The sequence below is a fragment of the Ananas comosus genome, linkage group 9 (assembly GCF_001540865.1).
Source record: "Ananas comosus cultivar F153 linkage group 9, ASM154086v1, whole genome shotgun sequence".
Taxonomy (NCBI): domain Eukaryota; kingdom Viridiplantae; phylum Streptophyta; class Magnoliopsida; order Poales; family Bromeliaceae; genus Ananas; species Ananas comosus.
In genome coordinates, this window is record NC_033629.1 from 10,183,623 (window position 1) to 10,291,347 (window position 107,725).

The window sequence follows — 107,725 nt, forward strand, 5'->3', positions numbered from 1 at the left end:
AAGCCACTATTCAAATGCACTGCAGATGGAGCTTAATTATACCATGTAAATTTATATGAAACAATCGTTATTCTTCAAAAGCTTAGACCGTAAGAAAACGGCGCTTTTAATATTTATATTCAACTACCACCGTCACCTCCTTCCCCTCATCGAATTCTGTCGGGCACACCCTCTAGTTTGTCAACATAGTTGTAGGAACCGTCTCTACAAGCCTCTACGAGCGTTTTTTCCTGTAGTGTTCGCACTTATGTTTTGTAGGGGCGGTTTAAACCATCAGTATAGGTCAAGAAAACAGCCACCAAAAATCTCTTTTCCTTGTAGTGACAAGAATAAGAAAAGTAAAGAAGCATCTTCGCCGTCGACATTGTTGGGGTTGTCGACAGCCTTTTGTTGGTGAAAAACTCAAAATTTTGAGTTTGAACTTATTTTATTTGAACTTTAAATTATTTATTATTTATTATTTATGATTCTATTTATTTATTACTTTATTTATTTTATTTTATTTAATTATTTTAGTATCTTTCTTAATGAGAAAGAAACTAACGGAATTTTTTTCCGTTCCGTTTCTTCCGCGTTACGTTGGGCGGGTTCCGCTTCTTTCTCGTAAGAGAAAAACGTAAAATCCTCTTTCCTTTTTAGGTCTTTTTCCTTTTCTTCTTGCTTAAGATAGAGCAGACAGAAAAGATTTTTAATCATTGGTTAATCTCTATCCATTTATTCTTTTATCTTTCATTTTTGAACATTCCCCTTATCCACTGGGTGTTGAGAATCTTCGTCAACCTCCTTCACGATCGTGCTCGCAGAATGAGGAATTCCGGTCGTACCTTGGGGTGTTATTTCCGAATGACGTCATCCTTTTTTTTATGAAATTAATGATAAAAGATAAAACAGGAAATATTATAGTTACTGACCCAGTTTTCAACGTACTATTCAGCTCGGGGTAGATAAAAATAGTAATTATAATTTTTTAATATTTGAGACTAAAGATTTATAAATGTTATCGACACCCTAAGGTGGGTGTACTTAGAATTGTTGTCTCACTTTAGGTTCGTAGGGGACAAAAAAAAAATTGGGGTTTTTTACTCTTAAGGTGTTTTTTATCTATTATTTCTTACTTTGTCGTCCCTTGAACTCCCTTTGTTTAATCTTTAACGGTTTTCGTACTGTCCTATTACAGTTTTTAATCGTGGTTTTAATGTTGTATTTTAGTTGACTGGACGAGACGTAGAAAGGTAAACTGAATTAGAACATTCTAGTAGAGTTGACTCCGGACTCTGTTGATTGACATTGTCAAAGGTTTGATTATTATTTTGACCGTATTTTTCGTATCAACTTAAAGGCTTCGACACTAATGTTTAATGAAGTAAAGGACGCCTAGAATTATAAGTTTCAGGTAACTTCGGAAGGGAGACCAGCGCCTTATAGGAAGCCGTTTGCCTCGCCGTGGAGCATGAGAGGGTCGCTGCAGTCGCCGCTGCCATCCACCTCCAATAGACCCACCTATAACTATGTTTCAACGGATCGGTGGACACACACACACATACGCTCTCTCTCTCTCTCTCTCTCTCTCTCTCTCTCTAATCGTTTTCCTCTTTTCTCTCAAAGTTGAGATCTGTTTAAACACGTCTTTTATTTTAATCGTCTCACTTCAAAGTGTCTTTTCCGTAATCTAAACTTCTTCGTACTTTGTCTACGTTGTTTGTCTCCGGATTCTATTTATAAAATCAGGTCCAAGTCGTTGCTTTTTGTATGACTCTACAAACTAGCGAGTTTTCTCAATAGTCACCAAATGTTCTTGTATGGTAGCGTTTCTTTTAGGTACTTAATAAAAGAAAAGTCTACCCTAATTTTCTTTTAAATCTTTTTACCAACCTTTATCTTTTCATGGAGGAGCTGTTAAAGTAGGAAACAGTGGCCACTTGCGTTAAGCAATAGTTGGAACTACTTGGAGGAGTTTTGGATACCACTATAAAATGTCCTCAATGTCAGTATCGGTATACATATCTTCGGCCATCATGTAGTTCTGTTATAAAGTTTCAAACTAGTCGTTTACTTTGTCATCCTTAAGGTGCGTAATGCTAAAAAAGTAACAGGAAACATCCTCTCATTTATATTTTTAATAGTAGCAGGTATCCAACTAACCTTCGTAGTAATATGTATGTATATATATATATATATATATATATATACGTTGAACCTTTGACAATAAAATCAAAGGCAAGTTTCTAATTTTACTACCATTTTAGTTAATCGTGACAACTCTATCTTTTTTATAGTGTAAATGGTCTTTGTCTTACAAGGAGAATGTTTAATAGTATATAGTTTTCTCTTGTACTTTTCATCTGTCTTATATAATCTTTTCCACGGTCAAAAGTTTACGTATCATGTCTTTGAACTTGGGAGAGGGACCATTAGAACTGTAATATATCGTAATATATGATTAACTCTAAGAGATAAGGTAAAAGTAACGGTTTTTGGCTTTGGTATTATAAGGGCGAAAACAATTTGTTTGGTGATCTTCTTAGTTCTTTTCTTTTAGCGGTTTCAATCGACTTATTTCTATTTTTGAGTTAGATGACAAAAACTTTAGGAGGTTAGATGCTTTCTTATATATCTCAAAGCGTTAAGTCTCTTTACCTTTTTAGAAGTTGATTTATACTTGACAATTGCCGTGGCATATAGTTTCTTCTTAGTTAACGTACGGTTCGTTTTAGTTCATTAATTGTGGTAAAGAAATAACTTTACTACGATCGTTTGTAAGTGTTATTTATAAGACATCTGACTTTGTATTACGTAGTCTTTTCATGTGTTGATGGTTTAAAAATGAGTGGTTCTCCCGTAATAGTTCTGCGAAACGACGGTAGACTATAAGAAAGTAAAATTCAAGGACAACGACAAAGTCTGTTTATTTTTCGTGTAATCTTAAACTGATCGATGTTATCTCATACTTATGTAGGTTATTTACATTCTTTTTACGTTATCATTCGTGCGTACTACATTTAGCATGTTATGCGATTTAATCAAAACGTGTCCCTATGAAGTCAAGGAACCGTAAATGCATTAAATCCGTTTATGTTTATAATTTCTAGAGAAGTTTATACATGAGGCACGACGGTGGTTCCAGTAACCATTATCGAATTAAGAGGATTTGAACTGTAAAAGAGTTTAGGTGGGTGATTACTCATGTCCTTGTTGTGACATTGAATGTAAAACTTTGGTGTGGGATTCCGGGTTTCTGGTCGATTAGATGAAAAGACGTTAAACGGGTCCCAAGTTGGTATAAAACTTGGAGATTTCCTGAAGTTAAGTATGAGTCTACTTACACGTCTCATAAATTCTCTCGTTACGGTGGTTGTCTATTTTGTTATCTTGTTTTGTAAAATCTATTTTATCTAGAAAGAATGAATTCATGAATTGATCGAGTAGTGGATAAAAAACAAGTTAGTTTGTGAAGGCAAAAATGCATGATGTAACAGAGGAAGTTGAGGAGGAATGAAAGGGACGAATAAAATGTAGATTTGAATTAGGTGAGAATTGTTTTAATTAACAATATGGTTAAAACCACATATACTGGAATCATAAAACCTAACCATTTTAAGGATACATGAAATTAGGATCTGGTCTATCGTCACTAAGACCGTAATGTAATTCGTAAAGTTTCTAGTCAGCCTCCTGAACAAATGTCATTCAGAAGATGTAACAGTTCAACTATATAGTGAAAGGTTTCTTTCCCGTCATCAGGCTGTGTACTAGTAAGACTATGGATACAAACAAACGTACTATTATAATATGGAGATAAGTATGGAGATGAGTATGGAGGTATGAAGATAAATGAAGCTAACTCTTATACGTTTAAAAACTTCATACCAATTTACCGTAAAGGTAAAATACAATAAGGTACAGGACACTCGATCCTTTCACTCGTTGTTTTCTTTCCTTTGTACTAGTTTAATATCACGTTGAGAGTACCTCCATCTCTTCTCATAAGGAAGGTAGAGTTTGACCTTGTAGTGATTGAGAGTACCTTTTAATCTACATCTTTTCTCTTAAGGAAGATCTTTGTTCAATACATGATGGCGTTGTTTTGTATATTAGGGTCTAATGTCTTTATAACCATTAATTTTGTTGTTTAACATTATTTATAGGAGTATTTTTTTATATATAGACAGTGACTACGTGATGTATTCGAGAGGAGGCTAGTATAGATGTACGTAATAAGGTATTCTCAGTTTTATCTTCTCTTTTCTTTCTACACATTGTACAACCTTGTTTATGGCGTCGCTTTTAGACTAACACTAATTTTAGATTGATTGAAACACTATTTTTATTTTTGTTTGTTTGTATGTCTATTTGCGTTTATTTAGTTGAGTGTCTATTAGCGATTTAGGGTTTTAACACCTTTTCCTTATAGTTGTATAATTAGGCCTTCGCACGCTCCGTGACGGGATTCCGCATAAGGGCAGGAATGCACGCCTTAATTGNATTGTGATTAAATCTGACGGTGCTAATCTATTAAAATATATACATATATATTTTTGCATATAATTCTGTTTGACAACTTGCTTGTATGCTTGTCATTCAAATTTAAATAAATTGGGATTAGCATTTTTAATTTCTAATTGGATATTGTTTATCTGCAAATTATTTTTTTTATTGTTATTATTTTTACCGTACGGATTCAAAAGGGTGGATTTTTTTTTGCGACAGTAAATAACATTTTATTTATGTACGGTTTGAGTTTTGCTATTGAAAATTCCTTAAAATTTTTTTGTTAAAAAAAAAGGGATTTGCTACAGTGATTTTTTTAAAGTGTACGGTTTTTTTAAAAATTGTTACAGTAATTATTTTTAGCTTTCCTGTGTGTACGGGTTTTAGTTTTGCTACAGTAAAACCCATTGCTAATTAAAAAAAAATTGCTACAGTACTTTCTTTTCCACTGTTGAGATTTATTAAAACTTATTTTCAAATAGATTTTAAAACTTAATTTTAGAGATATAAATATACTATTTTTCGAAAAAAAAAAAGGGAAGGAAAAATATTTTGTTCCAAGGGAGATTTGATTTCACAGTATCTAACCTGCAACACTATTTCTAAATTTTATTTTTTCTATTATTTCAGCAATTTTTAAAATCTATTTGCTGCATAGATATTATTTGATTGCATATGTTATTTGCTCGAAATTACCTAATTGAAATCAATTTTGTTTTAAAAAAAATTGTTTGGTCCGTCTTTTGCTGTTGAATCAAACTCTATTCAACATGATTAAATTTCATGATTTTTAAATTTTAGTATATCTCTGAAATTGTGGGGGAGCGTCTTTATCAGTTTGATAAATTTTGATATTATAATTGCTCTCATGTTTTCATTTTGTCTATCATTGTGTTTAACTTGTAAATAAAATTTATAAATTCTAAAGTTAACATTTATATTATATTGAGATAGAAATCTGTTAGATGGTTAATTATCTATCATATTATTTATTTGAGTTTTGTCAGATTTGACTAGAATCTTGCAGATTACCAGATTGAAGGCCTAAAGAGGACTATGGTCCTGTAGTCATCGAGGGGGATGGGACTTTGCCCGTAAAGGGCCTTCCTGCAGTGGGAACCCAACCTTTGTGATAGGAGATCCCTTGAAGAAGGTTCAATGTGGTAAAAACAAGCTGTCAGGTTGGCCAAGAGCACTTTCTACAAATTTTATAAAGGAGCTTTAGCTCCAATCCCATCCCTATGGTGAGTAGTGCTCTGTGTAGTGGATCAGGTTGAGCTGAGAGCTCTTAATGGGATCCAAGGCGATAATTTTCGCGAGATGTGACTCTACACACATCCCTGGAGGAAACCACCTATATAAGAGTATCCGTATGTGGCCGCGGCTATGTGATATGGGCTATCCATAGAAACTCTTATGAAAAATCAAGGTACTGTGCATGGCCATTAACGCACAGACCCGCGACGGAGAATTCTGTACTGTGTGTGTGGTGGTTGAAGTCAGGGTCAAAGGAACGTAGTTCAAGACCTGGTTCACTCCGATTCCTTCTGATGGAAATCACTTACACTAAGTGGGGTTAAGTCTCTTAAAGACACCTCACCCATTGCATAGTATAAAACACCCAGTAAATTTGATTTTAATTCGTAATTTTAAAATTTTGAGTTTTGTGGGGGATTGTTGGTGAAAAACTCAAAATTTTGAGTTTGAATTTATTTTATTTGAACTTTAAATTATTTATTATTTATTATTTATGATTCTATTTATTTACTACTTTATTTATTTTATTTTATTTAATTATTTTAGTATCTTTCTTAATGAGAAAGAAACTAACGGAATTTTTTTCCGTTCCGTTTCTTCCGTGTTACGTTGGGCGGGTTCCGCTTCTTTCTCGTAAGAGAAAAACGTAAAATCCTCTTTCCTTTTTAGGTCTTTTTCCTTTTCTTCTTGCTTAAGATAGAGCAGACAGAAAAGATTTTTAATCATTGGTTAATCTCTATCCATTTATTCTTTTATCTTTCATTTTTGAACATTCCCCTTATCCACTGGGTGTTGAGAATCTTCGTCAACCTCCTTCACGATCGTGCTCGCAGAATGAGGAATTCCGGTCGTACCTTGGGGTGTTATTTCCGGTTAATCCCGCACGTAAGGACGGGAATACGCCTTAGGGCAGTGCCTCGCACGCTTTCGGATTAATATATTGATATTCTTTTTCCACAATTTTGAAATTTAGCGATTATCTGTGAGTTGATTTATTTGCATTTATCTGTATGTTTGTTTATTTTTATTTTTATCACAAAGTTAGTTAGGTTTTAATTGCAACCGGATTCCTATGCGATATTTGTTCCAACACCTTTTCCGTGTCCAGCGGCCCGCGGAATCAACGTCCGAGGCCTGAGACTCAACTGGAAAGATGAGAAACGAAGATGCTCCACAGCTCCAGTGGTTTTTTCAACTTCGGGAGAAGTAATAAAATCCATTTACAATAATGAGATAGTATTGAGAGTCAATCAAAACAAATGATGGTGCCATTTCAAAATGGCTTAAATAGTCGGAATAATTTTGAAATGAGCCCCTCAATTTTATTTTATTTTTTCTAATGGGCCCTACTGTATCTTATGACTGCCATAATGGAACAGTTACCTGTTTTCATGCATTTTTAGGAATATACTTCTTCGTGACACAAGTTGAGTACTTACGATTGGGACCTGTAGTTATCTTAAACTTTTTGAATGAGCAATACCTAGTGGTACGCTGAAAAACGGATGTAAATCATACATTCCATTCATCCAAGAATAAAATTCTCTCCACTAATCACCGCACCCTTGAATAAGTGGGGCGCAAAATATACACCTCTTTTAAGATGTATAAATAGCATTTACCCTTTTGCATACAAGCAATGACTATAAATGATAAATAATACCAAATTATTGATGTACTTCACCTACAATTTTTTCAAATGTGCACACTCCAAAAAAAAAGAGTGTAAATACCTCCTTTCATCCAAGAATCAACTTTTGACTCTTTATCCTGTCAACTTTTTTTTCTTAAAAAAATATATATACGAAAAACATTAAGAGCTTTTGGTTATAACTCAGCCACCCCTTTTGGGGTGTAAAACTAGCATTTTTTTTCCAAATAATTTGAATTATATAAGGCAAGTCAGAATGATTTCTCAGCATACGAGCATTCTATAAATATATTAAAAAAAAAAAAAAATGCTACTTGTACACCCGAAAAAGATATAAATCTTAGACCCCCTCAACCTACAGTATAGAAAATCCTAGATGAGAGTTTTTAGTAGTAAAAAACAGAGTTTTGACAAGACATATGGGCCATTAGATGGGGGACCTAAGATTTAGACCCATGTCTGAGTGTGCAGGTTGCAGTGCTCTTAAAAAAAATACAGAGAGAGAGAGAGAGAGAGAGAGAGAGAGAGAGAGAGAGCTGCATAGGAGCCAAAAAACAGCTGCTAATTTTACAGCAACCAGAAAGCTGCATAGGAGCCAAAAAAAACTCTTTCTAATTTTACAGCAACCAAGTTTAAGCTCACCTAAGATGATTTCACCTCCTCTAAGGTATACATTGATGTATCTCTACATACCGAAAATAAAGCAGTTTGAGTAGCATGGAAGGTACAAAGCGCTGTCTTCAACCGCCATAGGCTGTCGGAAAGGATTTATCTGAATCTGCAAGAAAGTGTTCACCATTTTATCTTGATCTTAAAGAAAAATGAGATCTACATACATACCCCAGCAAAATTTTCCAAACTTACTTTCTTGTGTACATGCTCTCATAATTACAAGCCCAGCTAAAGAAAAGCTAGGACATGAATCCCCATTTAATGAGGGCAATATTTTTGTAAAAAACTGCACTTTTGAGGGAAGTTTATGAAAATTCAGATTTTACAGGATGTATACATGTAAACAGATGATTTGCAGGGAAATATATGTAAAAGCCCCAAGCAACAAGAGGCAAAGCTACAGAACAGCTTACTGGCAGGCTGAGAGGGCGGCCAGTTACAGAGCTTATGCAACGGGAAGCTAGAAATGCAGCTTCTTCACAAAAGTCGGTAAATATTGCCGGGACGCCCATCTCCTTGATTAATTCCTTAAAAAGATGATAATCAATTAGTTGGATTTGATTATAGCATTCGACACAAATAAAATGTCAGCTGCACATAAAACTACACTGCTAAAAGTTGCAAGAGAATAATGAAACTGAATTCTAATTTATTTACTAACAAAAGCTAAAAATGGAACTTGGAAATAGAAAATGTTTATGTTTTGGTCCACATTGTACCGGGATTCACGAGTTCCAGTTTTCAGAACAAGTAGAAAGCTCTAAAAAGGTTCACTTCCATTTGGATGATAAAAGTACCAATATATGCATTACTCATCACATTATGATCAAAATTATTACAGATAAAAAAGAAAAGAAAATTCAATAGAAACAAAAAGGTCTCATTGTCTAAATTCTTTATCAGTATGTCGATCCTTGTGTATAGTGATATTTGGTGGAAAACTAAGCCTCGTCAAGGAAGATTTTGATGTGCAAACAGAATACAAATACCACCAGAAGAGTAAGTAGCTTGAAAGTAGTTTGAACAGGGAAGACATACTATAGTTGGTAGCCAGCTAGAGTATGCGGCAACACCAGCATTAGGAGCAACAATAAGATGTGGATTTGAATCCTGCTGAACTCTTTGTTAGTCGAGATGTTGAAAGAAATTAACCAACATGAGCTAGCACTGAAACATCTCTAGAATTTTTCTTTTGTTATCAGCACGACAAAGGTATAAATTAATGGCAAAACAATTTATAGTCTATGCCAGAAAAGTCGAATGATAAATATCAAATATGCAATTCGTGCGGAAAAAATAAAAGAACTGCTATATTGAGGATTCCTACTGATTCATGTTCTTTCCCAAGTGTTCACATTCGTACGACATGTCAAATCTGATGTAGAATTGGCAGTAAGTTAATGACTTAGTTAAGACTAATAAAACATAAAATTAGCTCTGTCCTGTTATATGTAAAGTAACAAGGACTCGAAGCATTTAAGGCTTTGATACCATCTTAAAATTATATCTTTTCCATTTGCTAACAGCAAGAAATTAATTTAAGGTGAAAGATAAAACACATGCATTTACTCAGAGTACTCTTCAAAATTACTTCAGAACAAAAGTGAACTGCGTAGAGGCAGCTATTCATTATGCAGTTGTTTAGTTCGATACGACAGCTTTCTTATGTTCGGTGTACTCAAACTTTGATGGGTTGAAATTCTGGTAGACCATTCGAAATTATGTGCAGTCTATGTTGTCTGATCTCAACAGGTCAAGATCTGCATTGACAAATCAAAACTTTCGACTGGTCGATATTTATGCCGACCAATCAAGATCCTCTACAGAATCCCATTGGAAGCAGGATTTGACTCAGACAGTCTTTCATTTCGTAGTTTAACTAGTCTTATTCTATTTTTGGATTATTAGTAGTTCGTTCTGCTTTTATGCTTACTGAATGCCAAAGAAATTTAGAGAGCTTCGTAACCTTTGCCATACAAAGCAAAGAAGAATTCAAGACAACCTTCACAATATCTGTATATCTGTCATGATAATACCCTTTGCGAAGCCTCAGCATCACTGCATTAGTTCTTTCACTTGATCTACAATGGCAGCTTTCCTCAGAACAATGGGCATAGTTCGAAATGCATATTGTCTCACCATCCCTATTAACCAACATGTAGTGTGAATCAAAAGACAAAAGGAAACAAAAATTATGCTTGGCCTAAGCACAAGATTACTAGCATAGATTGCCCTTGGCTCATCAATATATTTGTAAGCAACATCCTAATGTATTCAAAGTACAGATGAAAAATAATCAGTAAAAGACAAGTAAAAAAGAAGAAAATAGATCCCTACTTAACTGGTAAACTACCCTTCAAGGCAAGCAAATAGAACTAGGTATTAGTCTAGAACTAGGTATTAGTCTCTTTATGCACAACGTTCTATTATTTTCATACTAATCCAGGTAACCTAAAGAAATTACCTATTGAAACACCAAACATCCTGGAGAATAATCAGTAAAAGACATAAGTAAAAAGAAGAAAATAGATCCCTACTTACTGGTAAACTACCCTTCAAGGCAAGCAAATAGAACTAGGTATTAGTCTCTTTATGCACAACGTTCTATTATTTTCGTACTAATCCAGATAACCTAAAGAAATTACCTATTGAAACACTGAACATCCTGGACCCGCCAACAGTCAAATATGAGAATGTTCTTTCGAAAGTTTAATAGGCAATGAAACTAACCTACATTGTGGAACTGCTGGCCCAACAATCTCAATGTACAGCTGAAGACCAGGAAAAAGTGCCCGCAGCTCTCCAAAGACCGCAAGTTGCAAAAGCTCTTTCTCAGGGCCTTCAAATGAACAAATTACACATGAACCTTGTGCTTATGATAATTGAAATTTTAGATTTTCAGAGATGCAAGTCAAAGAAAAGATTGATGAGCTTATAACATGAGTTTTTTTTTACATATATATACCCCTTTAAATATGCAGACCCCTCTAAATATGCAGAATATCACATATATTCTTGCAAAGTTGGTTTTTGTGTGCAGGCCACCGAAACCTCTATTGATTGCATTCATAGCCTTGCCAGGAATATATGCAAACAAGTTTTGCATAAATGCAGTTGGCAGGACCACAAACAGAAATAAGAAAATTTTTGGTGGCATGCGTGCAAATACCACCTTTGCATGGATATTTGCGCAATTTTCACATATTTCCAGGGCTATATGCAAAGAAAAAGAAACCTAAAGTTATCTATGCAATGATTAGCTGTAAATTATCAAACTTAATAAACTTATATAACCATTGTTGACATTGCAGACTTGCTCCGGTTACCTAGGTAATGTATGTGCAATTTTCCTGAAACTTCTGAACTTGAATTTCTAGCAAAAGAAAGTTGAAGGCAGTGATATATGGTAAGAGGCTGTAAATTAGGAACAAAATTAAGTTACTATCATGAAAGGCTTTAAAAAAAAAAAAAAACAAGGCATGCTAAAGCACTATTTATAAACTGTTATTGCATAGTTATGCAATTCTCTACATCAAAGAAGAGAAACAGAGGCAACAGCGAGAAGAGATTCAAACAACATGGAAATTTACTCCAAATAGAACTGCACATAGTTTGACAGAATCATCAACTAATCTCACCACATAGTCATTCATTATTTGAACTTTGTAAAGGAAAAAAGTAATATTATCACCTATATTATGTTGCATGACTCAGATTACTCCTAAACTATTAGATGGCATTGCAGGATATATGAATCACAATCGGTGAAATTCATGCGTAACTTAGGTGCCCTATGTTGTCACTAATTTATTTAGGCATTTCATTCACCAGAAACACATAAGAAAGGAACACATAAGAACGAATTACTTACTTGCTAGGAAAAATAGAATCATTCAACTGAGGCTAAATTGTACTTTTGTTCCTCTAACTCTGAGGGGTGCGACATTGGTCCTCAAACTTTAATTCATGCGATTTTTTACTCAGAAAGTCCTAAATTGTTACAATTAAGTTCCACAGTCCAATTTAATTGGTCAAATAATGATATACGGTAATATAGTGGTGATGTGGTAGTATTGTAATCGATGACATGACAATTAATAAGATACCACACCACTTCCATATCAACGAAATATTAGTATTCAGTTCAATTAAATTGGACTATAGAACTTAATTGCAACACTTAGAAAGTTCAAGCCAGAAATTATAACAAATTATAACAAATTAAAGTTTGAGGACTAAAAGTGCAATTTACACCTTCAACTTATTATTCCATTAGTTGGCTACGTTTTAGTTAAACAACAATGCGATCAGGATCGGATGGAAAAGAAACCATTGAAGATTAAGAAGATGACAAATATGAACACCATCTTCTAATGAGTTTTAATAGAAATCCAATCTTTGGGATACTCAAGCAGTTCTAGTAAACTCATTGCAGAATGATGCTCAAGTTTCTCCAACCATGGCAACAAACATGAAGAGTGACATGCAGTAAGGCTAACAAAATATGGAGATTACATTTCTAGATTAATCATGGAAAGCGAAAACATTGTTCTTGCAGGGTTTGTCAGATGGACAGCATAAATATGCTTACCATGTTTCATATTCTTAATTTGGCTATCTAGTGGCTTCTATACCAAGAGGGGAATTCAAGCAAAAAAGGTCCTTGAAGGCCAGAACACTACACAGCACTGTTTGTACCTTTTATAGAGTCCAATTATGTTAAAATGTCTTGGTTATAAGGAAGTGAACTAAACCTTACATCTGTATTAACCTCCTGTCTTGCTTTGAGTATAGTACAGAGATATGCAATCATTTTTCCAAAGAGAGACAAATAATAATCACAACAAAATTAGTGAGGAATCTCCGGAAGTAAACATAAAGACTCCAGGAAAAAAAAAATGCTATACCCAATGGAGTAACAATGCGACAGGTGAATGAAAAGGAAGGCTTCTCCACTTGTAGTAATCCTTCCAACTACTCAAAGGAGTTGATATCGGATTTTTTGGATCTGTTATAAAGAAGCAGAAATGCTAACAGTATACCAGTACATGATAATGCTAGTTAAACTGATTACTAAGTGAAAAGTATACCAGTACATGGGCACAGCGAACTCGGTAGGTTCCAGTCATTCATTATACTGCCAACAGATAAATATGTTAGTAAATATAATGCATGTATTTTTAGAAAAATAACTGTTCATGACATGAGTTTTCCATTAAGGCGACGAGTAGAGCAAACAATAAAAATATACCCTGTATCCATGATTGGCAATATATTACACTGTTTGGCTCAACAATTTTCATCATTTTTTTTTTTTGAGAGGGGACATCCATAGGGTGATTCCCTAAGGGAAATCAATTTTCATGATAAAAATCATTTAAATATGATAAAAATTCTTTTAAAGACAAATATAGCAAACCCCATCTAGCATGAAGTTAGGTGCATGTTTGGCCTAGCTTTTGGTTGCACTCCTGTTTCTGTAGTTGCAGCCTCCTTTATTAAAGCACTTGGCAAACAAAAAAGTTTTGGAACTGTTGCTGTGTTGTGAAGATGAAAGAGAATTTTGAGGCCTGCAAGCAAAAAGTCCAATGTGTTTTTGCTTCTTCTGCAACAAAAAGAAGTTTGGGAGAGATTCTAATGATAAAGCAATTAGTGCTTCTCCCACCAGCACCAGTCAAACAGAATCTTATCAAACACAGCTACACCTAAAGTCAAGACAAACAAGCCCTAGAAATAGTTTAATTGAGGTACTAAAGCTTAAGAAATCAAGGACAAATGCTTCAAAGACATAAAATAGAAAATATCTCTAAGGATAGTCTTAGTTATAACAGGATCATCCACAAAATTAAAACTTCAATGTACAATAATTAGTAAATCATTAATGATTTCAAAGTCACTCTTGTTGTTAACATACATGGTTAGTCTCATCTACAAATATATTACCCTATACCCATGGTTCGCAATATATTACACTGTTTACCTCATCAATTTTCATCTTTTTCTTTTTTGAGAGAGAGGGAACATCCATAGGGTGATTCCCTATGGGAAATCAATTTTCATCATAAAAATCATTTCAGCATGATAAAAATTATTTTAAAGGCAAATATAGCAAACCCCATCTAGCATGAAGTTTGGCCTAGCTTTTGGTTCCACTCCTGCTTCTAATTTAGTTGTAGCCTCCTTTATTAAAGCACTTGGCAAACAAAAAAGTTCTAGAGCTACTGCTGTGTTGTGAAGAAGAAAAAGAATTTTGAGGCCCGCAAGCAGAAAGTCCAATGTGTTTTCACTTCTTCTGCAACAAGAAGATGTTTGGGGGAGATTCTAATGATAAAGCAATTAGTGCTTCTCCCACCAGCACCAATCAAACAGAATCTTATCAAACACAACTACACCTATAGGCAAGCCAAACAAGCTCTAGAAATAGTTTAATCGAGGTACTAAAGCTTAACAAATCGAGGAGGAATGGCTTCAAAGTCATAAAATAGAAAATATCTCTAAGGATAGTCTTAGTTATAATAGGATCATCCACAAAACTAAAACTTCCAAGTACAATAATTAGTAAATCATTAGTGATTCTAAAGTCACTCTTGTTGTTAACATACATGGTTAGTCTTATCTACAAATCTATATGAGGTCCTCGAAATATGTCCAGATGAACAATGGAAATGGTCATTAAATTGTCAGATTTCTTTAACTACGTGAATTTCTCCACTTTTGATGATGACAGGAACTCAAATGTTATTTGGCCACACGTGGGTCAAATTATGTTGACTTAGAAACCAAACAAGAATTGTCGAAATTCATTAAACCATGTAATATATTATAAAAAAGTTGTGCATCTTTCTGAAAAGTTCCAAATAAAATATGGAAAGTTTCCAAAGAGTTCGGTTCATCGCACCATTTCTTTTATATGCACGAGTTTTCAAAAATGTTCTATGCACTCAATCATATGGATTTAAATCAAACTGTCCATGCATTGCAACTCCATCTGTAAGAGAATGATTTTAAAGCTCAGCCAAGGCCTAGTTTGGGATTAAAGTATCTAAAAGCAGTAAAGCACCCGCTTTCATGCTTTGGAAGGCCTGGAAAATGGAAAGCGCTTTCAATCATCTCTCCTTTATGTCATAAAATGATAGTGGGAAACACCGCCGGAGAATCAAGCAACTACTTGCTTCTCCCGTGGTAGTTCCCACCACCATTCATAACATCAGAGGAAAAATTGAAAGCGCTTTCAAATTTTTTGGCCTTCCAAAGCATGAGAGTGGTTGTTTTTAGACACTGCGATCCTAAACCACGCCTTAATGAGAAGATTGCTTATCGTGGACAACATGATGCATCATTCCTTAAAAAGAAGAGGAAAGAACCCACCACGGAGAGGGGAAAAGTAAATAAATAAACTAGAGTACGGCAAAGTAGTCTAGCGAATAAGATACATTAATTAGTTCCTTATTGACTAATATGCCACTCGCAGAGAAAACCATATCCTATGAATATATATGAGAGCACAAGATTAGGAGAAAACCCTAAGCCACCGATAGAAGCCAAGGTGGGCCCACAGCTGCATTCCGACGTCCACAGCCCTCGTTGATGAAGTCCCTTTGACATGAAAAGAGAGCATCTAGTCATCTGTTCTCCAGATCTCTATAAAACAATAAAAAATATGTAATCACGAAAAGAGACAGATGGTCAAAAGCAGCAATTTTTCTGGATGGAAGTTCCATCTAAATGCCACACACCAGAATTCACATCTCATAAAAACTGATTGACACAGTATCATAACATGGAAATAACTTTGTCTGGAAGCTGCACATCTCGATCTCTACTAAATTACACAGAGGAACAAAATGGCAAAAGAACAAGTAACAATCACTGAACGGTTTCCGACGCATGATGCTTACTTTGAGACAACTCATTTTGAGTTAAAAAAAAGAAAAGAAAAGGATAGTGAGAGCTCCTCACACCAATTTAGACCTGAGATCACAGACCAGGTTAAGTTTGCCTGGTCCGGAGACTTTACAGCTACATTAAGCAACAGGCAGAGGAATTATGATTCTTTCTAAACTAGAACAGTAATTCGGATGCCGAGGAACCATGAAAATTATTAGCTTTAAATTCTCATACTCATTCACATTGCAAAGATGTGAAATTTCCGTTTATTTCATACTAGTCAAATCTCAAGAGATATTCTGAATTCAAGCATGTTGCGTTGAGGCAGATGAATAATGGTATCCCTTCAATTTAATGATTCGGACTAATTTACAGAGACTAGAATAAACTCAATAATGTGATTTTACCAGGAGCGAAGCTTCCTCAGAGAAGGTGAACGGGAAATCGTTTAAAGTATCCGCCATCCTCATCTGTTCTTGGAGTCTCGCGCATTCATCTCTGTGATCGTTCCAATGCAACATCTGCAGAATCGTTGCAGAAACTTTCCAAAAATGAATTGAGCTAAATAAGGGAAATTCAAATAATCACATCGAGAGAAAGAGAGAGAGATTGATGATGACGACCTGGTGGGAGGGTGAGCAGTAGGCGACGGCGCCGCAGAGCCCGCAGCGCCGCGAGGGTCGGCCCGGCGCGCACGGCCCCGCGCCGGCGCTGCCCTTCGCGGCGCACTCCATGAAAAAGCCACGCCTTCCGAGCAGGAACAGACTCGCTCCCTCCAAACAAACAGCAGGTTTTAGGCCCTCCCTCGTTGGTCGGAAGGAAGTCTGGGGGCTTTTTTTTTTTGCATTTGACCCCCTTAAAAAAATTATTTTTACAAATAGCCCCACTAATTTTATAATTGTAATTTTAGTTCACACATAGGGAACACGTCAACGCCACGCGAGCAGGGATGGTGGATGTGAAATAAGCTGAACACAATGAATTATTCACCATGTCTAGTGTATTATATTACTTGCGCGCGGGGTCAATATATTCACTGAACACAGTGAACCATTCACATTCACCGTGTCTAAACATGTTGAATGAATTACCGTGTTTAACTTATTCCACATCCTTCACTTCTCTTCGCATGGCGCTGACGTAGCACTTACGTGGCGGGAATAGAGTCAAAATTATAATTATAAAATTAGTGGGGCTATTTATGAAAAAAAGAAATTTTTGAGAGGGCCAAATATAAAAAAAAAAAAAAGCCTCCACACAGCATCCAACACAAAGATTTTAGTACACTAGCTTTCTTCAAAAACTCCATTCTAAAATTAGACCGTCAAAATTTTATTTGTTAATATATTCTCCATTTTATCATGTGAGTGGAAAAAAAAAAAAAACGAGTGGAATAGACTCCCTCCTTAATCAGGCCCTCTTTGGTAAGAGGAAGTCCACTGCTACATGACACTTACATAACATAATCAATAATCAATTAATTATATTGTTTATAAAAAAAAAAATAATATTTTTTTAATAATCATAATAGAACAGATGAACTTTTTTAAAAAATAAAATTAGTTAAAAACGACACATCAGTAATATAACTGATGCTTGACTTATTCGTGACGTTCACACCACATCATCAATAATCAGTCAATTATATATATATTTTTAAAAAATATAATAAAAATATTTTTCTAATAATTATAATAGAACGGGTGAACTTTAAAAATAATAATCTGATATGTTAAATACACCGCATCAGCAATATAATTGGTACTTGACTTTTTCGTGATGGTCACATGATATCATTAATAATTAGTCAATTATGCTTTTTAAGAAACATACAATAAAAATATTTTTCTAATAACCATAATAGAATGAGTGAACTCAAAAAAAAAATTTAATTAGTTAAGAATGTCACATCTATTACTATATACTAAAGTAGAACCCTTAATGAACCCTATATGAAAAGCTGACACGTGACGCTCTATATGTTTGCCATTCAAAGTCATCTATAATTATGTTGAGATATTTGAGAAATTCATGCTAAAGAATTGGCGGGTGCGGATATTACTGTTTTAGGAAAAATAATCTATATGTCAAGTTGAAATATAGATATTTTACTTTAGGAAAAATAAAATTAGATTTTTTAAGGAAATAATACTTTAGGGAAAATAAAATTAGATTTTTTTTTAAGGAAATAATACTTTATGGAAAACAAAATTAGATTTTTTAAGAAAATAATATCTTTTACTATATTATTAAAAATCACCTATAATGAATGAAATTTTATAGATAGGAAAAATAAAATTAAATTTTTTAAGAAAATAATATTTTTTACTATATAGAAAATCTACGTATCAAACTCAAATACAGATTTTCTACTTTAGGAAAAATAAAATTAATTTTTTAAAGGAAATAATATCTTTTACTATATTATTAAAAATCACCTATAATGAAGAAAATTTTATTTTAAAGTCACCTATAATTATGTTGAGATATATAAGAAATTCACGAATATTACATTGCGAAAGAATTGGCGGGTACAAATATTACGCATGAGAAGGAAAATATTTATCTTTATTCGGAAATAAATTACTACTTAGTTAATTATTTGAAATTATTAGTTGAAAATATGGATATAAAAATATTATAAAAATGATAGAGACAATTTCCTAACATGGCTTTCTATATGTTTCTACGTGTCATCTGTATCTATTCTATTTACTAAAATGAGGGTGGATTAATGAAATATTTGAGAATTCACGATATTACGTTGTGAAAAATTGACTGGTGCGGATATTACGCGTGAAAGGAAATATTTTGAGAAACCGTAGATAGAAAATAGATATAAATGCGAGGGTAATATTGTCACAAAAATTAACAGATATTTTTTTTCAATAATTAAGATAAGATCTAATGCAAAAAATTAAATATCTTTTGCTCTATTATTAAAAATCATCTATACATGAAGGAGATTTTATTTTCAAAGTCACCTATAATATGTTTGAGATATTTAAAAATTCACCAGGATATTATGTGGCAAAAAAATTGTCGGTGACAGATATTATGCGTGAGAAAAAAATTGTTATCTTTATTTGAAAATAAATTACTACTTAGTTTAATTATTTGAAAATTATTGGTTGAAAATTTCTGACATAAAAATTTAGAAAAAAAGGATAGAGACATTTTTGGAAAGAGAAAAAATTCAAAACTCACGCTTTTATAAAATTAATATCTTTTACTATATATAAAAATCACATATAATGAAAGAATTTTATATTCAAAGTCACCTATAATTATGTTGAGGTATTTGAGAAATTTATGGATATTATGTTGGCGAAAGAAGTTGGCGGTGCGGATATTACCGTAGAAGAAAATATTTATCTTTATTGGGAATAAATTATACTTAGTTAATTATTTGAAATGATTTGGTTGGAAATTTCTGGACATAAAAATATAGTAAAAAGGATAGAGGCATTTTTGAAAAGAGGAAAAAATTTAAAACTCACATCACCTCTGTAATTTCTTCGCTCTAAATATTGATGCTTTTAAAATAAATATATTATTTCCCTACTATCACTTCGTAATTTCATTTCGTAATTTTTTTCCTACTGTCACTCCTGTAACTTTTTATCTTCATGCAACAAAGTTTTTTTTTCTTTATATTTTCTTGAAAACCAACATCTATAATATTTTTGAATCTTAAAAGTGACAGTAGGAACATAATATAAATGTGTGCTTACTCTAATTTGTGTCAAGATATGAAAGTTTAGTTGATCTCATTATATGCTTAAATATTAATGTCATTTGTAATTTTTCATATCAATTTAGTGTATCATTTTATTTTGCACATCAATATGTAAATGTAAATTATTTTGCACACAGAATTCATAGATAATAGAGCAAGATTGAATTTTGCATTTTAGTTAATTATTTACTTTTGGCCATAAATTTTTTTTCTCTAGCTTGTGTACTTTAATATATAACTATAATTAAGATTGATAGTATATTTTTTTATTTGTTAAAAAATATAAAATTAATTAGAAAATCTTTTTATTATCATCACATAATAATTTTTATTATTCTATATTATTATATTAGCCGTGCATCGCACGGGTGAAAATCTAGTTAGCAATATAACTAATACTTGACTTTTTCACGACAGTCACACCACATCATTAATAATCAGTCAATAATTTTTTTGCAAAAAAAATACAATAAAAATATTTTTCTAATAACCATAATAGAAAAGATGAATCCAAAAAAAATAATATGATTGGTTAAAAATGCAACATCAACGATACGATTGGTTAATAATTTAATTGGTTAAGAATGTCACATTAGCAATATAACTAATTCTTAACTTTTCATGACAGTCACACTACATCATTAATAATCAGTCAATAAAAATATTTTTCTAATAACCATAATAGAAAAGGTGAATCCAAAAAAAAATAACATGAGTGGTTAAAAATGCAACATCAAGGATATAACTATTTTTAACTTTTTTATGACAGTAACACTACATAATTAATAATCAGCCAACTATATGTTTTCTAAAAAGAAATACAATAATCATAATAGAATTAGTGAATTGAAAAAAAAAAAAAAAATCTTGACTTTTTCTGTGGCAGTCACACCATATCATTTATAACATTCCAATAATATTTTTCAAAAATAAAGTATGATAAAAATATTTTTTTAAAAATCATGATACGTAAGAAGCAGAAGTAGGTTCTTTTTTTTTTTTTTTTTCCTTTGATAGAGCATTTCGTAATTTTATGTTATAAAATCTAATTTTGATTTTTAAAGTTAGATTTTTTTTTTTATATTGGCAGCTAAAACTTACTTCCCACATTCTGATTCTGAATTTGAGTTAAAATTTCAAATTTAAATTTAAATATTGAATTTAAATTTTAAATTAAAATTCTTAAAATTGATAAATTTTAAATTTTAAATTTTAAATTAAAATTTTATTTTTAAAATTTAAAATTTGAAATTTGAAATTTAAATTTTGAAATTCAAATTTTGAAATTTGAAACTCCAAATTTAAAAAATTTAAGTTTAATTTTTGAAAATAAAATTTTAAATTTCAAATTTTAAATTTCAAAATTTTAAATTTTATAAATCACTTTAGCAAATTTGTCAAACAGTTTTACAAAATTAGTTTGAAAAAATCACTTTCCTGCCCTACTCTGTCAAATACTTTGGAGCTTTTATCTATAAGTAAGTTTTCAAATCAAAATTGCTATTTCAAAAGCTAGGTTAAACAAACTCGATCCTAGCTATGCCTAAACGAGGATAGTTTTTTTTTTCCCCCTTAAAAATTAATCTTGTGCTTATGGTCCTTTCTTCTTGGGATTGCGAAAAGAATATGTTGCATATAAAGAAAAAGTGTGATAAAAAAATATTTTATTTATTTTCATTATAGCTATTATATTTTATAGTTCACACACATTCGACTATAATATAATTTCTATGGTCTCATCAAAAATTGGACAAGTATATCTCAATATGCTTTTACCTTCATTCGAATACAAAGTGAGCCCTAACAGCAGTAGCATCAGGTTAAAAACTTCTATTTTTGATACCCAAAAGCTCACATCTGATTCTCGCTCGGGCAAAACCCACGGCAGAAGAAATTATCAGGACATTTTAATAAAAATAATCATCATTTCTAAGAATAACTCTAATCAACCAAACACTTCTCTAGCAATAACACTACAGAAAGAACATGGACATGGACAGGGCTTTTCTATCTCTGATATTCAAATTTCTCTTCCTCCCCAAAGAGAGAGAAAATAGAGCCATTCTAACTGCTACAAACTACACAAATATTTTATGATGTGATCTTGCATTATATACACAAGAATATAATAAATATACAAGTTACCATACATATACCAAACAAAAATAATGAAAATAAAAATAAAAATGCCGAAAAGAAAAATTTGTTCGCGCTAATCTACTCCCATCCCATCAACATTTTTGTCACACTGTCAACAATCTTGTCCTTTGACGCGGCCGAGTCGAAATCATCGTTAAGGAGGATTCTGTAAACTTCCCACTCCCTGCCACCAATAACGTGCCTCCCGATCTCAGCCTGAAATTGAAAAACATAATTATAGAGATTCGAGTTATTAACTCAAACTTGAATTACTAAACCTAAAAGTAATCCCATTTGCAAAGACAAAAATTTACTCAAAAGGTAACAAGGATAACTTGCAACTGGATCCTCAAACCTTTAAGCATAGTTTTAGTCCCCAATCTTTTGATTCGTGAAGTCGGTCCCCACCCTTCAATTAATACAATGTTACATTTGCTGTCGAAGTTCCGCATTAAATTGGCCTTAATAAGCAATTTCTCGAGTTTTCATATGGTGATTGGGTGGAAATTCCCTTCAATTCAATTGAGGAATTAACTGGAAAGGGTAAAATAGCAGTGAAATGCAAAAGTTACGGGACTCAATTGTATCGGTTGAAAGGTTCAGCCCATACTGAAGCCCCAAAGAAGGTTTTCCAATTTGCTCAGAAAAAGAATTGGTGGAATAGATAAAGCAATTGCTGTAATTTTAAAAGATAGTCCCAGTGTGAACAAATTAGGATGGGAAAGCACATACCAAAAATATTCGAATGTTAAGCATCTTGAGGGCTAGGGTTATGTCGTAGAACACAAGAGGGCGGCCTTTGCCCGATAATTCAACAGGATTTGTGACTAGAAGCTCAGTGTCGGGCCCGCGGCTGACCACGGCGACTCTTAGCGGTCGGAGCAGCTCCATTCTCAAGCGTGAACATAAAGACATCTGCTTGTTCAAGTCGAATATCTTCTTCCCATCCATTTGGATCACAAACAAGTCAACTTCACAACTTCCATTCTGGGTTGAGTAGAACCTCCCATAGGATATCTGGCAGATTTATTGCGCAAAAATATATATTAACAGTAAATATTGAGGATGTAGGACGTATAATTCAATTAGGTACGTAAATGAGCCTAGCTCGAGACTACGTCTATAGTCTTATATTACATGTACATGTGTATAGAAGCCTTTCAAGCCGAACCTGGCTCAAGCTTGCCTCGATAAAAGTAAGGTAGTCACGCTAAGCTCAAACGGCCTTCACACCACAAGCTTGTTTACATCATTTGCACTCTTTTACTTACATTTTCTATCACCAAGCAAGTATATAGGTATAGAAAATGGTTTTCTGATAGTATGGCCATTTTGCAAACGAGGTGTCCAATGGTTTCTACATTTTGCAACTTTCAAACACTATTTCATTTTGGTACGTAAAAGAACTAAAATACCCTTACAGAGACGGGATGCTCTGGGCTAGAACTCTAATGCATGGATTAGCACACAGTGGCCCAATTATATTTCCAGTTCACAGAAGAAGATTTCAGGCTTCAGCCCAAAAATTGTTAACAAAAAAAAAAAAAAAACGATCAAATTTAGAATATCCAAAAAAGGGGATTCTCTGTTACGTAGTCAGGTTCTTCACAAAACAAAAAAGGCTTCTATCAACACTAATCTGCACGGTGGGCAAAATATATTACCAGTCAAATGTAAATGTATTGTTAATTGTTGAACATGTCTCTTAAAATAATGATTACTGATCGTAAACTGCATGGATACCTGTATGCTGTAGTCCTTTAGAGTCCTCATGATATCATAGAGTATTCCCTTATGATCAGGGCAAATTATCTGTATAAGCGTATGACCCCGGCTAAGGGAGTTGTCCACTGTGACAGAGAGATTCTTAGTTGAAAAATTAGAGGAATTAGAATGCAATTCCTCGGGAAGCTCCAAGATGAACATTTCTTCAGTGATTGGAGGGGGGAGAAAAGGAGAAGCCTGCAGATATGCAGCAATTTCTGCACTGGCTGGTTCGATGTCGCAGTTCATCATGGACTCCCCAAGAGCAGTTCTAAGTTGATCGCACGTCTCGTCTTTTCTCCATTTTGTGTGAAGAAGTTCCCTAGGTCAACAATATAATTAGAAACTAAAAAGAAAAAATAAATTGCCCAATGAATATCCATCTTTAGAAGAAAAATAAAAAAGAAAATCCAAAAAACAACTATTTTATGAAAAGAAAGAACCACACCATAAGATTAGGAACATTAGTTACAGTACGAGTTAATCTTGTCACAGAGAGCAAGGATCAAAGCATCCTAAGACAGCAATAATTATCTGTAGTATTCTAATTAATTGTAAGGTAAACCTCGATTAGTTTATTTATTTTTTGATAATTTGTGCGTCCTTCACTGGAGAAGCTCTTAGAGCTTCTTTGAAGAGCTCAACATAAATAATAGTTCCATAGAAGCTCCAGATGAGAGAAACAAGCCCCACGTAGAATGAGAAGCCAAAATCAGTCCAGACATCAGACTACATTATTTGGTATTTGTTATTTAAGTTACTATAACAATTCCCATCATACAATAGCTCCATTTGTAAACAAAAGATTGCATAGTTAGCCTAGTTCAAATATTATATACTTTTATGAGTCCACAAGTGGCAAGCACCAAAACAAGCATGGCATCGAATCAAAGTCTCTGTACACGTATATTTGTGCACATGCGAGCATGCACGACCAATGAAAGAGGGCAAGTGTCATTGCGCATTTCAAGGGCTATATCTACTGTACGTGTTTCCTCATCACCCTCTATCATTTCCAATATTGGACTCACACATTTACTTGAATAAAAGAAAGTTTTAGTAAGGTTTTGTTACGTTAATAAATATATCAACAAATGCTAAAACAATCGTCAGCGAAGAATAATTCACTTAAGAACAAAACATGGAGGCCTGCTTGATCCCCTTAAATTTCTGCAAAATTCAAGGGATCATTACCCTGGAAGCTCTATAGGCGACTGGGAGAATCGGTTTCAACTAAAATGCTTTAAAAAAAAAAAATTATGTGGCATTCTAGTCACAAGAAAATAAAAATATGTAGCCTGATGTTAATCTTTTCAGTTCAATCACAAACTATAACAGTAAAGATTCGAGAGACATAATTATACATCATATAAGTTTAACTATTTGTGAAAATACTACAAAACATACGCAAAATAATGGCTACTAGGAAAAAACTTGCTTGTGGAAACCAGAAAGAGAAAACTACTAAGTAAAGAATGTCATAGAACCTTGCATCAGTGATAAAGAAGAGGTCCATAACTCTCCCGTCTGGTGTGGTCGATACCTTCACGCGCCTAATTGTGAGTTCAAGCTCGCATAGTACCTGTGTAACATCTGCTGAACCCAACAAAAACTCTCGGGTAATTAAATCTTTAAAATTCCCAATTGAGAAACTCTCCAAGGCTTAATTTGAGAAATCCTAAACAGATATAAATATCAGAATCTAAAAAATAGAAAAAGAGAAAAAAGAAAAGAAGAATGAAATATGAAGTAGACTATTCTAGTGAATCAATACTTCTAATATACAGCATATTAACAAATTCACTGTAAACTTGAAAGCTAAAGTTTTTCCCTACAGAGGAATACTCAGCTGTCAGACAGTAAAGACAGCTCCCAACAAGGAAACAAACAACTATTCAGGAATAGTTACACAAGCTTTAGCATCATTGATTAGTTAGAGAGAAACAACGATACATTGATATCAAATTAAACTAAAAGTAGAGAACAAGTTGAAAAAGAAAGAGGTTGACAGACAAGCGAACCCACCATGCAAGAGGCCCATTCGATCAAAGCAGCAAAACTTCAGGAGAAAGACTTGTGGTTGTTGCTCCATCGCCAACATCTCCTGCTGATAAAATTTTGGATGAACAGCTAACTCCCTTCTTTGATTTTATTTTATTTTTTAATTTTGACTATACCTTCATTTGAAATTAAAGTTTGGACCATTTTAATACCTGCTGCCTATGGTAAAATGCATAGAGCCCCGACGCAGCAGTTACTGCCGGACAGACGCCTAACAGCCTCTTCTTCAGTAATCCCCATCGAATTGAACTCCCTCTCCTTCCCACCACCCAAAACACAATATAGCACCACTTGCCATCAGTGCTCACATCTACGGAAAAAGTAATAATAATTGATAAAATAAAAATCACAAAGAAATTCGCTAATCATTTTATATTTGCAACTGTCCAAAACAAAAAGGTCTACTAACTCAATTCCTATTGCAACAAAGCTAAATCTGATGCAAAAAGCCTCATCTAGGGCATAGCTAAATCAGTAATATTAGATAATTAGTAAGTTTTTTTTTTACCCCTAAGTTGAACTAAAATGGTGTGAAATTTAATCATTTACACTCAACACTCCCCCGGGGCGGACAGATTACTACCACGAGCCCAATGTTACACAAAGATTGATCTGATAGGAGAAAGTATATAAATAGTACTAACAGTCTCGCTAAACTACATAGAGGGGATCCAGTAAACCATGTTATGCCATGTTGCCCGAACTAAGAATAAATTAAAGTTCATGTCATTAAATGATAAATGTAGAAATTGAACCTAAAATCTCACGTGGATCTTTTGAAGTAAATGTAAGGGAGCGAGAAATGATAACTCGGGATCTTTTGCACCATTGACATATAACCAGAGAATAGTATTTTAATTATTTACACTCAACAAATAAAAAATAAGCTACTAAATTATTCTCATCAAATCAAATTTACTGGATCAGATATTGCTAGAAATTCGCGACTTATACTGCTTGATGCCAATTTGTTATGACAAAATGGTATAAATCTAGTTCGTCGGGTGCGAAAATATCCAAAAGAATCAAGAAAGGGAGAAGAAAAATAAAGCACACAAAATTATTTATGTAGTTCGGCCGCTGACCTACGTCCACGAGCAAAGACGTAGTGGAGATTTTCACTATAATCAAAATATTGTATAATATATGTATCTCTCATAAACCCCAGTCCTAAGAATACATCCATACCCTTCCTCATCCGCCGAATCAAATCAAATAAAGAGGCTAAATTCTAATACGATTAGAAATACAAATCTACCAAGATTGTCTCAATAAGATTAGGCATAATTTAAATTTAGGGTAAACTTTAAATACCACCCCTGTGATTTCGCACATTCTCACTTTAGTACCATATGGTCTAAAGTGTATCAAGTTAGTGTCCTGTGATTTCATTTTTATCTTTTCGTCAGCTTTTCTGTTAATATTTCATTAAATTATATACAAAAAACTTCAAATATCCCACCTAGGTTTATCGAATAGTTTTAACTTTGTCACTGATTTAATAAAAAAAATTAGTGGAATCGATAATAAAAAAATAAAAATAAAACCACAAGATACTAAATTGATACACTTTAAACCACATGGTACTAAGTGAGAAAGTGTGAAACCACGGGGGTGGTATTTGAAGTTTTCCCTTAAACTTAACTTAATTAGATAACTAAAACATAATAGGATTAAGAATCCATCCAGAATTGGAGACCTATCTAGCAGATATCAATAGAAAGAAAAACACAAAAAAAGAAAACCCCACATAAAAAATCCACATCAAGCCCCTTCAAAATCTAATTTTTAACCGAGAATTAAGAAGAACTAGCACAATTAGGGTATCAGGGTTTCACCTCCTCTGACAATGCTCAGGCCAAAGAAGAGGATGACCCGGCAGAGGTCGCAGCCGAGGCCGGTCTTGTCGGGGCAGCTCACCGTGATCTCCGCCGGCTCCCCGGCCGCCTCCGCCTCCCTGATCACCACCACATCCTCACAAGGAAAGCCCATGCAAACCCTAGGAAGATCCCACCTTTACCAAATACAATAGCCTACTCTTTCTCCTATTCACCTCTCTCTCTCTCTCTCTATCTCACTCCTCTTTGATCTCTCCTCCAAATTGGTGATTGGAGAGGGTTTGGGAGAGAGAATTGGGAAGTGGGTTTTGCTCCTTAGGATCGAATTCGACATGGAACTGGGGTTTCCATGGGGACTCAAATTTTTTTTTTTTTTTTTTGCTTTGCTTTGCGTCTTGAGCTTTGCTGGTAACCGCTTCTGCTGCTGGATATTTATATTGAGCAATTTCTCATGAAAATTATTATTATAAAAATTTACAAATGTAACAAGCTCCCTCAAGTATCGACTATTGTGAACGAGGTACTCCAACTTCAGTAATGTATGGTATGGAGTTCTCCCTCAACAATTCTTAAATTTTCATTGGATAAATTAAATTAAAGGTTTATTAAATTAATATTTTTTGAACACTTAAAAGTGTTAATTTTTGTAAAATTTGACATTTAATTGACTAAACAAATTCAAATCGGACAAGTAAAAATAAAGTAATGCATTTGAAAGAAAAGAAAAACTAAAGGGCCATTTTGCAAAATTTTTACAATTGAGGGGGTATCCTTGTACTTTTACCCAATGCGACGAGTTGGGAGAATTTGGAAGTAGGCGGAAAAAGTTATTGCGTGCACCAGGTGTACAAATGCATCTCGTACACCACACATTTGAAACTCTAATAAAGGTAAAATTGTATAGAATTTACTTGGATTTTTGTCCGTTTTGATTCAACTATTTCAATTTTCAAATTTATGATTTTGACACTAAATTCTTTATTTATTTAATTTAAGCTATTTGATGCTTCGTTCCGTATAAATTTAAGGCTCTTACTTTCTTTAGTAAAATTATAAGCGTATAAATTGCGCGAAATATACTAACCATGTTGTTAAATATAAATTGTGCATTTAATTTGAGACTGTAAGAATTAATTAATAGTTTAAATGAGATGAACTAAAAATTTGGTAGTAAAATATAAATTTCTAAAGATTAGGTAGTTGGACCAAAAAGGATAGTAATTTAGGTAAGTTCTCTCTAATTTTTATCTCATAAAAAATCTCGTGATCAAAGTTTTATTTATTGGTTGTGTTTTTTCGTATTCACAAGAATTATATAAAAACAATAAAAATGTATACAACTTATTTAAACTATGATTATTCCAATTTTGCTTCTAATTAATTTATTCAATTTAAGCAATTTGATAATTACATTTAACATGTTTACTTAGAGTATTATATTTGATTTACAAGATTACATTTCTATTAAATTAAGTACCAACGAGCATAAATTTTGACAATATCTAAAGAGCTATAAAAATGGCAAAAACCAAACTAAAATTTTACTATGTATGATAATCGGATCAAAACGAATTGTACTTAAAGTGAATCTCATACGTTTTAACTTAATTTTTAGAAATGTTTAATGCATAAATGAAACAGTGGTATTTCTCTATGCCATAGTATTAGGGTTTGAAATTTTGTGATTTTTTTATATACAAGGCTTTTTTGATGGTGCAACATATTTATTAGATTGAATTTTAATTTTAAGATGCTCATTATCAAAAATTGGATAAAGTGTTTTAGACATTCTGATACACCAGGTGCTGGCAAAAATTTGCTAGGAGGCAGGTGGGAAGAAAGTTGACACAGGGGCAGAAAGTCCCTCATGTTTTCAAACTTACACAATGATGCCCCCTCCAAAGATTATGGCACTATTGATCTTAAATTAAAAAGAAAAAAGGTTATTTTTTATATTTTTGTAAGTTTGCTTAATTTAAATGTTCATTTTGTTGTTGCTTAATCTATTAGAAAATAATTTTCAAACATTATAAATTTTGACTCTTATATTCTTCGATTAATATTGATTAACAGTGTGAATCGTTCATTCAGTAGTTTTTAAATTGATTCCATGACCTCTGACTGTGATACCATTTTTCGAATTGTTGGCGTTAACCATTAATTCCAAAAATTTGAGGATGTTAAAAATATTCAACTAACTCACTTTTTTGAGTATAAACACGGTGTCTATAGCTCTCAATTATGACTCGGCTCAATCAGTCTCATATTATTTTGAACATGACTATCTCCAACCTAGCCTTCCACTATTTTGAATATAACATCGCACAATCTGACCTCCTACCATAAGACAAGAAGATGGCCTCTTTAAGCTAACAACAACTCTCCTATCTTCTTTTCTGTACCGTGGAAATAATTATTGTTAGGAGAGAGTGTGATGCTCATCTTTCTTTTCCTCTTCTTTCTAACATTCTCTCCATCTTTAGCTACTAAGATTAAAACTATTGTTGCCACCAATAACATTCTTATTGATTATTGTTGGGTGATGCTAAACAATGTGAAAAAACTAATTTCTTCGGAAGGTTAAGCTAGCAAAGAACGATATTATTAACTTTTATATTCAATACTCTCTCCCATATTTGGAGTAAAGATTTTTTTTGTAGGTATAAAATATAGACTTACTTAACGTAGGAGAAAATTAAATAAGACTAAAAACCAAGTGCGATTTGAATCCAGAATTCCTACTCTGATAGCTTGTCATCCAAAATATCGACCTAGTAGAAAATGATCCGAAATATATATATTAACACCCTACTCATGTGATAGGTGAAGTAGGAGATGATGATTTAATTTCTTTTTTTATATAATATAAGAATTTAATCCATTAAATATTGAAGGTCGAGATTAAACTCCAATCTCACAGAACGAAAAAGTTTAAAATTCATTCTTATACCATGTGAAATGATATGAAACAATCAATTGCTCGAAAAAGCTTAAGCTATTAGTATTTGTAATATTTATATTCACTAGGTGAAAGCATTGTTGACTTGGTGTAACATTTTGTAAATTGTTTATGTAAATATTTGAATAATCCATTGAGAATTAAGTTATACCAAATATTTGAAAAGGCCATTAAGAATTAAATCACGTTGGTGAGCCAAATTTCAATTTGTTATGAATGCTCATTGTTCATAAACAATATGATTCACCAACCACACTAATCAAAGCTTAGCCTAGTAATTAGCACATTTCTGTGCTAAGCATATATATATTTTATTTAAAAAATAAACTTAGGAAATAGCAAGCTATTTGTCCATTGCCTCTTAAATAAATAAATTATGCATTTAAGATCCTTCAAAATGGCAGTAGATTGAATTGCACTTTTGATCCTCAAACTATGAGGCGCAAGATACTTAATCTAGTTCTCATACTTTAATTTATTTTAATTTTTTAGTTGAATTTTCTAAGTTGTTGCTATCAAGTCCTACAATCTAACTGCTATCAAGAACCTACGAACTCTTTCTATCATGTGTGGGTAGATGGGAGTTGGAAAGGTAGTATCGAAGGTGGTGTAGGATGTTTGGTTACCAATCAACATGAAACCGTCGCATGGATATCTGATGTAATAGACGAAGTCCCATGATACTTACTCTACGAAAATTAGAGTAATCTTCCAAATGACAGAGCTTCTTTTGCAAATGTATCATGGAGAAAATTTTCATATCTTTTCATATTCAACATCCGTCGTCAAAGCTCTGCATCTTCAGAATTATCATTTTGATTCACTAACATCTGAAGCTCGGAAAAGAATCACGGAGCTATAGACTTTTAGAAAGAGATTTAAATATTTCAGCTTTGGATGGACTTCGAGATTTTCTAAAAATGCTATAGTCGCAGATCACTTGGCCAATTGGGGACTCGCAAGCAAAAAGTTTTCGTTTGCTCTTCTATTGATGATTTAACCCAATCTGCACTCTCGATTAATTAAATAAAATCACCTTAGGGTGTGTTTTCCCTCAAAAAAGATGTTGGCATGTCGCTGATGTAGTATTAATGTTATATAATTTTTACATTAGTGATACGTTAATATTTAATGAATTAAATTAAATTATTAGACTTAATTATAACAAATTAAAAATTTCGAGCCAAGAAATTAAAACTAATCACAGTTTGAGGATCGAAGTGTCACGCATAGTTTGCGGACCACAAGCGTTATTTAGCCATAGCAATATCTTCAATATATAATATATAATTAGAACAAGATCAGAAATTATCCAAAATACCCTAAACTTTAAAAAAATTACATTTGGGGGTTTTATTGGGTACCCGTAGGAAGGCTCCGAAAGCTAGAGGGAGCCGCAGCAGCCACACACACGTGTCAATTTGGCTTTTCTAGTGAGGGGATTGTCACACGTGCCAGCCCTTTAGCGGATGCTTTAATAAAAAGATCACGCATTATCTCTTTTTCGACTTTTTTTTTTTTTTTAACTTCGTATCTGCATTTATCCTCAACAATTATCTATATCTATATTACAATAACAATTTGTATTATTATTTGACGATGCTCAAAGTCATAGCCACATAATATCAACCAACTGTTCTAAATGGCAACATGAATCCATTATATTCATAAAGAGAAAAATTTTGATAATATTCAATTAAATTTTGAAATAAATTATATATTCGACTCTTTGAATTCGTGTCGAAATTAATTAAAATATTTTGTGAAGAATAAGTAGAAGAAGACAGAATATTTGGATCGTTTGATTTAAGCCTTGGGTACCTAGATTTGAACTATTGTAATTTTTTTCACCATGCTATTAAATGCTGGGCTCCAATCCATAAAACATATAATATAATTTCTAGCAGGGTTTCTTTTTTTCATTTAGTTCTCTCAAAACTTTTTTTTCTAATATTCCTGACAAATTTATATATACTTGCATAAATAGTTTTTTTTTTTTTTTGCCACACGAGCGCCTATGTAGTGTTTTTAAGTTGAACACGGTGATTCAATTACCGTGTTTAAACAAGGTGATTGATTTATCGTGTTTTCTTTTATATTTTTTATAGTTCCCGAGTTAAAAAACGGAGTTGAAGTGTATATATGAATACGGTGATTCAATTATCGTGTTCAACTTAAAAATGTTAATGTTGCGTTCTCATGACAAATAGAGGGTCATGTGTCTGCAAATATAAATTTGCTAGAACTACTTGTAAAAAAAAAAAAAGTTTTGAGAGGGCTAAATGTGAAAAAGCCCTTTATAGTAAAATTGGTAAAATAAAATTAGTTTGCTTCTATCATACAAAAACATTGTTTTTGCTTTTTAAAAAGCATATGAACATAATCCAGCAAAATCTATCCTATACTGAACCTACCTCTCACCTACATATCTTTTTGATGATCTCTCCTTAAAGCGAAAGATACCTAAACCTTTTTTCTTTTTTTTTTTAAACCATTAATGGTGCTTCATGAAGCTAACTTTTACCTACCTAGTTCCACATACACTGATATGTGAAGTTTACTCCTATCGATGTGGATTACAGCAAAGCATAGAGTCTTCTAATTTGACTCTCTTTTTTTTTTGAGTTAATTTCATACATACGGTTTTCTGCAATTATAGTGAATTGCGTACAAATATATTTCTATAAAATTCAACTTTTATATGTTGTCCCTGTAAAAACACTGATGTTTTCAACTATGTCCTTACTGTTAAGACCCGTTAGAAAAAATTAGTTAACCATAGATAAAATACTCAACCATAGTTAGTTAATAAGGTGAATTGATCTTTTTGCCCCTCTTCGATTAAGAGTTGAGACTTTTGATGGGGCATATTTGTGATGACAAAAAGATTATTTCACTTATAAAATAAATAGTAATTTAATGGTAACAAGCCAGAGGGACATATTTAAAAATATTAGGACTTTTGCAGGAACAATGTATGAAAGTTTAACTTTATAGGAATATATTTCCAATTTACTATTTATTTTATAAGTGAAATAATCTTTTTAATGGTAACAAGCCAGAGGGACATATTTAAAAATATTAGGACTTTTGCAGGAACAATGTATGAAAGTTTAACTTTATAGGAATATATTTCCAATTTACTATATTTGTAGGGATCTGTATGAAATTAACCTCTCTTTATTTTTTTGGCTCTTTGTTGCCTAAATTTAGAAAAGCCAAATTTACATCTTATGATTTAACAAATCACTTAAAGGGATAATGGGAGGTGGCAGAGCATTGTAGTTTGCATGTTTGAGGATATTTTCTCAATGTGTGATGTTGTATTTGTGATATTGGGCGTTTTTTTGTGATTTAAAGTTTTATCAAATAATGGCTGGGATAGCCAGCAGTGTCTCGATTGTGGACGTTCGAGATCGCTGGAACTCTCTATCTCTTATCCCGGATGCCATCGCAAGAGCTAAAGAATTAACCAAGCTAGCGGCTACCTGGTGGGTTGTCTGGACCGAGCGAAACAGCTTTGTCTTCTCTTCGACTCTACCGAACGTTGTTAGAGCCTTGGATAGAGGCTCATCCCTGTCCAACTCCTGGATCTCGCTCCTGTAATCGTGCAACGTTGCCTTTTACTGTCTTCCCCCTCTCTCCCCCTGACTCCTCTTCTCGTCTTTGCTTTGTCTCTTTATTTCCTTTTATGTACCTCCCCTATGTTCTTTCTAAAGGAAGCCTAAGCTGCTTCCACCTTGTACGCTTAGTTCATTGCTCTTACTGAATGAAGCAGGTAGCGTGCTACCTTTTTCTCAAAAAAAAAGTTTTATCAAATAAGGTAGTTTGTTTATTGTCATATTTAGTATCTTTTGTAATTTGAAATTTTATTCAGTTTGAAAATTTTCTAAAGCTTTGGGAAAGGTCAGATTAAGCAGATTGGCATTAAAATTGACTCATACTATCTGGAGCACTTTAGTTGTTACGAGCTTTTTGGATTTGTACTTTGCCATGTTAGGAAATAGGTTCTAAGATAAGTAAAGAATCAAATCAAGAAAGAAAAAATAAATAATTGCAAAAATTTTCGAACCTTGAAGAAAAGAGGGCCAAAGGACTCTGAAGAACTGAAACACTCCATATGGTAGGAGTCGACCTTAACGCCGATCTTCTAGATCCTACCCTTCCCAAGAACCGCCTCTTCCTCAGCCACTCCTCCTCCTCTCTTCCTTTCTGCTGCGACCGCCGCCAGCACCACCCCTAGTACCCTAGTCCCGCACATGACAACTACTGCATGCGACCCTTTTATTTATACATGAAGAACTCTAATGCTCTAGTTGAAATACTGTACCACACAGTGCAATATAAGACTTGAACGAACAAAGTTTTGACTTATATGGCCTTTTTATTCTGAACAAGCTATAAATAGTACAACATAAGACTTAAAAAGTGTATATTTTGAACTTTTAGTATAGCATTAACCACAATAGTGCATACTGTATCAATACACGAAGAAAAAATAGTGCAATGCACGTCCTAAAGAGTGCAATTCTGTTGTGTAGTAATGCAACGACATGCATTTAAAACACCCTTAAGAAAAAGGTGAAAAGACTCTTATTACCTGTCGCTTTTTCTTCCCGAGGAAACAAGCTGTGACATTTACTTTATGATGCAAGAACATATCTCAAGAACTAAGCGTTATCGTAATTATATCAAATACGCTTTTTTACTATAAAAGTAAAACATGGTGCTAATATCCATAAAATAATGTTGCACTACAATTTCAACAAAGGGTGCAATGTAACTCCAAATAGTGTACTACTAGGAATATATAATAGTGCACTAATACCGGATAATAGTGCAATATAATCTATTCTTCCAAAATCCTGCCATTCTTCTTCTGTTTCTTTCTTGCTTTTGTATTGCAAAAGAGATTTCGTCTCCTTTAGGGCTTTTGTAGCCACTCATTTAAACCTTCTAAATGATTTTCTTTCTCTAGTCTCCTGCCCTCTTTTGCTTATTCCCACAAGTTACTAGCTTCTTTGCTTGATGTTGGGATTAGTGTTTTAATGGTGTAACAACTCAACGTGTACAACGATAGTGTTTTAGTAGTCTAACAATGATGAAATAGTGCAACACTGTTTCATCAAGTGCAATATTTGTAGTTCAGCCGTACAACCCTCATTTCCTTCCCTTAGTTTTTCTGCAAATGTAATAATTTTATTGGGTATGGTTCCCATCTCTAATATAAAAGGTCCCCCGCTATGAGCTATTCGAATAAATTTGAAATAAAATAGGGAGACATTTCCGAAAGAAAACCCATCATCTTCCCCTCTTCTCTCGCTTTCGTTTCAGCTATTGTAGGAAATATTTACACAATTAGTGCAGTTGTTGCACTCATACGTATGAAAATAATTTTTTATGCCTAATCAACACTTTACTGCAACTAAAATCATCCACAATTAATAGTATGTATAAGATATGAAAGAGACGTAATTTGTAATACACAGTGATTGAGTTGCACTGGTTAGTGTCTAGTTGCAATATTTATAGAAACGTTGCACTATTTAGAAAAATTGTTGCACTATTTAGAGATCCGTTGTACTATTACATTCGCCACGGAGAAAAAATTGCACTAGTTTAAATAATATTGCACCGTTTCGTATAACGTTGCACTACTTGTATGCCGTGTGATACCACTTTGCAAATAGATGGCTTGTCCTCCTCCCCTTGCTACCCTTGAACCCCTCTTCCTCCTCCACGTTGCTGTACTTCTTCAACTTCTCTTTTGCATACACTAAGTGCGGCGAATAGTATTAAAATAAGCACCGACGGGTTTAGAAATTGGGTAAGCAGCATAGGACGCTGGAGAGGGGATAGTCGGGAGAGCAGAAGAAGATTGACTACATTGCACTGTGAGCGAAAAGAGTTGCATTGGTATGAGGTACGTACTACACTACTTGGAGTGTTGTTGCACCATTATTTCTTTTGCTACCGGCATTATCTTCCTAATATAACTTCAAAATATTTATTTTGGAAAAACCGAACAGCAAATATCGGGGCTGGCAAATAGCGGGAACAATTTGGTTTGAATTTCGAAAACTAGGAGGTTGCGTAATCCAGCGTAGATTGCATTTAATGCCTGCCCAGGCCCCGTACAGTATAGTAGACGTATCTGAGAGGATATAGGACCGAATCTACAAAATGGTGAAAAAATAGGACCGAATCTACAAAATCGAAAAAAAGGCCTATTTTGCAAAATCGCAAAACTAGTAGATTTTTTATGCAAAAGGCCTTAAAACTATTATTTGCACTTTGTTCGCCTACTAGAAATTAACTTCTTCTTTTTTTTCCATTTCATATTTTCAATTTAGAGTAGAAATGTCAACCGATCAATTTTGGTGAACAATTTTTGAAAAATTTGAAACTAAACCTGAATAAAGAACCAAAATATGAGACTGCACGCGAACCCGACTGGGTACTAAAGTTAGAATATGAAACTGAACCCGAATAAGAAATAGAAAACTTGTACCCAAAATTGAAAATCAAACCCAACTATTTAATATACTAAATAGTAAATTAAGTGATTAATATATATTAATAATTATTAAAATAAATATAAAAAATATTATTTTATTTTATATTATATATGTAATAGGTTTTTATATAGATTTGGTTTTGGGTTCGAGTTCAGGATCGGGAATTGACAAAATTCAAAATCGAATCTGAATTAGTTGATTTTTCATATTTAATACCCATAATCATCATACTTATTTAATATCGGTTAAATCTGCCCTTTTCAGATTCCGCTTGGATAAAATCTCGGATATATATACCCATTGACATCCCTAATTCCGGAATATAGTTTTTATATTAAAAAAGCAAAACTGTAATAGCTGTAGCTCAATAAGGAATAGGTTTGAAATGTGCAATAGAATAAGGCCAATTTGCATAAAAAATCCACTTATTTTGGGCTTTTGCAAAACCGGGCCACCTTTTTCGTTTTTGCAGATTCGGTCCACTTTTTCAGCAAACTGACCAAAATACCCTTTTTACTTTTTCTCTTTCCTCTTTCTCTCTCCTCTTCGTTTCTCTCGTTCTTTTTTTTTCTCGCCGGCAGAGCGGAGGCGGAAACGGTCCGTCTCGCCTCTCACCCTCATTCTCTAGCCCTCGCCCTCGCCCTCGCCCTTGCCCTCGTCCACGCACCCCCCACCTTCCTCGCCTCCAACCCCGCCAAGGCCGCGCCGCGATTTTTTTTTTTTTTTTGCTTTTTTCTTTTCTTTTCTTCTCCGACTCTTCTCCACCGTCTCCGACGACGATGCCTCTCTCGTCCTTCTCGTCCTTCCCCGCCCTTCTCATCTCTCCCTCTCCCTCATTCTCTGCCGCCTCCGACGACGATGCATCTTCGCCGGCGCCGACGTCGACACCGTGGAGGTCACTGCGGCGCTACAGGCTCGGAGCGGGGGTCCTTAGCGGTGTCGTCGCCGGCACCGTGGCTGTTGGCAGAGAAGGGGACAAAAAAAAATTATAGAAAAAAAAAAAAAAAAAAATAAAGATAAAAAATTATATAAAAAGAAGGATGAACATCAAATTGTATCGTTAACTGCAAAAAAAATTATAAGTTGCACTATTTAAGATGTAAACTGCAGCTTTAAGATGAAAACTACACTCTTTAAACGAAAATTACACTCTTTGAGAAATATTTACACTGTTTCTCTTCTTATTACACTCTTTCAGATGTAAACTGCATCCATTAAGATGAAAGTTACACTCTTTAAACAAAAGTTGCACTGTTTCTCCTCTTGTTGCACCATTTCTCCTCTTGTTACACTATTTTTTATCTTAAACTGCACCCTTTTAAGAGATATTTATACTGTTTCTCCTCTTGTTGCACCATTTCTGTGTAAATAAGAGGAGAAATAGTGCAACAAGAGGAGAAACAGTGCAAGAAGAGAAGAAACTGCACTGTTTTAAGAGATATATATACTGTTTCTCCTCTTGTTGCACCATTTCTGTGTAAACAAGAGGAGAAATAGTGCAACAAGAGGAGAAACTGCACTGTTTTAAGAGATATATCTACTGTTTCTTCTCTTGTTGCACTGTTTCTCCTCTTGTTGCACCATTTCTGTGTAAACAATAGGAGAAATAGTGCAACAAGAGGAGAAACAATGCAATAAGAGGAGAAACTGCACCCTTTTAAGAGATATTTATACTGTTTCTCCTCTTGTTGCACCATTTCTGTGTAAATAAGAGGAGAAATAGTGCAACAAGAGGAGAAACAGTGCAAGAAGAGAAGAAACTGCACTGTTTTAAGAGATATATATACTGTTTCTCCTCTTGTTGCACCATTTCTGTGTAAACAAGAGGAGAAATAGTGCAACAAGAGGAGAAACTGCACTGTTTTAAGAGATATATCTACTGTTTCTTCTCTTGTTGCACTGTTTCTCCTCTTGTTGCACCATTTCTGTGTAAATAAGAGGAGAAATAGTGCAACAACAGGAGAAACAGTGCAACAAGAGGAGAAACAGTATAAATATCACTTAAAAGGATGCAGTTTAAGATAAAAAATAGTATAATTTTCGTTCAAAGAGTATAATTTTTATCTTAAAGCAGCAGTTTACATCTTAAATAGTGCAACTTATAATTTTTTTTGTAATTAACGATGTAATTTCATCTTCATCCTTCTTTTTATATAATTTTTTATCTTTATTTTTTTTTTCTGTTTTTTCTATAATTTTTTTGTCACCTTCTCTGCCAACAGCTACGGCGCCGGTGACGGCGCCGGTGACGACGCCGCTAAGGACCCCCCGCTCCGAGGCTGTAGCGCCGCAGTGACCTCTACGGTGTCGACGTCGGCGCCGGCGAAGATAAATCGTCGTCGGAGGCGGCAGAAAATGAGGGAGAGGGAGAGATGAGAAGGGCGGGGAAGGGCGAGAGGCGTCGTCGTCGGAGACGGTGGAGAAGAGTCGGAGAAGAAGAGAAAAGAAAAAAGCAAAAAAAAAAAAGTCGCGGCGCGGCCTTAACGGGGTCGGAGGCGAGGAAGGTGGGGGGTGCATGGACGAGGGCAAGGGCGAGGGCGAGAGCATGAGGGTGAGAGGCGAGACGGACCGTTTCTGCCTCCGCTCTACCGGCGAGAAAAAAAAAAAAACGAGAGAAACGAAGAAGAGAGAGAAAGAGGAAAGAGAAAAAGTAATAAGGGTATTTTGGTCAGTTTGCTGAAAAAGCGGACCGAATCTGCAAAAATAAAAAATGTGGCCCGATTTTGCAAAAGCCCAAAATAAGTGGATTTTTTATGCAAATTGGCCATAGAATAATAGCTGATAAATGCATGATGCACAAATGTACAAAATGCATCGTTTGCAGATAATAATTTATTCTCTAAAATAGTGAATATATATATAGCGACCAAAATGAAATTGTTGTAACACTTCAAGAATGATCTATAACAAATTGAAAGTTCGGATACCAAAATAAAACTTGACTGAAAGTTTGTGGAGTCTGAAGGATGTCAATGAGTTAGATTCGGGATAGATTTTCGAACTGAACTAGATTATCAAAGCCAAAATCTGAACCCAAAATCGACTACCAAAATCAAAATTTGAACACAAATCTGAAACCGTTAGGTTTTGAGAATTCATAATTAAAATCACAGAGGGCCAAATTGAATCATAGGATAACAAAGTAAAAATGCACTAAACCACGAGAGGCCAAATCGATGTTTACCCTAGATTTTTATATATTGTTCGATTTCGAGTTCAGGTTTGTGTTCAGGTTGGGGTCGGGTATAAATAAAAAACATATCTAAATCCGAATAAATTGGATTTTTATATTTTATAGGTAAAAAAATATATAAATATTTGCCACGCCAATGACCTATTTGAATTTGACTATCTAATCTTTAAAACTTTTGATTTTACCATTTGTTTCTTTAATTTATTTGATTTAAATTAGTTAGTGACTCTTTAATGTCAAAATATAAATTCATCGGATTTAGTTTCTTTATTCGTGCAATTTACATAACAATAAATTCATTGAAATTAGTAATTATCTTAAATTTTATTTCTGAAGAGCCATCAAATTATTGAAATCAAACAAATTAAAAAGTTGGGTACTAAAATCAAATTTTAAAAAATTGAATAGTTGAATCAAAATAGTCTATAGTTTAGATAAGTTTTAATTTTTTTTATTATACCCATAATAAAAACCGTGCCGGTTTAACCTAAGATATATCCGTGATACGAATTGGTAAAGCTCCTGCTCTAATGCATCCGAAATGGGACGGTAAATAAAGACAAAAAATAAAAAGAAATAATTTGCTCCGAATTCTCTTCGATCTATTAGAAAAAGGTGCCGAAGATGAAAACCTTTCCCTTTTTTTTTCTCAAAAATTTCTCAAATTTGTTCCATTTGATTCCGGATTAAAAAAAAGAAAAAAAAAAAAGAAAAAAAAAAAAACCTGAATCCACCTGACCACCTGAATCCACCTGACCAGGTTAGGAACGGCCTCGGATTCGAGGATAGCCGTAAACGTCGACATCCCCGCCAGTCGGTGCGAGTTACCGCCCCAATCCGTGTCCTGCGGCTCCCAACAGCGCCCGCGTGTCTGGGCCCCACCGACATTTCCCCAATAACCAATCAACCACACGATCACACAAGGACTTTTTTTTTTTTTTTCCCTGAAGAAATCATAAAAAATATTGTAATCATAAATGACCCTGTTGAAAATATATTTGGCTTATTAAATAAAATAGAGTTGGGGTAAAAACACCTATTGGGATATACTTTTGCTTCTCAAGTAGGATCGTAACGGAATATTACGTGCGGACAGGATAGTTTTCATTGTACTTTTTTACCGCACAGAACGTAATCTTTCCGCAATCCTGAATGAAGTCTGAATAGTCTTTTTTTTTGTCGTGTGTTTAGATCTTTTACTGCTTTCATAAAAGTGTCGTGAATCATTCACCGTTTTTTTGAAGATTGTTTGTTATAATTTTTTAAATTTTTTAAAATCGTATCGGATTTGTTGATGTGTTTATATGACTGTTAGAATTATATATAGAAAATAAAAAAAAAAAGATTGTTAGGATTATATGTAGATTGTTAAAATTTTTTTTTAATTGTTAGGATTTTATGGATTGATTATTATGATTTTTTTTTTATTATTAAGATTGTATGTGATTTGTTGAAATTTTTATGTACTTATTAGGATTACTGATGAATAATTTACTGTCATGGTAGAAAATTATAAAGACGGTAAATAATATACCATTTTTAAGAGAAAATTTTATCGTGGCCGCTAGGTGGCAAAAAAAAAAAAGAAAAAGAAAAATTAGTATGCCAAGTTTTTTTTATAAGGTTATTTATATAATTAAAAAGTTTTATAGGGTTATTTTGAAAAAAATTCCTCACACAATCACCGTCCTACAAATCCTTCCCTGCCACTCTAATCCCATTCTCTTCTTTCTCTCTCTCCTCCCCATTTTCTCTGGTCGGGCGATTCAAGACGAATCCCAGTGTCCGTGCCAACCCTAAGGTAAGGGCTCCAACATCTTCCCCCTCAATTCCCCATTTCGGTATACGCTCGATTCATGAGTAAACAAATTCTTGTTTAGATGGTTGTTCTCTTTGATTCGATCTTCTTTCTTGTTGTCTACGTAGAGTGGTTACGCGCTTTTGTAAGTTCAGTTGTTGAGAATTATGGTTTAGTTTGCTTAATTGGTTTGATGATGCTGCGCGTAATGTAAGAGAATTTGATGCATTTGTTTAGGCCTCGTTTGGATAATTGTAGAATTGGAGCTGTGTACGGAACACCTGATTGCAGGGATATCCTGATTAATGTCCATATGATGGAGTTTTCTGATTAAAGTCCATGGTGTTGTTAAGGTTATGTCAGGATGTTTCTTAAAGCTAATTGTACTATGTATTTGTGTGAAAGGGTGCAAATGTTGAGATTCTTGAGAATTGTTATGTACTCTCTGAATGTTGCCTTATTGAGATTGTGGAACCTTAGAATGATCGAATTAAGGTGGTATTTGTTTTTCCAAGTGTCTCCGGAATGTTGCATTTGGAGTTCATTTCAAGTGGTGGACACCCATTACTTACGGTCTATCTCTAGCCAAGGATCTAAGTGCCCATGGGCCGTATCGTGCCAATAAGATATCAGCACGATACAGCCCCTGTGCCGATGACAAAGCTCAATACCCTCTTTTCTTTAAATTAATAAGTAATTTTCTCTATAAAATTTTGAAAAATTCATAAAGATCAATTAGAATATTTTGTTGCTAAAGAAAATTAATATTTCATGCCATTATGTGTTGGTACACATGTTTATTTTTTTGATCAACACGCATCGTATCGTACCATACCATGCTGACAAGTTTTCGGCATAATCCCGTGCTATGACACTTAAATCCTTGATCTCTAGTTTAAATTATCTTCCAATACAATTACCTAGTTTGCTGGCCTTCCTCTTTCATCCACTGGGTTGTGCAGCTTTTCCTCTCATTCCTTTTATTCAAAGGTGGGAGGTTATGGGGGGACCCTTTTGTTCAGCAGATTGCAAAAGAAATCCTGAAGGTGACAGAGAACTCCCCCAAGAAGTCTTATAAAGAGGCCCTCATCCAACCTTCTCCACATTCTAGTCCAACACTACCTTTCCCTTCTCCTAGGTGAAACAACCACTCTCTTTAGTTTCAAGAGCAGGTGCACCCCACGCTAGCCCCGACTAGGAGTAAATTTTTCTTTAAAGGAAGGTGCTATAGGTGTCTAGCGAAGGATCATCGGATCCACGAGTGTAGAGTAGAGACCCTATCCGGTATTCCAGGTGCTTCAAAACTAGTCATATTGTGCGAAACTGCCATAGTCGCAGATCCCTTTCCCTCGCTAAGATGCATAGGGCTATGCAGTTTCGTCCCCCTTCCAGGAAGGTGTTCATCCCCCTCACGGAAGGCTTCCATACTCGCTAGCAAAAATGTCAGAACGCCGTACTCGCTAACGTCATTGGCTCGTCGAGACTCGGACATTTTTCTCAGGATACGATCGCAAATGACTTCGCTAACAGTTTTGTCGGGGTATGCAACGATTTCCTGGTTGCTCGACATAGCGACAGGGACTTAGTTATTTTCCTCCCTCTCTAGGTGCGACCTTAGGTCTAGTTAGACGAGGGATTGTTTTTTTCCTCACTGTCAACTGCTATGTTACGTTTGGAACCCGTACAGGGACGCCACACGTTCTCGAATCACCTGCAAAGCTTGGATTAAGTTGATAGATTTGTCGTTCGAATGTTGGTCCGAGGCAAGAGTCGCAGCTATTGTCAACAGGTTCGGTCGCTACCTCTGTGCTGACGATAAGAGTGCCAATATGAAAGACTTAATCGGGTTTAGATGCTAGATTGCGGTCGACGACCTTGCTGAAATCCCAGAAAACTTGGCAATTACTATAGGAGATATTGTCGTGTCCTTTATTGTCCACCTGGAGAGCACGACCCCGTTTGGAGGGGATGACCGCGGAATCCCCTTTGCTGGAGATGACCCAAACGAGGGTGGAGATCAAACAGATTCGCTGGATCGACGGCTAGGCCGGAAGGTTGATAACCATGGCGGGGGCGCGGGTGACAGCTACTCAAGAGAGGGAGATGCTTCTGGAAAAGAAAGGCAAGATGATACCTGGAACTCGTTTGAAATCAGAGATCGAAGGCGGACTACGGCTTCGGACTCCCAAGATGTTCAGTGTCGGCCGGTGGACCTAGGCAAAGGCACGGTTCAGCTAGCCGTCGGAGCGGATGTGGTTTTTCCTAATTTTCCAGCAGGCGGTGCGTGATGGCCTAGTGGCTCGCTCCCCAATACTTGCCGGATTGTGGAAGACTCTCAATGGCCTCCCATACTCATCGGTGTGCATGCGATGAATAGTTGTGCTCCCATACCCATCGTGATAAAGGAAAAGCGGCTGTTGACCTGATCGATCTGGAAGCAAATGCGGACATCAAGGAGCACAACGCTTCAGCGCTAGGTGGCTCCTTTTTTCGCAGATCGGTGAATCGGCACGTTCCTCGAGCGGGGTGTCACCAAGGAGAGAGCTCCAGGTCTCACAGCGGAGGGATGAGGCCTAGACGCTCCGGTACGGCTTCCCTAGCCTCGGCTCTTGTGGTGTGGGAGCTCGAGATGGCTTTCGTGACGAGGGGGTCTGAGACGGAAGGATGCCCGATGCAGACCCCGCTGTTTCCTGTAGATAATAAGAGATGGGATCCAATCCTAGGATGTTCTTGGAGGCAGTTGGCCCGTTCTGATATATGGGCTCCCCATCTTGTAGGCTCAAAACTTGATCAGGACGTGGGTCAGCTTGTTGTGAAGGATATCTTGCCTCGGGTGGATGTGGACTTTCTGGTGGGCTCCTAAACAGAACCTAATGCATTGGGATTATTTCTTTCAGTATCTAGTTTCGGAAATTCAAGCTATCTGCTACATGATCCATACTTAGACTCAGTTGGACTAGTCGTTCTGACCGGGGGCGTACTTTAATCTAGTCGTGCCATTCGGTTCTCGGCTTGTTGGGGACTCGCAAGGCGGGCTACTAACGTGGCGCCGCCTCTCACTGAGCCGCGCTGTTGTTTGTTGGAGGGTGCACTTGATTGCAATGACCACCACCAGGGTTTAGAATATAGTTTGGCACCCCCAACGGCAGCGACGGCCACAGTCGGTACGGTTTTGGGAGAAGTGGCCGAACTTTCTCCTCCCACCAAGAAGAGCACTCGTAAGGTGAGGAATGAGCATATACTCATGATGGATAGGGCTATTTCGCGCAAAGTGCTGCTTAGAGAAGGGACGACTCGGGAACTGCTGGACATGAGTACCATGAGCGCACATGGGAAGAGTAAAGGTGCCCCATCTAACGGGTACAGTAAAACCAAGAAGAAAAGCTAAAAGTGCGGGATTATTATGAGCGATGATGACCTCTGTAGTTTTATCGATTTCGTTACGGCCTCAGCTCAGGCCCTTGCTAGCTATAGAGTGTTTTTGATGTTTTCTTGTGTTTCCATGTTTCAAATCTGTAGTTGGAATATCAGGGATCTAAACGACTTGGGTAAAAAGGGTGTAGTGAAGTTTGTCGTCTCTAAGTTTAGGATATGTGCTTTGTCTACAAGAAACTAAAGTGGACACTGTGTCTCGTTGTTTTCTACGATTGCTCGTGGGATCATACTTCGATAAATGTCAATTTATCAAATCAAAAAGTGCGACAGGAGGGACTATTACCTGTTGGAGCTCTCACGACTTCTCGTGTGGAGAAGTGATTGTTCGAAACTTTTTCCTTACTATCTGACTGAAACACAATGCCAGTAACACTGTTTTTTACCTAACGAACGTGTATGGCCCCTCTACGTGGAATGGAAAGTCTGAATTTTTAACGAACTAGCTGAACTGAAAATAGCCTGTGGAGGACTGTGGGCCATGTGCGGTGATTTCAATCACCAGAAATCTTGACGAGAGGGGGGCTGGAAGTTGGTGCGAAGGGCTAATGGCTATGTTTACTGATCTTTTAAACGAATTGGGACTAATTGACCTACCGCTGGGTAATCAGAAGTTCACGTGGTCCAACATGCAAAACTGCCCATCCTTGGCCAAGTTAGACCGGTTTCTCATTTCCACGGAGTGGGACCAAGCCTTTCCTTTGTCGAAAGCTTTAGCAGTCCCGAGAATTACGTCCGACCATTCTTCGATACTAGTTTTTATTATGGATATAAAACCTCGCCGTTTATTCAGATTCAAGGAGGTCTGGCTAGCTCGAGAAGATTTTTGCAACCTAGTGACTGTATGGTGGGAGGAAATGTCGTGTAAAAATTCTAGTGTCCTAACCTTAGTTGCTAAACTAAGACATTGTCGTAAAAGGATCAAGGAATGGTGTGCCATGAACTTTTATGCTATCTCGAGGACGACAATGGAACTGTTTGAAGAGATACAGAAACTTGATGTGCTGGAGCAGCACCAAAATCTAACAGCTCAGCAGATTGACAGACGAAAACAACTGAAGACTCAGTTGACAAAAGTGATCCTCAACGAGGAGATACTTTGGAAGACGCGAGCCAGACAACATTGGTTAAAAGAGGGAGACGGTACCATGAAATTCTTTTATGCAATGGCAAATGGAAGAAGACGCAATAATGGCATTGGGGTTGTTGAAGATGAAGGCAAGACAATCTATAAAGAGGAAGATAAAAAGGATTATTTTTACTTGAAATTCAAAGAGTTATTTGCTCCAAATGAGTCTGAAAGGCTGTTGACAGGGGATTGGAGTGGCCTTTTTACGGATAAACCGTTGCTAAAGCATAACCACCTCACTAGGCCTTTCTCTTTGGAAGAGGTTAGAAACGCTACCTTCCAGTTAGGTGGAGATCAAGTGCCAGGTCCTGACGGCTTTAACATGCAGTTCTTCTAAAGGTTTTGGGATGTAGTTAAGGCAGATCTCTTCTACACTTTTACAGATTTGTTCGCCGATTCTCTAAACTCTAGACCTTTGGATTACTCGTACATCTGCCTAATTCCGAAGAAAGATGGAGCCAAAACAACTAATGATTTTAGGCCTATTAGCCTCATTAATAGAGTCCAGAAGATTATTTCCAAGGTTCTTGCTAATAGACTCGAAGGGGCGCTAAAAGACGTCATCTCTCCATCTCAAACTGCTTTTCTAAAAGATAGATCGATATTGGACTCCTTTGTAACCGCTATGAGATTGTTAACTAGTGTTCAAAAACGGAGTGGGAAAGTGATGGCATTAAAGTTGATTTTGAGAAAGCATACGACAGAGTGAGCTGGGGATTTCTTCAAAAAATCATGATGTGGCTTGGGGCAAATCAGCTATGGTGCGAGTGGATCGACCAATGTATTTTCAATGCCAAAATTGCCATTCTAGTTAACGGGGTCCCTTCCAAATGGATCAAAACCAAAAAGGCCTACGTTAGCGCGATCCTCTCGCTCCATGCCTTTTTATTCTGGTAGCGGAAGGTCTAGCGAGATTGATGGAAAATGCAGTTAGCAATGCCTTGGTAAGAGGAGTTGGCCCAAACAGGGATTGTAAGGTTGCATTTATCCAGTATGCCGATGATGCAATCTTCTTTTGTTAGGCTAAGAGCAGACAAGTGAGGAACCTCTTTGTTATGTTGTATATTTTCGAGTGGGCCTCAAGTTTGAGCAGACAAGTCTGAGCTTTTCTATCTGGGTAGGATCGACCAACTTGGTGAACGGTTAGCAGATATTCTAGGTTGTAAATTGAGGTCTTTTCCGATACGCTACCTCGGGCTCCCCCTCTTGAATAGGCAACTAAGTAAACCGTATTGGTGGCCAATCATGGGTAAACTCGAGAAACAGATTGAAGGATGGCAAGCTAAACTTTTGTCTCTTGGTCGTAGGCTGATACTGGTAAACTCTGTCCTTATGAACCTACCTCTTTACTTCTCTGTATTCAAAGCACCCAAATGAGTTATAAAATGAATTGAAGCACTTGTGAGGGCTTTTTTCTGGAAAGAGAGGAGCGTTGTAGCTGGACATTGCTTGGTGAGCTGGAAAATGATATGTCGGAGCAAAAAAGAGGGGGGTCTAGGGGTCAAGGACTTAGAAGCAATGAATGTTGCTTTACTAGCAAAGTGGTAGTGGAGGTTTCTCTTAGATAAGCCCTCGCAATGGGGCGGTTTTATCAGAGGTGTTTACTATTCTAGAAGGAAACCCCTTAGGGAAGGAGTATCCTTTAGACCTTTCTCCCAGTAGTGGTGAAGTGTTCTATAGACCAGGGACATCTTCAGGTGTGGTATTTCTTATACGATAGAGGACGGTAGCAGTGTCAGTTTTTGGATGGACAGATGGAGTGGCCAAATGTCCCTGCGGTCACTCTTTTCTAGAATTTTTAGTGAGGTAGCATCAAAAAATCATATGGTCAGAGATTGTTTTGGAAGAAACGGCTGGAAGTGGCATAAGATTTTGCAGGGCTCTACTCTAGGATCCCAATTCGATAGTAAATCAATATTGGAGCTGAAGAAGCTACTAGCCAACATTACTTTGACGGACAACCGAGGCGAAGCCAGATGGAGATGGAATTTAATAGAAATGTTCACGGTTAAAGATGGAGATGGAATTTAACAGAAATGTTCACGGTTAAATCACTTTATAACTTCTTGCAGAATGGCGGTGTCCATGCAAGGAGGTTTATTTAGTTGTGGAAGATCAAAACTCCCTTGAAAGTAAAAAATTTTCGGGTAGCTGGTACTAAAACATAGGGTACTAACAAGAGATAATCTGTTGAAAAGGGGATGGACATGAGAGATGAGTTGTGTGCTCTGTATGGAAGAACCTGAGACGGTTGACCATCTTTTCGCTAGTTGTTGTTTCTCAAGAGTGCTGATGGAGTGCTTTCTGTCAAGCAAGCGATTTCTAAGTACCTGCTCTTCAACCGGTGTGCTCTCGAACGCTAGCAACGTTAAGTAGGGCACTGTAGGGAGAAGGGAATTATCAACCATTGTTACAGTCTGGTGGGCTCTTTGGTTGGAGCGGAATAGAAGAATTTTTGATAACAGAAAAGTAATGTTGAGACAATTGTTGATGGATTTACGCTCTTGTAGGAATCTTTGGGAGTTGCATTGCCTTTAGTTAGTTTTTTTTTTTTTTTTTTCCCTACGAACCCTTGTTGCTTAATTCACCTTCTTATTGAATGAAGCGGTAACATGCTACCTTTCTCTCCAAAAAAAAAAAAAAAAAACCCCATGGGGCATCTTGTTGATGTAGGAACCTCCACCACCCCTTCATCTTTAGAGCCTCAATTTGCAATTTAAAATTTATATGACTTGAAATCCTCCCATTTCTTTCGGCCGACACGTAACTCTCTAATTAACGAAGCAATGTCCACCGTTGATTGAATTTTGGCCTTTCCACAAGAAAACTCTTCTAATCTTTTTTGGCCCAATTTGGAATCATGAAGATTGAAAGAAACTAAGAGGAGATTGAGGAGAGGGATGAATTGCTAAGTGCTAATTGTCCACATCTTTAGAGTAGCTTTCCTTGCCATTCGGCAAGGCGCTTTTCTGTTTTGTCAATAAGGGGAAGATAGTGTTGCTTGTTTACTACATAAAGGGAAAAGGGGAGGCCAAGTTAGGATATGAGGAACTTCTTCTGCAACCACAGATGCTTGCCAAAAGTTCACCCAGGTTATTAATTCTTCCAATGGGTGGTATAAGAGGTTTTTAAGAAATTAATAGCTAAGCCCGAGCAATTACCAAATCCTAGTAGCAGCAGTTTGGTGTCATTGCAAGCTTCAGGAGTGCGTGGGAGGAAAAGGAGTGAGTTGTTGGCCAAGTGTAAGAGCAGTGTGTTATTTCCTGTCAGACCCACACTTGTGATTTGGCCCAAGTTTACAGCTTAGATTAATATCTTTTGGACCAGGTCCACAACAAGGATGAATTCGAAAGGTAATGGTTGGTTCCCTTCCCACAGTCCTCTCTTACCATAGAAGTATGTTGCCGGCACTCCATGTAGAAAGATTGAAGTTAGCTCTGAATGTAGTAGTGCTGCAACCCAATTGATCCATTGTTGTCGAAAGCCGCGAGGTAATAGGAGATCTAGTAAGAATCTCCACGAGACTATATCAAAAGCCTTTTCGAAGTCCAATTTAAGCAGTATAGCATCTTTTTTTTCTTGTCAAGCAATGATGTAGGAGCTTATGAGTTGACAGGAAATTGTCAATTATATATATATCTTCTTTACAAAAGCACTCCGTGATGGCAGTCGATTAATTGTCCCAAAAATGGTTGAATTTTTATAACCAATAATTTCGAAATAATATTTGAGAGAGCGAGCGTGTAGCCAATAATTTTATATTTTTTTCCAATAATGGGGACAAGGAGTTGTTGATGTTATCTTTTTAGTTAATAACTTACCCCATTTCGTTGTAGTTTATAGTATAAAAAGACACATAGGATTCTTTCCCGCTTTTGTTATTTTTCTCCTGGTAGAAATAATTGATTGACGTATTTCTACTCGCAGGTACAGAAAGCAATTGTCCATATCTTTATAAGTGCATAATGTTCTCTAAGAAATGTATTCATGATTATTTCAAGCTGCTTGATGTTTTGATACTAATTCCTAATGAACAGGAAAAGGGGCTTCCAGCTTTATATTTACTGGAGCCATGAAAACCTGCCTTTGTGAAATAGATGGCTATTTAAACAAACTAAATGGTTGATCTTGTTGAAGGGGCCCTTCATTAGCTTGTATGGGGTAGGTGCTTCTCATTGCTTGAATAGAAAAAGCATCAGCTCACTAGTATGTTATTGCCCATTTGGCTTTACTTCTATAGTTGATTCTTTACTCTAAAATGTGGCAGCTAAGCATTTGGCAAACAGTAGCTTTGGAGCTTCTGTTATGGCAAGAAGCTGAAACAAGCTTCTAGGCTCCAAAATTTTTTTGAAGCTTCTGCTTCCACTATAGCAACAAGCCAATGGGGAGATTTTTTTTAATTAAAAAGCCCTCGGTGCTTCCTCAAATAGCTCTAAAAAGAACTACAGAAGTTCTAGCTAGCTCAAAATGGGCCATAAGTGTAGTTTTCGTTAGGTAAAGACATACGGACCTTATCAGAATGTGGACTTCAAAATATTTACTACCTAACTTTTTTTTTTTGTCAAGACTTGAAGATCACTTTTTGACAGAAGTTCTCTAACGTAATGGAATATAATGTTACTTGAGGAGTATTTTACAGGAGAACTTAACTTTATCTTTGGAAATAAAAAAAGAATGAAACATTAGGTCATAAAACAAAATCTTGTAAAGCCCAAATACCTATTTCAATATGACAATATTTTAGGTAGGTCTATGTTGATCTTTTGGTTATGCATTAGTTTATATGTTCAGTACTGATGATTTGAGCTGTTCGCATTTGTAGCACTTCTCATTTTTCATCTTCATGCAGAGCAGTAGCTGTGTTGGAGGCTTAGCTAAACACCGATCACTTTCTGATAAAAACCTAGGAGTAACTCAAAGGAGGAAATTTGGCCAAGCATCCAAAGGCAAGAGACGGCAATGGTTTTCGAGTCCGGAGGCAATGGAGAATAATAGCATCACCATTTCTCATTCATTTGAAGCACACATCTCTTCCGGCCCCACTTGTGCTAATGAAAACATCAAGATTTCAGAGGAAAATGGGAACAGTTCTTTGTTTGTCAACCAAGGTCTGATCATTTGCCTTGTTGGGAAGTATTGTAGTTAAAGAGATGGTCAATTTCATAATTTAGTCCCTAAAGTTGGTTCGGGAATTCAATTACGTTCTTAGAGTAGCAAGTGGAATGATCAAGTCCCTGAACAAGATTCATGTACTAAGTCATTGCGGTTGGAACATTGAGAATGAAATTGAAATCAAGATTAAGATGGCTTTGACCATACAACTAATTAACTCTTAAATAACGATTCACCTAATGCTTGTAAATCCATTAGAGTAGTTAAAAAGAAAAAGCAATTGTTTCAGTATTTGTTTGGCTTTTTCAGATGGGATATATGGATTTACAAGCATTAGGTGAATCGTTATTTAAGANAGACTTTATCCTTTTTTCTTTTTTTTTTGCCTTTTGTCATTTAGTTGTCGCATGAGAAGATGATTTTTTTAATGTTTTTCTTTGTCAGTTACCTCAAAATTACTTGCAATGAATATTCACTTCTTGATTTTTGTAGCTGTTGTAGCTTGGAATGAGATGAGGAAAGAGTGGATAGGAGATCAATCTAGAAAACCTCGCAGAGCTCCAAGAGAACCAATTATAAGGTGAGGCAGTTGCTCCCATTTGCTGAGGCAGTTGCTCGCTCCCATTTGCCATTTGAAGTTAGAGAATTAATCCACACTCTAACCCTTTCTACTGTCAATTACACCAATGAACATAAAACTTTTGGTAAAGAAAAAACCATACGAACCTTACCTGAACTGTATTTTTTTTCGAAGTGGGTACTTAAAAGATTTTTTTATTTTTTAACACCTAATCTTGCAATGTGTTTGGCTTAACTATCTCTTAAACAGAACTTAGCAGTGTTTTATTAACTTTCTCTGAGAATATAAAAATATCATCGGGGAACATTTTTTTACTCAAACGGAATATGTTGAACCATAATCCTAATAGAATTTGACGGTATTATTTTTGACGGAATATTATGTAACCTATAATACAGAATTTTCTGTTTCTTGACATAATATTTTGCAACTTTTTTTTTGACGCAAACTGTTAGGGTTTAGCAAAACTTGTGGAATTTTAGGAATCAAAAGTAACAAAAGGTTTCAAATTTTAGGTAATCATTTCTATGGTTCAGGTAAGAAGCATACATTTTCATCATTAACTTTTATTCCCTATCTCACACTTTGCTGCACAATCTACTCCAACTGATCATTTCTTTCAGCTGGTGTACAACATATGATGATCTCCTATCAACCAGTCAGCGTTTTCCGCAACCAATTCCATTATCTGTAAGATATATAGCATAGATTTTGCTCAATTTTTTCCGTACTACAACTGGTTCTATACATCTGCTTTTCTCGCAAAATTTTCATTCAACTTTTGAACTTCTACAGGAGATGGTAGATTTTTTGGTCGACATATGGCAAGAGGAAGGGCTTTACGATTAGAGCGAGCACCTTCTTAACTACAGTTGTAGCTTCGTGTACTGTTTTGAAATCGATTTCATGTTTATTTTTCATACGTGTAGCTTCAGAAGCTCTGATGTTGTCGAGAAAGTTTGCGTTCGTTTGCGTGGAAATAGTGTCTCGAAGCTTTTGATCCTTGTTCTTTGGAATATCATTACATGAATGAAAATACTCTGTTAGATACTATCATCGCAATTGCTGTTTATATGTGCCGTGTGATATTAAACTTCAGTTGAAGTCTATGTTTGACATTGCTTATGGGTTTTGTTTTCTCCTCCTTGTTCTACAGAGTGCAGGGCCTGCGCTTTGCTGTAGGCAATTTTGTTTTGTATAAATTGTTTAACATTAGAAGTTTTGGTATGACTTTATGGTGAAAAAAATTATCACTAATTGGTTTAGTTATTATAGGAGGCATAACGAAATTGTTATCTTAGTGTTTAGTGGCGAATTTTGCAGTATATGAACACCATCTTACTTCAAGTTCCTCAATATATGGCAGATCTTGTTTGAGTAACTAGGGAAGTGTAAGTCTCTCAACATGCTGAACTCCTATTCACTTTGCCGTACTTCGCAAATAATACTATATACTTGATCGTGAGATGATCGTATAATATTTTATAAAATGTCTTGTTTTCGCAGTTAGCATCTTTAAAATGTAGGTCAAGTTCGACCCTCGACTTCTGTATGACAGTACGAGAAGCATCTTGCTTTGTTGCAGTAGCAGCAGAGGACGGAGCACCTCGACATCGAGCTATTTCAACTATTGGTCCTTTTTGAAAAACTTACAAATGCATGTATGTAACAAGATGCCCCTTTGTATTTATAGCTAGCTCATGTTGGCTTAAATGTGCCAGCATCATGCTCTGTGGCAGGAGGCCATGTGGGTCGAGTCATGTTCGAAGTGGCGTGAGGCTGGTTGGACCGAGTCACAATCGAGACCCGTGGGCGTTGTATCCATACGCTTTAAGTGAATTGACTGCGTATTTTCAACAGTTCGAACTTTTGGGATTAATGGTTAGCGCCAACGAGCTGACAGAATAATAATCATCTATTTGGGTATACATGTCTATATAGTTATGTAGTTGATAGTTGATACAGAGTCCATATGCTGTGGTCTATGGTTTGCAGAAGATATTGGTCAACAATAGACTAATGAAAATATTCAACATGGTCGAGCCACGACCCACGAGAACATCTTCGTGTTGGCCAAAAGTGGATGCCCAATAGGGCATTTATTAAAATGCAAACGAATTTTATTGGGTTGTTAATTTATTAAGAAAAAAAAAGGCTTATCTAAGGAATGCTTTGGGCATTCTTTGCTCGGATTCTCTCGACCTAATAATATAGAATAAGAGAAGAGAGATCTAAGCATAGAAAGATTAGCTAACAAATGCTTTTGTTATATAGGAATGAGTGCTTGAATGATTCCGCTTGGGTTTGAGAACGTCCCACAATGGATTCATAGATTTAGCTTGACAGGCTCTAGCGCGAAAAATCTTTTTTCTATTTCCTTTGGTCTTTATTTTAGGATATGTTTGGTTCGCCGAAAGTGTAGTATCGAAAGTGATACTTTTAAAAAGTGGCGTTTTATCGATTGTTTGGTTTACGAAAGTAAATATAAAAATCATTTTACGAAAGTGGGCTGATAAAGTAAGCTATAACTAAATCTCACTTCTTTCACTTCGGCTCAAAAAATTTGGAAGTCATCGAAAGTGGAGAGGTTAGCTAAGAGATTATATTTGGTCTTAACTTTTATATTTAAATTTATTTTTAAAGTTTAATTTCACTTTAAATTTGAATTAAAATTATGATCACATTTTGAATTTTATTTGTGAATTAAAATTCAACATAAAATTTTAAATTCAAATTTATGACTTTATACTTAAATTTAAATTTTTAAATTTTATTTTTATTTAAAGTTGAATTCTAGAATTTTAATTTTAATTTTTAATTTTTAATTTTAATCAAATTATTTTTAGTTAAGAACTTTAATTTGAAATTTGAATTCAAATTGTTCCAAGTGTAAATTCAAATTATTGACTAAAATTTAAATTTTTAAGTTAAAATTCAAATTCAAATTTAAATTTGTTATTTACATTTAACTTCAATAATAAGTTTCAGTCTGAATTTGAATTCAAATTATGAATTCAAATGTTCGATTCGAATTGTGATTTAAACTCATATTTTAATTTTAATTTAAATATTAATTTAAATTGTGAATTCATATTTGAATTCAGAATTTAAGATCAAAGAGTGAATTAATATATGATTCAAATTATAAATTCAAATTTGAATAAATGTTCTAATTTTTTGTGTTGAACTTTTATTTTAAAATTTAATTTCACTTATAAGTTATAACTTAAATTTTAAATTCAAATTGCAAATTAAATTTATATCTTAAATTTTAATTATAAATTCAACTTAGATTTAAGTTTAAATTTAAATTTTAAAATATAAGTTTGAATTCTAAATATTAATTTAAATTAAAATTTTTAATTTAAATTGCAAGTATAAGTCATTTGTTTATATTTTTATCTCTTTATATATAATTTAATAATCAAAAAATATAAAATTATAATTATAATTTTTTACTTTCTACCAACCAAACAATCGAACTGAAAAGTCACTTTTATAAAAGTTACTTTTATAAAAGTGACTTTTTTTCACTTCGCTGACTTTAGAGTAACCAAACATGCCCTTATAGTGAGTGTTCCCTGAGTGGGTTCTTGATTTGGGCAATGATTTAAAAATCAGGTTGAGCTGTCGGTTTGACTAGTCCGACCATGATTTAGTTTATAAAACGGTTCAGTTCAACCCTTTGATTATAAGTCAAAAAATAGCTTTGAACTGTTCAAACCAGCAGCTACGTTCCTTAAAAAGGAATATTTTTTGGATAAATCTCTGGGAGAAGACCACTTTTGGGTAAAAGTCGTGGTTGGAAATTACTAGAGAAGCTAATTGAGGGCGGAAATTCTCAAATATTAGTATTCCCAAATCTCTCAAAGAAGTTCGCATGAAGTCGAGAGAGAGAGAGAGAGAAAGAAAGAAAGAGAGAGAGAGCTTGGTTGGAAGAAGAGAGGTGAATAAGCACAAGAGAGAGCTCAGGTAGTTTATCACCTAAGGTTGGCCTAATTATCACAATAAACTAACAATGTAGGCCCAATGTTGTTTATAAAATTGGAATTTATTATCATTATATCAGGGGTTTAGTAAATTGCTACAATAAAGGAAAAACATATTGGCATAATATAGTTTTAGTAGTAGTTGGCCTAATTGTTGGCTAAAATAATCACTAAACTAAATATTTATTATAGTGTCTCAATGCATTTTACCACACCAATATGCAAAAATGGGTGACAAAACGCACCTAAATGGGTGACAAAACGCATCGAAGCGATAAGGAGGGATTTTTTTCTGGAACGGCGGGTATAACGCTCCAGGCAAGGGATGTTTGATAGCTTGGGCGAACGTTTGTAAGAGTAAGAAAGAAGGGGGGCTTGGCATTTTAGACGTGGCGATCATGAACCTTGCCTTATTGGCAAAATGGTGGTGGAAATTCCACACGGATACCCGATTATAGTGGAACTTGCTAGTTAGAGACTTATACTATCGAAGGCGAAAACCAATGAGGGAAAGGAGATCCTTCAGACCCTACTAATCCTGGTGGACGGGTGTCCTTAGTCTCAGCACTATTTTCAAATGGGGTACGATTTTTTCCCTTGGTGACGGGAGCACCATTGACTTTTGTTAGATCGGTGGTGCGGGGAGAATACGTTGTCTTACGTTCCCTGAGATCTATGACTCGTTTGAGGCGAAGGGCCTTAAGGTAAGTGCTTGTGCCACGGGGGCTGGTTGGAACTGGAGCAGGGTACTGGGACCCGATGTCGGACATAGTCATAGGTCTAACATGACGCTATCGGATTTTGTGGAAAGGATCTCCAACTTCTCCGTAGAGCATAGTTCGGATAGGTTGTTATGGCGTTGGAGTCATGTTGGTCTTTTCTCGGTTAGATCGACCTACCTCGCGCTGTCTGATTGGGGTACGAGGGATGCACGGACTGCATTGATCTGGAGCCTCAAAATCCCTTTAAAAGTGAAGGTGTTTGGCTGGTTGGTACTGAAGAAGAGACAAGCCACAATCGACAAACTTTTTAAGAGAGGATGGGTGGAAGACTCAACCTGCGTGTTATGCGGGGCAGAAGAGGAGTCGGTGGACTATCTATTTGCCCGGTGCGTCTTCTGTAAGTTTCTTTTGATCATGGGTGTGGACGAGGTTCAGGATCTGGATCTGGGGATAGACGTGTGCCTTGTTTGGGACATGTGGAGGAATAGGGACGGTGCACAAACGAAGAGAAGCAGATTAACTGACCTGGTGGGTTGCTGGTGGACCATCTGAAAGGTCAGAAATGATTTGATCTTCAGAAGGATCCAGCCTAACCCTGGACAAGCTGTTCTCTACTTTAAGCAATTGGTGCAAGAGTGGGCCTTTCTTCTCCCTATTTAGGCAGCTTTTTTTAGCTGGCCGTTTTATGTACTTACGTTTTTTTTTTTTTTTTTTTTTTTTTTTTTTTCTTTTTCGCGTTCTCCCTGGGGCCGTCGTTGCCCCACCCTTGTAGTCTAGTTCATACTTTCAATGAATAAAGCAGGTAGCGTGCTACCTTACTCTCAAAAAAGAAATATGCAAAAAGATGATAAAGTATTGGAGATCATATCCTCTCACATATTCTCTATTATTAAATACACTTAACTAAATTCTAAAAAGCTTCCTTACTCTTAGCATTATATCAAACAGATTCAAAATTTAGAAAATTGACAAATTAGAATGGTAGCTTCGAAAACTCAATTTTATTTGAAAGATGAATAATTTTTAGAAAAATACAAGAAATTTTTCTTATGTCAAATTTGTTAATGACTCGTCGGAGTCCTCTTTTCTAATGATTTAAAAATCAGATTAAATCAACTGATCCGAATGGTCCAACCGTAATCTAGTTTATAAAACTGTTTGGTTCAACCCTTTTAACTAGATTAGTCTAAAAAATCACTTTAAACCTCCGAGTTGGCGGTTCATCTATCAAACTAGTGAACCAGTCCGATTTTAATCAAATCAGTCTAATTTTAGTAGACAAATCATATTACAATTCAGCTGCTTAAAACCAACTTAGCTGATTTTATCTTTTATTAGTACAGATTAGCCTTATAAAAATTTGAACTTGAAAACTTATATCAACTTAATTTAATCTAAAAATAAGTATTTTAAATTAAGTATAATATTAAAATTATATAAAATAATAAAATTAAAAATAATAATTAAATATCTATCGGCTGAGTTTCTGATTTAACCTGAGATTCTTCATCTAGCAATATTTTCTGATAGCGGTGTGGACTGGTTTCATTGCACTTTTCCCCTTTCGACTTTTTTTTTTTTTTTTTTAACAATAACCTTATAGAATTTTTTAATTTGTCAAATGACATTTTCAAAATTTTATTTTACCAATTAATTCTCTTTTGGCTTACTCTGGACAAAATAAGGAACTCGAAAAATTAATCACCGCCGCTTAGAAAGTGGAGAATAACTTAGCATTTTTAGATTGTTTATCATTTTTTTATAGGAGATGTGAAAATTTTTTTGAGGCCGTGAGTGTTGTTTGTGGATTATAGAATTTTGCTAGGTTGTTAGTATGACTTATTATAAAAAATAATAAATAATTTATTATTTTTAAAATTTCATTAAAGATTATAAAAGATTCATTATTTTTAATTATTCTGCCGAGTTGGACAAAATAGAATTATTTGACCAAATAAAATTTCATAAGGTTACATGACAAATTATAAAAGTTTAAAGGGTTAAACTGAAAAAAAATAGAAAAAAAAAGGTAAGACTTCGTTTGGGATTACAGAGAGATTATGTTATACGGGTGAGAAACGATGATAAAAAAATATTTTATTTATTTTTGTATATAATATTGTGTTTCGCATAATCGGTTTGATATATTTTTTTACGGTGTCATCGGAGACTTAGAAGCATATCTCTGTACGCTTTTTCTCAATTCGATTCTATCTAGCACTGTTAGATCAACGTAAATACCAAACTAAGCCTAAGAATCGAACAAATTCGAAATAGAAAAAAGAAGAGGCCGAAGCAGAAGCAAAAACAGAAGCGATCGATCGCGTAGTGGGAGGGGGGAGATGGAGTCGGTGAAGAATCTTCTGAAGCCGAAGCCGAATCCGACGCAGCAGCTTCGCGATTGGCAGCGTCGACTCCGCCAGGAGTGCCGCAACGTCGATCGCCAGATTCGCGGTTAGGGTTTCCCCGATCCCCCCCCGATCTTTGACCCTTTTGTTCTTTTTTTTCTTCCTTTCGATTCGATTAGGGTTCGTTCTTCATGTGTTCGATCGTACTATGGCGATCGATCGATCGATCGATCGATCCATCCACGCAGATGTGCAGAGGGAGGAGCGGAACGTGCAAAAGGCGATCAAGGACGCGGCGAAGCGCAACGACATGGGCTCCGCTAAGGTTTCTTTCTTTTCTTCTTTGAATTTTTTCATCTATTTAATTCGGGATTACACATCTCTTAAATGCCCTGTTTGGAGTTATTAGTCAATGCAATGTTAAAATGTATTCAATATTAGGTTGGTCGATGCAAATATCATTTGATGTTTTATGATTTCATGATATTTTTTTTTTCAAGATACAATTAGATTGGGTGATTTGATGTTCCATTGGGTGAGAATTTGGTTACTGTTAGATAGGTATAATGTATTGAATATGCGAAAACATCCCTTCTGGAGCCATTGTTTAGTTCTGATCTCTGCTGGGGATATGGAGTAGTTGCCGAATCAGTGACGCTTCCATTTGCTTATTACTCATGCAAAACTTTGGAGGCTTGTTTGATTCACCTATTTTAGAGTATGAATCGGAATGGGATTCATTGATTCCGATAGTTGTTGTTTGTTTTACAGGAATCATATTCCGATTCCCATTCCACTCTGGAAAGGAAATGGCGCAATTCATGTATGGTCCAATCTAGCCGGGTTTGAATCCCGGATTGGCCCATTCCAAAATAAACCACTCAAAGCCCTCTCTCACGAACACCTCCATCTCCTCTCCCTTCATCACTCTTCTCTCTCTTAACCAAAACACTCACAAAATTCTAGATGTTTATTCTGATTTCCATTCCAATAATGAACCAAATATTTTTTGGATGATTCGTCATTGCATTTTTCCATTCCAATGCAATCCAATTCCATTTTCCATTGCTATTCCGATTATGAACCAAAAATGCCCTGAACTTCTTTGGAAGTTCTTTAATATTAATTTTTACAATGTAATGATGTTAAATTTGCCTTTTCCCTCCTATAATCAGAAAATCATACATGTACCGCTTTCTGTTTCGTCTTGATAATCTATTAACTCTGGAACAATGGCATCTAAGAAGTCTAAATATTTTGGAATATCTAAGAAGCCAAAATGGATTTTTTGAGGACCTAAAAGGAAGTTGCGGTTTGAAGATTCTGCTTCTTTCTCAATGGAAGCTCTGTGCAATTGTCATGAAAATGCTCTTAGGATCCTCATTAGCTCTATGCTAAGAGAACTAGTACAGAAGCTTCATTTGGGCCAAAGAGTTTTTTATTTTACACTATTATGCGTTGATCGGCAAGGGATATTTGTGGCATCTTTCCATTTAATATATCAAACTTAATGATTCATCGTGCCATTTGTTTAGGCTCTTTATATTACGCAGAATTACAACATATCATCATTTCCTTGTTGTTATAATTTCATTGCAATGGTGATTCACTGCAGTTTGCTTTTGTATTCTTTACTTTTAATCTAATATGATCGAGGAATTAAAGAATTAATTTTAGCAGAATCACTGTAATTAAGTTATAGTGAATAAGTTTTTAATCTTAACAAGCTCTGCATGTGTTTATGAATCCTTCTTGTTATTTGATTTCAATCGGCATGAATAATACATTATTTAATGCTAATCTCTACACTATTGTGTTCTTGCAATTATTTTCGATCTTTTTAACTGAAATTAAGCTTAGGTTTAAACAGCTATGTTATGACGTAACACTCATTCAATTTCTATGTTTCAGTCTCTTGCTAAGGAAATTGTGAGATCAAGGCGGGCAGTGAATCGTCTTTATGAAAATAAGGCTCAATTAAATTCAATTTCAATGCATCTCGGTGAACTTGTTGGTATGCTACATTTCTCTTTACGCTTGACAGTACAAGGTTTTTGTATGGTTAACTGCCATATATTTTGGCTAATTTATTTGATCAAAGAGTTTTGATGTCATAAGTGTGCATCTTTTTTAAGCATCATTAATAACTTGAATATTGATGTTTAAACTGGACATTGCTCTCTTAGTTGTGTTCCTGCAATTACAGCTAAACACTTGCGAATGATTACTCCTCTAACCGTAGTTTGATTCAGATTGTTGTTCAATTGAATTGACATCGATATTTTTTGGCTAATATTTATCAAAGGATGTAGAAAATAAAAGGATGTAGAGAGTAGTATACACAAGTAATGTCAATGATGAATGTTTGGAAGTCATGTAAAATGATTGCACTATAAAATTTACGAATTTTTGAAAAGGGTAGCGCCCTGTAAGAATAGTGGGAGAAACTCAAATATACGTTAATTGTTATCTACACTAGCACATTTGGCAAGGATTGAATATTCTTTCGCAAATTTGGGTTGTATATTGGCTCCAACATGTGGATTTTCTTGTAGCTGCAAGTAGAATGATTGACTTCTTGCACTGAAGAATCTATTACATCATGATTCTCTGGTGACAGTTTGTGAACTCCTTTCTAGTACCTCTAGGTTATAGGTGAAACGGCTCTTGATGGCATGCTATATTTCATGTAATTTTAATTTTTAAATCGTAAAACAATTAGAAACAAGTATTTGAATATGAACATTAGGATAAAATAATCACGTGCTTACACACATATTCTCAAACTCAAAAGTTAAGTAGTCACATGAATAGATAAGTTGAAGTTGCTAAACAAAGTACTTTGGTTTTTTTTTTAATTTTTTTCTTTTTGGTATCTAGATTGCTAAACTTTGTGAAAGAGGAAAAATAAATGATCGAATACCTTTAGAATTCACATCTTAAATCTTCCAGGTTTCATCGTAATTATGAACAAATTGCTTTCATTAAAGAATTGAAGGTTCCAGTTTGCATGGATTTGCTAGACAAATTCAGGGACATGCTATATTTATTTTGCTATTAGTTAGTAATATAGTAAGTTTACCTTTATTGGTATGAATTCCAGCGACTGCTAGGACTGTGGGTCATCTAAATAAGAGTGCTGAGGTTATGAAGCTTGTAAATAATCTTATGAAAGCTCCAGAAGTGGCCGTTACGATGCAAGAGTTTAGCAAAGAAATGACAAAGGTATGTCATCCATCATATTTATTGTACATATATTTTTTTCTCTTCTGCTGTGATAGTTACATGTGATTTGGTGATTCTAGTAGTTAAGAAAAAGAAGAAGAAAAGTGCCTCTAAATTAAAATTTGCAATATTTGGATCTGTTGATTGCAATTGATTGATAAGGTCATTGGCATTTGAGAAGACTTTGACATACTATGCAAGTAAATTAAGCAGTTTTTTGGATGAAGTTTATGAAGGATTACATGGTATTTACAAATTTCATGTGAAAAAATTACTTGGTTCCAATGCATTGAAGCATATCTCTAGCTGAATTGTCTGAAGACTTTTTTCTGCATGCAGACAATAATTTGTAATCATTTTGATTTTTAAAGCTCCTGAAAATCATTGCTTTGTTGGCTCATCTACTGTGAGAAGGAAAAACATATTTTTCTTTCCTGATTCTGTTTGTAATACCATATCTCTATTGCAACAATCATGAAAACAGGTAGAAAATATCACTGTCAGGGGCAACTTAGTAAAATTAATTAAAGGCCTTCACCTTGTTGTTAACGTATTTATGAAACCTATTTAAAGGACATAAGCTCACTATATAATTTAAATGCTTTCTTATCAGTTCTTTTCTCTTTTTTTTTTTTACAAGATTTTCTTGAACGGTGTTCTATGTTTTTGTGCTGTTTTCACCTATGATTTTCCAATGATGGAAAATAATGAGTGTTTAATGTGAATTACTGGTCAAATGCTAAATCATGTCATAATAAGCCATCTCTTCCATGTCGTGGATAATAAGTTTACTAGTCTTTTCCATAATTGTTAATTAATGGTTCTCTTGGAAGGCTGGCTATGCTGCTTTGCAAGGGGTAAATACATAGAGCGCTTAACTATATCTCAATTTTAATGTCATGGACAATAAGCTAGTATAGTCTTTTCCATAATTGTTAATTAATGGTTCTCTTGGAAAGCTGGCCATGCTGCTTTGCAAGGGGTAAAAACATAGAGTGCTTAACTATATCGCAATTTTAAATGGGTACCTAAACTTGGATTGCTTAATTTTACTACGAAGTGCTTCCGTTGATTTCAGAAAATTTTATTAAATTATGAAAGAACTTAATGTTTTCTGCCAAGAAGTTACAGAATATACTGTCATGGGCAGAATATTTAGGTTGTAAATAAGAGTGTCCCATCGAAAAATTTGAGCATACTGTTGAGTTTGATCGAGAGGGTTTTTAAATTAAATACACTGTTGAGCTGGGATATAAAATCAAATTTTTTGATGTTTGGGTACCGATTTTAGAACATGCTGTTTGTTTTTACCTTCCATACATTCTATGGTGCATCTAAGATAATGACTATATTATTTTTTATTTTTTTTCCCTTAATTTTAGGCTGGGGTGATTGAGGAAATGGTGAATGACGCTGTTGATTCGGCTTTGGACTCAGAAGACATTGAGGAAGAAATTGAAGAGGAAGTTGACAAAGTGCTCTCGGCGATAGCGGGCGAGACGGCCTCACAGCTCCCAGATGCCGTTAGGAAAGAGAGGATAAAGCAACCTTCAACCAGTGAGGCTGTCGAGGAGGTGGGGCGTGCATCACAATTCTTAGCACATTTTGGCGTGGCTTCTAGATCAGAAGCCAATGCCAATGACGAAGTTTGGAGATTTTGCTATGCCGAGAAGCTAAATTGAGCTTCTCGGTCCTGAGCTCTGGTCTGGAGATTTTGCTTATGCTACTATGGGAAGCTGTAGGTGATACTTGCATAAGAAAAGCTGTTAATGCTTTGAATAGCACTATTTCAACAGCATTCAGCGGAAGCTCCGGTTGGACTCTATTGTCCTGTATGGCCTGCCTAAATCCAGCGTCTAAGCCCTATAAACAGAAGATCCAGTTTGAAGCTTTTCCTTTATAGTTGCATGGAAGCTCTTGCAAGGATTTTTGTTTAAAGAGTGTTGGTAATGCTTGCAACAGTTCTCCTCGAAAGGCATCTTCTGTAACAGTGTCTATATTCCTAAAAGCATTAGCTTTTTGCTAGTGAAAAAGCCTAGAGGTTTTGTTGCGGTGCAAAAGCAGAAGCTCTATTTGAAGCTTCTGCTAGATTAGGAAGCTGTTGGGGAAGCTATTAACTGAAAAATGTTTGTTGCTTCTTCCCATTTTTCTTGTGACTTTGGAAACAGCTGATAATGAGGTTCCATTCTATATATATTTCAGGAAGTAGCTGTCGCCGAGGGTGCTGATGATGAGGGAGAACTAGAAGAGATGAGAGCACGCCTTGCGAGAGTGAGGTCGTAGAAGAGCTCAGGTTTGAGTTTTCTGCTCGCAAGGGTGAGGTCGTAGAAGAGCTCATGGTTGAGTTTTCTATCTGGGGGTTTGTTTGTGATGATATGCATGCACGAATCACTAACAAAGGAAATAGCACATACACTTGCGTGTACTAAATTATTGATATAGTGGAGATAATCTTGTGTATTCATATTTGGCGGATTTAATTGTGCTTCTTTGTTGTATATAGGAGATCATTTATGTTTCGCAAGTAATGTTATTAGTTGATCATGAAAATGTGGTTGCACAAGTGTCCAATCTTCGATAGTTTCTGATGGTATTAATCGCTTCTGACCGGCAATTTACATGCTTTATCATCAGCTTTGAGAATCCCATTTCAAGATCCGAGTACCTACTGAGTTGTTGTGGAAGTGTTCTTAATTACTGTCGTTGTGAAAATGCTCCTAATCTTGTTAAGTTGAAAATTGCTATATATGGGGAATAGATGATGCAGTGGGGGGAACTTAGGCACAGAAAATGTAGTGGAATTACTGGTTTGTGTTATGTTGTATTGGGTTATTTTCGGTTGGGGTACTTAACAAATCCACAACTCTTTCCTTCTAATTTCGGTATGTGGGGTCAGGAAGAGGAATGAGAGAGAGAGGAATAAACATTCAAAGGGCTAAAAAGTCGAAAGCACTAAATTCTCTATATTTTAGATAGCATAGTAGCTCTACACTATAAAGTATAACTTTTACCTATACAACTATACAAAATTAGTTATTGATTATATAATTCTAGAGTGTAGAATAATATAATTATTTTATAATATTTTATTCCTCTGTTCCAGTTGAGGATTTGCCACTATTGAAAGGAGAAGTTTCTTAGATTTTTTAATAAATATTTTGTCGATCAATCGCCACTACCAACAAATAATGAATTTTATTCTTTTATTTAAGAAATATAATAGTTTTTGCTATCAACTAGTACAACCAGCAGGTCCGCCGAAATAAAACATACATCCATCTTGATATCCATATCTGCCTGAGTTAACAAGTGCCGAAACATTGTAACAGTCTATCTTATCAGTATATGGATTTTGTGCACCATCAAGAAGATCATAAGATTGGCCTTCTGAGTTGAAAAGCTGAATATTTTTTATGTACGCTGCTTTTCCTTCCAATTCACTTGCATAATGTCCACTACCCATTGGAGGGCCTGTTGCGTCACTTAAATAGCTAACAGATCCACCCCATCTTACTGTGCTTGCACTCTTATCTAAAGTGGTAAAGAGTGACTTTGGCCAATACCCTATTAGTTGGGGTTTGCCAGTATCTTCTCTAAATAATAACCAGTCTCCTGTCTGAGGACCCTGCAGTTATACAATCAAATACAAAGTAATCAAATAATAAAAAAAATATTGTAGTGAACAATTTTAGATAATATAATATCAAATTGAATCATTTTCATGCATACCCAAAGGGAAAGGACTACTCATGGCAAGGCAATACATCACTAGCTCATAATACATTTATTACATCATAGCAATGCTACAGATAATTCATATACCTATAAATAGAGTGTACAATTTATATCTTACTCAGCCAAAGACTAATATCTCTTCGTTAGTTTTATTTTTTTTAATACTAAGAATTCAAAGAATATTTTAAATCCTTACATGGCTGAGTATTAGATTTACATATTATAATTAAGTATAATGTACAGGTAACACTTTATATCACAATATTATGTATTTATATATATATATAGTGCACAATTTACATTGTAAACTTGTTATAGATATTGCTTTTTCATTTACACAAACTTTCAATAGCAATCACACGAAATTGCTATATATATAAGGAAAAGAAAAAAAATTCCAAATATAGAAAATTTGGGTATTGCTAATCTATCTAATATCTTTATTAATGAAATATTAATTGAAAATATTTCTACTCAGATTTTGTCTTCATCTCTGTCTGAACTCATAGGGAAAAGAAAGATAGCCCTAAAGTGTAGGTGTATTTTGAATAAAACTTCTTGAAACTTTTATTAATTGAAAATATTTCTACTCAGATTTTGTCTTCATCTCTGTCTGAACTCATAGGGAAAAGAAAGATAGCCCTAAAGTGTAGGTGTATTTTGAATAAAACTTCTTGAAACTTTTATTAATTGAAAATATTTCTCTTCTGAATCCGACTCATTACTTTTTTCACCTTATACTTCCGTGGGCAATGTTAGATATATAATCATTTTGGATCATAATTCTACAATTTTAACCATCTAAAGGTCAAGCTTACTAAACTACTTTTATCTCTTATTATTGTGACTAAAATTCATAAAAAAATTGGTTAAACAGTAGGAATTTATTGGATTAGGGGTTGTAAAAACTATAATCCATGCATTTTTGTCGTAGACTTAACATTTCTCAACTATTTAATGTTTAATTAGAAGCTATCACATTGACATCATAATATAAGTTCCTTTTAAATGGGAAAAATATAAAATAACAAATATTTTCAGACATAAAATATATACGAAAAAAAGCTATTTGTATACTCTATGATAAAGTGTAAATCGTGCACCCTATCGTATCCAAGTATTTAAAAATCCATTTTGTGTTTTTTAGCATATCCTAAACAAAAAATAGTTAAGATAAGTAAATGTGCACTTTGAGGGCTTAAGGTATAAGAATTAACCCACAATACAGGTGTAGTATTAAGGAATGCTAAAATTCAATATTATAAAATAAACTGATGTTAAAAATGTTGAAGGGAAAAAATTTATTCAACCTTTTTTATACCAAGTGTGATGTAGTATTGTGGGCCATTATAAACAGATACGTTATCAATTATATCTCCTGGTGTAAGTATATCCCAATTAACCATTACGAAGCCTTGGCACTTAAGATTGTAACAACCGGTTGATTTATAGCCATCCGCCTGTAAAAGGAAAGAAAAGAAAATTCTTTAATGATGTTACTTTGTTGAATACATAAGAAATTAAGGAATAGATATGTTGTCTTCAAATTAAGATACTAGCCATACTTCAGTCCTCAAATTTAATTTATTAATTATATTTCTGGCTTAAAATTTTAAATTTGTTACGATCAAATCTAATCATTAAACTTGATTATAAAATGCAAATATGATACTTACATGCACAGATATAGCATCTTATTAGTTGCTTGAATCTCATAAGTAAACGAGCCGAACACGAGCGCGGCTGGAGTCGGCTCGTGTTTGGCTCGTTTCAATGAACCATGAGCTGGCTCATTAAAGTATAAGAGCCGAAAATTCAGCTCCGTTACATAAACTAGCCGTTACAAGCGAGCGCTGGCTCACAAGCTGGACAACGAACAATAAGTTAAAAAGGATTAGATTGAATATATATAAACTAAACATAAATTTATAAAATCTTATCCATTACATTTTGATCTAACAGTTGAAATAATTTTAATATAAATGAAGTCTTTTTATAATTGAGCTTCGGCACTTTACTATTTTTATTTTACTAAAAATTAAAATAAATACAATAGAATAAATAAATAGAATAGAATAAAGTGTATAAATATACTACTATACTATAATATATATATATACCTAAATCTACATAAAATTATATACAATATAAAATATATATATTCGAACTGTTTCGAGCCGAAGCACGAGCGAGCTGACCCAGCTGCCGTGCTCGGCCTCGGCTCGTTCTCTATTAAGCGAAGCTTAACAATTCAGCTCGTGTTTAGCTCGCTTACCAAACCGAGCGATTCGATCTTCGAGAGCCGAACACGAGCTGGCTCGCGAACGGCGAGCTGTATTGCCACCTCTACTCATAAGTCGTGACAGCTATGCTGATATGATAGTATATCATCCCAGTCTTTGGCTCAATATTATTGTTATGTTAGTATCATCATATCATTATAGTATAGGAGAAATAGAGAGGACTTATTATTTGCACCAGATGCACCATATCATCTGTACAACAATTTACCAATTAAGGAGTTCTTCAAATGGTAACATAATCCGAAAAAGGATCTTAGAGTGACTATGATTGAGCTAGGAGGATCTTTCAAACACTACTTAAATAAATTAGAAATCCTTAATCCTTCAAATCGCAGCCATGCACGTACGTACCTTTGTTAGTTATTTCATGTTTTTCATGCATTCGATGATTTGGCGCACCAAATATATATTTAACCGGTCTTGATGCAAATAATAACTTGTATATTATCTTAACCTCTCTTTTGGCTAGTAATGTTGTGATGTTATAGTAATAACTAATTAAGATGCTAATGTTATCACGGTGGTGTGATTGACAAATTAGCAGATCACAACATTTCTCATGTAAACAAAAAAATGAAATTTGAGGTCTGAATTAAGTGTTGTCTACCTTTTAGTTCGAAAACTATTAATGTTATTTAGCTTAAAAGAAGATATTTGTATACGTACTTACCGTCCAAAATATGAAGAAATGAAGCTTGCTGTCTTGATATAATGAAGGATATACCTGTTGTATGGCAAAATTTTGTTAAATATCCTATTATATATATATATATATATATATATATATATAATTGAGCTCCTATGCTTTTATTTGTGATAATCAATAATGGACATAAATATCGGTATTAATAAAAATATGCTATATTTTCAACAAAAAAAAATTATAAATTATTGGGAAATGGCAATAGCCAACTAATTGAAAATTAGTGCTTATGTTAATATTGTGACTTGCACTTGGCTCTTTTATTATTGGAAACCCTTATTTATTTTCAATCTATCCGAATTATTTATAGTGGATATCTATATAATCTTTCAGGACTATAAAAATATCAGCTTGTAAAAAGAATTAAACAAAGTGCAAACACAATGTTTACATATAAAGTATCTCACCTTTTTTCTTTTCTTTTTTTTAAAGTTTATGTATTTAGAGAGCAATAAAAACTATATATGTAGTAGCAAGAATTTATTTTGCGTACATGAAATCCTGCTTCTACGACATTAGTGGCCGGAGTATCAGAGTTCACAACCCATAGTGCAGTTGAACTTCTCTGAGCAGTCGTTAAATCTGGTTGACCCCATAGATTTATTTTAGCTTGAGTACCATAATATTCCCCAGTTACTGTTTCATAATGAGCCCACTACAAAAAAAAAAAAAAAAAAAAAAAAAAAAAAAATGCTCCCATATTTAGATACATAAAATTCATTAAGATTGTAGATAGTAAAGAAACTTTAGAAAACTAACGATCTTTATATTTAAAATCATAATAACAAGCAAGTTGTATTGCAAAAAAATGATTCAGTTTGGTACAAAAATAAAACACATCTTGAAGCAAAAAATTACATTTTTATGGAGCTAGCATTTCATTCCAAAAAATTAAATTTCCTAGAATTGTTAAAATAATAATAGTAAATTACATTTTTGGCCCTCGAACTATGAGACTTGTGAGATTTCGATCCTCAAACTTTGATTTGTCGCAATTTCTAGCTTGAACTTTTTGAACTATTATAATCAAGTGTCAGAATCCAATACAATAGGCTGAATATATATTGAGAAATTGTTGATATAGAAGTGAATGTAATATCTTAATTATTATTTCGTCATCGATCACAATACTTTCATTTCACTTCTGTATCACTAATATGTCAATATTTAGCCAGTTAAATTAAATTGTCGGACTCGATTGCAACAATTCAAAAAGTTTGAGCCAGAAGTTATAACAAATTAAAATTTAAGGATCAAAGTGCTACATGGATCATAGTTTTGAGGAACAAAATTAAGTGTAATTTATCCTATAAATAACAGAAATTAAGGTAAGATGATTACATGACGAATTTCATTCGGTGCTGTAATATCATAAGTCGCATCTGAATTATTGTGTGCTGATCCACTTGAATGATGTCCTTCAAGCTGTGAACACAAATTAGTTAGACTATATTTTTGATTATTTTTTCTGGCATCTAATAAGACCTCTTTATATATATGATAAATCATTATGTAAATTAATGAAAAAGCTAAGTATTAGGCACATTACCAATATGATAGAACAAATTATGTACGTGCCTCATCATGAAGAGAAGTTTAATAATTAATAGTAAAATATTTATTTATTTTAGCTAGATGACAATATCATTTAGACAACCATCAAAATTAGAGTACGTAAAAATATAGGCTTCAATATGAAAAATGATCAATTGTGCAAAAGATTGTTACCCACTCCGATCGAGTTGGGTTTCAATGTGTAGTTTCATTTTCTAAATAAAAATGTTACCGGTACAATACATTCCTTATAGAAATGTATATCTTACACCATTTAATGCAAGAATTAATAAAAACTCTCTTGGAATTCAATTCTAGTTAAAAAAATTAAAACAAAAATTTGCTAAAACATGTAAGTTAATATGAACCATAAGGAGGCTACAAGTGCAAGATTTTTATCGAACTATAGGGTATATATATATGGATAGCACTATTTTTTTTTCTAAATTGCAAAAATAATGACCAAACAATAACAAATATATTGCTTAATAATGTACAATTAAGATGTCCATCAATCATATGGCTAAAGTATTGTTATACAGGACAAACATGAGACCATATAATATTGCAATGGATAAAATGTGTAATATAATTTTGAATAGAATTTAAGGTGACACAACTTTACAAGGTTGGCCAATAATATAAAATACTTTACTCAAACTGAATATTTAGAGGTTTTACATACAGTTAATTTGATTTGGCCACTATGTTAAAAGTCGCAAACGTTCCAACACGTACACACACATAGACATACTATAGGTAAACGGTTTGATTTACTATTAATTTATTTTTAGTAATAGAACTTGCAAATCGACGATTGATATTGTTGAACATGATCTAGACTGTTTAAACTATCTAAAAATCAAATTTCTTTCTTTGGTCCTCAAATTATAAAATGTGTGATACTTAATTTGATCTTCAAACTTTAAGCCCTTCTAATTTTTTATTTAATTTTCTAAATTATTGCAATCAAGCCCTGTAATTTAATTTCGTTAACTGAATAGGATTGCTGAGATGAAAATAATCGAATGATATTATAGTTGAGATATAGTAACGAGTAAGATACTACATCAATCTCATATCAGCTGTTATGGCCGATCCACCGGCAGTAATAATTTATTAAAACTAATTAAACCATAATTGATGGTCTTTCTACCCATTGTGGAACGTGGAACTATTGGAGTATCACAGACTCTCCCGTCTGCCGTCTGGCTGGTAGTATGAGGGATACCTCACACTTTCTGTTGGGCTGGGCAGGGCTGGTGATTTGATTCTGATATCAAATATAACGATCCGAACTACAAATAGTAATAATTTATTGGAATTCGGTTACTATTATTACTATAATTCATGATCTTATATTCCCGATTACAAATCCGTTTCATTCATAGTTGGACTATTAAGATGTCACATCATTAACATATTATTATTTAGTTAAATCAATTGGACATACGGGACTTGATTGCAGCAATATAGAAAAATAAACCGAAAACTAAAACAAATTAAAAATCGAAGATCAAAATATCATGCGCCTTATAGTTTGAGGAGTGAAACTTAACCATCATATATAGATAGTTTATGTACTTGAAAGTTGTGGATTAATGGAGGGTCTACGAGATATCGGTTTAGCTGCTCCCCCTCTCTCCCTTCGTAATAATGGAGGTCTCTTCCACAAACAACATGAAGACAAAGCCATAGCAAACAAAATTGAGATGACCATTTTGAAGCCATTATAATAATAATAATAAAAAAAAACATATGGTCTCGCATGGAACCCTAGCCCTCTCTTTAAATATACAAGATTATTGTAGTTGAAAACTTTTAAATGGAAATTATTAATTGTCACATTAAGTGAAATTGATACATGCACTTTGATTTAACACTAGAAAATTTCTTTTCCTTTCACAGAATCTATCTATATATATATATATTAAGGGGCTCAGTATTAAGGAAATAAATATTAAAATAAAAGAGGAAGGAAATAAAGTGTATTAAGACCTTTCTTTTGACACCTGCAATCAACGAGGAAAGAAACATTCAGATTTTAAAAAAGAGAGAAACATTAAATTCTTGTCGCTCTAAATTCACATTCATATATAGAAAAGCGTACGAAGAGAGAAACATTCAGATTTTTGACAAAAATATGTCCACATTTATAGTTGTTTGGATGTGAATAAGTATCGGATGTTGAATTTTCATTACCATACATATCCGCTAGAAAAGCATTCTGATTCGAATATTATTTAGATTAATAATCTATATTAATATGCGTATATTGTTAAATATAAAAATGTTGAAACATCGTTCTCTGATAGCTTAAGCTTTTAGAGTACAACAGTTGTTTCAAATGGTATTAGAGCAGAAGGTCCTAAGTTCGAGTCACGCCAGACTCCTAACATATTAATTTTCTCCCAGGTCTTGAGTTCGAGTCACGCCACCTCCCATTTAAACACCGTTATACTCTAAAAATTTAAGCTATTAGAGAACGGTGTTTAAACAATTTTATATTTAACATATATAAAGTAGAATTAGTGCGAATAGTGCAAAATGCGCGTCACTAAAGTTCTATACTTGTGTTTAAAATTTACATGTCTTTTTTTAAATAAAATTTAATATTTAACAAATATAAATATAATTTAATATAAAAATCATAATAAAATAAACAAAGAATAGGCTTTTTTGCAAACAAAACACTAATTTTTCATTTTTACAAAAATAAACTATTTTTTTAATTTTGTATATTTGGACCAAAATTTTTGAAAAGGACAAAAGTACCTTCCTGCCTTAAACATTCTATTTCTCTTTTCTCTCCCTTCTCGCGGGCTATGTCTTCACCGTCGGCGGTCGTCTTGAACACTCATCCCACCTCCGCCACCTCTACACCAGCTCCTCCGTCGTGTTCGCGTCATGAACACCTCACGAGCTAGAGGAATACGACGAATTTAATATACTTATTGTTGTGACTGCTCAACTCGGTACTTCGCCGGAGACGAAGGAGAAGGTGGAAGAGGAAGATGATAATCACTGGTCAAGAATGCTTCCAAAGAATGTTCGCAGTGAGCGTGGCCAATTGCAACGATGTGGTGGCGGTAGTGATCAGAGGAAAAAAAAAAAATCTACGTTGACGTGATGGTGTTTACTAAAATGTTGCTCTATTCGAACATATGTTGTATTATTAATTAAGAAAGTTGTACTATCTTACAATTTAATATACGTATCAAATATTGTAATTTTCTTGCTAAATAATGCAATATATATGTTCAAATAGTAAATATCTTTTTAAATAGTACAATATTGTGTCGTTTGTCAAAATTTTTTATCTCACTACCACCACTATTTCGCCGCTACGGCCACGCTTGCCACCCACTCGCGAACCTGCTTTAGGAGTATATATTTTCGATCATCAATCATCGCCCTCCTCCTCTGCCATCTCTGTCTTCATCTTCGACGATGTGACGCTCCACTTTTCAGAAAGTCATCCATCCTAAGATTACGCTAGCCCTAGCAGGCTTAACCCTTCTTAACTTCTTGGACATAACCACCGCCCAAAATACTATAGCCAGATTAAGAGTTTTAACTATATTATACTTTAGTGTTAATTGTATAAAAATTCCTACAAACAAACATAGTAAATCGCAAATATATCCGTACAAAGTTTAACTATCATATGCAGTCTCCGCAAAAGTCCCAACTATTAATGAAAAGGGGTAAAAAGGTCAATTCACCTCATTCACTAAAGTCGATTAAAACTAGCGAGACGAGTCTCATATTGTTTGGTATTTATGAGTCTGAGTCTGACGAAAACATCAGAGTTTGGGGGAAAAATGTGAGATCTTAGATAGTCCTATATATAAAGTATAAAATGACTAAAACTCAAATCTGGTTATAGTATTTTGGACGGTGGGTAGGCTCTAGAGGTTACAAGAGTTAAGCGGGCTAGGATTAAAGTAGTTTTAGGAAGGATGACCCCCTAAAAAGTAGGGCGTCATAGACGACGCGCCACCCTTGTCTTTAATTACAGTGGCGACCTCGCCAAAGAATGCCGAGAATGGTCACAGCCATGGCTACGAACGAATCAAGTTTCGTCTTCATCCTTTTGCTCATGCACGAGGGAAGGGTGGAGCAGGACGATGACATGGGGCGCGGTGGAGGAGAAGTGAAAGAAAGCGGGAGAAGAAAGAGAGCACGAAAAGAGAGAATATGAGTATTTTGGTCATTTTAAAAATCAATCTATAAAAATAAAAAATGACCAATTTTTACAAAATCGCAAAAACTAGTGAGTTTTTATGTGAAAAGGTCCAAAAAATATGATAAAAAACGGTCTTATTTTCCTACAGTATAAATTAACACGCCCTCTCATCTCGTATACATAATAAAATAAACAAAAAATATGATAAAAAACTGCCTTGCTTTTCTACAAAATGAATTAACATTTCTTCTTATCTTATATATGGGTGTAAACGGCTGAACATGGTCGAAATCTTGTTGAAAAACTATATACGTACGTACCCACAGTTAATTTTTTTTGGTATATATATAAATATACGTCGAATGCTAAATTTTAATACTTGTATTCGCATCATATCGAATCTAGTGTGCATTCTGATATAAATTTACCCTAATCACTTTCGCCTGTTGGTTGACCCTCCTCCTAAGCCTAACTAACAAAAAGGAAAAAAGAAAAAGAACTAGTAAAATCTCTCTCCCAGGTGCCGAAGAGGGCAACCCCCTACACACCGTATATACTGCCCAATATCTGGCCAACCACCGACTGTCCCTAACGCAAGTGGTAAAGAACTTGATGGTTGGTATCTGAGGTCTCAAGTTTAAATCCTAGTTGATTCACATTCCGACTAAATTTACTTTTTTTTAAAAAAATGAAATAGATAGCAAACTATCTTTTCTCAAAAAAAATATTTGGCCTAACGGGAGGAGACATGGTGACCCCAAAAATGTAGCGAGTCCCGTCAACTATACGATATTTTGAATTTTCCCCTCAACTTTATCTTTTTTATTTTGAACTTTTAATTTATTTTAAATTTGATTATTCTGATTGATTTTTTTTAAAAATATTTTATTATATTTTTATCTCAAAATAAGATATATAATTAGCTAGTTATAGATGATCTGTGGCATAATAAACCGTCCCCTCCCCTCTCTAGTCCGAAGAGAGAGAGGGCGAGAGGGGCACGATCCTCTCCCAATATAATTTATAAGGAAAAAAAAAAAAAAGAATGTAAAGAGGGAGACATCCCTCTCTTCTCTCTCTAATTCAAACAGGGAGAAACCGACCGTCCCTAGAGCAAGTGGCAAAAGGCTTGGTGGTTGATATCCGAGATCCAAATTCGAATCCTAGTTGATTCACATTTTCAGCTAAATTTATTTCTAAATGAAGTAAGCGGAGTGGGTAGCGTGCTACCTATCTCTCAAAAAAAAAAAAATCAGACAGAGAGAGTGTGGACGGGTTCTGCCACGCAACTGGGACATTCCTCAGCGTGCGTGTGTATATATATTATTATATAACATATTTTAACTTATCTTTAGCTCTCTTAGTTAGCTATCAGGCTCTCTAGCATTAATAATTTATTAGATTCAAATCACCCGTCTTAAATCAACGGCTTAAAATATTTAAATCTAGTCATTATTAGGGTCTATGTTCTTTTGTAGGGCTTTTGTGGTGTTACAAACTCTTCGGTTTAGACTCATTAGGCTAATCACACGCAGTCCAAAATTATCAGACAATAAAATTCAATCACACACAAAATCCAAAATCATGCGCAATGTGAGGCCCACCTTATACTGCCGGCTGATGAACAGCCTCTAATATCAAATGTAATGATTAAGCTTACTAGCAATAATAACTCGTTGGACTCAAACTACTAACCAAAATATTTAAACTCAATTATTATTATTATTAAAGTCTATGTTCTCTTACGTACCCAATTACAATCCCCTTTTTATGGGACTCTTGAAATATTACACTACTACTATTTCACCCACGCCTACTAAACCTCACGCGTTCAAAAGCTATATAGTGTAGAAACAAGTGAATATTAGTACTTTCAAAAATATTCCAGCACAAGAGCATCAACCCCTATATGTGTCTATAAATAAGGTTCCACGAAAACGCAGACTCCATATAAGGAATTCTACTAAACTAAATTTAAATTTTACTCGATTTCTTTATTACATATTTAAATCTCTATCCAAATCAAACTAGGATTGAAATATAATATAACCAAATCCTACCATTTTATGAGGTGCACTATTTAAGATTTCATCATGTGATCAATGCACTAAGTGAGCGTTTGAGTGATCTTTTGAAGTTTCAGTCCTACATGTCTCTAAGATAAAAAAGTATAAAACTTATCTACATTGTTGACTATTTTGATCGACTATCTAATTTTTTTAAATTTTAATTATTTTTTAAAATTTTAATTTTGGTATCCGGTCCGTCAACTTCTTTGATTCAAGCCAGTTTAGTGGTCATTCTGATAAAGCTAATTTATAGTCAAATAAATGGGTGAAATCTATTTTATCCATTTACATATATGATATATGATATAGAAATTAGGGAGAGATGAAGTCTTAGAGGAGAGAGATTTCTCATACGGTATAGCAATCAGGTACAGAATTAAGAAATTTACATAATTTACCAAATACTGAAGAGGTTCTAAGCATAGACCACAATATTCCTGAGTTAGAAAAAAAAAAAATTAAAGGCAAGATAAATTGTTAATTAAACTTTAGGAATTCTCAACAAAAGGAGTAATTGCAATTCGATATAGCACTTAGAATGGTTGTAGGACAGGTACAGCCGCAGCTGACAACTTAGAAACTTAGTATTTTATTTGACAATTATGCTAATAGTTGCTATCATTTAGTACAACCTGGCGGCCCGCCAAAATAAAATAAAAATCCATCATGTAATCCGAACTTGCTTGAGTCGACAAGTGCAGAAACTTTGTAGCATTTTCTCGCATCAGTATATGCAGATTGCATGCCGTCAATAAGGTCACAGGATTTGCCATCTGAGTTAAAAAGCTCGATATTTTTGATATATGCTGCTTTTTGTTCTAATTCATCAGGATAATGCCCGCTGCCCATTGGAGGACCTGTTTCTTTCTGCGAATAGGTGACAAATCCACCCCATCTGATCAAAGTTGCACTATCAGCTAAAGTTGTAAAAAGTGACTTCGGCCAATATCCTATTACTTGGGGCATGGCTAAATCTTCTCTATATAACCACCAGTCGCCGGTGTGAGGATCCTGCTACATACCAAACATAAGAAAAGATTAAAAAGTATATTTTAATGAGTAATTTCAAATAACATATAAATCTTTTAATGCATGCGAAAATCTGAAGGGACTGCTAGTTATTACTACTAGCTAGTCACAGCACAACAATACATTACTAGCTCAAAATACAAATCACCATATTATGCATTTATTGTATAGTTTAAAAACCTTTATTAGAGGTGAATAAACAACCAAAATGTCAGAGTATTTTATTTCTTTCAACAGAAACACATTTGAAACTGCTTTAAATGTACGAAATAAAAAAACCAAATGTGGATAACTTGAGAACTGCTAATCTGTCTAATACCTTCATGAATAAAATATCAATTGAAAAGAATAACAAACAGTGGCTAACAATGTATTGACCTTACTTGAACTGCAAACCATTTTGAGATGGGTTTGTGAACTTTATCAAGTTAGTACCTTTCACCTTAAACTGTCTAATGTTTTATCATAAACTATCGCATTGACATCATTATATAAGCTCCTCCTAATAGTTTAGCAACTATAAATGCAAATAAATAGAATAATGGATATTTTCATACACAAAATTTTTAAAGACTAAGTGCCAAAAATTCCTTGATAAGTATCCGTTTTATATTTTACACCGTATCTTTTAAAAACCTCTATATTGTCCAGCGAAATTTAAAATTGTAGCACTTAATTTTGCACTATTACTACTTTGTCACTGTTCTGCACATAAATTGCATGGTAACTACTGATATACTTATTTTATCCTTAGAAATGAGTAAAAAAGAACAGTTAATTAGTAAATCGAGGGGATTATTTTCATAAAGTTTTCTAATATGATCGAAAACAAAAGATTATTATGTATTCTCACCATTTCCAAGGATAGAATGGATATTTTAGTAAATTACTCAATTAACCACATAATTTATGCCTTGAATAATGACAAAATAGTAATGGTGCTGGACTAAATACTACAACTTTAAATTTGAAGGGAAGAAAAATAGAAGTTTTAAAAAAAAGGAGGGAAAAGCAGAAAAAGCACATATTTCTAAGGAATTTTCCGCATTTAACCATTTTAGAAGTATGCCAAATTATAGAAATGACTATCTCATCTATTTCTAGTAAATGATACCAGAATTCAGTATTATCAAATAAAATTATTAGAAATATTAAATGAAAGAAAATTTCTTTAACCTTTTTTATGCTAAGTGTGATATAATATTGTTGGCCATTGTAAGTAGATACATTATCAATTATGTCCCCTGGTGTAAGTATATTCCAGTTAATCATTTTAAAACCTTTACATTGAAGATTATAACAACCAGTTGATTGATAGCCATCTGCCTACAAAAAAAAAAGGTAAATGCGAATTAGATCTCGTCTTCAAATTAAGATAAAAGCAGTACTTGAGTCCATAAATTTTAATTTATTTTATTTTTTAGCTCAAAATTTAAGAATTATTACAATCAAGCCCAACTGTCGAGCTTGATGACAAAACACAAACATGATATTTACATCTAACGACATAGCATTCTAGTTGGCTTAGTCTCATTAACCGTAATTGCTATGTTGACATAGCAACATATCGTTCATTCATTCTTGTCATTGCCCAATTATTGCCATATATAAGCATCACATTATTATAATAAAAATTAGAAGGAACAATTTACCGCTTGCACCAGGTGCACCATACCATTGGTACAACAATATATAAATAAGGTCTTTAGACCATAACATAATCCATTGTTGGACATGACCTATAGTATTGAGAAGGCTAACATGCATGTTTCTTATGCAGTAGATGATTTGGCGCACCAAATAAATTTTCTTTTTTGTTACATGATATCTAGATACATATTTCTCATCCATCAAATAAATTCAACTTATGCGTTTACTTATTTTGCACTCCTGATGCAAACAAAAAATTATCTATTCTCTTTAGCTCTTTCTCTTAATAATGTTGTGATGTTAAATCAACCACTAGAATGCCACACAGTTACCATATCGTCTTGATGGTTGTCATTGATGGTGTAGCAATTATTTGGATCTTATGACACTACCACACCATCATTCCATCATCGAAGCTTAATGACAAGGCTTGATTGCAACATTCCTAATGCAAAGCGAAAATGAAAATTTGGGTACTTAAATGCCACCCACCTTATAGTTCAAGAACTGTTGGCGCTATTCAACCTAAAAAAAAATTTTATACTCACAGTCCAAAATACGAAGAAATGAAGCTTGCTGTCTTGATATAATCCGGGAAATACCTGTCATGTGGCATGTTTAAAATCACACTAATAAATTATAGGCTATCAATATCTTTAGAAAACTACTACTGAGAAAATAAAAAACAATTAACCTATTTTTTAAAAATTGTGATAAACAATAATTGGTATAAATATCCATATTAGTAGAAATATGCGATTTGCAAGAAAAAAAAAAATTATAAATAATTATTAGCAATGACAATAGTCAATTAGTTTAAAATTAGGATTATGGGAATATTATGACATGCTGTTTTATTATTCAAAAGAGGGATTCTTCTATACATCAACCAAATCCTTATAGTTTATTTTTTGAGGGAATGGCCAAGATTTGTTGTAAGCCAGGTGATCGACCGCTGTGGTTGGGCTTTGCTTGAGCTCGATCCTAGTTTTCCAGCTAACGCTGTTACCAGTGACCCCGCCTTTGTGAAGCACCACCATTCCAGGTGCTCCTCCATCGCTGTGCTTCCCTTTGTTATGGTCCATCGACCCCCAATAGTTGGTTGGACTGCAGCGCTCCCATGGACTTCTCATTTCGGAAAAAAAGTTGCTTTGACTGTGTTGTAGGCAGCTGTTGGCGCTTCGGACCATGAGCACGGTGTCCGAGACATCTCTGCCCACCTGTTTGTGCCATTGGTCGACTTCCATATTGTGGAATCGTCAGTAGAAAGTCTAAACTTCAATTTCTATAGTAATGCTTCAATTATATGAAATAATAGGGTTTTTGTGCAATTGTGCATTACTGGTTGGCTTGGACAGCATTCATTACTCGTGTACTTCGACTAATTGTACTACGTGCAAAAATCATTTGAAAGCTCGAATGAGACTTCCGATGCGATAATCACAAAAATTGGTCGATAATATGCGATTTTGGTTTGAAATTTGCGAAAACATCATTGTGGCTGCCTTTTTTTGTTGCTGAGCTTTCTTGATTCTTTGGTTCTCGCTATATTGAGTATTCGGAGATAATGGGAGAGTCATGCTGGATTCCGCTGCCGAAGTTCGCACTTCTGGAGACACGTTGTGGCCTATTTCCAACTACAACCCCTTTTTAGCTTATATTTCGCATGCGACTGCTCAGACACTGAAATTGGTGTATTTCGGGACAACATATGGGCTATGGAGACAAATGGCATATTTTTTAATGTGCTTCATGGGTTGTAGAAGTGTGTTCGGTGAATTTTCACGAATTTCGACTGTTTTCGGGAATCGGTAAGTAGAACCGACCACCCGATCGTTTCGTTTAGTGGTTTGCTGACTTTGTGTCACTTTGCTGTTGATTTGGGTTATGAAGCTAATTGTGACTTTGTGGGATCTTTTTTAGGTGCGGATGATGTTTAGAAGCATCAACCGAGTCGCGGACTCAGTTTTGTTTTCGAGGTCGAAGTCGGTAAAATGGTGTCTACACGATTACTTTCCCTTATCTCTCTATTCTCCTGTATGATTGAGTATTTCTTTTGCACTACTTGATTTATCATCGTAGTTCCTCTACTTCAGTTGATACATTATATAGATTATAATTGAGTTGTAGAGCAGTAGATATTTCATTACTTGTTATACTATTATTGTTGTGACATTTGTTTGACCTTACTAGTCGAAGGACTATCTGGTTACCTTTTTCGTTAATTTGTCATCGGTTTGGCTATTGAGCATAGAACATCTATCGCTGCTGCTCATGGAGAACTTCACCTTTACCAATGGTTTGGCCACCGTAGCGATACTTTTTTTTCTGGAAAAGTGGTTGTGTGTCGACCAGTGAGCCCTATGCAGCATTTTTGCAGTGGGGTTTTATGCCGTGACTGAGCACGTGTGTGGCATTGCCTGAGATCTTTAGACCAACATTGTGGTATTTGGATCGGGTTTGTATATTGGACTGTTTGTTTGGTTGATGCATATATACATTTATTTATCTTTATTACAGTAGCAGTATTATTTCAAATATTTGGTTGTATACTTCTTTTCCTACTTTATTTTTTGCTACTGTATCAGCTATACCTGTCGTATTTATTTTATCGCTCTTTCTTGTTGACTGTGGCTTGCCTTCAATGGCTTGTAGTACCTACTAAGAAATATGTACATATATTTCTCATCCTCTATTTTCCACAGATGACACTGGAGGTGAGCTTCAGACGATGCATGTGTACTATTAGATAGAAGAGTCAAGAGTCCCCTTGGCTGTAGCTTTAAGTTTCAGTTTTGCCCTTTTCATTTCAGACTCTTGTTATATAGTTATCACTTATGTTAGTGGTTGTGGATTGGTGTTTCTGGCATTTGCATGTAGCTTCTTTCAATTTCAGTTTTTAGTATTATTATCTCTATGCAATATCTATTTTTCATTCATTTGTCAGTTGATTATCTCCCTGTTGTCGTCGTTGTTGTTACTGTTGTAATTGATGCTAGGATTAAATGTTGTACTCTGATTTCTATGTCGTGCATGCACAGGAAAAACTCTATCCGTTCGGATAGGACTATCCTCTGGCAGATCTATGCAAGTTTGGGGTAGTTTTTTAGTTTTTTTCTAAAAAAAAACTATGTTTTTGGTTGTTTTCCTTACATAAGGTTCTACAAAAGAGCCCCAGGGCATGACACAATAACTCGTTGAGCTTTGCTCACAGGCAGTCATGACCCCACAAGCAAAGCCCCTTTGAAGGTATAGACCATAAGAGGGCATGCGCGATGTTTTCACCGCCATAGACTTTTACGCCGATGGTGTGCACAACAATTTTGCCGGCAAGAGCCAAGTTGAGTACAGGTTGGGACGAATCTTAGAGTCGGTCCTTATAGAGTGTGAAGCAATGAGCAGGTGACCTACTATGTAGGTTTCGGATGCCCGAAGGGTAGTTCCAACCACTTGAAAGATCTGAGCTGGAAGTTGTTAATTAGGTTTCAGACGCTTACTTGATGTCCCGGCGCCAGAAAGGAGGGGGTTGGCTATACTAATGAGGTTTCGGACGCCTGAAAAATGATCCTGGGTGCTTGAATCATGTTTCGCACTGAGGAAACATTGAGGATAGTTTTTGACATTTGAGGGGCCTAAATACAATTGTTAGGCCTTCATAAATAAGTTCTCAGTTCCAGCTACTCTATAGTCGTTTCTCAGGTAAAGAAATATCCTTCTTCTCCTCTCTTGCATCTATATTTCTTCGGATTTAAGTTTTGAATCTACGTTTTGGAGGCCCTAAAGTTAATTAAAGCTCGTATTGCTGATTTCTGGTGTACACATAGCTGAAGTTGGAGTTGAAGAGTGAGGAGGAGAGCTTGCAGGAAGACTTGCATTGTGTTCCAATCTATTGATACTCAACAGAGGTAAGAATAGAAGGATTAAAGGATAGAGAAGAGTAATTTTGGGATGGATTATAATTGTTATTGAGAATAGTGGTTGATGTGAACTGTATGAATTGCTCAGGGTGACTTTGGTTGTGGAGTTGTTTTGATGTGGTGCTGTAGGAGCTGAGGTTGATGCACTTCAGATTGGAATATTGGTCAGGGAGGTATTTGTATGAAATCGGCGAACTAATTGCTATGTCTTCAAATGCATATTTTACTTGAGATGGTTAATTATAGTGGCCTATGGGTCATGCAGTAGATTGTCGTTCATCTTAGATGGCTATAGGAAGGATATGTAAAATGGATTAGTGCAAGAGCATGCATTATAATGATATAGTAGGTTATAATGTATGACATTGAGAATTATAGCTAATGACAACCAATGCTCTAAGTGGTAGTATGCATTATGTTTTGATACATGCGATACATGTGATATTGTCATGAGGTTAGTAAATGTGAGTATGTGAAAATGCCAAAGGGCAGATGAAAACTAAAAGGTTGATATGAACTGTGTAAAGCTCTTGTGACTTGTTGATGAGGGCATGTGACTATAGTCTGTTAGAGCCAAGTGAGTTCAACTGTATATTTATATACTCATGTGGGGTTGCTCCCCAACAAGACAGTCCTCTGGAGGCAAACTTGGCAGTTGTACGAGTGATCAAGCTGTGAGGCAGCTATGCAAGTGATTGAGCTGTAGTAGTTGTACAAGAGTTGGAGCTACCTAGTTAAGAGCCTTAGTGGTACAGGTGCGATGGTTCGTTGTTCCACTAGGCGAGGCGCAGGCTAGACCAGACTGATAGGTCGGCTAGTAATGATTGGGGGATGTGGCCTTTAGTATAAGATGTTATCATTGATGCATATGAGACATCCTTTATAATTTCCAATATTTATAGAGATATGATAGTTGGTACTTGTTTACAGTTCATTATATTATGTGATTATTTATTCAGTTTAGTTTTATATTATTGATGCCTAGTGTAGGTCGTCACTATTGTCGATTGTAGCCACTGAAATTATTTTTCAGTAGTTCTCACACCTTTTTATTGTTGTTTTGATTTTAGAGCATTCAGTATCAGGAGGTAGGATCGCAAGCTAGATAGTGTCTCCTACCTAGGACGAGTGCTAGTGGATGATTTGTACCCTGTTGTATAGTTAGCTGTACATATTGAGATGGATGATGTACTTAGTCTATTTTTGGTTGTACAATAGTTATATGTATAGGTGTAACTATAGTCACTAGTATTATATAGACTCTAATGCATATTTTCATCTATTTGTTTCTTGTACATGACTTGGATAGGTTGATTTTATGATGTTTTGTGACACTCCAATTGTCCCACATCGGATGAAAATAGGATTGTAATTGGGTATATAAGAGGACTCTACTCTAGTAATAATAACTGGGCTTAAGCATTTTTGGCTGATAATTTAGACCCAATGAGTTATTATTACTTGTGGGCTAGGTCATTACATTTAGTATCGGAGCTGGTTCGCTAGCCGGAAGTGTGAGATGAGTCTTGGCTGAGCCAGGCTCTGTCGGAATGATAGACTAAGCCAGCGTCGATGAATGACGGGTTAAGTCAGGACCGGAATGACAAAGGCTAGCGAGACAACTCTCACATCGCCTGGTGATCTTGGCAATAGTCCCACATCGAATGAAAATGGAGTTATAATTGGGTATATAAGAGAACTCCACCCTAATAGTAGTAACTGGGCTAAAGAATTTTGGGCCGGTGGTTTGGGCCCAACAAGTTATTCTTGCTAGTGGGCTGAGTCGTTACATGTTTTGTGTGTGTGGAGCGCATCCTCGTGCATACAATAGATCTGATAGCATAATCCAGAAGCTTCTGCTATAGCTCGGGGTCTGACAGTTGTCATCTAATTTATACTCTAATTGACAATTTAATCAATTGGGTACTATCCAATTTAGTAAACAACAAAATCACCTAAGGAATAAAAAAATTAATAAGGCAATATCAAATTTGGTAAATTGGTACCAACTCTTTTACATTATTATCCTTTTGATTAATTTAGATCTGTAACCCATCAAGTTTCTTCATGTAAATGTGATCAATTATATCCTTTCCAAATGAATGGTTAGATTTGAATACCTTTGTCATATTGGAGAATCCCTCTATTCAGAAACCCATATTTACTCACCTTTGTTTTTTTGTCCTCACCTCCAGATTTTGGATGGATTGGTTGAAGAGAGAAAAAGACGAAAAGAAAAAAGGACGAGATTGCGATGAAGGTGAAGAGCTTTTTTTTTTTATCACATGTTTTGTTATTTTTCTAATAGATTACTAGTAATAATAGACTAATGGAAGAGCACAAATTGATAAATATATAATCTATGAGGACGGTAAAAAAACTAGCTCTTAAAAAGAACAAAGTGCAAACATAATACTTACAAGAGAGTCTTAATCTTTGACTTTTATTCAAATATTTTTTGTAGTATCAACGTCACATCTTTATTTTAACTGTGCATTTTTAGAAAGCAATAAGGATTTATATTATGTGCTCGAAAAAATCTATATTACATTATTACATATATGAAATCCTACTTCTAAGATATTAGTGAGTAACAAGGATTTATATTATCTATTGGAAAGAGTTTATGTTACATACATGAAAACCTGCTTCTATGACATTGGCACCACTATCAAAGTTCAGAACCCACAGCATAGTCGAACTTCTTTGGAAACGTTTTAGATATGGATGACCCCACAAATTTATTTTCGCTCGAGTACCATAATATGCCCCATATTTTGTTTCATAATGAGCAAACTACAAAGAAAAAAAAGAATTAAATAATAGCACTTGTACTTGTCAATTATGTCATAACAAGGCAAATAAAAATTAGGAAAATTATTAAGATCACAGATAATAAAGAAACTTTAGGAAGCCAACTATTATTACATTTAAAATCACATAAGCTTTACATTCTATTGCCTGTTATATACCAAGCTTTTATATACTAAAATTGCATAGAAGGCTTCAATCACAAAACTATTCATATTAACAAGCGAATTATATGAAAAAAATTATTCTGCTAGTACAAGAATAAAACATATCTTGAAATTACAAAGGAAGCTTTATTGAAGAATTGATTCCAAAGAAATATGATTTCTTGAAGTTGTTAGAGTTACAAATAACAAAAAGGTAAGATGATTACGTGATGAATGTCATCCGGTGGCGTAACAACAGAATTATAGTGTACTGACCCGCTTGAATGATTTCTTTCGTTTGAATCTCGTAATTTATGATAGCCTTCGAGCTGTAAATATAAACTAATTAGACATTTTTTTAATAATTTTTTTACATTTAAGTAGGACATTCCAATACGATAAATCATTACCTAAATTGAAAAGAAAGAAAAGGCAAGTATTAGGCATTATCAATATGATAGATAAAATTATGCACCTCCTAATAAAGAGCAGTTCAATGATTAATAATAAACTATTAATTTGTTCTAAATGGCAATATCATTTAGACAGCCAGCCAAATTTGAATAAGTCAAAACGTAGACATCAATAAGAAAAATCATTAATTATGCAAAAGATTGAGAGCTTCATCATGTCAGATTATGATATGTGGGTCAATTTTCAAAATAGCAGAAATGGTAACCAAATAATAATTAAATTATTGCTTAATGTCTATGGAATTGGCAATGCATATGATGTCAACCTAACATGTAGCTTAAGTCTATTATTATATAGGACAAACATAAGACTAAGTTTTGCGAAAAACAGAGATTAACATCATTAAGATAAGAATTTACAGAACAGAACTTTAAAAGGTTGATTTATACACTTTAACCAAATTAAATATTTAGGGGTTTTATATATAATTGGATGGCTACTAAGTTCATATATAATTAAATAAAGCTTCACCAAAGTTTTCAACAAGTATGTGCCACCTTGAAGTATTATAGTGCCATCAACCAATAATTCTTAGAAGGCTGATAAGTTATGCTTTTGGTCCTCAAAACTATAAAAGTGTGGCACGTTTGTCCTCAAATTTTAATTTACTGTAGTTTTATGTTTAAGCTTTCTAGATTGTTGTAACCAAGTCCTACAATCCAATTTTGTTGCCAGAATATGGCTTATTGCTAACTAATAGTGTTGTAATAGTATTATAGTTGATGATATGGTAATGTCTACGATATTACATCATTGTCATATAAGTAACACATCATGATTTAGCTAACTAAACTAGACATGCATGAGACTTGATTGCAACAGTGTCAAATATCTAAAAAGTATAAATTACAGTGAATTAAAGTTTGAAAACCTAAGTGTCATGCCGTTTAGAAAAAGTGTTGAAGTACTTGAATGTTGTAGATTGGAGGATCCACGAGATGACTCAGGTGCTTCCATTCTCTTCCCTTATAATAAAGCTCTCTTCCACAAACAACGTGCAAACAAAACCACAACAAACAAAATACGTAGGACCATTTTGAAGCCATAAGAAAAGACACAATCTCCTATGGAACCCTCCCTCTCTTTATATACACAAGATTATTGTAATGGACAACTTCTAATCTAACAAACTTCTAATCTAAAATTATTTATTGGCACATTATAAGATATGGATATGCATATCTTTGATATAAGGGATATTAAATGCACAAATCTTTTAACAATAAATTTTCTTCTTTTTTTTTCCCCCTTTCATAGAGTCTATCTAGTAAGGGGATAGAATCTCTTTCATATCGGTGGCATTGTCTTCCCACTACATAGATTTTGGAAAGAATGTATCTCATAAAAACCATAATAAATTTCTCGCCATCAAATATTGTAACACTCTCAGCCTAATTTGAAAGGAATTTTTCCCAAAAAGGGCTCAATTTTTTACTTTTTCTAAATCAGAGTGTGCGAAAAGGTTGACCAAGTCTCGACCTACCTGCCACATGCCAAAGTATTCTTTGTCCATACGGACAGAGTTTTTAAGTAAGTCAATATCAACCGAACTAATCGGGCACTAAAGAAAGTCAAAACTGGACCACATAACTTAACTACTCATTCTCACGACACATCCTGAGCTACATCCCCAGCATCATCTGCAAAAATGGTGGGATGATGGGTTGAAAAATGTATAAAATGTCTCCCAATGGGTACGACAAGCTGACAGAGGCGAGTAATACCAACTGGGCAACGAAAAGCAATAATAACAGAGTGTATCAACTGGATGAATAAGTATACAGTGAAGTATAGCTAACTAAAAAGAGTATGATATAAATAACCAAAATGAACAGTAAAATACTGAACTACTCAAATAAAGAATGCATCAACAGTGAATAAGTCACCTAGTTTATTTACCCAATCTGTGCCATTGTTGGTCTTGAGGATCTCAGACTAATATCACGTCTGAGCTCGATGTCTCCGGCATATAATTCATAAGGTTAGGCCACTTTTGGTACGCCGAAGGGCTCATGGGTTGAAGTTCAGCTACTTTCTAAAAAAGAATACCTATATCACGTAAACGAGGCCGTCAAGATACCTAGCCGCAAGCCTCATTCAAATTCGATAAGAATCGACCCAAAAGAAACATATGACAATCATCGGATTTCCTAAAACCACAACAACTTTGACAACTCAACACATTAAACAAAATCCAAAATTAAGAGAGTTCGAGAAAATGGTCGTTACCGTCGAGGGATGTTGGATTGAGGTCAGAGCATGCAAAAGTGTGAATATGCTGATGGATTGCAGTAGTTCACAAGGAAACCGACACGGCCTAGGGAGAGGGCTGCAACCAAGGGTGTGACGCACCGTGGACGGTGCACATGTCGAGGCTGAGGAATGGTGGTGTCGCTAGGGAGGATCTTGGCTCAGTTCAGGTCGAGAGGAGAAGGATTGCACGGAAGGAGAAAACATATAGAGAGAGAGATTTGTAAAGAGATAGAGAAAGATTGATGCGGAAAAAAGAGAGAGAAAGAGGTATAACTTGCGGTAGTATCGTGGAAGCTCGCGCCTTGAGAGAAAGAGAGAGAAAAAGAGTAGGCAGAGAAAGATCCACCGTTGATTTCAAATTTAGGGCCACATCAATTGTGGGATAGTCCCTAATGCCAATACTGTCACTAGCCAGGTCCTCTAGCACAAAATTTGTGATACGGGACGATCAAACCATCCGAATAAGTTTCAACCATTCCTGATAAGGCGGAGGTGGTTCCAACTACTTCGGTTAGGATTAGGGGTGGCAATCCAGCTCGCTGTTCACAAGCCAGCTTGTGTTCGGCTCGAAATGAGCTCGAGATCGGCTCGCTTGTTTAATAAACGAGCCCAACATGAGTTGGATTTTTCAGCTCGTTTAATAAACGAGCCAAACACGAGCTAGGGTCAGCTCGCTCGTGTTCGGCTCGATAACAGCTCGATTATATTTATTTTATATTAATATAATTTATTTATTATATATATATAATTATATTTGTATTATAAATATATAATATAGATTATTAATTTTAAATTTTTAGCCCAACTATTTTAAAAAAATTCAACTTATTTATAAAAGAGGTCTATCCATAGGCCCATTTATATTTAGAATTCTTCTTTTCACTCATGGCCCATAGCCCATGAAATAAATTTCACACATTTTCTTTCTAACCCTAATTACCTTTTCCCACTTTTTGTTCACACAGCCGCCTCTCTCTCTCTCTCTCTCTCTCAGTCTTGCACAGGCACAGGCTGGAGGCCGCACAACCATGAGCCGCCTCTCTCTTTCTCTCTCGCTCTCAGTCTTTCACACAACCACACCGCACAACCCTAGTTGCCTTTGCCATTCGCACACCCTCGGCAGCGCATTCTTCGCCGTTCGCAAACCCACGGCAGCGAACTTCGGCGGCGACGCTTTCAACAGGTTCATTCAATTGATCTTCATCTTTTTTCTTTTCTTATGATTTTTTTTAGGGGAATGAGAGGGATTTTGTCTCTTGAGCTTCTAATTAGAATTTATTTTTTTTCTTATGATTTTTTTTTTAGGGGAATGAGAGGGATTTTTTCTCTTGAGCTTCTAATTAGAATTTGATATGCTTCTTTTTTAGTGGAATGGGAGGGAATTTTTTGAGGGGAATGGGAGGGATTTTTTTTCTTATGATTTTGTTTTTTTACGAGTAAGGTAGCATTATATAATCGAGCTAACGAGCCGATCACGAGCCAGCTCGATTAAGTTTCGAGCCGATCACGAGCCGGAGTTTTCGAGCTCGTCACAAGCTCGAGCCGAACACGAGCCGACCTTGAAACATTCGAGCCAAGCTCGAGCTGGGTCTAGCTCGCTCGAGTTCGGCTCGTTTACACCCTAGTTAGGATAAGGATCGAGGTGGTTTCAAACTACTTCGGTTAAGATAAGAATCGAGGTGGTTCCAAGTTCCAACTACTTCGATTAGGATAAGGATAAAGTTGTTATTTTCAAAATATTTTGTTCTTATCTTCTTGTAGGCCTGAAGGCTATAAATAAAGGCCCTACTAGCTTTTGTAAAGTCACTCCAGTTTAGAGAGAATTAATATAGACTCTTCCACATAAAAATATTGTGTTCTTTTCTTTTTTTCTCTTTAATCTGGTTTCAAATATCCATCGGGGAGACGCTGCGACATTGCTTCCTCCACCAACGGATCAATTTGCATAAAGCCACTCTCTCACGTGATATTTGTGGAACAAAACACTCGAGCAATCCGGTTCAATCCGCAACCAAAAACTATGCATGATGAGTTTACTTTGGAAGCCCAAAACTTCTCGCTTGGGACCTTGTTTTTGGTAAAACTTGAATCAGCGCATTTATCTCTGAGTGTAGTATTTATAGAATCCTTAAGAGTTTGAATTCCTGGAAATATTTTGCTAGAAATTCTATTTTGAAATTGAAGTGGTCAGTTTCCTATACATAACCGCATGTGCTGATTTTCGAAACCGATAATTTCGCGCATGAAATTTGACTTCAGACGTTCGTTTTTGAGTTTACTTGCACATCAAATTTGTTGTTTCCAAAAACTAGAGAAAGATTTACATAAAATGATAACTTGATCGCGAGGTAGTCGAATTTTTTCAGTTTCACCAAAAAACTTCAAAAAATCTAAAAATGTACCAAGGTGACCTTGCAAACAAAGTGCCCACTAGCACTAGGGACCCTCAGAGACCAAGAAACTTAAATTTGTAGAATTTGGCTTGCTTTTTATTAGACAAAAGTAAAATCACAAGTTAGTCACAGAATTATTACAAAAATAGGGGTTGACAAAGAACTGCAAACAACTAAAAGCCAAACACAAAATCAATAATTTTGTTTTGGTTTAGTCGGTGCTTTGTTGTGAGTGCTTTGGTTTTGATTTTGATTTGAAGAACACAAGTTTTTGGCTCGAACTAAGGGTGACAATTTTGACACGACCCATGAAACCCGATGCTAATTTAGCATGCTTAGGTTATCTTGCAGCGATATGGGCCACAAATGAATTGATTTGCTTAACTAACTTATTAACTTGTTTGTAGTGGTTTGGTCCGGAAACGTGTTGATCTGCTTAACACATTTTATTAAATAGTTTGTGTTTAGGTTATACCTTGACTCATCAACTAAAAATAATTACATTATCATACGTACGCACATCTGTCATATAAAACTCAAGGTTTTAATACTGATATACTACTATGAAGAATCAAAAATCAACAATTTTAGATGACTCATGTAAGGTGTTTATAAATTCAATGGTGTAGAATAGTATATATCAAGTGAAGTTTTCATAGAAATTTTTTCATTATCAATAAAAAAATTAGTTCGTTTGGCCTGAAATTCAACTATTGCAGTCATTATTTCTTATGCAATTATTATTTTGAACTATTCATTTTATAAACAGTTGTTTACCAGATCAATAGTATCAAGATATTATCTTCTGGACAGAGAAAATGTGGCTACTAACCTCTTAATAGGATAGTAGACACAAGGCACAATGGTTCAAAATAGGAACTGGAATCGGAATAGAACGAAATTGAAAATGGAATAATAAATTGTAGAACCCGAAGTTCTTGATAATGTAAAGCTATAAAATTCAGGGGACTCTTGTATATTTCGACCTTCTAGCTCGATTCTAAGAAAATCTAAGCGTATGTAGGGTTTTTGTATATATTACATAGATTCAGGACCACAATGTGGAACTCACGAAAAAAAAAAATTTGAAATTTGAGTTCGGATGCTTAGATCGCATTCTGCTTGACTTTTTATGTGGGTCTTCTAGAGTTTTGAAAACTGAAAAGTACTGCCCGAAAGTTCACTTGAATATGAACATGTGGATCAAAGACTTTCTGAAATATCAGTACAAATTCGAAGTTACAGTCTTCCAAAGTTAAACTTCACATGCAGTTTACTTATGGAATCAGACCTTCTCACCTTCACGTTGTTATTTTATGCAAATGTCTCCATGCATTTTGGAAGTGGAGAGGTCTAAGATTATCTACGAATTTTGAAACCAAGTTTTGTTGAAATCGCAGCTCTGAGTGAGAAATTATGGGTTTCCAAAGTAGACACTACTTGCGCAGTTATCTGCAGAAAACTGATCACTTTACCTTCAGAATATAATTTCTAGCAAATTATTTCATGGAGTTCAAAAGTTAAAGATTCTATGAATATTTACATCAGAGACGAACGCGTTGATCCAAGTTTCACTAAAAACGGAGTTCTGACTGTGAAGTTACTGACTTCCGAAGTTAACTCATTGCACACAGTTTTTGGCCGCGGACTGAATCGGGTTGCTCTGGGGTTTTGTTTCGCAAATATCATGTGAGAGAGGGTTTTTTATGCAAAATATGAGGGAGGGGACCTGGCTGACGATAATATTAGTAGTTGGGACGACGCAATTGTCACAAGCACACCTTGAAATTAATGGTGGATTCTCTATATAAGATTTTTTTTTTTAACTTTGCCTAAAAAAAATAGATACTAAATCTCCAATGTTCAACTACAATCATTTCCAAGCAAAAGAGTTCACATATAATTAAAGTTCCTGGAATCTGTAGTTTGAATTGAAATCAATTGCATGTATTCTATTGTTTTCAGATAGAATATATTAACGAAGAGTGAATTTTAGTAATTTTAATTATGGCCATTGGAAGGTCAAATAGGTTAAAACAAGGATGTTATTTTGAACAATATAATAGTTGGAAGTTAGTACCTGAGCATAGATAATATAGATTTTAATTACTATGTAACCTTTCAATATGCTTGGTTATGGATAGTCATATCAAAAGTTAAAGGTACTTAAATATTTTACAAAAAATTTGCGATCAAATAGAATGTTCTTTAATTATTATTTTTTTTAATCATAAGCTATTAATTCAAATTGAGTTTATCGACACCTTCCTATAAAAAAAATTGCAATGAAATTAAAAAAGAATCTCACCAATTTATATGACTTTGTACACTATCTCAACTTTCCAAATAAGGAAATTTTCATGCATTGGATTAAATTGAATATATATATTTCTATACATGCACATTCTTGCATGTAATATGCTATATACACATAGATTTAGCTGAGAGTTTCTTATGTATTCTTATTTGGTGGATTTATCATTTTCTTTGGCAAAATATTTGGCGGATTTAGTTATGCTTTGTTGTATAGAGAAGATGATTATGCCTCCGAGTGTTGTTTAACTTGATCATGGAAATGTAGTTGTTGCAAGGTACTTGTCTTTGACTCTTTTTAATTTATTGTTCCTATTGCTAATTTACATGCTTGTTGTATAATCGACTTTGAGAAGTGCATTTTGAGGTCCGAATAATTCTGAGCTATTAAATTTTTTTAGCTATTCTTGATTTTGTGTTGTTATCACCAAACTCCTTCAGGAGTAACAAAGCTTTTCAGTTGGTTTTTCCTACGCAAACAATGTTCCCGAGCATAAAGTTTTCATCGCGCGACAACAACAGCACTGATCAGCTCGATGCAACACATCACTACTTTTTAGAGAACTCCAAGCCAGTGAGTGCTAGGTGAATTGAAGACGAACAAGAAAGGAGAAATGCTAAGTCTACCCAAAAAAGTCGGTAATTCCTACGACCCTTGGAAAAAAATAATAATAAGATGACTGAAAAAAAAAATGTGGGAAGGGCTGGATGGGAGGGGTTTTACCATTACAGCCCAAAATGGGTTGCAATCCTAACACTCCCAAAACGTCAAGAGGATAAATTGCATGTTTGGTCCTCAAACTATGAGGCTGGTGACACTTGGTCTCCTCGGTTTCTTTGGCCTCCTATCATATATTTATCTAATATATGTCAAACCAACTTTATAAATTGTAAGACTTCAAGAACAATAGCTTCTTCAGCACTGCATGTGACTACATTACAAAACAAAAACAACAATAAAATAACCGCATCACAGCTTAAAACTTCAAAAAGAGCTACATACTTAATGCCACTAAGCCTACAACTAGTTCTAAATGAAACATTTGTGTCTGAGAAATTCAAATTGTATCCCTACACAAAACACATCTCATAATACTTGTTAGCTTTTGAGAAGTATGATTGCATGATGCGCTTATCCTTACTATCGAACGTTGATGTGCATTTCCTTATCATGTGTTCCTAGCTAATCTATCCTTTCATACTACAGGGCATTTGGGGGAGGCAATAATGAAATTGTAACTTATAGGAGGGATGTAGAGGTATAGACACTAAAGTCAATTTTTTGGTAATACAAAAGAGTAAATTGCACTACGAATCCCTGAACGTTTGCTCGATTTTCACTTTGATCTTTCAACTTTTTAAGTTTGACATTTGACATCTTTGAACTCTAGTATTTCATTCTAGTCATTGTTTACGTACTATAGGAGAAGAAATTATTATTTCAAATACCAAAGGAATTTTGTTAATACATAGCAATTCATAGTTAAGAAAGTCATCAATTTTGATGAATACCTTATTCAACTTAGAAAAGGTTCGAATCAAAATAATTAATAGTTAACAGGGTGCCGATCAAAAGAAATAAAGTTGAAAGTCTATTTTAAAGTGGCCTATAGTAGAAGAAGCATACATTTTTACCAATAATGAAACTAACATAGCATTCAGAAGAAGAAGTAGGTGCATAGAGGGGGAAAACAATCACCTTTTGCTACTATTTGTCATTTAGCAGTAGAGGGAACGATCTTCTTAGATAAATTGGATAGCAGAGAGAGGATATTGAGATAGCGTTTGATCACTCTGAGCAAAAGTTCTGCAACAACAAAGACATCAACTACAGATTATAACATGAAAAATAAACGAGCGTGGGACGTGCGACTGGGGCAGATTAGCTATGATATCATGCTCTTCTACTGCTGATGTTATCATGCTCTCCTACTTCATGGGGTCGACCTTAATGGTGAAATCTCGAGATTAGGGTTCAAGTTAAAATTCAGCATTTAGAAGCCAATACCTTGTATAGGTCTTAATCACTGGAATTGGATCCACTGTTGTAATGCAAGGATAAAGGGACGAAGCATTCCCAGGGGTGGTACAGCCCCGGTGGCGCACGTGGTGATGTGGCATTTTTTGCGTCATCTGCGGAGGTGTAGGAGGAACCCGCGATGACAGAGCTAAGCTCGCTGCATCCGGGAGAAGAGATCGCCATAGAGGGCAAGGAGATGGGGTGGAGGGGGACGAAGCTCGCAGGAGACAGGGAGAAGAGATCGCCGGAGAGGGAGAGGATATCGGGTGTAGAGGGTGGAAGCTCGCCGGAGACAAGAGAGGAGATCACCGGAGAGGGAGAAGAGATCGGGTGGAGGGGGTGGAAGCTCACCGGAGCGGAGAAAGGACGGGTACTAGTGGGAAACGGCGGAGAGCTGGGGTTTTGGGAAGAAACAGCCAAACAGGACGCGACGGAAACTAAGGTAAAAATGTAGAGAGACCCCACACCTTAGGCATTTTTGAAGCGGACTCCCCCATCTTCAAATAGTTCAGTGAAAACTTTAAATACCATCCCTATGTTTCACACTTTCTCACTTCAATACCATGTGATTTAAAGTGTATCAACTTTGGTGTCCTATGGTTTCATCATTATCTTTTTATTATTGGTTCCACTAATTTGTTAAATGGGTGATAAAGTTGTCACCAACTTTTCTTATTTGCTCTTAAATTAGAAGCAAAATAAATATTTTTATTATTTTTAATTGTGTTTAAAATGTAACTCGCATTTAATCTGAAATGACTTAACGAGTACTAATAGTGGTGGTGGTTCTGAATAATAATAAAAAAAAAAAAACCAAGAGGGTTCTATTTAAAATAAAAATAAAATATTTCAGACGTATATAAGCTCGTTGGTTTGGAAAATGAGTAGGGGATGGGTCCCCATATTTCTGACGTATATAGGCAATTTTCTAAGGGCGTAATGTGGGATATACCGGACCGGCACGGCCCACATTTTTCGGGCCGAAACGGCCTAGGAATTGGCCCGGGCTAGGAATTGGCCCGGCCCAGCCCGACATCAAATTCGGTTCGGGCCGGGCGGTGTCGGGCCCGAGCTCCCTAGCCTTTGGCCCAGCACGGCCCCTCGGCCTGGAAGGCACGGACAGGGCAGTGCTTCGGACCATAGTTAGTTAATTCGGATTCCGCAAAAATTCGGTACAGATATTATACGCATAAAATTCATTTTTTAATTTCTAAATTCATTGAAAAAACGGCTTAAAAAACGGCTTAAAAAACGGCCGGAGAAAGAGGACGAGCCCAATATAAAGCTGTGCGGGCACAGCTTGCTCCCGTGCCGCTACTGTCGCCTCCCACTGCAGGCTAGCGCGCACGCCAACCTCTCCCTGTCGGCTGCACCTTTACTGCCGACGCACCTGTCGCTAAACCGCCGCCGGCTGGGCTTGGCCCCCCTGCTCCTAGCAAGCTTGATTAGGGCTTTTTCTATGTGCTTTCACTATTCCGGCGACCTGGGACTAATCTGACACCTTCGGAGGTGAGCATAGTGACCCTTGGATAGCACTGATTACAGTGCTCACCTGATTTGCTGTGAGCGAGGCTCGAATCATCAGTTTCGCCTTTGTCGCTCCCGAAATGCATTCCTTGCTCAGATTAGGCTTGCTCCCGCGCACTCCACAGTGATTTGCTATGCTCCGGACAATGAGCACAGCCTTCGCCTCGACGATACCTGTCGGTTCGTGCCTCGGCTGACCCCTGAAGTGCTCGGATCAAGGTAATGGCCTTAATCTCCTCAGATTGCTTGTATATATAGCAAATATTGGATTGTAGTCTGGCTTTTGTGCAATTGTTGCACTGTGGGCTGTTGTGGGCAGCATGTAATTATAGTAGGTGACCTCTGGACCGACTGTCCAAGGTTCGAAGTCTTTCGCGGAGATCGAATATCGATTTTGTGCATTTTTCGGCAAAGTTCGCCGGCGGAACGCGATTTCGGTTCGGATTTCACCCGACGCTGTTAGAATGCTGTAGGTTTTGCTGCAGAGCCATATTGGCTGGCCACCCATGTCGTCTCGAGTGTCCGGAGATGACGGCTGAGCGGCGGAGGGTTTCGGTGTCGAATTTGACATTTCCAGGAACCCAAATCAGAACAATTATCCGTCGATAATCGTTTCAACGTGAGATCTAGAGTTTGTTGCCGGGAGACCCAAATCAGTGTGTTTCGGATCAGTCGGTGACTTGTGGCACGAGTTGGTGCGTTTCGGGGCACTTCGTGGGCCTCGACGACGTCCCGGTGTAATTTTCTTTACGGTCATCGATTTTTGGGAAACCGACTCCGTGGGAAATTGTGGGGATTGTGAGTTTTGTGTTTTGAGCTAGTAGAGTTGGACTCTAACTCTGTGGACCCTTCGTAGGTCCGGTTGACTGTCTTGCACATCTTAGGGGCAAACGTGACAGTGATACATATGGGTATTTCGATCCGAAGTCGGTCTAGTAATGCATGCTTGATGATGTTCTCTCCACCCTCTCCTTATAGTTCTTGCATTATTCGCTGTTGTTGAGCCTGACACCATATGACCCTGATTCTTATTGGTCTACTTAATCATTTTCTATACATGTTTATCGTGATCTAGAAGTAGAGCAGCTGTTTACTATACTTGTGCATGATGTGACACCCGTTGTGACCTAGTTGGTTGATTTTCAAGACTCCGGTTGTGTGATGACCTATTCGGTTGGTATACTTTGAGGGGTTTGATTATTGGTTATTTGCTGACGGTTATTCAGCATATTTGCATCGATTGTCACTTGCTCGTCAGTATTTCACGTACACCGGCGGTTTGGCCACCAAAACAGTGTTCTTTTCCGAAAAAGTGGTTGGGAGTACCAACCCGTGAGCCCAGGAGCTTATGTTAGGGTTACATGCACATTAAAGCGGTCGTGGCACTTGCCTGAGGCCTTAGACCAATACAGTGGATCTGGATTGGGTATTTTGAACTGACTAGACAACGATAATTTTTGCGATGAATTAGAATTTTGACACACTTTGTAAAAATTAAATGTCTTTTGGAGGAAAAAGAATCGTAGGTATCTAGTTGCTTGTATAATGTTAACACGATCTTTGTATCGAGGCCATGAAGATACAGGGGCCCAGATGCCCAGTTGGCTTCCGAGCTGGGGCATGACAATAAATTCAATATCAACTACTAAGCTGACTTTAGAAGTTCATGAAATAAGCATTGCACTTAAATATGGTATTTGCAATGGTTTTCCCCATACAAACTTGAAAGGGAAAAAAAATGTCTAAATTACTTATAAATATGTTGTGGTAGGATAGAAACAACAACTCTTGACAACTTAAAATTACATTATTTCATCCAGAAAATATATTAATAGTTGTTATTACTAAAGACAACCCCCAGGTCCACCATAATAAAATATATACCCATCATGAAATCCATACTTGCCTGAATTAACAAGTTTAGTGACTTTATAAAAGTTTGCAGCAGTAGTAACTGAATAATGTTTGCCATCAATAAGATCATAAGATTTGCCTTTTGAGTCGAAAAGCTTAATATTTTTTATATATGCAGCTTTTTTTGCTAATTCACTAGCATCATGTCCACTCCCCATTGGAGGACCTGTTTCTTTTCTTAAATAACCAACATATCCTCCCCATGCGATGAAGGTTGCTCTATTAGCTAAAGTTGTAAAGAGTGACTTGGGCCAATAGCCTATTAGTTGGGGTGCACCTAAATCTTCTCTCAACAATAACCAGTTTTCTGTACGAGGATCCTGTTATAAAGTTACACATAAAAAGTTAAAATTATAAAAGTGAGTACTTAAAGAGGTAATTTAAATGATATATGCAACTAAATATATTGCATGTATATAAAAAAGACTAAAATACAAAAAAAAATCTCCCTACAAATGTGACACCCAAATAATCCCACATTGAATGCGAACGGGGTTGTGATTAGAAAAGTAAGGGACCATGGATTCAAGTAATAATAACTGGGTTTATATATTTTGAGCTAGTAGTTTGGAAGAGCTATTATTGTTAGTGGGATGGGTCGTTATATTTGGTATCAGAGCCTGTTCACGAGTCGAAAGCGTGAGATGAGCCTTACATTACCTGGAGAACGAATTACAACCCTAAATTGTTAAAAATAACATAAATATTTTTTGCTAAATAAACGATTAACATGTTGTGTTTTTCTATTAATTCAAACTTCTAAAACATACCATAGGTTTTATTATTATTTCTTAACTTGCAAAATATTGTTACTGTCGTCCAATCTTTTAACTCTATTTATCAGGACTATATCACTCAAGTAAAATAGAATTCAATTTTAAAGAAGTTTATAAAAAGCGGCTTAGTTTGAAAAGGTATGAAGCCAATTAATAGATTGACTTATAAGATATATTATTATTATATATTTGAGATATATAATATAACATGTCCTATATAAATGTTTAAGTTTTAGATAAATAAATTATCTAGCTAAAGGTAAATTGACATAGAATTGTAATGGTGATCTATAATATCTTAATCAATTATGAAAATAAATAAAATATGCAAAGAAAAATCAATTATGAAAATAAATAAAACTATGCAAAGAAATAAAACCATCAAATAGTTTTTATTTAAAATGTTATAGAAATGTTTGTAACACAATATTATATCTATTCATACAATAGTCCTAGAGTAAACCATTCAAAAATAAATATAAGCAAAAATTTAAATATGGACAATTTGAAGATTGTTAATGTATTTAAGGGGTGTTTGCTTATTTACCCCTAATTACTATTTAAAAATTTTTAAAATTTTCCTGCAAGTATCAAAATACCCTTTTATACCCTAATTTCCATAAGTAAACCCTATAAGTGATTGGGTATATTCGAAGAGAAATCACGAAGGGCATTTTTTACAAGGATATATTAGATATTTTTGAACTTTTTGAAGGTGTGTTAGATATTATCTCTATTTTTTTCTAATACGTTTATTCTTTTTGAAAATAATAAAACTTGGTAAATATGGGTTGTGAGGACTGAGATTTTTCTGTAAATTTGACATATTTTTAAATGTTATCGTGTGTATTTTAGTTTTATAACTGCTCGTCAAATTTTAGCGAAAAATAATTTAAAATAAAAATTTTACGTGATTATTACTTTTCACTTAAAGTGAATAGTAACTTGTATTTCGAAAAAGACCATTGAGTATAGATGGCTTCTGTCACGTACCGGACTCCATTTCAGGTGATCCAATAGCTCGTTTTCGACTGTCTAACTATGCTGGACCAATGGCACTGACAAATTTTACGTTTCATACACGATTTCGAGAAATATGGCTTTTATTGCAGATAGGGCAATTCATTGTGCAGACTAAGATTTTTATGATGTATTTTGGTACTTTTCTGTGGTGTTGTACAGCAGTACATGAATTTTAATTTTTGAAATTATCAATTTAATTTCGGGGGAAAAATAAGTATATATTAAAGGTGTATGGTGACTATTACTATTCACTTAAGTGACTAGTAACCCGTATTTTATTTTGAGGATTCGGCTTGATAATGGCTTTGAAGGTGAATCGGACTCTGTTTCGGACGACCCATTAAGTCATTTTCGATGGTTCGGCTATGCCGGAAGTGATGGCACTATCCGATTTTATGTCCAATGCACGGTTGTTGAGGAAATCTGCTTTTATCGTAGATTGACCTTGTATTACTTGATGTTTTTGCTTTTTAGAATTTGTTGGTGCTCCGTTTTGCCTGAAAATCCTTGGAAAGGTCCCACTAGCCAAGGAACATGCGTTGGTGAGTTCTTGGAATGAAACTCATAGGTTGGAGGGCTAAATTGCAGTCTTTGCAAAGAACAAATTTGGAGCACTTCGCAAAGAATTCATCATTTTATGTGAAGAATTTCATAGTTTTGGCGAGTACCAGGATCTACAAGAAAATAGTCTCAAAGGCAATCATGAGGAATCAAGTTTTACGGAATTCAGAATTTTCTATGCAAATTGGCACTGAGATGAATTCATTGAAATATTTTCGAATTCGGGAATTATTGATGCAACATTTCAAGGTTTGAAATTGCACGAAAATCATTGAGATAGTGCTTGATGCAAGTGTTGCGGGCTGGTGGGGGGCTGAGGAGAATTTACCATAAGTTGGAGGACTATAGTGCTCTTTTCCTCATTGTATATGCATATTGGTATGTATGTATACATGTATATATACATATATATGTATGTAGAGGGAGGTGGAGAAACCCTAACCCTGGTCTCCAATGTCCTCAACCGCCACCTCTATAGGGCTTACCGGCGAGCCGCCTGCCGCCGACGACCCTCGGCTGGTGGTGAGGCCAAGCATTCCTTCCTCTCTCTCTTTCTCTCTCTGGTGGTGAGGCCAAGCCTTCCTTCCTCTCTCTGTCTTTTTCTCTCTCTCTCTCTCTTTCTCGGACTCTCCGCTCTCGGATGGTCGTGGCTGGGGTTGTGGCTACCGCCACCGCCGGCCTGCGCAGGCTCCGACGACTCACTCCCATTGCCGCCTTGTTTGCTCTATCCCCTGCATGCTCGGGTTCCAACAGGAACCTGAGTGGAAGAAGGGCGTGGCTGCACCTTGGGACTCGGTCTGCCACCGCTCGGTCGCCGGCCCCGCTCGGCGACCACTGTCTAGCCGCCATGGCGACCTTCTCCTACAACGACACCACCATCTCCTTGTCGCCTTGCCTTTTCATGAGTTGCGGACAAGCTAAGCTCTAGTTTTTGGGGGATCTAGGGTAGGATCCCCGATCTGGTGCTGTCGAGCCGTTGCCGTCCCTCACCATCGGCTGCCGCACCAGGAGGTCCCTCTTGGTTGGGACCAACCCAACAGAGCTGGTGCCGGCCACCCTCATACCACAGAGGGGTCTGGATGACCATCAGGCCCTCCTACTCCAGAGCTGGACTCGGGTTGGGGTTAGTTTTGGCAAAGGTTACTGTTCAGGCTACCCGGGTTGTCGTTGTCTCCTCAGTTGTGGAGCACGATCATCTAGAGTACACATAAAACACCGTACTCAACCTAATTGTTGACAGGGGGCTGGTGGTTACTCTATTTGCGACGTCAATCCCCGGGGACTTGTGGCTTAGCGGACAACTTGCCCCGGTGCACTCCTCAATACTTGTATTCGCTCCTGACAACGAACACGGTGCCCAATACGTCGAGACCTTCTGGACCATACCTTCATTCGGATTTCGAAGTCGCGGAATTGGCGGTATAACTCTAATCACTGCGTTACTATGCTAAATGTCGGGCGGCGAGCGGGTATTCGATGAAATTGCAATGACTCTTTTTGCATCATTGTTGTTCCGGATAGTGGGGGTTCTTGCATGAATGGTTCAAACTTGATGTTCAAGGTCCAGGAATCCCTCAATTGGGATTTTAGGGTGATCGGCCTGTAAAATGGTAGGTAATGTGTATAAAATAGGTGATTTTTGGCTCCATTTTTACAGAACAGGTTTTACTGCTGGCTGCAGTGGTTGGAAAGCCGCGTTGGTTGGTTGGGAAGTTGCTGGGGTAAAACACGAACTAGCGATAGGCCCTAGTTAAGCAATGGTGGCTAGGCCCAATGTGACACCCTACTAGTCCCACATACCCTAATAATAATAATTGGACTTAATTAAGCATTTTGGTCGGTGGTTTGGGCCCAACGAGTTATTATTTCTAGTGGGCTGGGTTGTTGCATTTGGTATCAGAGTCGGTTCACCAGCTGGAAGTGTGAGATGAGTCTTGGCTAAACCAGGGTCAGAATGACAGACTAAGTTAGGGTCGGCGAATAACAGGCTAAGTCAGGGTCAGAATGACAAGGCTAGCGAGACAAGTCTCACATCGCCTGGTGATCTTGGGCTGTGTGTGTGTTTAGGATTAACGAGGATGTCAGGGTCTAAACGGGAGGAGTCTGTGACACCCCGCTAGTCCCACATACCCTAATAATAATAATTGGACTTAAGCATTTTGGGCCAGTGGTTTGGGCCTAACGAGTTATTAATGTTAGTGGGCTGGGTTGTTACACCTAAGAGGTTAAGAGAGTTAAGCGTGATAGGACGGGAGTAGTCCTAGGATAAGTTACCGCTTGGAAAGTTGAGGCGTCACAGTCTTCAATGTGAGACCCCAGATAGTCCTATATATAAGAAATAACAGAGGTAAAACTCTTAACCCGACTTAAGCATTTTGGGTAGTGGCTAGGCCCAAGAGGTTAAGAGAGTTCAACGTGCTAGGATGGGAGTAGTCCTAGGATGGGTGACCCCCTAGAAAATTGGGGAGTCACAGCTGGTATTAGAGCCAATTAACAGCTGAAAATATGAGATGAGTCTCAGTTGAACCAGGATTGGAATGACAAGGCTAGAGAGACGAGTCTCACATCGCCTGGTACTTGTGAGTCTGAGCCTGACGAGGACGTCAAGACTTAAATGGGGAGGGAGAATGTGAGACCCCAGATAGTTCTATATATAAAATATTATAGGGCTAAAACTCTTAACCTGGCTTAAACATTTTGGGTGGTGGCTAGACCCAAGAGGTTAAGAGAGTTAAGCGTGCTAGGATAGAAGTAGTCCCAGGATGGGTGACCCCCTCGGAAGTTGGGTTATCACAGGGACGATGCGTGAGGACGGCTCTACATAGCGGTGTCCTGGATTGTCTTCCTCATGGACTTTTTACTTCTGTACTAGTTCAGCTTCTGTGGGAATAATTCTTAATTAGTATCCCTCGATCTATTCATTCATTATCCGCTGATTATTTATAAAGCTTAGGTAGTAGTTTGAGCTATCTATTTAGTTGTTTTCCTATCGTGAATTTTCAATACTGTGTGATCATCTCTCCATTAGTTGTCGCTTTTCTGCATCCCTGCTGTATGAATGTAGTGTAGTTGATACTTGTACACTTGCGCTACGCTATGCATGTATAGGGGAGACTATGCCCGTTTTGATTAGAGGATCTGCTGTTCATTTAGTAGGTCTGTGCACATTACAGGGTATTCTCAAAGTGTTTAGAAAAAAAAAAATTCACATTTTTCGCTTATTTTCCTTAAAAAGGATTTGTAGAAGGACTCTAGGGCGTGACATGGATCGACTGTACTTGAACTATGAACCATTTTGAAATTGGTAAATAAAATTTTAGGGATAATTGCCTAAATACCCCTCGTACGTTTGAAAATATCCGATTTACCCCTATTTTTTTTTTCTTTCTAAAATACTCCTCATATGTTCCACCGTTATTGCAAAATACCTCCGCAGTTATTTCCTGTTAAGTTAACTTGGGTTAAACGTGAGTTAAATATTTACCATAATTTAAAAAAATAAAATACCAATTTTGTCCTTAACTTAAGGGCAAATAAGAAATGTTGGTGACGGTAGAGGGGTATATTGGAAAAGACCAAAAGTCAAAATATTTTTTGTGCCATTGACTTTAAGGGCAAATAAGAAAGTCAGTGATGGTGGAAGGGTATATTTGAAAGGGCAAAATAGTAATTTTACAGGGATAACAGAGTTAATTAACAGATTTTAACTCTAGGGGAATATTAGAAATAGGTTGGAATGTAGAAAGGGTATTTTCAATATTAGCCTTCTAAGAAGGGTAAATCGTAAAGTCAAAAATTTTTCAGGGGTATATAAGCAATTGCCCCTAAATTTTATAAGGCTAGTAAGTTTTCCACTAAACTGTTAATTGTTATATTATTATATAGTTACATGTAAGCTACAATTTTGGCATCATTATATAAGCTCCTTCTGGTAGTTTAACAACTATAAATGCAAATATCTACACGCATACATTATTTCTCATAAACTTTTGCCACGTGGAAGCATCATATATAAGCTCTCCTTCTCAAAATTTCTACTCTCCAATCATTACGACCACTCACCTTCCTCGTAATGTCTGCCTCTTCGGCTTTCCGTCTTATTAATTTCTTCCTTATAACGTCTGCGTCTTCGGCTTCCCGTCTCATTAATTCCTTTCCCATAACATCTGCCTCTTCGGCTTTCCGTCTTATTAGTTTCTTTTCTATAACGTCGCTTCTTCGACTTCCCACCTCATTAGTTTCTATTTTCTAAGAGGTGTTGCCCGAGGAGCCTGTGGGCACGGCATACGGCTTCCTCGATAATGACCTTGCCTATTACGTCCGCTCCAACCTCAAGCCCCACAGGCGCGCCGCCCTCACCCTCGTCGTCAATGTTGGGTGAGTCGAACTCTAACCCTATGTAAGGACTGAGATTTTTGCAGTGTAGCTAAACTCTCAGTTGACGATGTTTTTGTGTGTAATTTAACTACAAAAGCACTCGTCAAGTTTCGGGCGAAAACGAGTTAAAACGAAAATTCTACGCGATTTCCAAGTTTCACTTAAAGTGAATAGTAACTCGATTTTCCGGAGAAGCCGCGGTGAGAAGTTGGCTTCTGGCTCGTACCGGACTCTATTCATAGCAGTCCAATAGCTCGTTTCGACCGGTTCAGCTGTTCTGGAACTAATGACGCTGACGGATTTTGAGTTTGACGCACGGATCTCGAGAAAATCCAAAAATACATGTTTTATATGTATTTATGTGTGTGTTTCCTTCTATTCGAAGAAGGTTGGATTTTGTCGTGAATCCGTGGTCGATCAAGACGAAACGAAATCGCAGCTTTGTTGTCTCCGTCGTGCTGATCGCACTGGTGCAATCCGTTCGCAAATCTGACGGACGGATCTGCGGAGATCGCGCGTTGATCGAGGAGAGGTCGGTAGTGGCAAAATGGTATTTTCGCGAAAGTCGCGATATTTTATGTACCGTTTCGCGTGAGATCGCATGTGGAGGGGCGTTCATGCGTTTTAGTCGTACTGTGAGGATTTCGGATTGAAATTCTGATGTTTGGGGGACCTTTTTGCATTTTTCACTTTAGTATTTATAGCTCTCTAGGGTTTGGAGCCTTGTAACCCTAACCTAGCCCTAGCCACACCACCCAACCGCCTCCCTCTCCTTCCCCTGCACCTGCTGCACGCGCCCAGGCCGCCGCCGACTGAGCCCCGGCCGGCCAACCGCCGCCGCAGCCACCACTTCTCTCCTCTCTTCCTCTTTTATCTCTCCTCTCTCCTCTCCCCTCGGTTGATGAAGGCCCGGGACTTGCGCCTCTGCAGACCCTCCTCGTGTACCCGTGCTCTGGCTAACCGTTCCCCGACCGACCGCCAACCGTGCCGGGCGCCGCCAGCTGCTCGCTGACCTCCGCCTGCAGAAGCAGGCCGACTCAGGCCGAGCTAGGGTTGCAGCTCGCTGCAGACGCCACTGTGCCCGGAAACACCTTACGCCCGACGATCCTCCGTGCCCAGGCAGCTCTCGGTTCCCGCCGGTCGCGCCCCGCTGCGTCCGGCGGCTACCGCCGTCGCCGCCTTCGGCCAGCCGCGACCGCACCAGCCTCGCTCGGCCGAGCCGAGGTGCGACTCCACCCCTGCGCCGCCGCCGCTTGGGGCAGCACCCGAGGCGTCCCTCCGGCCTCCTGCAATCCTCCTCCGCCGTCTCGGAGCTCCCCGGCCGCCGCCGTGGCCGTAGCTTCGCCGGAACTCGAGCTTTAGCTCGTGCGGGCTGAGTTGGTTCCGCCGCCGCCGCCGCCGCTCCTCGCTGCCTCCTGAGGTGAGCACGGTGTTCCTCACCTCCCCCGCACCCGTTCCTGGCCGCCGCGCGCGCCGCCGTGCCGCCG

The 107,725-nt window shown here is 35.7% G+C and overlaps 6 protein-coding genes across 27 annotated transcripts; 2 read left to right on the forward strand and 4 right to left on the reverse strand.

Annotated features, from left to right (window-relative positions):
• LOC109715855 (zinc finger MYND domain-containing protein 15) lies at positions 7,938–16,751 on the reverse strand. 3 transcript variants are annotated; one of them, XM_020241067.1, is made up of 11 exons: positions 16,579–16,751; positions 16,363–16,476; positions 15,591–15,709; positions 13,159–13,205; positions 12,976–13,076; positions 11,395–11,482; positions 10,799–10,907; positions 10,071–10,212; positions 9,107–9,181; positions 8,482–8,595; positions 7,938–8,174 (listed from the first exon to the last, which is right to left on the reverse strand). In XM_020241067.1, exons 1-11 carry the CDS (start codon positions 16,687–16,689, stop codon positions 8,082–8,084), a joined length of 1,113 nt encoding a protein of 370 aa, XP_020096656.1. In that variant the 5' UTR covers positions 16,690–16,751; the 3' UTR covers positions 7,938–8,081. The 3 variants fall into 3 exon arrangements, with proteins under 3 accessions (XP_020096656.1, XP_020096657.1, XP_020096658.1); XM_020241068.1 differs by having other exon boundaries at positions 9,107–9,178; positions 16,579–16,750; XM_020241069.1 differs by lacking the exon at positions 9,107–9,181.
• LOC109715244 (ACT domain-containing protein ACR10-like) lies at positions 21,640–27,911 on the reverse strand. Of its 7 annotated transcripts, none has more exons than XM_020240165.1 (8): positions 27,497–27,911; positions 25,811–25,968; positions 25,623–25,701; positions 25,085–25,190; positions 23,577–23,919; positions 22,566–22,850; positions 22,189–22,242; positions 21,640–22,049 (listed from the first exon to the last, which is right to left on the reverse strand). In XM_020240165.1, exons 1-8 carry the CDS (start codon positions 27,648–27,650, stop codon positions 21,912–21,914), a joined length of 1,317 nt encoding a protein of 438 aa, XP_020095754.1. In that variant the 5' UTR covers positions 27,651–27,911; the 3' UTR covers positions 21,640–21,911. The 7 variants fall into 7 exon arrangements, with proteins under 7 accessions (XP_020095754.1, XP_020095753.1, XP_020095752.1 ...); XM_020240164.1 differs by having other exon boundaries at positions 25,085–25,193; XM_020240163.1 differs by having other exon boundaries at positions 25,623–25,704.
• Positions 41,816–53,289, forward strand: LOC109715589. 5 transcript variants are annotated; one of them, XM_020240687.1, is made up of 6 exons: positions 41,816–41,967; positions 50,563–50,686; positions 51,380–51,633; positions 52,139–52,217; positions 52,841–52,907; positions 53,013–53,289. In XM_020240687.1, the coding sequence occupies exons 2-6, from the start codon at positions 50,682–50,684 to the stop codon at positions 53,064–53,066; spliced, it is 459 nt and encodes a 152-aa protein (XP_020096276.1). In that variant the 5' UTR covers positions 41,816–41,967; positions 50,563–50,681; the 3' UTR covers positions 53,067–53,289. The 5 variants fall into 5 exon arrangements, with proteins under 5 accessions (XP_020096276.1, XP_020096277.1, XP_020096275.1 ...); XM_020240688.1 differs by having other exon boundaries at positions 51,375–51,633; positions 52,130–52,217; positions 53,013–53,279; XM_020240686.1 differs by having other exon boundaries at positions 52,130–52,217; positions 53,013–53,279.
• LOC109715864 (vacuolar protein sorting-associated protein 24 homolog 1) lies at positions 59,178–65,072 on the forward strand. The gene is made up of 6 exons (XM_020241079.1): positions 59,178–59,382; positions 59,525–59,601; positions 61,188–61,290; positions 62,380–62,501; positions 63,884–64,075; positions 64,704–65,072. Exons 1-6 carry the CDS (start codon positions 59,271–59,273, stop codon positions 64,782–64,784), a joined length of 687 nt encoding a protein of 228 aa, XP_020096668.1. The 5' UTR covers positions 59,178–59,270; the 3' UTR covers positions 64,785–65,072.
• Positions 65,734–74,858, reverse strand: LOC109714776. The gene is made up of 5 exons (XM_020239486.1): positions 74,825–74,858; positions 69,736–69,824; positions 69,210–69,263; positions 67,598–67,696; positions 65,734–66,126 (listed from the first exon to the last, which is right to left on the reverse strand). The coding sequence occupies exons 1-5, from the start codon at positions 74,856–74,858 to the stop codon at positions 65,734–65,736; spliced, it is 669 nt and encodes a 222-aa protein (XP_020095075.1).
• Positions 77,510–96,473, reverse strand: LOC109715510. Of its 10 annotated transcripts, none has more exons than XM_020240558.1 (6): positions 96,049–96,473; positions 95,740–95,847; positions 86,835–86,936; positions 80,282–80,335; positions 79,370–79,409; positions 77,510–78,065 (listed from the first exon to the last, which is right to left on the reverse strand). In XM_020240558.1, the coding sequence occupies exons 2-6, from the start codon at positions 95,757–95,759 to the stop codon at positions 77,673–77,675; spliced, it is 609 nt and encodes a 202-aa protein (XP_020096147.1). In that variant the 5' UTR covers positions 95,760–95,847; positions 96,049–96,473; the 3' UTR covers positions 77,510–77,672. The 10 variants fall into 10 exon arrangements, with proteins under 10 accessions (XP_020096147.1, XP_020096148.1, XP_020096144.1 ...); XM_020240559.1 differs by lacking the exon at positions 96,049–96,473 and adding an exon at positions 88,981–89,130 and having other exon boundaries at positions 95,740–95,824; XM_020240555.1 differs by lacking the exon at positions 96,049–96,473 and adding an exon at positions 86,288–86,446 and having other exon boundaries at positions 79,260–79,409; positions 95,740–95,756.

Bases quoted from the DNA above. Each gene is read 5' to 3' on its own strand.
- LOC109714776 (XM_020239486.1), bottom strand. From the start codon at position 74,858: ATGGCTGTGACCATTCTCGGCATTCTTTGGCGAG. The intron at 69,825-74,824 runs GTCGCCACTGTA...GGGGTCAACCAG, and splicing joins TCTCGGCATTCTTTGGCGAG to ATTTAACGACTGCTCAGAGA. The intron at 67,697-69,209 runs GTAAGTACGTAT...TTCCTTTTACAG, and splicing joins ATTTCTTCATATTTTGGACG to GCGGATGGCTATAAATCAAC.
- LOC109715855 (XM_020241067.1), bottom strand. From the start codon at position 16,689: ATGGAGTGCGCCGCGAAGGGCAGCGCCGGCGCGGGGCCGTGCGCGCCG. The intron at 11,483-12,975 runs GTATAGCATTTT...CCTAATTTACAG, and splicing joins TCGCATTGTTACTCCATTGG to CCTCTTACCATATATCACTG. The intron at 10,908-11,394 runs GTAACCGGAGCA...GTTCATTTGAAG, and splicing joins ATTGCACATACATTACCTAG to GCCCTGAGAAAGAGCTTTTG.
- LOC109715864 (XM_020241079.1), top strand. From the start codon at position 59,271: ATGGAGTCGGTGAAGAATCTTCTGAAGCCGAAGCCGAATCCGACGCAG. The intron at 59,383-59,524 runs GTTAGGGTTTCC...CCATCCACGCAG, and splicing joins CGTCGATCGCCAGATTCGCG to ATGTGCAGAGGGAGGAGCGG. The intron at 64,076-64,703 runs GTGGGGCGTGCA...TATATATTTCAG, and splicing joins CCAGTGAGGCTGTCGAGGAG to GAAGTAGCTGTCGCCGAGGG.
- LOC109715244 (XM_020240162.1), bottom strand. From the start codon at position 27,650: ATGGGCTTTCCTTGTGAGGATGTGGTGGTGATCAGGGAGGCGGAGGCG. The intron at 25,705-25,810 runs GTATTAAAATGG...AAATTTTATCAG, and splicing joins CATTTTACCATAGGCAGCAG to CAGGAGATGTTGGCGATGGA. The intron at 22,050-22,188 runs GTTTGAGGATCC...TTTCAATTTCAG, and splicing joins GACTAAAACTATGCTTAAAG to GCTGAGATCGGGAGGCACGT.
- LOC109715589 (XM_020240686.1), top strand. The intron at 51,634-52,129 runs GTCTGATCATTT...TGATTTTTGTAG, and splicing joins TTCTTTGTTTGTCAACCAAG to CTGTTGTAGCTTGGAATGAG. The intron at 52,218-52,840 runs GTGAGGCAGTTG...CATTTCTTTCAG, and splicing joins CCAAGAGAACCAATTATAAG to CTGGTGTACAACATATGATG.
- LOC109715510 (XM_020240550.1), bottom strand. From the start codon at position 88,127: ATGGCTTCAAAATGGTCCTACGTATTTTGTTTGTTGTGGTTTTGTTTG. The intron at 86,447-86,834 runs GTAATCATCTTA...TTTTCTTTGTAG, and splicing joins CACCGGATGACATTCATCAC to TTTGCTCATTATGAAACAAA. The intron at 78,066-79,259 runs GTTAAAGAAATT...GGTATGTAGCAG, and splicing joins TCACACTTAGCATAAAAAAG to GATCCTCACACCGGCGACTG.